Source organism: Sorex araneus, chromosome 1 (assembly GCF_027595985.1).
Source record: "Sorex araneus isolate mSorAra2 chromosome 1, mSorAra2.pri, whole genome shotgun sequence".
Classification (NCBI taxonomy): Eukaryota; Metazoa; Chordata; class Mammalia; order Eulipotyphla; family Soricidae; genus Sorex; species Sorex araneus.
This window is the reverse complement of record NC_073302.1, coordinates 123,662,685-123,806,863: the sequence shown is the minus strand read 5'-3', so window position 1 is coordinate 123,806,863 and position 144,179 is coordinate 123,662,685. Positions and strand designations below refer to the sequence as shown.

At 40.8% G+C, this 144,179-nt stretch overlaps 1 protein-coding gene across 1 annotated transcript; it reads right to left on the bottom strand.

Annotated features, from left to right (window-relative positions):
- Nucleotides 1-49,238: 49,238 nt before the first annotated feature.
- SLC1A3 (solute carrier family 1 member 3) lies at nt 49,239-134,985 on the bottom strand. The gene is made up of 10 exons (XM_004605545.2): nt 134,846-134,985; nt 132,921-133,196; nt 111,630-111,767; nt 69,658-69,862; nt 66,159-66,201; nt 62,430-62,722; nt 59,139-59,372; nt 58,215-58,409; nt 53,377-53,511; nt 49,239-51,523 (listed from the first exon to the last, which is right to left on the bottom strand). The coding sequence occupies exons 2-10, from the start codon at nt 133,099-133,101 to the stop codon at nt 51,319-51,321; spliced, it is 1,629 nt and encodes a 542-aa protein (XP_004605602.1). The 5' UTR covers nt 133,102-133,196; nt 134,846-134,985; the 3' UTR covers nt 49,239-51,318.
- Between the last annotated feature and the right edge of the window lie 9,194 nt (nt 134,986-144,179).

Below are 144,179 nucleotides of genomic sequence, written 5' to 3'. Positions count from 1 at the left end.
GAGATGAAACTATTGGGGGAAACCCCTCTGATTTCTAGGTATTAAAACAAGGGATTTTAATAGATTCCAGGTTTGTCCTTCAATAAAACACCCTTGGAAAGCCCAAATAAACACAGAGTCTTGGAACTGGCCATGTCTTTGTGCTTTGGCTCTCCCTCTTAGAAAGGGCGTGGAAACCACAGAGGCACCTTGTGCCTAATGCAGGATTTGGTGCCAACATCTGGGGCCAGGTCACCAGTGCATATGGAAAACAGGAAAATGCAAAATCTGTGGGTTCGGCTGAGGGAAGTCAAGACAGAATCTGAGAAAGCAGTTGGAAAGTGGGTCAGGAGCACAGCTCAGGCAGGAGATGGCTTCCTCTTTCATCGATTTAAGAAGCCCATAGCCCCTCTTGGAGACAGAAGACTTCCCATAGCTTTAGATTTTTTTCCTGTGGGGGATTGAGGTTGGACCAAACCCTGGGTGGCTCAAGCCTATGCTGCAGGTTCTGTGCTCGGGAGCAACCATTGGCGGTGTTTGGGGGACCCTTTAGTCAGTGCCAGGGATCAAACACCAGTCAGTCACACGCTAGTTAAGTGCTTTACCTCCTGTACTGTATCTTTCCTGACCACCATGTCTTTCATTTTTTGTTTTTTGAACTTAGGAAGAATACTGATTGGCCACCCAAGAACACATGCACATCATCTGAGGCTTTTGATTGGCAGTTTTCCTCGCCAACTTCACTCCCTTCCCCCATGTTCCCTCCTTCCTTGCAGTCCCATTCACTGCAATCCATGAGATGTGACAGGCATTGTGCCATTGTACCAGCCACCAGGATGCGGTGATGATCACTGTCCCTCAAATAATTCAGCACACACTTATTTACAAAGCAGGGCTGCGCTGTGAAGGGGTAGAAGATGCAGGAAGTGGGAGTGGCACCGTGGAGGGATGCGCTGCCACCTGGCGGGCCCCTTGTAAAAAGGGCAAAGAGCTGAAAGCTGGGCAGGGAGCAGAGTGGGGCAGAAGGGGAGGATCAGATCTTGATCCTGGCTGGAGTTGTAGGGAAATGGGAAAAGCGCAAGGTGACTCTAAGGACAGCCGCCATGGCCTCAGGGTAAAGGAAAAACATAAAGCAAGAAAATGCCTTTGCATTTGCTACTTGAAGAGCCTTTAAAAGAAAACCGAGCAGTGGCCTGTATTCTAAATCCATGTCTTACTCATGACTATGACCTCTCATGTTTGGAAATTTTAATACAGGAGGAAGAGTTTCCTGGCTTTTTTGAAAATATGGGCTTGGGCTGGAGCGATAGCACAGCGGGTAGGGCGTTTGCCTTGCAAGCGGCCAACCCGGGTTCGATTCCTAGTATCCCATATGGTCCCCCAAGCACTGCCGGCAGTAATTCCTGAGTACTTGAGTCAGGATTAACCCCTGTGCATCGCTGGGTGTGACCCAAAAAGCAGAAAAAAAAAAAAGGACTTATCAAGTGTCACCGGGTGGCATTACCCCGTATTTCTGTAATTTTGATTCCTTTGGGGATGGGGGTATATTTAAAGGATAAGCTGAGAAGTGAATCTGATCTCCTGCTGATCCTGTAATGAAAGAAGCTGCTTTTATTGTGTGTTTTTCATGAAATAATTTATGAGGAAAAGAGAGTTCTGAAACACAAACTCTTTCACTTGATATATATATATATGTATATGCATATATACATATTTATATATAAACAGACACAAACGGTTTTGTGGAGACCCAGTCATTTGTGGTGCCCGAACCTCTTCCCCCAAGAGGACGTTGATGCCTCCAAGATCGCGCCCCGCCCAGGTGGCAGGAGTGGCGGGGCGGGGGCAGGAGCTCCACCCTCTGCTGGCTCTGGGAGCAAACCCGATACTGAAAGCACCTCCTCCGGACACAGGGGTGGGTTTGCCTGGAGATTCAAAGCCCTGGAACCTTCCGCGTTTCCAACCCGGGCCAGAGCTCCGGGGTAATTCTGGACCCGCTCTCGCCCTGGGTAGAGGGGAGAAGAGCGCACTGGCGCTCCCAGAACCAAGCTGGCGGGGGCACCAATTGTTCACCTTTCTTCCTTAAGTGTTAAAGCACTTGAGTGACTTTTTTTTTTTTTAAACAGGTATGTAAAGTGACAGTATTTAGAATACAAAAGGCCGTCCTTGTGTATTTTAATTATTTCTTGAATACAGACTCCCTCCGTACTCACCACACCCCTTGGCAGTTGTAGTTCTTTCCAGACACACCTATTCCCCCCCGGGTAACTGAATACCTTTTGCCTCTTTTATTTGCTGTTAACTTTTTCCTTTCGGTTCTTTTTTCTTCGGGGGATGCCAGGAATCAAACCCTGGGCTTCACATCTTACAAGTATGAGGTCCCTTCTCACCCCATTAAACTGTGAGGTTTGCTCGTTTTCACCCTGCGTTCTTGCCCTCCTTCCTCATTTCAGTTTGACCTTCCTGTTCTGCGTGTTCTTGCTACAACGCATGTGCCTAGAAATTGTCCTCTAAATGCCGCGGTCCCTCTGCTTCCCAGTGGTAAGGTCTGCTCCCGTTCTGCCTTAGAAGAAGAGGACATGTCCCAGAGTATTCCCTGAAGAAGCTGACCGCTCTGACCCACATAATGCTACCAGTTAAAATAACCCTGGCTTGGGGCCCATAGGACTTACCAGTCATTATGCTGTATTGGAAAGTAAAACTGATTTGGCAGCTTCATTAGATTATAATCAGCTCAAATCTTCCCTTTTGGCTTCTCAAACCATAACACTGGTCGCCGGTCTCCGGAGCTGCACGGGGGATGGGGGAGTGGCGTGGGGCGGGGTGGAGGGGAGAAAACCACTTTCCTCCGGCTCTCTGGAGTCCTGGATTTTGGGTACAAAAGAAACATTTATTTATTTATTTATTTATTTATTTATTTATTATGAGCAGGGAACAATTCCTTGTCTGCCATGCCTTTCGGAAGCTCGTCGGGAGCTCCAGGATGGCATCTTGGGGTTGTAATCCTAGGGTATGAAACGTGTAGGTCAACGGATGCCGAGCCAAGGAGCTTGGGCAACACTCCTTATCAATGAAAGCGACCACTTGCCGGATGATTGCTAAATACCAGACCCCATTCTATTGAATTCATTTAATCCTTAGCTCAAGTGGTGGAACGCCTGGCCTGGCATGCGCAAGGTCCTGGGTTCAGTTCCTGCCACGGTGTGACTCTCCAGCACTCCAGCACTGCAACGGCTCCCATCACTCCCTCACCTCTAGCACCACGGGGTGTTGCCTCTATTTTATTTATTTATTTATTTATTTATTTATTTATTTATTTATTTATTTATTTATTTATTTATCTGGCGATGCACAGGGATCACTCTTGGCTCATGCACTCAGGAATTACCCCTGGCGGTGCTAAGGGGACCATGTGGGATGCTGGGAATCGAACCCCGGGTCGGCCGCGCGCAAGGCAAGCGCCCTAACCCGCTGTGCTATCGCTCCAGCCCCAGTTGCCTCTATTTTAAAATAATACAGAATTAAGGGCCAGGAATGTGGCTCAGCACCAAAATGCATGCCGTGCATGCAAGAGAGCTGGGTTCCATCTTGGCAGCAGAAAAAAAATTTACTAAAAAGGAATTCAGAGTCCACTTATGTCAGCCATGATAATGTTATTTCTTTTGCCTACGAAGGCGTATTCAACATGCCAAAAACAGTAACCACAAGTCTCACAATGGAGATGTTACCAGCGGCCGCTCGAGCAAATTGATGAACAACAGGATGACAGTGACTGAGACTTAAACTTCTCTCTCTATTTCAGTATCCTTACTTGCATATGTTTCCCAGTTCAGTAAGTCAAGAGATGATCAAGTACTGAGTAGATATAGCTATAAAAAGGACAACAAAAATAAAGACACCCCCAATACTTTGAAGCATGTGGTGTCAGATTAAATAATATCTGAAGCCCTGATTTTAAAAAATAAAACCACCAAAACCTTCTCATTGTCAGCAAACAAATAAAAACCCAAGGGCCATGTGAATGTTAATAAGTGGGAGATGTAAGTGGAAGAATCAATACTCTTGAATAACACATGTTCACACTTCATCATTTTAATTAACAAAGTTATTCTTCTTGTAATTTCAGCAGGAGGTAACCCAGGATAAGAGAGTAAGACTTAAATTTATATGAGTAGGATTTAAAAAAAATTTCATCACTGAATCCAAATAGTGTTTTCTTAGTGTGAAAACAGATGGCAGAAACTTTGTGGTCAAAGGCATTATGTCGAGAGTGAACTTTTCTTCAACAGGCAGATTTGAATAAGACAGATTTGAATAAATTCAGGAAGTGATTTAAGATATGCTATGTTGCCTAGAACCTGATCCACAGCAGGTACTTTTATTAACAAAATGTATACACTCAAATCCAGGGAATCAGAGGAGCTAATTTTCATTCTGGCAAATTTTAATATTTTTTTCTTGCTATTGAAAAAGTTTTCTTCAAAAACTCATTTCTGTGTGAGGGTTTGCATGTTTTTAGCAAGGAATCAAAGCTGAGAAATGCTCCTGTATTTTCAAAGCATTTGAACAACATTATTTGGAAAAGACAACCAAATCCTGTCTTGCTGTTTAACCTTATTAGTGTATGTATGCATTATAGTTTTAGTACTTCCAATAATTTCCAGAAAATTTTAAATTAGATATTGTCCAAAAAGTCTGTCTGAAAAAAAATCATCACCTTACAAATGTCAGGTGATATTACAATTAGAATTCACTGTTTTGATACCAAGACAAATGTCTTCATTCCCACTGGAAAGAGGTTAGGTGGATTCTTCCATGTTTCCAGAATATACATTAAACCATTGTGGTTTTGTAATCAAAATTGAAAACTGATAGAGAATGAATTGAGGTTATACACAAATGTGGGACATGGCTGAAAGACATGTATATTTACATGATGTTATCATCACTATTTACCATTGAGCCAATTTTTCTCTTTAGAATTCATCAACAATTTTTTTGGATTGCAATTATTTGCTTTTTAAAAAAATCTTCTTATTTTATTTCCACCTCCACCAACACATTAACTGAAGGATTATGTGTTCCAGTGCCAAAACTGGATTGAAAGCTTTCAATTGAACAGGAAAGAACTGATGTGCAAAAAGGATGATCAATCTTTTCTTGCTGATTCAAAGACCAAGTAGGTCTTCATAAATCTATGGGGCTTCAACTTTCAGTAAGACTTATCTGGCTAACAATTGCCTGGTTAAAAACAACAACAACAACAAACCCAAATAAAATTTTGATGCATTTCATCTGAGTTATAATCCAGGAATCCATATTTTACAATTTATTCTATGGAATCTTAATATAGCCAATTGGAGGAGCATAGAGAAATTGTAGAGAGACCTTTTGAGTAGTTGAGGTCACTTAACTGTGCTCTCAGTGACATGCTGGAATTGTAATAAAGTGTACAAGTCATGAGACCAGATGTGTGAGCACCACAACCCTCTGTGTGTGACTTTGGTCATTACAACAACAAAATGGGACAGAAAAGAGGAATTAAAAAATCATTCGGGATCTTCACTATCTATGAAAGCAATCACAGGAATGTTTTTTTAGCTCCCTCCCTGTGTTTTGGGTACCTCACCATTCCTAGGCTTCCTGAACTCTCACAACATGTGCACTCTGAGCAACTAACTCAGTTCTTAGTAACCTGTTCTCTTCCCTGTCCTTTAAGTTCTTCATATTTATCCCACTCTCCACCTAGAAACACTAACCTGGGATTGCTGGGGATGGTGTCAAAATCCTGTCACAATAATATTTCCAGGGGCCTGTGGAGTCCTTCTATTTCTTGACTATTTTGAGACCCTCACCAGTCAAACCTCATCTTTAACAGGGCCTGGGAACTGGCCGCCTGTGCCAGTGCCTCGGGTAATGTAAGGTTTTCATCAGCAATTCATTGCGCATTCTTTGTATTTGGTTTCATTCCAAATGCTTCACAGCTAGTAGCACTCAGAAGGGACATATATTTAGACTAGACTTCAGGCCTCTGGTTGAAGCTTTCTGTACATTAAAAAACAAATGTTCTGGTCCTCCTAGTTCTTAGGGCATACTCCTGGCTCTGAGCTGAGGGATTATTCCTGGAGGGGTTCTTGGGACCATATGGGGTGTCAGTCATTGAACCATTGTTGGTTGCCAGCAAGGTTAGAGCCTTATCAGTTGTACTATCACTCTGGCCTTTGTTGAATTATTTCATTTGGAAAAGGAGGCACATATCCAATTTTGCTTCAGAATTTCTTAGGGTGAATTTGGGGCCACTTATGTGAGCATTAGCAGAGCAGGGGATGTAGTTCACATCTCTCAGGATATTCTTAGATCCTTGCCAATGGGAAGGTGTCCCTCGAGACACCTGTGAATAACCTAGGCAATCACAGACTGTGGTCTTACCTAAGACCCTGTTTCAGTCTTACTGTAAGGACAGTACGTTTGGCAAATTTAACAAATTCCTACTAACACTAAAGTTAGAAATTATTGCTTTAGCTTGTAGGTGCTTTATTTTTAAAAGGGGCCTCCCTCTTTGGTGCTGGGGGATCAAGGTAACTCTAAGTGATTCAGGCCTGCTGGACTAATTGCTTATGCCTGATGATGATGTACTTGTGGGCTATCAGGGATATACTCATTAGTTCTCATGGAGCCATGGAATGCTGGTGCTGGAGACTAAATGTGGTCTCAAATATGCTAGGCATATGCTCTACTACTTGACCTATACTCTCAAGCCCCAATTGTGTGTGTGTGTGTGTGTGTGTGTGTGTGTGTGTGTGTGATCAAACCCAGAGCCTTATGCATGCACAACATGTGCTCTGCCTTTAAGCTACATATCCAGTCCTTGCTTAGGATCTAGGTAAGAAAAATTGTATGTGTGTGTGAGGGGGGGATGTTGAAGTGAGGGGGCTGCTGTGTGGGTCCCACAGGGAAGTTCTCAGCTCTTCTCCTGGGAGCCATTTCCCTCAGTGCTTGAGGACCATATAGTGCTGGAGATTGAACCAGGGTGAGACACATGCAAGGCAAGCACCTTAACCCCTGTATTATCTCTCTGGCTTAAGATCTAGATTTAAGATAAGAAAAGAAACGTGGGGAATTAGCTCAATACCTATGCCATATTGAATCCTCTGATTCCTAGGCTTAAACTGTTCAACTGGCTTCATGGATAATTCAATGAATCACCATCATTATTAATATGATGGAAAATGATCATTCTGTTAGTCATCTTTTCATTTCCTTCTAAGAAGGTCTCTATTGCTTTCTCTTATGTTTGCTTTCACTTTTACATTCCAACTCAGAGAAGTGCGAAAAGGATCACTTGTCTATATATTATCTAGAGAGATATGATTTGGTAGTAGCATGAGGAAAGTTATTTCCTTGGCAACGACAGGTCTTAATCATGTTCATCTTACATAAATATAAATTATTTTGGTTCAGTAATGATTCAAAAATCTGTCTCCCTCTCTCCCTCAAGGAAGAAAAAATGATCTATAACCACTTTTCTCTTATGAAACCTGTGGGTATTGCTGGTATTTAATGCTCCATAGTTAAACAGAAAGGGAATATAACTACTAAATACATCACCCAGATACCATATACCACAAGAGAACAAATATATATTGGGTAACACTTTATGCCAGGCATGTTTTTAAGCACTTGATTAGCACTCATACATCCAAACTTCAAAAACAGCTATTTTTGGGTGTGGGGGAGGTAGATGTTGCAATCTTAATTTTGCTGATTAGGAAATTGAGGCAAGAATTTGCCTAATGGATAATGGGAACCCATACAACTTAGCACAGAAGACATTGCTCTTTATGACTATTATGTGGTCATGACTGAGGTGTGTGTGTGTGCGTGTATGTATGTGTGTGTGTTTGTGTGCTTGTGTGTTGGGACAGGACAACTAGAAGAGAGACAGGACACAATTAGATCAGAAAGGCTATGTGTAAAAATTTTCCACTGGTGCATGATGGAAAGGGAATTTAAAAAATGATGCCACATGGGACCAGAGAGATCGTACAGTGAGTAGTATGCTTTTCTTCTATGTATCAAATCTGAGTTCAATTCCCAGCACTCATATGGTCCCCTGAGCACTGTCAGGACTGATACATGAGCGCAGGAACTAGGGGTAATCCTTGAGCATCTGTGGGTATGGCCCCCAAACAAACAAAATATTATGTTATAAAGCAACAAGATACAGCTCTGCTTGCCTTGAAAGCTGGAAAGAATTTCTGTCTCCCTCCATGACTTCTTAAAATGAAGAAGAAATAGCATTTGATTATTCATGGCTTCTTTTAAAAATAATGCCATATTAAGTGCCTTCCTTTGCAACCATGAGTTTTTATCTTACCAAATACCCTTGGAGACTGGAGACTGGTGCTACCTGAGAGACAAGTCTTGGGAATTCAGGTTAGATAGCAAACTTTGGATTTGAATATGCTTAAGGAAAGAAGGCAGAGAGGATTGTACAGATATTGCCAAGGAGCATAGGACTCATAATAAGAAAATAAGAATGAGATATGAACTTTACATCCTGTTTTTTTTTTCATTACAGCAGTTACTAAACTACAGCTTCATCCTGAAACCAGGAGGAAAGGGAGCAGTGCACTACAGAATTATCTCCATTCTCTTTTTTTCCTTTTTTTGTTCCCACAAAGAGATCTGGTCTTCTCATGTGATGTTTGTGGTATGAAAGCTATCCCAAATCCTTAACTTTTTGCATAAGTGCTTTTTGAGTAACTTAATTTTCTGATTAAATAATTGAAATAGAACAATGGGTGTCATTTCCTTGGTACATATGAAATAGAAATCTTTTACCTTTCATTAGCTACTTTTTCTTCCAATCAGCAGTATAGAAAGTATACCTTACAGTGAGTAGTGTGCTTTCCTTCTATGTATGAAATCTGGGTTCAATTCCCAACTGGAAAAGAAAATGGCTCCTTAGCAACATTCCAAAGTCACCATCGGTTTCTTGAAGGTAAAGATGGGATTTTGCGGAGTTCAGAGACTGAAGGCAGAGATGGACAGTCTGATCCATGTGCTCCTAGATTCTGAACAGTCTCTGTAAGGTATGTTCTGGCCAATACATGACACTGTGTGAAGGCATTTAAACACTCCAAACAAGTCTTAATGCGGCCAGAATAGGAAGGGTGGGTCTGTTCTCTGGGTGAGTTGCTACTCTGAGACACACACAGAGAAGTTCTCTGTTTTAAGCAAAGTGCTTAGGAATTTCAAGAACTGAAATCAGGATAAGAAAGAGGGGATGTTGGAAAAGAGACTGTTCATTCCTTCTGGGACTCTTCTGAACAGCTCATGATTAACTTCAAGGCAAGAAGCCATGGAAGTGTGCCTTTTCTTTAGATGCAAACTGTCTGTTTTCTGAAGTAAATGAAAAAATAAGTGGGGAGGGTGTTTTGGTTCCCCATATCAGTTTCCAGAAATGAGTGTATTGTACAACATACTTCAATTTACAATGCTACAAATATAATTGACTGTTACTTGGATGATTCAGAAGACTCTCTGGGATTTCACCAAGATAACTAGCAAATATTTTATGTACAGCTGTGTAGAAAAGTCCTTTTTTAGTGACTTCTAGTAATGAGTCAGAAAATATAAAAATAAATGCCTCTCTGCTGTAACATATTCTAAACCATTCAATCAAATGGAATTTAGAGTTTACTTAAATTATCAAGGAATTACATAGGTTTGTAGGAAATACAAAGAATTAGCAATAAAGTCATTGGTTGCAAGCAGTTACATCTTCTTCTGTGTGGAGGCACATCCCACAGTGCTCAGGGCTTACTCTGTATACCCAAGGGTCACTCCTGGCTATGTTCAGGGGACCATATGGGATGCTGAGGATCAAACCCAAGTCAGAAACATGAAAGGCAAGCACTTTAATAGTTTCTACCCCTAAACAGGTTACTTCTTTAGGTTCTGTGTCAGCGCTTAAGGCTAGATCTTAAGAGTTGGGGTTTGTGATGGGGTTGGCAGAACTTCCCCAGTGCCAGTTTCACCTGTCCCTACTACAACTTTTTATAGGGTAGTGGCTGGAGAGCTGAACATCGTATCCCCCAGAGTCTTCTACCATCATCCAGGGATTTCAATTTAGTTCGTTTCTGTTAAGCACTCATGGGTGCTTAGGGGCTACAGCCGGTTTGTGTTTAGCGGTTGCTTCTGGCAGTGCTCAGGAGAACATGCAATGCCAGGAACTGAAGCCAGCCTTCTTGTATGCAAAGCATTCTCTCAGCCCATCGAGCTATCTCCTGGCCCTCCTCCAGGGTTCTGGATGTGATTTAAGTCCAACCATTATGTTATAGGATATAAGGTTTGGAAGGCAGAATCGTGCAGAGGCCATGCCTTTGTTGCTTCTGCTTTCTCTCTCTCATTTTCCAGAAAGTGGGCCAAGCATTTTCTGTGACAGCATTGCAGAAGTTTGTTGCTGTCAAGAAGCAGGTCATAGAGAACCCAATCTGCACAACCCAGTGGTAAGCTGATCTCTGCAGGGTTCATTCTTCACATGATTTATAGGCAAGACTAGAGGGTTGGACTAACAGGATGCCCTTTTATATCTTTAATAAAAAAATACTGTTGGTCTGGACAACATGAGTCCAACTTGAATTACAAGGGTGTAAAAGAAGAGATTTTACTTAATTGTCCAATCAGTTTGTGAAACTAGAGCCATTTAATGAAGGGGAGACTAAATTTTTTCTCCTAGATTTCCTCCAATAAACCTGAAGTATTTAATAACTCTGCATGGGTAAAGAGAACTACCAAAACTTTTGAGAGTGTATAGGATTCTAGCTTTCATTAAAATTAATCTTCTAAGATTCAAAATGCCACTGTGGTTCTGTTGAAGTGATAGATTTTGAATTTGAAACTATCTCCCAGTAGTTCTAGTGACTTTGTGAAAACTTCTTATAATGACTTCTCTTTCTATTAAAAATGTAGCTGGTATTGACATTTCAGCAACTAGGGTATTACCGAGTTGATGTTGGTTCTTTTGTTTGTTTATTTATTTACTCTTTATTATCTTTTTTGCCACATCTGGAGATGCTCAGAGGTAACTCCTGGCTCTCCACTCAGGAATAACTCCTGGCAGTGATCAGGGAGCCATATAGAATGCAAACCGCATTCAAGGTAAGTGCCCACTATATTATCTTTCTGCTTCCTTCCCTAACATTGGTATTGTAAAGACTATTAACGATGATTGGTTGAATGGAAGCTGGGATTACCCCTAGCTATCAAAAAAAAGTGTCAAAAAATAGATAGCCATGAGGAAATCACAGAAATTAGTGCATCTGAGAAGGCTTTCCAAGGTCAGGGAGATAATACAGGGACAAAGGTATATGCCTTGCATATAGCCATCCTCAGTTTAATCCCTGGTACTATTATGGTCCCCAAGCACTGTTGGGTATGATGTTTTGCCATAGAGTCTGAATGGCACAATATCTTCTGGTCCTTGCATGGAATGACCCCAGGACCTTTAAGTTCTGTTTCAAAAAGTGCAGGGCTGGTGATTCATCTCATAATATGCACTTATCTGTTTAGCCCTTACAGAAAACTTAGCGTATTAAAGAAGGATGGTAAATTATCATAAGCTTAATCAGATTGTAATTTCAATTGTATTTGCTGTTCTACATTGGTTGTTTGGTTGGTTGGTTGTCAAACCAACGCAGTTTTTAGCAACTGGTATAAACCTATAAATTTGGCAAATATGTTTCTTATTTATTCCAGTGAGTTGCAGGATACCAGAGCTAGCTGTCTTTTTTCTTTTGCATATTGAGTTTTATTTATTTATTTTTATTATTATTTTTAAATGAGTCACCGTGAGGCAGTTACAGACTTACAAACTTTCATGCTTACGTTTCAGTCATATAATGATCGAGTACCCATCCTTCCACCAATGCCCATTCTCCACCACCAATGATCCCAGTATCCCTCCCACCATCACCACCCCATCCCTTCCACCCCACCCCGCCTCTGTGGAGGGCATTCCCTTTTGCTCTCTCTCTCCTTTTGGGTGTTGTGGTTTGCAATATAGGCATTGAGTGGCTGTCATAGAACTAGCTATCTTTTACTTCACAGAGATAGTATTGCTCTGTCTTACCTTTGGGCTATACAAACTCCCAAATTCTCAGTCATAGTTTAGTTTTTGGGAATGATGATGATGATGCACACCAGACTATAGAACACCATTTTGATGACATCATTCATCTGGGCCTGGTGAAAAGGAAGTAGCAGTTACCGACAGATTCTTGGAGTGAGATCAAGTGAACTAGTTATCTGAGAAAGAAAAATTAAACTCAGGTCTGGTTTCTGGACATGTCCACATGTTATACTTACATCAGCTGGCAGAATGTTTCTTAGCTTTGCAAACTCACTCATTAATACCTATATTTTTTGGTTTTGCTTTTAGGCCATACCCAGCTGTGCTTTCAGCTTGCTTATTCCTGGCTCTGTGTCTGGGATCACTCCTGGCAGTGATAGGGCAGCTGTATGTGGTGCCAAGGATTGAACCCAGGTTGACTGCATGCAAGGCAGTGCCTGATTTCCTGTACTATTTCTCTGACCCTCACTAGTGTCTCTGAAAAGAAAAATCTTGATGGAAATCACTTGTAATGTAATGTGAAATGAAGATGTTCCCCAGTCCAGGTAAGCATAAATTCACTGGTAATGGCTAATGGGTCCTAGAGTAGCTGGGTATAGCCTAAAAGAAAAACCAATGTATTTGGCCCATGTATTTATCATATATTTAATATATAGAAGTCAATACTTAGATATGTAAGTCCCCTATATAATGTATATATCTATTTAATTGGTAGATTTTAACACGAACTTTTAAAGGAAGAGTAAAGAATTCTAGTGTAATCAGGACCACCATTGTCCTAGAAGAGATGTCACAGAAGAGAAGGTCTGAACAACAGCTACAGCTAAATAACCTGGTTTACCTGCATTGCTCAGTGAGTGTAAATTATATAAACCATAATCTACTGCAGAGGGAAAAAATGTACATACTAACTGTAGCCATGTGACTTAAACCAGACCTATTAAAAACTCACTATTGTTTTCTGTTTAAATAATCATAGAATATCATGGTGAGATTGTGTTTGAGGCACTAATATTGCCTAAAGATAGGTGCAAGGATTTTGGGATTTCGAATTTTCCCCTCGGAGGGGAACTGAGTGTATTCTTTTTGTACAAGGAATAGCTATGTTATTGTTGTTTGGAAATTTAAATATAAGGAAAGGGGCTGGGGAGATAACTCAGGGTCCTGAGTTTGGTTACTGACACCTGATCACCTTTGTGTGACTTTGGTGACCCCAGAACTACTGGGTCTGAGTATCATCACATTGTTGGTCTCAAATATTGACTCCTCTGGGCTGGTTTGTCCCCAGTATTTCAAGCAGGTTACTCTCCACCCCTAACCTCACCCCAACAAAAGGAAAGGAAAAAGAAGGTAAGTCCGGTTGCTGAACAGCCTGATAGCAGCCCAGAACAGGACTGGAGCGATAGCACAGTGGATAGGGCATTTGCCTTGCACGTGGCCAACCCTAGTTCGATTCCCAACATCCCATATGGTCCCGTGAGCACCGCCAGGAGTAACTTCTAAGTACACAAGCCAGGAGTAACCCCTGTGCATCGCTAGGTGTGACCCAAAAAGCAAATAAATAAATAAATAAATAAATAAATAAATAAATAAAACCAGCCCAGAACAATCTGTATCTGTCATTTAGAGTGGATTGGTGCTCAATACTATTGAAGCTTACTTCTGCGATTTCCCATGACCCACACAAGGTAGAAAGTAAAAGACTTTCCCCTTGGGATTCTGACAGGACTCTGACTCTCTTACAACTAAGGTTTTGGAGTTAATTTAGGCCAAGCTATTGAAGTGCATGAATCCAAGACATGGAAAAGGCAGAAGTGGAGTGTAGGCTGTATTTCTGCTGGACTTGCATGTCTCTAGAGAGTATAGTTACAAGGGGGGGATCTTTCTGATGCAATAGTAGCATTAATGGAGATATCAGGGTCTAGTATCCCTGACAGAGGTCCTTCCCTCTGCTGGTCTGATTCAGTGCAGACATGGCACAAGATCCTGACATAGCAGCTTCCTCATGTAACATTTCCCAATCTAGTGTGAATCTGTAAAGGTGTGATTCTGGAACCACCTGCTTTCTGATCACAGAAGAGGCAGAAAATCCTTTGGTGACCCATTGCTACATTTGGCTTTTCCTAAAGCTTGATTCGGAGATGGTTTCTTCAACTTTCCCAATGTTTTAATAAGTTTGCTACCTACAATGGAGTCTGTTCTTTGTAATTGCATCCTGATAAATATTGGGGCTTAGGAGGCCAATATGTCACATGAGGGATAAGCAAGACTTATGTGCAGTTTTTCCTCAGCTCCTTGTTATGTTCTCTATTATTCTGGAGAGAAATCTGTCAAAAATTGCATGTCAGTTTTTGTCTTTGCTATTCCACCAGTCTTTAATTTTTATAGGGATCTATTCCAGTCTCAAGACCTACACTGTCTTGACACTACACTGAAGGGTGACTTAAGATATAAATTATACCATTATACTCTCTTTGGCAATGCTTCTCAAAGTCACCTGCACATTAGCCTCCTCTGGGGAGTTTAAATATTCCAGATTCCTGAGATATTCCAGAACAATTCATTCAGAATCTTAGGTCATGGGTCCCAGGATTCATTATTCTGTTTTAAATAATTAATTTATTTTGGGTGGGGGAATACACCCAGCAGTGCTTATGCCTTATTCCAGGCTCTGCACTTAGGATATTACTTCTGAACAGGTTGGAGGATCATATGTGGTGATAGGGCTTGAACCTGGGTTGGCCACATGCAAGAAAGTGTCTTACCTGCTGTACTGTCATTCAAGCCCCAGGATTTAGTAAATTTCCTTTTCTCCTGATTAGAAATTCAAAATGAATCTCGCTGGGGTCAAAATCAAGGTGTTACGAGGGCTAGGTCTCTTTTCAGAAATTTTAAGGTTTTCCTGCCTTTTCCAGCTCTAAAGTTTCTCTGTCTTCTTTTGTTCCTAGATCTCTCTCAACCTCAGATCAGTGAAAGCTAGTTGAGCCTCATCATGCCATTTCTCTAGTTCTGACAAATTCTTCCTCCCTCTTCCATATCTATGGACTCTATCATTATATTGAGTCACCCAGATAATCCAGGTGATTCTCCCTATCTCAAGGTTAGTAAATTGCAAAGTAAGATGGCCATTTAATGTTAATCCCTCATTGCTGTGGAATGCAACATATCAATCGATTCTGGGTATTAGGAAATGGATATCTTTGGGGGGACATGTATAATTTTGCATGAGGATATAGGGATGGGGCACTGGAAGAGATATCCAGGGGATTTCTCTCCCACAATTTTGGGGCCACACCTGGCACTACTCAGGGATTGCTCCTAGTTCTGAACTCAGGGGTCACATTTTTTTCTTTTTTGGGTCACACCCAGAGGTGCACAGGGGTTATTCCTGACTCTACACTCAGGAATTACTCCTGGTGGTGCTCAGGGGACTATATGGGTTGGGAATCGAACCCGGGTTGGCCACGTGCAAGGCAACCGCCCTACCCTCTGTGCTATTGTTCCAGCCCCTCAGGGGTCACTCTTTTTTTGGGGGGGGTCACACCCGGCGATGCACAGGGGCTACTCCTGCCTCTGCACTCAGGAATAACCCCTGGTGGTGCTCAGGAGACCATATGGGATGCTGGGAATCGAACCCGGGTCGGCCGCGTGCAAGGCAAACGCCCTACCCTCTGTGCTATGGTTACAGCCCCTCAGGGGTCACTCTTGATTGTAGTTTGGACCATATAAAGTGCTGGGGGTTGAACTGGGGTCAGCCCTATGTGAGGCAATACCTCAACCCTTATGCTATCTCTGTAGCCCATTCCATACTCTTTGAGTCAGAAGAGACAATTTGAGGGTGGTGATAAGCATCTTAAAAAAAGGTAAAACCTACCATAGTGCTTATCCAGTAGCTTGGTTGTTGTATAGTTGCACTTCCATAAGAAGAAGGATTAGCCAAAGGGGTGGCTAAAAGCTTAGATAATTTGAGGTTTTTTAGTTTTGCCGCTTTTCACATTTTTTCACAGTCACATTTCTATGATCAGAAACCTTGCAGTTGTCTGTCTTGCTAGCTGCAGAATAGAGGGAGAATATAAACGCACAAACCTTCCAGTTTGCTGATCTATGTCTTCTTTTTTGTGGGGTGGGAGGTGCCCACACCCAGCTGTGTCAGGGATTATCCTGGTGGTACTTTGTGGTTCATATGTGTCACCAGCTATCAAACCTAGCCGGCCGCATTTAAAACAAGTGCCTACCATCTATACTATCTTTTTGGCCTCTCTTTGCTCTTTTCAAGAGCAATTAGAAATTAATCTTTCTAAATAAAAAAAATTTTGACAGTTGTCCTCTAAAATTTCTTGCTTCATATCTAATAACCATGGCTGCAGATCAGTTCATCTAGTTTTTCTGAGGGAACATTGTGCAGCTAATTCATCTAGGCAGGTTCACCACAAAGGCATTTCTCAGGAGGGTATTTTGGAATTTTTTAACCTTAATAAATGATCGTTAGCATCTGCTTTAAGCATAGCCTATACTGGGGCTGGAATGATAGCACAGTGGGTAGGGCGTTTGCCTTGCACATGGCCGACCCGGGTTCGATTCCCAGCGTCCCATATGGTTCCCCAAGCACTGCCAGGAGTAATTCCTGAGTGCATGAGCCAGGAGTAACCCTTGTGCATCGCCGGGTGTGACCCCTCCCCTCAAAAAAGAAAAGAAAAAAAAAGCATAGCCCATACCTAGAATGTCATGAGTTTAGTGTTTATTCATTGCCATTCTGGGGGAGACTCTGTATCTCAAGGAGATTCCTGGTTTTGTCTATGGGTACTCTGAATAGAAATGATGTTCACTTTACCACTTCCTCATCTAAACTTAAAAGCATCGGGAGCCAACAGTGTCTCTGACTATCAAGGCACCAGTTCTTGTCAGGAAAATAGTGCTCTGTGTTAGCCAGAATCTACACTCACTGGGTGTGGGAGTTCGGTTGCAGTCATGGGTCTAAATCGAGGTTCTCTGTTTGCTTGATTGCTACCAGCCATCTTTTCTGTCCCATTCAGATTTGTCCTTTTGTTACTCACACCTAGACTCGTTCTTTTGATTCCAGCGACACCTGCAGTTCCTTCTTCTCTGGCCTGAGGTTGTCTCCTGGGCCCTGCCTCCTAGGCAGCAGCTCTGGCTGCCTGGAAACCTCTCTCTAGATAAAATTGAGGTACAATTATAGGCCCTATTTAAGCTATCATAGCCTTTCCCTAGTCTTGATTATTTTTATTTCAATTGTTTCTGCTCTTCAAATCCTTCTTGGACTAATAAAGGACATGGATGAGTAAAAATAGAGTGGTAATATTGATGTCCCTTTCCCCAGCATCATCAAAAGATTGGTGATGAATGTCAGCTGTGTATTTACTCCACCATAGGGAAAGGGAAGGAAGATGGGGTAGATTTCAATGACTTCACTATCCTGAATGAAGTAAGTCTTGGGTGGCCTTGTGTGCCCCATTTATCCAATCAGGCACATTTTTCATATTTTCTGGATGGGCAAATTGTCCACAAACTCTGCACACCAGGATTTAATCTCAGGCGGAAAGAATTGATCATCTGAATCTTATATTTTTATTTTTAAAAATCTAAACACAGCAAACTGAATTTCTAATTGGAAAACATTTCTGGAATACATAAAAGGGATGGTAATTTTAGTTTGATTGGTTGCATCTAAAGACCAGATAGGAATTGTTTCTAGGGTGCAAGTTATGTGGAGAGAGACTTGTAGAACTCATCTGTTTGATTGTTCTCTTTTCTTCCCATTCCACTCCACACTGTGCATTCCTCCTTTCTTCTCCCTTTGCTTAATACTGGATGGAGTTTCCATGTGGGCCCCACTGTTGTGCTAATAATAGCCATAGCTTCTATTTATCGAGCCTTTACCACTTGCCAGGCGCCGTTCGAAGCACCCTAGATACATTACCTCACTCATTCCTCCCAACAGCCCTCCAGGAGGATGGGCATATTTGTGTAATGAACCCAGCCAGACATGGTGTTTAATAGCTCCATTATGCCTTTTGTCCAAATAACAAAGTTATTGGCCCTTGTGACTTTTTCATACTTGGCTTAACATATATTGATAAATATGATGTTGGCTACAGAGAGGAACTAGCAGGTAGGCCATGGAGAATTGGAGTTATACTTGGTGTATACATATATATTTGAAAATCCTTTTCCTGAACAGTAGTTACTGGTAGTAAATGAAAGTACCGTGAGCAGTTGTTTCATATTGAAACTTAACTACTTCCTTCCTGGCAGTAAACAAGTATGTACCTAGCAAGGATGAGTAAGCACATAAGATGTAGAAAAGTGCTTTGTTTGGAATTCAGCTTCTTCCGATAGGTTCAACATTAGGCATTATTTTTTCAATACTTCATCATACACGGAAACATCATACAAGTCTCTGTTTTGCATAGACCACGGGCAGGATGTTCCAGGCTGTCTCAGGAAAGCCTGACCTTTTGCGTTGGGGCACGTGAATCAGGAGAGGTTGGCAGGTTCTTGGAGGCAGGGATTTTTAGTTTTGTGTTGTTCTGTACTGCGCATCACCTTCTACCCTCTCCCCTGACCTAGGGAAGTCACTTGTGTGCAGAGTTCTCCAGAGTTCTGCTGCACAGATGAAACCCTATAGATTGTTTTCAGAGTCAGAATCTGGGGCTCCAGGGACTGGCAGCAGTTCCCCAGTCAGGCAGCCCAGTTTTCACACAGGGGCACAGAGCCAACTTGTTGGGGCACGAGGGCTCCAAGGGAGCACAGTCTTGCATCAGATGCTAGAGATCTTTCATCATGTTGCTCTGACAATGAGGTTGGAACAACCACAGTTGAAAAGTGATGCAACAGGACGGAAGGGGATGAGAGCCCTGGGAGTTAAGTTACTCTTGTGAAAGGGAAGACGGAAAGGAAAATTAAAAACAATATCTTGAGGCATAAAATTAAAATTACTAGCTGCATATTACCTGTGACCGTTTCACCTGCATCTCTTAAAATAACCATAAAGGAAATATAATTAAATCACCTACAGGGGAAGTATGAGGGATCACAGAAATTCATCAGAATATTTAGCTTTCATGGGGCTATTACCATGAATTAAGTTTAGATAACAGTTCTTATTGTCATTAATTGTGAAGATAAATTTCAGTGTTAAACAATTAGCAAAAGAACTTTTTTTGGGGGGGGCTGGATAAAAGCTCCTGAAAATATAAAATCTTAATTCCTGCACCTATAGCATTTCCTTATTTGAAAGCTTTGTCTATCAAGGTGTGTGGCTGAATTAATTATATTGAAATGGAGAGATTATCCTAGGTCATCCAGTGTGCCCTCATTTTTTTTTTTTTTTTTTTTTTTTGCTCTTTGGGTCATACCTGGTGATGTACAGGGGTTACTCCTGGCTCTGCACTCAGAAATTACCCCTGGTGGTGCTCAGGGGACCATATGGGATGCTGGAATTCGAACCCAGGTTGGCCGAGTGCAAGGTGAATGCCCTACCCGCTGTGCTATTGCTCCAGACCCCAGTGTCATCATTTTTAAGAGGGAGATTTGATATACAAAAGATGAGGAGATGGTAATAGACCTGTGATGCACGGGCATTGGAGGGATGTGGCCATGAGCCAAGAAGCCTGGCAGCCCTGGAAGAGAAGAAGGACCAGAATCTCCCGCTCTGGTCTCTCAAGAGAGCATGACTCTGTTGACATTGATTTTGGCCCAGCAATACTGATTTCAGACTTCCTGCCTTCAGAACTATATGAGGATACATTTCTATTGATTTAACCTCTAGTTGTTATTTTTTATAGACAAGAGGAAATTGACATTTAACTAACTCGAACTGATTGAGTTAGATTAGTTTGGGGGAGGTGGTAGGGACATACCATGTGGTGCTCAAGGCTTACTCCTGGCTCTGTGCTCAAGGATCACTCCTGGCAAGCTCAGGGAACCATATGGGGTGCCAAGGATTGAACGTATACACGCTGCCATGTGCAAAGCAAGTGTTTTTATATATAAGTATACTGTCTTTGTGGCTTGAGTTAGATTCTTGGAAACATATATCTTTCTACTGAAAATATTAAAACCTGTATGTTTCTAGAAATTGGCGTTGCATCAGGGAGAAGGCTCAAAGGAACCCTGGATTTGGTCCTTCCACTGCATGGTATCCAGTACTGAGGTGGGAGAAGCTGTGAGTGACACTTGGATATTACCACAAAAAGAAAAAGAAAAGAGAATTGTCAGGTATAGTTGCTTGTGGGAAGGGGAATTATGGGAATAATTGTTGCATGAATACTCCTTCCGTTGAAGGCACAGTGACAAGACACGTGAGAGGAATGTACAGAGCACGTAGGGTCAAGGCATCGATCTGACTGGAGGCAAAGAGTGACTACCAGTGGTCTCCTTTTATTCTATTTTTTTTTTATCAGTTACATCCTAATGACTTCATTACAGAGAAAGAATCACTAATGAGAGTACAAACAGTTATAGGATGAGCATTCATCAAAAGAACATCAGGGTGGGGCTGGAGCAATAGCACAGCAGGTACGGCATTTGCCCTGCATGTGGCTGACCCGGGTTCAAATCCCAGCATCCCATATGGTCCCTTGAGCACCTCCAGGAGAAATTCCTGAGTGCATGAGCCAGGAGTAACCCTTGTGCATGGCTGAGTGTGACCCAAAAAGCAAAAAAAACACAAAAAACAAAACAAAAAAACCCCATCAGGGTATACTTTGTCCTGTCAAAGTTATGTTGTCAAAGCTATATTGTCATGATTAAAACATCAGAGGAAGATATGGAGCTGGACATGTACGTTGTACAGATTATGTCCCCCACATTCTTGTGGTTAGTTACATATAGGACAAAGAGAAGGCTCATACTTATATCTGAAGGTCAAACCAGATTAAGGATGTGTAAGAGAGGGGGAAACTGCTGCCTTGTACTGCCAAGATAAGGTATGATCAGGTGGGCATATGAGAGCATGTACTTCTTCAGATCATCGGACTCACAAGTTTTAGCTTGTCCACTTAATGTAAAAGTGGGTCTTGGTTCTGCTTCCTTCTTGGAGGGCAGCGTCCAGAGGCTCATGCTAATGTCCTGGCTTAATACCAACAAATAACAAGTCAGATTACACTCTGATTCTGTTTGAAACTTTTTCAAGTGTTTGTATTAAAAAAACCTTTAATTTTAGAAAAATTTCAGATTTACATAAAAATGGAAAAAGTAGTAAAATAATCCCATTCACTTGGTTTTCATTATTATCAGCATCTTACAGCATTACATTTTCCCACAATAAAATGGTATTTAAATATTATTACTAAAGTCATTATTCATATTGCTTCAGTGTTTCTTTTTGTTTGTTTTAGACCACACCCAGGGCTCACTCCTGGATCTGCATTCAAGGATCACTCCTGGGGGGCTTGGGGCCCATATGGGGTCCCAAGGATCAAACCTTGGTTGGCTGTGTGCAAGGCAAGCACCCTAACCATTGTCCTATTGCTCTGTCCCACATTAGTTTTTCATCTAATCACTTTTTCTGTTTCAAGATTCTAATCGCATATTACTCCAGGATCCCTCATGGTGATTTTCTACCAGTCAGACCTATGGTTCAATATGAAGACCCGAGGATGCTGTGTTGCTGGGCCCTGTAGTGCCCAGGACACCAGGCCACTCCGAAGGTGCTGGGGAGATCTTTAGGGATGCACCCAACAGTGCTCAGGAACCTCCAGAGCTATGTCTACCAATGCTGGGTCCATGGATTGCTGGGAATTAAACCAGATATGCTGCATGCAAGGCAAGTACCTTAACCACAACCATATCTCTCTAGTCCTTGGCTGTGGCAATTTTTCAGGCTTTCTATGTTTTCTGATAAGCTTGACCTTCCATCAAGAAAACCATACAAGGAAGAGAGGTTTTCCTCACCAGGGTAACCTGGAGGGGGATGGGTTGAGTTTTCCTCCCTGCCCAGCAGAACCCCAGCAACTGAAAACCTCCAGAACCCAACTACAGCCATGCTCAAGGCCACTCTCCACAGGTTTGGACGAGCCTCACCCACGAGAGAACCTGCAGAAAAACCCAGGTATTATACAGGACCTATGACTGAAATCTCTAAGCTCATTCAGAGTGGGACTGGGCCTCCTCCCCCAGCTCCCTCTTGGCAGTCATACCCACAAACTGCCCCTGGCGCCATATAATCTCATCAATGGCCAAGATGGGAGCAACATAGACTTTATCTATGAGTGAATCTGCTCTATAATCATATTCTAAACTTCAGAATTCCTGGAATCCAGGGCCGCATTCATGGCCTTGCAACCTCTCATACTTTAGCCTACTGATGTACCAAAAGTAGCACACATTTGTTTGGGTTTAACATACATGCTTGTAATCTCTTATTACATGTAAGCCAAGGACTTACATGGCTCCAGGATGAAATACAAAATCTTTACACTCTTTCCTCTTATGGTGATGGGAAGGTGAATGGTGGTAGGATTGGTGTTTGAATATTAAATGTAATGAATTAGTGTGAACAACTTTATAAAAATAAAATAAAATTTAAAAAGAAATCATACACTATGACCTACTAGAATTCATCCCAGGATGGTTTAACATTCACAAGTCAGTCAACATAATCTACCACAGCAATAAGAGAAAAATTAAAATCTAAGCAGACAGAGGCACCACAGAAAAAGAAACTTACAGGTTGGCATCCCTGATGAGCACAGATACAAAAATCCACAACAAACTACCAACAAATAGAATCCAATGACTTATCAAAAATATTTTTACTATTTAAAAATTTAGAGAGGCGTTGGTGGTGTCGGTGTCCTTGTCAACAGAAACTTGGCCATGAGCATTGATTCATAAGAATGCCTAACAACTCGATTACGCTTGAATAGATGTGACTCACTGTCGGCAGTTTCTATCTTCTTTGTCTACTCACCAACATCCAACTATGATGAAGAAGAAATTGAGAAGTTCTACATAGAGCTGGAGAAGTTCTATAAAGAAGACCACACCTTCTACAAGATAATTGTTGGCGATTTTAAAGCTAAGATAGGACCAAGAAGGTCCTGAAGAACTCCACAGTGGGACCCATGGCCTAGAATGGAACGGACAGGGAGAGAGACTGTCTGAGTTCATCATGTCAATTAAGAACATCCATGGTAACTAACTCACAGTTACAGAAGGCTAAATCTAAACGCTGGCAGGGTAGTCTCCCAGTAGACTGTTCCACAACGAAATTGACCACATTATATTCAATTGAAGGTTTTGCCTGATCAATGTCGCTGTTTTCCCAAAATTCCAAACGGGATCGGACCACCGTCTCCTTCGTGCAAAATTCTACTTCATAGAGTGGGGAGAATGGACCACAAAGTTTAAGTTTAAGAAGAGAACTGCCAGAATTACCACCAACTGGGAGCTCTTTGGCACTATTGTGGCAATGTGGGAAGATGCCGTCATTGTTGACAACATCGACAAGGAATACGATCAACTGGTTCAGCACCTCCATGACCACGCGAGGAATGCCAAGAGTGGGAAAGCCACAAACAGACTCCTGTCTTTGGAAACTCTCAAGTTCATTTGCCAATGTGGTTTGACATGAGCCTCAGGCAATCACAAGCTAACGTCCATACTCGCAAAGCTGTGCAGAGAAGCGATAAAGGATGACCTCAAAGAGTGAAGAGCAGCAGTGTTGGCCGATGCGGCAGAAGCCAGGAAAAGTATTTGCAACGTTAGCCTGTCCTTCGCTAACTACAAGACCAAGATGACTGCCCTCCGATGTCCTGATGGATCTATCACATCTTCCAGAAGGGCACTGGAGAGGATTATTCACAACTTCTACTCGGATCTCTTCGACAGCCACGTCCACCTGCCCACATACCAAATTTTGAAGGATGGATATGTTGTTCCCAACATCCTCCCTTCTGAAATCCGACACGCTATTTCATCAGTAAAAATGCGTACAGTACCCAGTCCAGACAAGGTCAGACCCGAACACCTGAAGAATCTGCCACCAGTACTCATCAATACACTGGTTTGGCTCTTCACACGCTACCTGTCTGTATGCAAGCTTCCTTCCAATAGAAAATCTTCAAGAGCATCAAAGAAGTGGTTAAGAGGACGAAAAACCTCTGGCTCTAGGCACATCTTTTCTACTCCACCATTCTTCCTGCACTAACATACGCCTCAGAGACCTGGGCCCTACGAAAACAGGATGAGAATGCTATTCGGGTATCCCAAAGAGGAATTGAAAGAGCTATGCTTGGAGTATCATGTTTTACTCAAGTGAGAATGAATCCAGAGTTCGGACCTCCATCAATGATCAAGAACCAGGAACGCTGTCTCGTTTGCCAATGCATCAAAAATCAGATGGGCTGAACATGTAATGTGATTTAGAGACGACCGCTGGACTAGAGCTGTTACCAAGTGAATTCCACAGGATGTCAAAAGACTGCGTGGCTACCCACCTACGAGGTGGTCAGACTTCTTCGTCAAAATCCTGAATGAACAGTTTGAGGCTCTTCGTGTTCCTGGAGCAAGCAGATACCATTGGGCTACACTAGTGCACGAGGGGCACGAATGGAGATGTTACTGGCGCCTGCTCGAGCAAATTGAATATCAATGGGATGATAAGTGACAAATGACAAAAATGTTTAGAATAGATCTGCTATTTTTAATTTAGTTTAATTTACTTGTCTTGGTTTTTGAGCCTCATCCTTTGGTGCTCAGAAGCTACTTCTGACACTATGTCCAGGAATATGTCCTGGCGGTGCTCAGGGTACCATATTGATGCCAAGGATTGAACTCACTGAGTTATCTCTCTGGCCCAGGGCTAGAAATTTTATATATTATCTTTCATTGATTACCAATATACTGAAAGCACAATGTAAAAAAAATTGGAAGTGTATAGGTAGGTAGAAGCAAAATATAGTCAAATAATTTTATTTCTACATGCTTCCAGTGTTTTTACCATGAACTTTGAAAATTGCAGAGATTAAGTATATGTTCTGCCTTCCTTTGCGGCCCCGCGTGAGATCGACCCCGGAGGCAACTGAACCACTTTGGACACGAGCGGCGCCCCCAAAATGCCTCCAAACTGTGTGCTGGGAGCTTCTGGCCCAGGCGCTGCCGGCAGGGTATGCTCTTTTCTCTCTCAACTCTTTCTGTTTGAACGCAGCGAGGCTATAGCCGGTTTTTAGACTCTACAGGAAGTCCGGGATAGCCGATGGGCGGGACTCCCGGATCCGCCCTGTGCCGGCCGACATTTAAGCAGAGAGCCATGTGGGGACGCTCCTTTGCGGCCCCGCGCGAGATCGACCCCGGAGGCAACTGAACCACTTTGGACACGAGCGGCGCCCCCAAAATGCCTCCAAACTGTGTGCTGGGAACTTCTGGCCCAGGCGTTGCCAGCGAGTGATGCAATTACCAAAAGAATCTTCCTTGGAGTTCATATAGAAATCCAAAACCGTGCGGCTGCTATCGCAGCCGCGCGACCTAATATCTTTTGATTGTTTCATTGTCAGCAACGTGTAAATGTTCCTTTTTGGCAGGGCTTAACATGGGGGGAAACTCCAAACAATAGTACTAAGTTTTTTGTTAAAGGGTAAAAGATTGTAGCGATAGAATTTTAGGCAGAATTTTCCCTGGACTTTAACGGGTCGGACTTTGGTGGGAAATCCTAACAAGAATAGTAAGTCTTTTGCTGAAATATTGAAGGCCACCAAAGTGGTAGCCATCTCTATAGACTGAACTAAGCCATATCCCCACGCCGGCTGAGAAGAAATATCCTTCTTTCTCGGGAAAAAACGCGGCGTGGCGTTAACCATAGTATAATGTCCATTAAGCTGACACGGACCTGGTGGCATGGGAATGGGATGCAAGGGAATAAATTATTATGTACTTGGAACAGCGGGACGCTGGTGGAACCTTGAGCCGGGGCCGATACCAGCGTATTACTTTTGGTTCCAGAAACTGCTTGCAGACATTGTACCAGACTATCAACTAAGCTAGAGCCCCACGCCGGCTGATGACGAGAAATAACCATCTCTTTTGGTTTGTTTCCCTTTGTCAGGCAGCGTGGTGATTACTAAACAGGCGTGATCTCGGTGGCGCGGGACGAGGGGGGAAAAAAATAGAATAGTTATGTAACAAACAGCGGGACTTAATATCTCTACATTCTCAGCAATGGAGAGCCATCAAATGCTTCCTTGACAGTGGGACTGTCTTTTTTTTGGGGGGGAAACCCTAGCAACAATAGTGAATTATGTGTTGAAACATGGACTGTAACCAAGATAAAGCGTAAACGAAGTGAAACTTATCACTTACAAGGGCGGGGACTGGGGGGGTGGGAGGGGGCGGGAGGTATAATGGGGTGGTTGGTGATGGAATATGGGCACGGGTGAAAGGAAGGGTGTTTGAGTACTGTATAACTGACATAATCATGAGAACTTTGTAACCCTCCACATGGTGATTCAATAAAATTTAAATTAAAAAAAAAAAGTATATGTTCTCTCCACTTAACATATCAAAAACATTATTTCATGCTAGTCAAACTACTTTTTAAAAAAAAAATTTATCGAATCACCGTGAGATAGTTACAAGCTTTCATGTTTGGGTTACAATCTCACAATGATCAAACACCCATCCGTCCACCAGTGCACATTCCCCACCACCAATAAACTGGGTATACCCCCCCTTTCCCACCCTCCCCCTGCCTCCATGGCAGACCATATTCCCAATACTTTCTTCCTACTTTCGGCATTATAGCTTGCAACACAGACACTAAGAGGTCATCATGTTTGGTCCATTATCTAGTTTCAACATGCATCTCCCACCCCAACTGGTTCCTCCAGCCATCATCTTCTTAGTGATCCCTTCTCTATTCCATCTGCCTTCTCCCCTCCGCTCATGAAGCAGTCTTCCAGCTATAGGGCAATTCCCCTGGTCCTTGTATCTACTGCCCTTGGGTGTCAGCCTCATGTGATGTTATTTTATACTCCACAAATGAGTGCAATCCCTCTAAGTCTGTCCCTCTCTTTCTGACTCATTTCACTTACTCTTCATGTTCATCCATTTATAAGCAAATTTCATGACTTCATCTCTCCTAACAGCTGCATAGTATTCCATTGTGTAGATGTACCAAAGTTTCTTTAACCAGTCATCTGTTTTAGGACACTCATATTGTTTCCATATTTTGGCTATTGTGAACAGTGCTGCAATGACTATATAGGTACAGATGTCATTTCTACTGTGCTTTTTTGCATCCTCGGGATATATTCCCAGAAGTGGTATTGTGGGGTCATATGGAAGCTCAATTTCTAGTTTTTGAAGGACTGTCCATACTGTTTTTCAGAAAGGCTGGACGAGTCGGCATTCCCACCAACAGTGAAGGAGCGTCCCTTTTTCCCCACATCCACGCCAGCACTGGTTGCTTTTGTAGTCAAACTACTTCTTAAAGCAGCATCTTAAGTCACTGCATGCTCCTTGTGCTAATAAGAAATAGACTTGGCTGTTGTGAAAGAGACATGAAACAGTAGCTTAAACAGGAGAGAACGTGGTTTTGTGTGGCACTCTGAGCTGGTGTGGTGGTTCTGCCTTTTTGAGCTGCTGTGGCTTGTGTTCCTCTGCTGCCTTCCTCTGACTCCCCCTGGTGTGGCCCAAAGCTGCATGGTCCAAGATCTCTCCCTATCTGAGTCCTGTGAAAACCAGAAAGGGGGAAAAGAGAGTAGGAAAAGTATACCCCTAATGTTTAAAAATACAGTCCAGAAGTACAACTCTTATTTCTGCTAATGTTTCTTTAGCTACAGGGAAGGATAGACAATGCGGATGGAAAATGTAGTATTTATTCTAGGTGATTATATTTTAAACTAAAAATCAGAATTTCTGGTACCGTAGCAGGAGACAGGCTTCATCACAAGTCTTTCATGGTCAGATTTTACAAAGACAGCAGTAAGAATTTTAACCCCTCCCCATTTACCTGCCCCCCAAATTCTTACCATCTACCTCTCATCCCCAAACCCCTTCCAAAAGCACATTCAAAGGAGAGGTATCTATTATTATTTTTTCCCTATTTGATTTTATGTTAATAAAGTAGCTCAAAGTAATTTACCATATTCAGTATTCCAAAACCTATCCCACCACCATAGCACCTTCCCACCACCTTTAACTACCCACCCCACCACCCAGCCTGTCATGTGAAGAGGAGTAAGAAAACTCATGCGGCCACTCGCTCCAGGGATTTTGAGTTTTTTTTTCTTTTTGGGTCACACCCGGCGATGCACAGGGGTTACTCCTGGCTCTGCACTCAGAAATTATTCCTGGCGGTGCTCAGGGGACCATATGGGATGCTGGGAGTCGAACCCGGGTTGGCCGTGTGCAAGGCAAGCATCCTACCCGCTGTGCTATTGCTCCAGCCCCCGGAATTCTGAGAATTTGGATAGGGTGATATAACTTGTAGCTCTCTCATTGGAGATCTATTTGTCAGTCTCTGGATCATGGTCGTTACTGAGTTTTAATGGTACCGGAGGTGTTTTATGGGCATGGCTGGGAAAACAGGGGTATGGGTCACCCATTCCCAACTCCACACACGTCTGGGGGTCACAAAAGCGGCATACCTGGGATTTTCCGCGGATTCATTCTCATATGTGAGGGGCTCTACTCGAGCCTGTGGAGATCAGCTGTGAGTGTGGCAGCGATTGAGTTATGGAGGTTTTCAGCTGCTGAGGTTCTGTTGAGACGGGCAGAGGTACTCGCACACCCCGCTTCAGGTTGCCCCGGGTGAAAGCTCAGCCTGGCGCAGCATCTGGGGTCATCTCTGCCAGGAGAGGTTTTTTAAAATGTGTAAGTCAGGGGCTGGAGCGATAGTACAGCGGGTAGGGCGTTTGCCTTGCACGCAGCCGACCCGGGTTCGATTCCCAGCATCCCATATGGTTCCCCAGCACTGCCAGGAGTAATTCCTGAGTGCAGAGCCAGGAGTAACCCCTGTGCATCGCCGGGTGTGACCCAGAAAGCAAAAAAAAAATGTGTATGTAAGTATCAACAAAAAGTATCAACAAGAAGAAACTTAATCTACTAATCCAGAGCTGGTCCCCTAAATTTATTAGACAAATGAGTATACCTAGTGACCCTTCTTAATAATAAAATTATGAAATCTTTGATCCAGAAGGGATCCAGCACCCAAACATGAAACCAGGCATAAAATAGAAATTGCTTCAAGGAAAGACACACATAGTGACTAGGGCTGTCAGCAGGTAGGGTGAATAAGCTGAAGTCAACTTCTATGGTTTACTATGTGCTCTATCATACAAATCTTTAATGGGAATGAATTAATATGACATTTTATTACCAATTAGTTTATTTAGTTAGAGGCTCCCAAATGGTGCTCTTGGGACCTGGAGTCACTGCTGGTGATACTTGGCTAACTGGGCCTGGAGTTCAGTGCTAGGACATGAGGATGTGGTGCCAGCTTTGGCCCTTTGGTGCTAGAGGTCACTAGGGCCATATCTGGCAGTGCTCAGGGCATTGATGGAGTGAGAATTAAACATAGGTCCCCACACATGCCAGGTATGTGACTCAGCTCTTAAATATTTTCATTAAAATTTCCATTAAGAATTCCTGGAGCATCTCCACAGCTCTCCACCGGTCCCTCTGGTGTTATAACTGATGTAAAGTAGCTTTAGAAAGTATATTTGTTTCTCTTGTTCTTCTCTGAGTTTCCTGAGGTATCCCATTTCCTTTCTTTTTAAAAATGGATTGAGATTCTGTGGTTTACATCTCTTTTATTTATCTTTGTTTCTGTGAGGTTAGTGCTCATGAAGTAGGCCACCAACAATTATTTCTTGACTTGAATCCCCTATGGTTGCTCTTGGAAGTCACTGCAACTGTTCCTCTTCAACTGTTTGCCTGTTGTATCACTTCTTCCCAGTTGCTATTCTTCCCCATTAGCCTAAAGTGTTCAAGGCTGAGAGATACCTCAGTGAATAAATCTTTCTGCCATGATGACCATGTCTTACATCTGTGTTCTCCAACATGGCAGCCGTTAGCCATATGTGGCCACTGAGTATTTAAAAATGTGACTCTGCAATTGAAGATATGAATTTTAAATTTATTTTAATAAAAATCAATTAATGAGTAATTGACTTAAATTATTTAAATTAATTTAGAATTAAATGGTCTCTATCATATTGGATGGCACAGCTCTCCAAATATGGAACAAACAAGTTCCTCAGTCTGAACCTCATAACTTCCACAAAAGAGTATTCTTAAGTACAAAAATAAGGTGTGACAGAAAGCGGTACAATTCATTTCTAGGCAGGTTGTCAACCACATTTGTTCTCAAATCATCCTCAGCAACTCATCATGCAATCAATTCATGAACTAAATGTGTAGATACCACCTATTGTCTATACAGATGCAGCTCTGTTAAAATAACATTCATGTCCATGGGGGGATGCCTAAGTGATCTGCTATTGAATTGCCCTCAAACTCCGTAAATGGCATTGAGATGCTAACTGGGGAAAATTTCCTTCTATTCTTTTTCATCATTTGTGTCGAATTTAATTTTCTTGTTTTCTTTTCCTAAAACTCTAGTAGCTGTCAAGAATTTATTGCTGGGAGCCAAATTTGTCATTTTATCTGCAGCAATTGAAGAACTTTGATTTTTCTTTCTGAGGTAATGCATCTCCACTTAAAGGACAGCTAAGTGAAAATGCACTCCCCAAACAAGATTTGTTCTTCTGGCTTCCTTCAATTTGTCAGAAAGACAAAGTCTCCCTAACCTCACTTGGTAAAAATGCCTTGAAATTACTTGGAATCATTTTCCACCTACTTCTCTTGTCTCTTTTATCTAATATACATAGTAGGGAAGAAGAAAATGAACACATTTACAACTTAATGTAGAGCTTATACATGTGTTGTCAAAACTAATTGTTTTAAGCAAGGTGTCTTATTCTTATCTTTGATTAAAGTGATCAGTCTTCTGAGTATATAAAAGGAAGCAATGGCAGAATTTTACAAGTCTTTTCATAACAGTTCTCTACAGAACTTGTTGGTGGTGGCAGGGCTAGGGTTGGAGTGGCGTGGACAGTAAGAACCAGACACAAGGCCTTATTTAAGCAATGATTATTCTTCAAAATAGAAGTTTGAAGGGTACATTTATTAGTATTTTTAAAAATTCTTTCTTCCTTGTTCTATCCAGTTAGAATGAGAGACTTTTTTTTTGAAAAAGATACATTGAAAAAAACCCCACTTGCAGACCAATAATGAATAATTTCTACTTTCCCATCCAATTGGGTAGTACAGTATTGAATGATCAACATGGCTTTTAGTCTCCTAAATCTCAGGACCACCTTCAAACAAGCTAAGGCATCTTTTCAAAATAATCATTTGTTTCTGACTTAGAGCTTAGGTCTGCAACTTGATGTTAACAATGAGAAACAGGAAGAGGATTTTGGTTTTGCAAAGTTATTCAAACAGAAAAAGATCATCACTTTATCCTTTGCCCTGGCAATGTGAACATTTTCTTTTCTGGACTCTTTCTCCTTCCTCATCCTTCGTCTGTATCATGGGTAGATGAATGCTCTCGCTGGGAAGTGCAAGTTCAAAGTCACCAAAGAGGGTATCCCAAAGCTCTTATTATGTACCTGACCCTCACCAGAGCTGATCTTCAGTACTCACATCTACCCTGAGAGCAAGAGAGTTTTAGTTCACAAAGAAATAGAGAGTCTGTGAGATTCAATGAGATGGCCATGATGTGTCTGATAAAAAGTGACAATTGCTGTATCCTAAAATCCTATTCTTTTGAAGAATTATACCATGTTACTTTACTGTAGAGAATGAAGGTTCACTTCATGAGAGTAGAAACTCAGGCCTTAGGGAGCTTCCAAGTACCATTCCATTAGTAAAGTAGAGCCCTAACTAGGAAGATTCCGTGTGGGAAGAAACCCAGCCCTTGCTTTCATTGTAAAGTAAATCGTGTCCACCCAAGGATATCCACGTTCAACTGTTAGAACTATGAATACGTTGCCCTACATGTTAAAAAGGACTTCGTTAATGATAAGTGGGGAGGTATGCTGGGTAGACTTGATCTAATCACAGAAGTCTTGTAGGAGGAGTGCAGAAGGATTAGAATTAGTTGTATTTTTTTTTTTTTGCCTTTTTTGGGTCACACTCGGCGATGCACAGGGGTTACTCCTGGCTCATGCACTCAGGAATTACTCCTGGCAGTGCTCAAGGGACCATATGGGATGCTGGGAATTGAACCTGGGTCAGCCGCTTGCTTCTAAGGCAAACGCCCTATCCATGTGCTATTGCTCCAGCCCCCCTAGAATTAGTTGTAGAAGGTCTGACAATGGAACGAAGGAATGAAGTGACATGAGGAAGGAATAGTAGCTAAGGAATGTAGGCAACTCATAGAAATAGAAAAACACAAAGAAATAGACTCTCTACTGGACTCCCTAGAAGAAGTATAGCTTGACCAACATCATATTTTATATTTCTGACTTCCAGAGTTGTGTGTGTGTGTTTGTGTGTGTGTGTGTGTGTGTGTGTGTGTGTGTGTGTGGTGGATGGTGAAAGGCTTTAGAGTAGGTTTGAGCATATGTTTTGTAGGCAGGATGCTGAGGTTTGATCTCTTGTACCTCATGATTCCCTGAGCATCCTTGGGAGTGACCCTTGAGCACTGAGCTGGAAACAGTAACTGATAGGTGTGGTCCCCAAACAAACCAAAAAGCATTGTTTAAAGCCACTAAACTTGTGGTAAATTGTAGCAGCCAAAACAGGAAATGGGTGTAATTTATTATTTTTTCCACTTTTTAATTCAAAATATTTAATTATTATGTTTAGGTCACACGTTTAAAATAGTGTTAGTGTTTGTGATTTTGATGTGTACACTTACCATATTTCACCACCACATAAGCCCCTCTATCAATGTTCTTATGTTGCCTTTTTATTCACCCCTCGATCCCCCTCCTGTCCTATTGTATACCTCAAGAGGAGCCCTTCTTTTTTTTTTTTTTTTTTTTGCTTTTTGGGTCACACCTGGCGATGCACAGGGGTTACTCCTGGCTTTGCACTCAGGAATTACCCCTGGCCGTGCTCAGGGGACCATATGGGATGCTGGGATTTGAACCCGGGTCGGCCGCGTGCAAGGCAAACGCCCTACCCGCTGTGCTATCTCTCCAGCCCCCGTGGAGGAGCCCTTCTATGACATAAAGTTCTCAGTTTTTTCAAAAGGTAGTTGAATTGCTCTTATATTAAATGTTAATACCATATCTGAACTTATATGTGTATAAGGTATATGGAAACATACACACTATGTCAATAAATTGCTGAAGAGCCCAGAAAGTAGTTGAACAGTAAGAGAGTTTGGTTTCTGTCACTGTCACTGTCACTGTCATCCTGTTGTTCATCGGTTTGTTAGAGTGGGCACCAGTAATGTCTCTCAATGTGAGACTTATTGTTACTGTTTTTGGCATATCCAATACAGCACGGGTAGCTTGCCAGGCTCTGCCGTGAGGGCGCGATACTCTCGGTAGTTTGCTCTCGGAGAGGGGCGGAGGAATTGAACACGGGGTCGACTGCGTGAAAGGCGAACGCCCTACCGCTGTGCTATCGCTCCAGCCCTTGGCTTGGTTTCTGTAATCTCATAAATTAAAGCGAGATCTTGCATAATAGCATGTGTCTTTCAAAACAGAACAAGGTAGCTCTCAGTAGGTACCCAATAAGACGAAGAGTGCTAATATTTTTTGAATGCTTCTTAAGTATCTGGAACTGAACATCAAAGGTATTTTGAAGGTTAAATGGATTAAATTACCCTCATGTCACAGTAAGTGGACTGTACAGTTCTTATCCACATTTGCAACATATCTTCCAGAGTTTAAGCAGATTACTTAGGATAGGTAAAGGGTCCCAGCTAGGTTTGAATTAAGTTCCTTGCCCCCGACTCCCTGCTGAGTCCGTCTATAAGGGAGGCAACAGAGCAGGAAGGCAAGAGGAAGCAAGCCTTCTGAAATCAGCGCTCTCGCCTGGTTTCCAGGTCACAGTTCTTTCAAGAGCACCGGGTGCCGGCCTTCCAGCGACCACCAGATGTCAGTGCTAACAAGGAATTCCTGCCCTTGATTCGGTTTCTCCGGGTGAGTGTCAGGGTGCGTTTCTTTCTTTACGAGCAGCACTGCCAGACCAGTCTACGGAAGAGGGGTGTCAGCTGGCGGTGGAGCCCGTTTCCAAATTCATCGGAGTGAGCGTGACTTTGGAGGGTTGACGCCGAAGGGAACGTAGGGTACCAGAGCCCAGCGCTGATTGCGATAATGCCGTGGTAGCCCACCTGGCTTAATAAACAAAACGAAACAAAACAAAACAAAAGGTCCAAATAATCACTTCCTAAGGGACGGATTGTTTTTTGTTTCACAGCACCAGAGATTGAACCTGGGACCTCACACATGTTAGGAAAATGCTCATTCTCTTCAGCACTAAGGAACTATTGGTATTTGTACGATAAAATTTTGAGAACAGTTGCTGTGGAAACAGGAAGACATACATATGTGAATTCACCATGTGAAAAAGTTATTTTAAATGTTTCTCATTTTTTAAATTATCGGCTTACCATAGTATGGCATTGTAGAAAGTTAGCTTCTCATTGTCGTATGTATATAGTTCTTACCACTTCTTCTAGCTATCAGCATAATTACCTCAAGATCCATTCATTTTATCCTAACCGATTTCATCTTTTTGAATGACAAAGGATCTCATCAAATATCTGTACCACACCTTTTTTTTATCTATCATCTGTTAGTGGACATTTAGATTGATTCAAAATGTTGGTGGGCATTCCAAATGTTGTGATTGATAATGTTATGAACAGAGGGGTGTAAAATCCTTTCTAATTATCATTTTTATATCCTTAGAATAAATGCCTCAACAAGTATTTTTGCTGGATTGTATGAGATTTTAAATTTGATGTTTCCATACCATTAAACATTTTTTTGATTAAAATTGGTTACTGCCCACAAAATCTTGAAGCTGTAGCTTTAAAATTTGGGGTGAGGGCAGTTGGGCTTCATTCAGTGGTGCTCAGGGTTTAGTCTTGGCTCTGTGCTCAGAGATCACTCCTGGTGGAGTTAGGAGTTCGGGGGGATGGGATATGCAGGGCCTAGGATTGAACCAGGGTCTACTAAACATAAAGTGCTTAACTTATGTACAATTTTCCTGACCAACTTTAAAATTTTAAATTATGAAATATAATTTATTAAGGATGTAATTCTATACACACACTTAAAATAAAATTTTCCTAAAGCAATATTTAGCTACATTTGAGACACTCTGATGTTTGTATTTTACCCTATTGTATTTTCTGTTCTGCTCTCTACTTTCTTTAAAAAAAAATGCTACTTGGACCCACCATATGATGACCTAGTTTGAAAAATACTGATCAAGGACATTATTCAGCAGGATGAATCCTGGGATTTTAGTGCTTTAACCCTAATTTTTAGGGTTAAAGAAATTTTTAGGGTTAAAGCTAAGTGATATCTCCCCCTGACTCCCTGTTTTTCTTATTGTTGTTTGGAAGTAGGAAGGGACTTTATGGTTCTCTCTGCTTTTTGATAATATTGTAGACAAATTGGCATGTGGCACTTAAGCACTTTAGGTAGTAAAGAGTTCTCAAGATGAACTATCAATGTAATCATTTGTTGAGTTCTCAAGATGAACTATTAATGTAATCATTTGTCATTAAAAAATTTTAAAAATTTTGAAATTGGCTTCCCTGTGTATTCTGCCCCTCCTGTTTTTTAGAACTAAATTTTTCTAAATTTGTTTTCTAAATTAACTGACTATATCTAAATTTAGTTCCGGCAGAGGAACCCAGGTGTGTAGGACTCAGGGCCGAGATCTCCAAGGCTGCTCAGATTGGAACTGGGCCTCTTCCACTCAGATTCCCCATTTTCCAGTAGCTAGGCAGTCACACCTAGAAACTGCCCCTGGTGCTGTGTAATCCCATCAATGGCCAATATCCAGAGATTATAAAACCAAGCTCCTGGAAGTGTGGTTGCAATGCTGCCACATGACATCTGATAGCCTAGTTCTCCCTCTTGGAGAACCTGAGCAAGCTATCGAGAGTTTACTGCCCACACGGGGAGCAAGAGGGAGGGGGAGAGCCTGGCAAGCTCCCCTCGGCATATTCATATGCCAAATACAGTAACAATGATGGGTCTCATTCCCCTGACCCTGAAGAGCTTCTAATGCGGCGCCATTGGGAAGAATGAGTAAAGAGAGGGTGCTAAAATCTCAGGGCTAGGATGATTAGAGATGTTACTGGACCTGCTGGAGCAAATCGTTGATCAACAGGATGGCAGTGATACAGTGACAGTGACAGTGAAAGAAATCTAAAAAGGAAGTCAGCTGATTTGGGTATCAATGTGAATTGAATTGCAACCTTGCCTTGAACCTCAACTTCCTTAAGTATAAAATGGATATAACAATGCTCTCTCACAGGATTGCCCAGTATAGAACAGTGGTCAATGTATATTTTCCTTTAGGACTTGAAGGTTTTCCTATTAGATGTAGTAGGAGAAATCCATGTATATATAGGAAAGGCCATTCTGAAGGGAAAAGGATATTAATATTAAAACCAGGCACTGAAAATGCAGAACAGCATGTGTGTGTGTGTGTGTGTGTGTGTGTGTGTGTGTGTGTGTGTGTGTGTGTGTGTGTGTGTTTCAGACATAATTGTGCTCAGAGAAGAGTGCTAGTATTATGCCTCGTTAGGGCTGGAGAGCAGGAAGACAAATCCAGTTTACAGCAATTCTCTCACTGGAGTTCCCTGGTATGATCTCATCCTACTCACAAATACTATCACCTGCTAATTTTTACTATTAGGATCTGTGCTTGGCTGGTTAACAGTAGGTGCTCAAAAGATTCTGCACAATTTCTGCACAATTAGGAACAAAAATAGGGTTGATGGGTCAAGGCAGTCCACCTAGAATATTCTATCTGTAGAATAATGTGACGTGCTGAGAACACACATCTAATAATTCTCAAAAAATCTCATTCTTAAGGCACTGTAACTTGTTTTATAATGTAACTTGTTTTATAATGCAGCTACCTGTATTTTTCCCCAACATATGAGTGCTTCCTGTCACCTGAGGAAGTGACCAATTTCCAAGCACCCAGCTTCTCTGACTCCCGGCATAATCATACTACCAGCAGATTGTTTGCTTGTGATGTATTTGGAGCTCTTCGCTCCATTAGAACGCAAATTTCTTGAGCCTGTTATGACATTGTGATATCATAATAGTGATATTTGCAAGATCACCTACCCTTCCCAGCTATCACAGCAAGATTGATATAGCTCCAATTTAATTATGGGGAGGGGGCGCTTAGGCTAAGAGAGGGTATAACATTTCCTCCAGGTCATGTAGTTGACAAATAGCAGAACCCAGATTAAAACTCACTATTCTAAGGACCGAGCTGAGAATACACTCACAGCACACAAGGATCCTCTTTTCTTTCTGGTTCCATATAGCAGCTAACTCAGTATTTATCTCATTTGCAACATTAAAGCGAATGGGTTGAAGGGGAATAAAGGGATAGTACAGGAGTCAAGGCACTTGTCTTGCATGTGACTGAACCCAGTTTGATAACTGGCATCACAAGCTTCCCCAGTCATAGACAGGCCTAGAAACCCTGAACATAACCGGGGTGGCAGGGTCTGGGCAGCATTGAAGCCTTGGTTCTCACAATGAACCTTGTTCTACCTGGCAGAAATTCACCAGAGCTCCCAGGGCTCCTGAGCACTGCATGGGAGATACCCCCACCCTCAAATGTGCTTATGGTTTGTTGGCTGGCATATTACAGTCTGTGGTCTGATTCCCTTGAGGGAAGTAGGAACCTGAATTGCCATGTCCAGGTTGGAATGAAGTGTTCAAACTTCAAATGAAGTGAGAACTTCAGCCTCGGGAGTTTGACTTTAGAGCACAGAGCCAGCAGGTGGAACCACAAGCAATGATGCCTTAGGGGGAATAAAAACAGAAACCAGTAAGTCCTTAGTCTGAAGGACAGAGAGAGAGGATGAGAGGAAGGGATCAACTACACGCAAGCAAGGGAATGTAGATGATTAAAAGGGTGTGTGAGGGATGAGGAGGCAAGAAAAGGGAGAGAAGGAAATGCTCTGAGCATAGGAACCCCGTCCCTCGACCCACTGCCCCCTACCCCTTTAGTAAAGGAATCCTGCAGCTGGCTTCTTAGGTGGGGGAGGAGAAGCAGCCCAGTGTGTCCTTTGCTGCAACAATTGGTCTGTGTTGGAAGTCTGTCCTTATAGTCTACCATGATTCCAGCAATGCACCATGTTCCTAGTTTCATGACTCTTGAGAACTTGCAAAGATTTGGGACGATTTTTCTTTTATAGCAAGATTTCTTCCTCTCGAACTATTCTGGACTCAGTATGAAATTGAAAGTAATAGGAATAGGAATAGTAGAACAATATCAATAATAAGCATATCCATAAATAATTACTATTATGAAATCAATAATTACAAGTGCCAGAGGTGAAACAAAGAAACTCTACCAAAGTATTTGCTAAAGCTAACAAATCATGAATTGGTTTACAGGAAATTTTCCGGGTATTGCTGGGAATTATGACTATTTATTGAGCATGGGTTTGTGTGAGCATGAGTGGAGTGTTATATCACTAAATCCACATAAAACCACAAAGTAACAATAAGACTTTGCTGGAGGGGGTCAGGTTGAGTCTAGAGCAGTTAGTTACTGTCCAGGTTCAAACCCTGTGACGGCAAGACTCTAACATGAGCCAGGAGCTGCTCCTGAGCACAGAGGTCAAAATTTGGGTTTGGCTACTGTGGGGTGAATCACTCTTCCCATACATTCAAAATACAAAAAAAGTGGGATCAAGAGAACATCTGCTTGGAATCTAAGGAGCTGAGACCTGTGGACAAGGGGGGGTCTTCTCCATTCCACTTAGCTTGATTTCTTCCAATAAGGGTCTTTGAGAAATCATATTGCCATCAGGTATGTTATGAAATAATATTACCTCTGATTTCCATTCAGGCAGGAAGCCAAGAGTGAGCACATTCCTCTGTTAAAAGTTTCTTGCTCTTCCACAGAATTGGAAAGAATATTTACTCAATACCCATCTGATAAGGGATTAACATCCAGCATATACAAAACACTAGTAAAATTGCATAAGAAAAAAATCTTCAATGCCATTAAAAAATGGGGAGATGAAATGAAAAGAAGTTTCCTCAAAAAAGAAATACAAATGGCCAAAAGGCACATGAAAAAATGCTCCACAACTCACATCAGGGAGATGAAAATCAAAACAACAATGAGATATCATTTCACACCACAGAGACTGGCACACATTCAAAAGAACAAAAGCAACCAGTGCTGGTGTGGATGTGGGGGAAAAAGGAATGCTCTTTCACTGTTGGTGGGAATGCTGAATGGTCCAGCCTTTCTGGAAAACAATATGGACAGTCCTTCAAAAACTAGAAATTGAGCTTCCATATGACCCCACAATACCACTTCTGGGAATATATCCCAAGGGCGCAAAAAAGCACAGTAGAAATGACATCTGTACCTATATGTTCATTGCAGCACTGTTCACAATAGCCAAAATCTGGAAACAACCTGAGTGCCCTAAAACAGATGACTGGTTAAAGAAACTTTGGTACATCTACACAATGGAATACTATGCAGCTGTTAGGAGAGATGAAGTCATGAAATTTGCTTATAAGTGGATAGACATGGAGATTTTCATGCTAAGTGAAATGAGTCAGAAAGAGAGGGACAGGCATAGAAAGACTGCACTCATCTGTGGAGTATAAAATAACACAACATAGACTGACACCCAAGGACAGTAGAAACAAGGGCCAGAAAGATTGCTCCATAGTTGGAAGCCAGCCTCATGAGCGGGGGAAAGGCAGCTGAAATAGAGAAGGGATCACTAAGAAAATGATAGTTGGAGGAATTGGTCGGGATGAGAGATGTGTTCTGAAAATAGATAAAGGACCAAACATGATAACCTCTCAGTATCTGTATTACAAACCATAATGCCCAAAAGTAGAGAGAAAGTATGGGGAATATTGTCTGCCATGGAGGCAGGGGGAGGGTGGGAAAGGGGGAATATACTGGGGATATTGGTGGTGGGGAATGTGCACTGGTGGAGGGATGGGTGTTTGATCATTGTGTGATTGTAACTCAAACATGAAAGCTTATAACTATGTCTCACAGTGACTCAATAAAATAAAAAAAAATAAAAGAAATTAACAAAAATTTTCTTGCTCTTTGTGGGGTGAATTAGAAGCACATTTCTATTACTGTTATTTAAAATCTCTCCTTGGCTCAGGAGGCTCTTACCTGAGGGAAATGGCTAGACCTGACTCAGGTCTGTGCTTTCTGAGGGTTCTGGGCTTTGGCGTGGCTTCCTGCACAGGGTCTGAGCTGGCAGTGACACTCCAGTGTGGGTTTGTGGTCTTTTCCCTCTGGGGGTTCTATTTTTAATTAAAGATTATTAATAATTTGGGGGCCTCCCAAGCACTGCTCAGAAGACCCGGAAGTCCACTCTAAGCAATCAGTGGACAATTGGGCCGGCTAAAGGTAGGGCCTGGAAATGTCTTGTTGCTGGGGCCCAGTGGTGTTGGGGGCCATGGGACATGCTGGGTGGTGCTCAGGGCCTCCGAGGCTACTATAAGTATTGGTGTTTGAACTTTTGGCATTAGCATGATAGGGATATGCCTTTGACTCTATTCCCTGGACCCTAGTAGAGACTCTGAGAATAATGAAAAAGGTCCAGGGTGATCTTGGGGTATGTTACAACCTCACTGGAGGTATGTAGAGAGGAAATAGGAGTGGCAGGGCCTGGGGCAGGGAATCTAAAAAGCCCAAAGCAGTTAGAATTTCATAAATAAATGCATCTCAGAAACAGGGGGGGTGAGGTGGGAGGAGGGAGGGAGAGGGCAAAAGAGAAAAATAATATTTTTTTCCTTTTTTAGAAATAAGGGCTTAAGTGGTAGTGAAAAGTCATTCAGCCATTCTTTGAAAAGACACTGGAAAAACCTATAGAGGGAAGAAGAAACCCAGTGGTGATTTCCCTGCCATAGGCCTCATTTGTCTCTAATAATTCTTCTCATTATAATAATTGTGTAATATGTTGGCAAAAAAGTGGACATGATTTTCCTCTTTTGCTTTTCTGAAGATACTTTCTGCCAATCTAGTCAAGGACACTCATCTGCCTCGAGAAATTGGGATAATTATAGTAGAAGGAAATCTATAGTATTCAGGTTTGTATTCTCAAAATAGGATCTTATTTCAAGGCTATAGACTTGAGAGCAGGCATTGTGAAGAGACATTTTCTAAATTCCCTCATTCCCTTTCTTCATTTACCAGCCACCAGGCCTGGTGAATTAAGCCATAGGTTTTTTTTTTTTTTACAGGGAGACCATAAGAGATTTACAGGGAGAGGTAAGCAAGGAAAGAAGTATTTGGCCCAGCCCCATCTCTCCCATGTTGAGGAGATAATAAACGAGGCCCTGAGATAAAGTCTTTGTTCAAGAAAACAGGTGCTACCGAAGCTGAGGGGCTCCCCTTAAGCAGAGAACTCTCACCCCTCTCCTTTACTGTGCTGGGTTGCCCTGTGCCAGCCCAGGTCATGGTTTGCATACCTGTCAACCCACCCATTTCCTATTTAGTAGGGATATTAGGTTGAATGCGAGCAGGTCTAATAGGGAACCAAGCTTGTTAAGAACAAGTTCCAGGGTAGATAAAGAATATGGAGGAAAAGGGGGGAATGAGATGTCTAGGGGATTGCACTGAAAGACATTAAGGGTTTGAATAAAAAGTTATCCAAGGAGATTCCATAGATAGGCAAAGACTGGGAGGGCCAACCTGAAGATGAACAATTAAGTTAGGAAATATTAAAGGCTCTCCCACCTCTCTAGCTTTCAGTGACGCCCTATCACACCTAAAATAAAGTCCATAGTTCTTACCTTGGTCTGTAAGATTTTGCCAGCTTCCCTCTGACTCACTTTTCTCCAGCTACCTTGGCTTTCTGGTTCTTCCTTCCACGTAGCTCTAGCTGTACACTGGAGGTCTGGGCAGGGTTTTTTTTTCTCTTTGCATTCACAGATGAGCTTTCTTACTCCATTCAGGTCTCTCACATAAGGGCTTCCTGAAGCCTTTCCTGACCACCCAATACAGGACTCTGATTAATCCGATTCCAAACCCTTAACGGTTTTATTATTCTCTCTAACAACAATTATGACTTGATCCTATGTCTTAGCTCAGGCTGCCCTAAGAAAATGAGAAAGTGGCTTCAACCACAGGAATTTATTTTATCGCAGTTCTGAAGATTGGAAGCAGATCAGGGTGCTATGTGGTTGAGTTTGGGTGAGGGCTCTTTTCCTGATTTGAAAATGGCAGCCTTCTCCCTGTGTCCTCACATGGCCTTTCCTTGCTGTGTGGGAGAGAGTCCCTCTCCTATGCCCTCAGCTAACCTTTTATTTTACCTTCTTAAGGCACTACCTGCTGTACTATCTCTCCAGCCCCCGATGTAGTGCTGCCATCGTTAAGGGAGTAACTATCTTTATATAAGATTACATATACATTATTATTGCTATGCCTAGTCTAGGGTAGCTATTCTAGGAATAGAACTGTTCTAGGAAGGAACTATATTTTCTTTGTAGACCCCAGAATCTATGTGAACAAATTATAATGACACTAAAGACAAGCAACACTTATCAGGCAAGTATATGTGCCAGTACTTCACCGTTGTTTATGATGGTTATTCTTGACCACCCTAGAAGATCGAAATAATTACTAGCTATCATTATAGGGATATTTTAATTTAAGTAACTTACTCACAGATCACACAGATCAATAGAAAAGCCAAGAGTAGGACTCATTCTAGTCTGTCCACTTTGAAGCCTAATTCTTTTTCTCAATCCTACGTCAGTGGTCCTTAAACTCAATGATCAGAACTATCAGAGCCTTCATTAAGAGATGGCTGAGTTACCTTCTGAGTTTGGAAGTCAGTTGGTTTAGGGTGAGACTGAGAATTTGTATTTCTAGTCAGTTGCAGGGACTGGAGCGATCGCACACACAGTGGGTAGGGCGTTTGCCTGGCACGCGGCTGACCGGGTTCGATTCCTCCATCCTTCTCAGAGATCCCAGCAAACTACCGAGAGCATCCCGCCCGCACGGTAGAGCCTGGCAACCTACCCATGGTGTATTCAATTTGCCAAAAAACAGTAACAAGTCTCACAATGGAGACGCTACTGGTGCCCGCTCGAGCAAATCGATGAACGACGGACGACAGTGCTACAGTGCTACAGTCAGTTGCAGAGGATACTGACCCTGCAGGAACTACACTTGGAGAAGCCTTGCGCGACACAAACTGCTTCTAGTTCCTTTCTACTGAACTGTTTTGCATCTCCGTAGCCTTTGTTTGAGTCGTTGGCAATGAGTTTCCTCCCACCCTGCAGGTCTGGCTCGGTTCATCAGGGGCCAGGATTGAGACCTTTGCCACAGGGTGGCAGCAGCGTCCTAGGTACAGAGTGTCTGGCCTCTGGAGGGGTCACTCATTAGCACACACACCATCCTGGAGTTCCCACGAGCTGGGCGGCGCCGCCAATGGCCTCTCCTTTCCTCTTGGCAGGGAGGAGGGCAGGAGGAAGCCTGGCAGAGGGGAATGTCATTGGCTTGCAGAGTGACAGTAGTCTCTGCGGGAGGGGGGAGGAGGAAGCTGGGTGGTCTGCCTGGAGTGTGGAACTGTGCCCCTTCACAAAAGCACCATGCGGCGCTGGGCTGCTGGGAGAGTCCAGCCTGACAAAGGCCTCAAGCCGACTGGCAGGGGCTGCTGTGGCCTGGGCAGAGGCCTGAGCCCCTCCCGAGGGGGCCTGGCAATTTCTCATGATTCTGGTTTCCAGGGGTGACTGACCTCCACAGAACTGCCCTCCCAGAAGCTGTACTCTGCCGTGGTCTCCTCAGGGAGTTCCGGCCTGCTCAAGGTGGGTCAGATGGAGGGAGGAGACACTGTCCCCTCTTCCAGAGCACTGCCCCCCACCATCCCTCTCCACTGCCCCTCAAGTTCTTCCTTTGCAAAACTGGTTTTGCTCTCAATATCTTCAGGGCCTTTTTAAGTGCCAGGAACTAGGTTGAGAATTTTTTTGAATCATCTCAGTAACTCTCATTAAAAAAAAATTAAATGATTTACAATAAGGTGGTTGAAGTTGAAGTTACCTTTTGCCAAGCTTAGTGGACCATGGAACCCTGATTGGCACCCTCCTCTAACTTATGGCACCTGATGTGTAAGTTGGTTTTGAGGTTGCAGGTTTCATCTGACTCCAATATATACAGAGGAAGACACAGGGGTTCAGGGAGACTGAATGATTAAGTCAAACTACTATAAATTGGTTAAAAGCAAGTCAGACTGGTTAAAGAAACTGGCACATCTACACAATGGAAAATTATGCAGCTATTAGGAAAGACGAAGTATAAAATTTTGCTTGTAAGTGGATGATGATGGAGAGTATCATGGACCAAACATGATGACCTCTCAGTGTCTGTGTTGCAAGCCATAATGCCCAAAAGTAGAGAGAGAGTATGGGGAATATTGTCTGCCATGGAGGCAGGGGGAGGGTGGGAAAGGGGGGGTATACTGGGGATGTTGATGGTGGGGAATGTGCACTTGTGGAGGGATGGGTGTTTGATCATTGTATGGCTGTAACCCAAACATGAAAGCTTGTAACTATCTCACAGTGATTCAATAAAATTTTTTAAAAAATAAATAAATAATACCTCCCCCCCAAAAAAAAGAAAGAGAGGCACAGATATTGAAGGACCGTACTCATTTGTGGAGTATAAAAAAACACAACATAGACTGACACCCAAGGACAGTAGATACAAGGGCCAGGAAGATTGCTCCATCATTGGAAGCCTGCTTCATGAGTGGAGGGGGGGGGAGAAGGCAGCTGGGATAAAGAAGGGACCACTAAGTCAATGATGGTTGGAGGGATGATCGATTGGGTTGGGAGATGTGTGCTGAAAGTAGATAAAGGACCAAACGTGATAGCCTCTCAGTATCTATATTACAAACCATAATGCCCCAAAATAGAGAGATAGTATGGTGGAAATTGTCTGCCATAGAGGCAGGGGGAGGGGTGGGATGTGAGGGGGATACTGAGGACATTGGTGGTGGAAAATGTGCACTGGTGGAGGGATGGATGTTCAATCATTGTATGACTGAAACTCAAACATGAAAGCTCTGTAAATGTTGTTATGGTTATTCAATTTAAGAAAAAAGAAAAGCAAGTCAGAGAATAGGACTCACATTTTCTTGTCTAAGTTACTTTCTATTCTAGATGCCCAATGAGGTAATTTTAAAACTGCTTTTACCATGATGTCACTAGATTAATCAGGACAATCCAGGGACCTGCACAATACTGCTTGAAAGTTTAGGTGTTCCAGGGTAGGTGGGTTGGAGCCAATATTGTGCATGCAGGAATGCTGGCTTTGATCCTTGGTACTGCATGGTCCCCAAACACCACCGAGAACCCCCCTAAATAGAATGCTGGGAGCAACTTCAGAACACCACCAAGTGAGGCCCCCAAACAAAAAGCAAACAAAATACGTATTGAGATACAGCAGGCATGGTTTCTGCCCAGACTGTGTACATGTTTGATGCAGTCACCAGTCTGAGATTTAAGCACTTTAGGTTTTAGGACGCCTGAACTATTTTCACTCCAGCTATCTTAGTTTTCCAGCACACATGTGGACTTTCTCTGGTGTGTTTTCTTCTTTGGCTAACAGCTTGTCGGCAGCTTAAAATGCAACAATGCCTCATGGAGATGCTATAGTGCCAAGGCTGTGGAATTTGGTGATAGTTTTCAGTCTTGTGCCGCTGACAGAATCTTTGAGTGCTAAGTTCTCCCTAGGGCAGACCCATCATCGGATCCTTTCAGAACTGAGCTGATTCTTCTTGGACAGACTTGATTTTTCTCCTGCAATGATCTGCAAGCTCCTAGCTAACTGAATCCAGGACATTTTATGATTCCTGAACCTAGAGTTGGAAAAAACCCCAAAATTGCTATCTTCCCAGGATTTATTGTTATATCTGGTCATGCCTATTGATCACTGTAATTGTAAGGGGGTTGTTTTTCCCTCTTCATTCAATATTCCTTGGGCCCTGCTTTATAGGCCTGCTTTCTTCAACCTAGGCTTAAAGAAGGGGATTTTGTGGGAGAGTTGTCCATTCATGGAGGCAGGAGTTTCCAGAAAAGACCCAAGAATTTCCAACCTCACAATGACTAGAATATGGTACAATATGAAAAAAATATGAACATTTTTCTAAAAGAAGCATTCCAAATGAAAAAAATGTGCAATCATTGGAAACAATATGTGAATGCCAAAAATTTTAGTCCTGTAATGGATTACAGAAAATATTTTATGTTTGGGGGTGGGGAAAGGAGTATGGAGTGAGAGAAGGGGGAGGGAAAAAAAAGAAAAACAGATGTCTTAAAATATTTCAAGCATGGATAACTGAAACACTGTGTAATTTATTTAAGACCTTCTGTGAAGTTTTAAAGATGCTTGATCAGTCTTTTTAAGTATAATCGTAAGATTTACAAGCACATAATGAATGATAATGTCCCTGAAACAAGTAAATAGTAGAAAATGTCCCAGGCCCAGACTAATTTTAAAAGCTTATTTTTGTTTGCAGAGACCAATTAGAAAATCAGGATGATTATTTTTAATATTCAAACGAAATTTCAACCTCATTTCATTGTGGCGACCTTACGTTGTCTTGAATGCCTCATTTCACTTGTATTTGCAGTTAACGGATTAACAAATAAAATATTGTGACAAGCTTCCACTTGAAGCATTATTATTTAGCACTTATATGGAAACTTTACTTGTTACTTCTCTGCAATTCAAATTTATTTGGCCGGTCTGTATTTTATGTGAAAATTCTGCTCGGCATGTGCCGTTTTCCAAATGGAAGGTTGAGACAATGAATTTTGGGTGGGGATGCAGAAAGTTGCCACTTTCCGACTACTACAGTGTAAAATCTACAATGGGAGGATGAAATTCCAAAACAGGATAGAGAAGGAAAAAGAAAGGAGGAGGAGGAGGTGGGGAGGTGGCAGGCCTTACAGAGATTATTCTAGAAGCAGAACTAGGGAGAAAGGGCAGTGGGGGGGGGGCCGTAAAAAGTTATAAACCACTTGATAGCTTTCACATATTGATCCGCCCTCTGCAATGCCTGGCTTGGAATTCCAGGTGCTTCACTCAGGGGTCCTTTTTTAGGAGGACGTGCAGCGTTCCCCTCGAAGAGCTCCCGGTTCTCCCCTGGTGGCGAGTGTGGGTATCGCTCCCTCCCCAGACACGGCTCTTTTATCCCGGGGATTTCTCATGTCTCACTTTCTCTTAGGACACTGTCCATCAGTTTCCCTCCCTCTGGCCTCCTTGTTCTTTTTCTGTCAGCTTATTCATCCGACAAGCCGGGAGTTGACACCTCCCAACTGCGCTGGCCCGGGGGAACAGGCCACACAGAGCTGGGCTTTGTTGCTTCAGTTCTGGGACCACCCGGGTGGGAGCGCAGGAGGGCGGTTGACTGACAGCAGCCCTGGTCAGTGCCCAGCAGGCCGCCCGGAAGGAGGGCGGGGCTCCGGGCCCTCCGGCACGACCCCCCTCACCCTTTCTATGCCAGCCGGGCTGGGAGAACGCTCTTCCAAGTGTTCTTCAGACCCGTGCAATGAACAACGCTAAAACCTATTTTCAATGTGGTTGTTTTCAACGTGGTGAACGAAAGACTTGCACAACTGACCTTACAGGCAAAGGGGGACTCTTCAGCAGTGGGAAAGAGTGTTGAGGAGATAACTACCGGAAGGGGAGCAAATGACAACCTGGCACAACCACGCTCCCAGGGCAGGATTATATTCGTTTGTTGGGAATGTATTTATTTCCCAGAAACAATGAAAAAAATCGTTAACGGAGAAAGTTTCATTTACGAACAGAGCTGTCGTGTCCTATAATTGCTCAAGGTTGTCTCTGCACATCTTCCTCAGGCTGGCTGACAACCGGCTTCTCAGGCTGGCGCTGTGTAGAGAGGATGCAAAATCCTCCTCCCAGAGCAGAAGGGAAAGAGACTGGGGACGGCAGGAAGAAGTAGTCCCTAGCAGAGGGTCCAGCTTTTGTGGAATTTTCCTATAAACTCATGTCCAGAACGTGTCGCAGGAGATCCTGCAGGTAAGAGACAGACATTCCCTTCAAGTGACCAAAGCTACCATTTCTCTCAGGTTATGTGCATCTTCCTTCCCCTCTCCCAACTACATTCAAATCTTATAAATGACTTGAAAATAGGCTATATTGACTAAGCGGAGTGTTTTTTGATTGAGGAGCCTGTCCCGCAACTGGGGGATGTAGCTCAGCAGTAGAGCTCTTGCCTTGCATGTTTGAAGCCCTGGGTTTGATCCCTGGTCTGAGATGCAGGGGTGTGGGGTGAGGTGAAATAGCCTCTCCTCTAGGTGGCTACAGGGAGAAGGTCAGATGAAAGTAGAGCTAACAGAAGCTCATCTGAGCATCAATGATGAAACATGGTGGGAAAAAAGCAGTTGTTCATAGATTCTTCATGACTACAACTGTTCGTTTGCATAATGGCTGTCTTTGAACTATCCCTTGAGATCTTATTCAGCTCTTTTCACAAGTGGTGGTAGTCATCACGGAGATAAATCTACTCAATTTGAAGGTCAGACAGGAAATTATTTGTTTGGAAGAAACAGTGGTGACATATTATATTTTCTCACCCCAACATGAAAATGATTCAATTGATCTGAGGTATTTGAATCTGAAGTGGGAAAACAAAAGCAAGTCAGTTTCTAAGCAAAAATGCTACTTGCATGTCCTCTAGTGGCCCGATTCAGATTCAGAAGCTGAAGGAGAACAGCTTCTGTCCTGTCTTCTTTCTTTGCGACTGGCTTCCTCTACTATTTTTTTTCCAAGATCTTACCTTGCTGTAGGACAATCTTCCCGGCATTGCCCTAGCTCCTCGAATGACTTCCATGAATGAAAAATTTATTTTTCTTTAGAAGTAAAAGAAAAAAATCACAACTGCACACCAATATAATGTAAAACTAATTTTTCTTTATTGAAAATACTTCTACAAAGTAATGCTTTTCAGTCCACCCTGGCTGCACAGAGATGCAGAACCTATGAGGGGCTGGTGAGAGGATCAGACTAGAGGACCTGCTTTCCACAAGAAATGGTTAGTATAAAAACAGATCACACTATGTAAGAGAATTAATTTGAAATGATTAATTTTGCTCTAGTGGTTTCATAAGATGACAGCCGTGTACATTAACTTCTGTAGTATATTTCCCAAATAGAGCTTCAGCATTAAGTGGTTTCTCCACCACAGCCTAATGTTAACCTTTGTACATACATAATGCTTAGGATCTATAGAAAAATAATCTCTAACTGGACATCAGAGGATGCACGTCTAGATTTTCAGTCTGTTAGCATAATAAACTCCATTCTTCACCCCTTTTCAGTCAGAAGCTCAAACATGACTGGTATTATCTGAGAGCTTCCACCCTGTGGGGCTGGCTGGATATTTCTTAGGGGGTAAAAAAATTAATCTCCTCCAAACTTGGGAGCTCCATCACCTTTAATAAATGCTCCCAATGCTGTCTTCTACAGCCACACCAAAAACATTTCATATTGCTTTATCGTCCACCATTTGTCTCAGAAACAACAACCAGACTGAAACCCACCGAGGTGAAGATTTTGAATGATGTGGTAAATGGAATCCCAATATAAAAACATATCTTATTTAATTTTACAACTTCTGATTACAGTAAAAAAGAAAGAAACCCACACAACCCTTTCAAATAAGAGAACAGAATTCAGTTCATGGACCTCTATCGAGAGAGATCATTTATTTGACTTCTTTAAAATATATCAGAAGTGACTTTATATTTTGCTATGCATACTTCCTTGGTGAATGTTTTTGAACTCAAGAAAATAAGTGTTTCAGGTCATAAATGAAGTCTTTCTTAGAGATGACCTCTAATCTTGGTATTCTAAAATCCTCTATAATGTCAACTGTGCTCCTTTCAGTCCTGGAAGGCTCTTTAGTGTTCCTTAGTAAGACCAGGAGCACGCTTGCTAACTACTAGTCTTGTGTTTATTTTTCTAAGAGTCTAGTGTCAGTTGAGGAGCAGTGGGGAGCATCTTTCCAAGAGTACTTCCTTCATTTTGGGAAGAGTAGGAAAGATGGGAACACTTCCCTGTTGAGAAAACTATGCAAAGAATTCATGAATAATGCCACTCTTGTGATGGCTTCCTTCCTGATGTTTTGCACATCTAACATTTTGGACACAGGTTCTGGTGAATCATACAAATACTGAGAAGTGTCCATTTCAAATAAATGTAGTTTCTAAAAGTCCAATGCTCCATGGAATGATGCTTTCTCAGAAAGTGGGAGAGGAAAGAGAGTACAGGCCTTTTTGTGATGCCACAGGATGATCAAACTACAAGAGTTCATAAAGACATCTCAGGGAACTCTCTCAGTTTACAGTTGAGGATATCAAGGGCCTACCAGAAGGACATGAATTGTCCATTGACACATAGAAGTTTCACTTAATATGCCTCTTCATAGCTACACTGTGTGTGTGTATGCCTTTGTCCTCTTATTCACAAAATGAGGGCAAAAGTCAGAAGAGAAAAAGAAAAAAAACTGCTATTATCCAGTTGATAACCAATTGTCATTTAACAAGTTGTTTCATTTAGATACCAATATGAAATTATGTTCTGAAAATTTTTACAAATTCAAAGATTGATTTAAAAGCATTCTTTGCCTATTATTTAACTGTAAAATTATATTTAAAAACATCACATTTATAGGACTGTGTGCCACACAATAAACTTGCAAGATCTGATCAGGGCTATTTTTGACCTCAGTACCTTCTTTCATAGACCAACATGATTTAAGTGACTCAAACTTTCAAATGTGAATGAAATATAAACAATTTGGCACCCCAAAATCCTCCCTTATATTTGGATGACTACTTCCTAAGCCTGGAAGAGAAGCAAAAAGGGAGATAAGAGGCTTACTGGAGAGAATGAGTTTGTAATGGGAGAGAAACATTTCACAATGGTTTTCAAACACCTGGTACTGAATAAAGCATTTCCTTTATGTTAGTCTACATCTTGGTTTCACTGTCAATGGATTTCTCAGTTTCATTTTCCTGGGCAATCAGCTGATATGGCTTCTTCATTTCATTCTCTTCAATCACCGAGTTACCCATTTCAGCATCTTGATTCTTTAGTTCATGTCGAGATAAATGCTCAACAATCCCAGCTCCAAGGGAGTCTCCTAGCACATTGGTGGTGGTTCGGAGGCGGTCTCTGAAAAAAGGGTAGGGAAGAAGGGAGGGGGACAGAAGGAGGCTTCCGTGAATGATTGCATAATTTCAACTTCAGCTTATATTTTGATCTGGCTAGTTAAATCTTCAGTGTAGGATATCCACCAACTGCTTGGTTACATAAAATGTGGTTTTCAAAATAGTAGTTAATAAAAGGTATAAGATCACAGAGATCTGGTTGGGGAGATCGCAGGAAGAGCTGGAGCACATATGGCTCTGCACTCAGGGATCTCTCCTAGAGGTACTCAGGGGACCATATGGGGTACCGGGGATTGAACCCAAGACAGCTGCATGCCAGGCAAGCTCCTTACATACTGTACTATCTCCCCAACCCTAAGATCATTGATTTTCAATTTTTGGCTGACATATCTAGTTTGAATGTCAACAGTAGGGAATTGCCCTTCCCTCTCTCTTCTTATTTAAAAATTCTTATGGATTCTCCTTCCTATAATTCAGGTTCCTTTATTAGTGTTTCTCATAGTGTGATCCAGCAATCCCCTGGTGTCCCTAAAGTCAAGATGATTTTTATAATGATAAGATACTGCTTCTCACTCTCATTTTCTTGTGCATGTCTAGCTAAGTTTTGCAAAGACTATCACAACACAAGAGATATCACAACAGATTGAGTGCTGAAGCAGTTAGGAGACTCTAGCTCTCTTAGACTAAGCCAGACATTACCAATATTTGTGAAAACATAAAACAGTACCATCCTTATCCTTAAGTTTTGGTTTTGGAAGTGCTTTACTTTTTCTGAACAAAATTGTTTATGTTGCTATAATGAATGTATTATTGTAATCTTCAAAAGAGTTTGAAATGGAAAAGAAAACCCTTGAATTTTTTCTAGTATGATACATATTGACAACTAGAATCCACATAGACAAAAACTTTTGTACCCAATAATGTTTTTTATGTATAAGGGGTCCTTAGACTAAAATCTTGGGGGAACTACAGCTTTCTCCTATAATGATGTTAGCACTGGCTGAGGCAAGGCTGTGGACTGAATATGTTCCTGGCCTCAGCTGCATTTAATCCTCCCAGCTAAACCAGGAGATGGATGGCATTAGTGTCCTGATTTTGCAGAGGTGGTGTTGGGGGAGGCTGCTTTCTGTCACGCAGGGTCAGGGCACAAACACCCACATGTTTGTGGAACTCCTCTTCTCATGTGGCCATTATTATGTCTAGTGAAGTGAGCATGTGCTATCTTTAGTACCTAGTGTCTTTTGGGGGATATCTTCGGGGGCACAGTTTTGAAAATCAGAAGGGAAAAGGCAGGGAGTGTCAGCAGGCAGGGGAAGATGCCTGAAGTGTTAGGGTTGGCCTGTGTGCTACTTCTCCCCACACTTTCTCCAGACCTTGAAATGATTTCCATGCGTGATGCTTGCTGTCTGCACAACACGCCTCTTCTGGTGGGGCAGCCGGGAACATCTGCGCAGCATTACGCCATTGGAATGGGAAGCACAAGGAGAAGAGCTGAAGCCAGCGTGTGAGGCCCGCAGCTTGCTTCCAGTACTGGGGGCATGTGTTGTGCAATTCGGGACTGGGGGCCTGGCTGATTTATGCTGGCTTTGCAGATACCAGTTGCCCAATCCCTGAATGGCTTTATGGAGTGTGAAGTGTAGCAGCCAGATGTGCCCGTGGGTTGATGATAAGGGAGTGAGTACGCCCGGAATCCTGGGCTGGTCTCCCAGCAGGATGCAGGCCATGAGGGCAATTTAACTATGGGCTGAGCTGCCCCTACTGGGTCAAGGCTGCCCAGCCTCCTGCTTTGGGCAGGTGTGCAGTGCCAAGCTACTTGAAATAATGAGGATTCAGAGGGGAGTCCTGCAGTATACTCACAGAAACCAGTCCACAGCGATGATGAGAGTGATGTCGTCAGTGGGCAGGCCCACAGATGTCAACACAATGACCATGGTGACCAGGCCTGCCTGAGGGATCCCAGCTGCCCCGATACTGGCGGCTGTGGCTGTAATGCTGCTCAAAGAAATGCAAAGACAGAAAAGTCGGACAAATCTCCCTTAACAGAGTATAACCTGAAAAACCTAGTGATGGCAATACCTGGCTAGCCACGTTAATATAAGATGATGTGAAAAAGCAAATGATGTAAAACCACAGTGTCTACATAAAACAAACAAACAAACAAAAACCCAACAACAAAATGAGACGGCAAAAATACCACTGAGCTAATAATACTATTTACTAATATTTGTCAACTTATTTGATCAGCAGCATCTGACATGCTTCTCATAGCTTCTCTCATTCAGTTTTCACAGGATCCTTAAGAAGCTGGTCATATTGCCATATATATAAAAGAAGAAATTGATGTTTATATTCTTCTTCATGCACCTTAAAGTATTTGGGAAAGTGTGGAATGCTGTAGAGGGACTGGAATTGTGGCTCTAGTGTGAGGGCACATGCTTTGCATATGTGAGGCCCTGACATTGACCCCCAGCACTGTATGATTCCATCTCACCCTCCCATTCCCCCTGAACCCCCAACCCAAAGTTCCTTTGGGCCAGAACACAATTAAAAATGACCAAATTAAAAAAATTAATAAAAGTGCTGTACTTACAATAGCAATTTGATTCTAATCACTCCTCTCTCCAAGTTGAGGATTTGAGAAAAAACACTGAATTTGCATTGAGAAAAAAATTATTGTACTATTGAGACAAAAAATTAATTTAAAAGAAAAGTGACTTATGAGCAACCTTTTATAATAGCAGTGTATTTTTTTAATAAAAGGTACTGTGAACTGAGTTTATAAGCACATAGCCTATCTGGGACTCCGCTTGCTAAATACATATTTGAGAGCATGATGTGAATGTGAAGGCAATTTAGATATAGTTAGGTATGAGCTAGGTACAAAGTGGTATTAACAAAGAAGTAAGTCTGTAGCAGAGAAAGTTTGTGGCTCCTCCAACATCTTCCTCTTCTATGGGACTGAGTTGTGCTCTTTTTTTGCTTTTTTTTTTTTTTTGGGTCACAGCCGGCGATGCACAGAGGTTGCTCCTGGCACTGCACTCAGGAATTACTCCTGGTGGTGCTCAAGGGACCATATGGGATGCTGGGGATCACCCGGGTCGGCCACGTGCAAGGCAAATGCCCTACCCACTGTACTATCACTTCAGCCCGGGACTAGAGTTTCTAGCTGGTATTTGACTGTTCAGATTGAAAGCAACACTTCCCAATCTCCCTTGTAGCTTATAGCAAGTCTGGGTGATTAAGAAATTTTCAGGCTTTACTCCTTCTTATCTTCCTACTGCATAAAATTTGGTGGGTAGATGTGTGGAAGGAGCTCCCTGGACCACATGCATGAGGGTAATTCTCCAGGGATGATGAAACTAGGTGATTCTTGGTCCCTGAAAATGCACAACACCTATATTCCTTCAGGGCTTGGTGGAGCAGATCTCCACCTGAGAGAGAAACACAATTTTCTCTTGTTGAAGTCATTCTTCTTATTTTAGTTTGGAGAGGTGGGACTTTCAAGTGGTACTCAGAAGATATGGGGATTCCTCTTGGTGATTCCCCGCTAACTGGGCCTATAGCTTAGTGCTAGAGAAGAGTGGTACTGGAATGCTCAGGGAACCATGTGCTAAGGATAAATTCTAGGTGAGTCCCATAGGGAAGCTCCTTAACCCCAGTTCCACTTCTTTTCAACTGTTTCATGCAACAGACCCTTTCTTGTAACTTGGCTTTTCAAGGAGGATGTCAATGTTGCCCAATGACAGCTATCAGGTGAGCTGTGAGCTGGAGTCCCACTGGACTTGAGGTTCCAAGAACTCCCAGGTCAGTCACCTCTCACTGTAACCAGCCTCATCTTTTAACCCCAATGTATCCCTCAACCATTATCACTTTCCATCAATGCAAAACATATACACAATGTCTAGAGATACATAGTTCTAGAATCTCACGCTTTACTGACTGAGCTAAGCTGGGAACAGGGCATATTTCTAAGTAAGTATAACCACATACCTCAAAATATGGAGGAACTAGTGGAGATTAAAAAGGGACTTAAGTGACCTAGAAACCAAATGTAAGCCATGAATCTGGATTTGATTTTGGTCTGAAGGAGGAAAAAGCTATCAAAGACATTGTGGGAACAATTGGAAAATTTTGAATTTAGTTGATATTTTGAAAGTGTTTTTTTTTAGATTTGTACTATAGTGGCTATGTAGAGAAATGTTTATTGAATCACCTGCAGAGAGATATCAGAAAAGAGAGGGAGAAAGAGATGTGCTGTAATATTACTTCAAATTTCTTTTTTATAATACAGCTTTAAAATAAAAATTCGTGAAAAGGCTTGATTTGATCTTTAAAATAAACCACTACTAATAATTGTCCTCTCTGCTGGCCACACACACACACAAACACACACACACACACACACACAAGCAAGGTCTAGTCTGAGTGTGAGGACAAGAGTCTCCATTGCACTTAATGTTCTATTGTGACTCATAGACCCATGCTAACTTCTGGGAAGCAAAAAGAGAAGATTACTTTCTCACATTTGTGCTTAGATAGGCAATGTGAGATATTGATTTGCATTAGGACTATGTAAAGAAGGTTGCAATAGGAAAATAGCAGGTAACTGTGGACATCTCATAAGAGACTAATAAATTAGGGGAAAGTAGCACTGTAGCACTGTTGTCCCATTGTTCATTGATTTACTCAAGCAGGCACCAGTAACGTCTCCATTGTGAGACTTGTTACTGTTTTTGGCATACTGAATACGTCACGGGTAACTCTGCTGTGTGGGCAGAACACTCTCGGTAGCTTGCTGGGCTCTCTGAGAGGGACAGAGGAATTAAACCTGGGTTGGCCATGTTCAAGACAAACACCCTACCTGCAAAATGACCTTTAATGAAACACCTTACATATTGCAGTTAAAATGTTTACAAAAATTAATTCTCAATTTATTTGTCAACATAGGCTGCTATTTGGTAATCTAAAACTTAACCCAAGAAAAAAATCTTAATCCAGATTTGCAAGACTACTAATAAAAGTGAACCTATTTTAATGATGTTAAAAAATGATGTGTCACCCACCCAAACAGAGTCCCAGCAGCAGAAACTCAGGTATGTGAGTTTTGTGACTGAAATCTCCAGGCTCAAATGGAATCGGGGTGGGCAACCTCTTACAATCCCCCTGTTCTTCTAAGAGCCTGGCAGTCACACCTCTGGTACCATGTAAATTCATTAACCAGCCATGACCCAGAGACTCATAAATAAATCTCAAAAGAGATCAACAAGCTGCAAAGATGCTTCCAGACCCCAAAGTCACCATTAAGTTAAAAATTTATCTCCAAATATATCACCCATTCAAAATTAGAATTTTTGAGTACATCTCAGACTCTACATCACTGATATACCAGGAGTATACTAGTACACCACATTGGATGGAATGTAAAGTAGAAGGCAACCAATCTTGATTAAGAAAATATTAACACACAGGGCTTAACCTGTAACAACATATTAATAATCTATTATACAAGGACCTAACGGCTCTAGGGTGAGATACAACAATCTTCACACACTTTCTTCTGAAGAAGTTTTTTTTTTATCATTTTTAGCAAATTATTCATTACAAGCAATATAAAATAAATTATTTGGAGCCTGCTATTGGGGCAGGCTTGGGTGATAAGTCAGAGAATTGAAAATAATGGTGGTGGGAGGTGTACTAGTGGTGGGATTGATGTTGGGATACTGAATGTAATAAATCATTGTGAACAACTTTATAAAAATAAAAAGTTAAAAAGTATAATCTAACTTAAAAAAAGAAAAATACCCATCCCATGTATTATGCAAATTAAAAAACAATGAGCTAACTGTATTCATAGGTAGTATAAGGTTAAGTAAATCAACCAAATGTAAAAGAATATATTTTTATAAAAAAGAAAGTGTGAGCACATATATGCTTAAAAAAGCCTTTTACACTAAACAATAGTGATCACCTATTGAAAGATAAGGAGTAATAGTGGCCAGGAAATTTCACTTTTTATTCTATTCATTTCTAAATATTAGAATTCTGTTATTCATGAATATGTGCATAAGTAATTTTCCCCTTTTTTGACGTTGGGGGGGGGGCGCAGAGCACATTTGACAGTGCTTGGTGCTTACTCCTGGCTCTATGCTAAGGGGTCACTCTTGGTGGTATTCAGCGGGACTATATGTGGTATTGGGGATTGAACTCAGATTGGCCACATGCAAGGCAAGTACCCTACCCTCTGTAGTTTCTCTCCAGCCCCTGAAATTTTTCTTCTTCTAAGGATCACACCCAGAGGTGCTGGCGTGCCTGGGCCAACCATCAAGTCCAGTGGTACAGACAGTTGGTGCTTGAGGGCCACTAGGTCACAGCTGGCAGTGCTGAGTGGCCACCAGGGCTACAACAAACCAGGAGTGCCAGTGAGGAGTGAGGCCATATTGTGTGCTGGGAATCAAACCAGGGTCTTGCATAGGTAAAAGATGCACTCTGCCACTCATGCTATCTGCCCTGCCCCACATCTATAATTTAAAGGGAGAAATGATAAAAATATAAACATCAGAGATGAAACTATTTCCATAGTCCCTAAACTCCTGCTTATATGTAGTTCCTTCCCAATCAGTTCCTTCCCCATCCTCTGATCACCATGCCACTGTGTAAAGTCATTCTTAAGAAAATGTGTCATATTGCCCATGTACCTGATGGTAATAATCTGTCCAAAGTTCAGATCAAAGTTGTTGACTTGAGCGATGAAAATGGCAGCTAAGGCCTCGTAGAGGGCGGTCCCGTCCATGTTGATGGTGGCTCCCACTGGGAGCACGAATCTGGTGATGCGTTTGTCCACGCCGTTATTTTCTTCCAGGCACTTGAAGGTGATGGGCAGGGTGGCAGAACTGGGAAGGGCAAAAAAGACTTGTCAGCGACTGCCCTCATGGTTTAGACAGTGTCTGGGGATTGGGTATTTTGGACACAAAGTTCCTTCCTCTCCTATGTCCTAATTTAAAGGGAACTAAGTCAGCACTTGTGTAAATAGGGGAGCAGGGTTAGGAACAGTGCGAGCAGTTCCCCCTGGTTTGGCAGCACCCTTGTTTCTGGGTTCCTCTGTGAACACGTGTAAACATTCCCCGACACCAACAGCTTGTGCTGAATCACTGGCATCGTTTGTTTAGGCAAAAGTCAAGAAGAGGGAGACTGCGGTGGACAGGAAAGAATAGCTGATTTCCACTTTGTCTCCTCAGAATACATAGTCAGCCATTCCCCAAAATAGACTGGACTTGTTTGTTTGTTTCTGGGCCATAGTCGTCTCTGATGCTCAGGGTTTAGTCCTGGCTCTGCACTCAGAGACTACTCCTGGTGGGGTTCAAAGTAACATATGAAGTGCTGGGCATCAAAACCAGGTGAGCCAAGTCCAAGGCAAGTGCCTTAGCTGCTGTATTATAGCTCTGTTCCCCCCTCCCCGCAAATCAATCATAGTGACATCAGAAGTGAAAAAGCCAACAGAGATGCCTGGCATTTAAATACCTCTCCCCCAGACTTCTGATCCCCCCACACCCAAAAGTTCTGGTTCAAAGCCAAGTCTGAATTGATTTTCTTAGAGTAGGTGGTCACTCTTAGCTACAGACCTGGAGGAGGTTCCCAGAGCAGTGATGAGTGCCTGCAGCAACCCTCCGATGAAAACCCAGGGGTTTTTCCGTGTTACCAGGAAGTAGAGGAGTGGCAGGACAATAACAGCATGGATGAGCAATCCCACGATGACTGTGACAGTGTACATGGCCAGCTGACCCCCAATCACGCCCATGTCTTCCATTTCCACAATTTTCCCTGCAATCAGGAAGAGGATACCCAGAGGGGCGTACCTATGCAGAAACAACAGATACACAATTGGAAGTCTGATTTCCAACAAGCAAGTTCCCCAAAAACTACCAAGTGAGGAAAACTGCAAGAGGGCAGATTTGCAAGCTTTTCTGCCCAGGATACTCTTAGGACTTGTAAAAATGGTTGGTTTCTTTCTTTTAAGTGCAAGTTTAAATATAATCAGTATTTGCTCAGCATGTTGAACCTCTCTGTCTGATCTATGTCATTTTTTTGTGTTTTTTTTTAAACCTATTTAAAAAAAAGCCAGGCACAGAACTCTTGTGACAACTCCTTTTCTTTCCCATAACTAAACTTTCCCTTTGCCATGCCTGGTCACTTCCACCCACTCTTTTTGTCTCCTCCTGCCCTAGATAGCCTGCAAATGCCAAAATCATGGACCCAGCATCTTGACTTTTAGGGGTATTTCCCACATCAGAGTCTGGTCCCAGGTTAAAGCAAGTAGTGCCTCATGCCCTCTCAGGGTTTTGGATCAGCTGCCAGTCCTCTTTCTCAAGGGCTCCTTTTGCTGTTTTCCCCTGCTTATACCATTACTTCCAGCCATAGCCATGCTCAAGACCACTCACCACACGCTCGGACGAGCCTCACCCATGAAGGAACCGACAGAGGAACCCAGGGCCTGCCAAGCTACCCGTGATGTATCTGACATGCCAAAAACAGTAACAACAAGGTGCTATTTGAGTTCCTGGAGCGAGCAGATGCCATTGGGCTATACTAGCATGTGACAGGAACAAATGAAGACGTTACTGGTGTCCACTTGAACAAACTGATGAACAACGTGATGACAGTGATACAGTGATATCATTACTCAACTTTTACTTAAATGTACTAAGAGGAAAGCTTATGTCATTGTGCAAATAGAAAGCGAATCCCACTTGGCATAGTTTGAAGGTAACCATAAAGTAAATTCAGAGCGATTGGAATTGGTCACCTCTATACCCATACTCCCACAGTCAGATAACAGGTAGTTTAAAGACATGATCCTTGCTCATTGGCTGCTACTGTCATTGGTGATGTTCTCCCTGGAGGCTTGGCATGAATCAACAATGGAGACACAAGATGACTTGTACTTGGTGAAACACTCCAATGGCTTCAACTCCTTTTGCCTGATGCCTGTAGAAGGGACCACCAAACTCTTGCTACTCAAGACAAAGATCAGTCATCCTTCAGAAGAAGGATCTGCTGGGAATGGTGTATGGAGAACTTATTTCAAATGAGAAAGTACAATGCTGCTTTTCAAAGTCTTTGAAAAGCACAGGCCAGGAAATTGAGTACCTGGTTTCAGAAATGTAATCACTCAATGTTGCATGTGCAGGCAAATGTACAGCTAGAAAAGTTACATGTGAGGTTCATTCAGCGCCTTGAATGGACTGCTTTCATACAAGAGGTGAAAGGTGGAGGCATTTTAATAATATGAAGATAAATGTCTGCTTTTAGTCCTGCCAGGATTTCAAAAGAGGGCCCTAGGATTTCAACTGGGGGCTCCTGTGGAGATCACATTCTGATCAGTCTTTGTACCCAAGTTCATATCCATCTTGCACAAACTCCTGAAAAATGGATTTCTCTAGGCTTTGGAGCCTCTAAAGACAAAGGATATTTTTAATCATATTGGTGAGTGCTTTCTTAGAAATAGATGCCTTCCTGCCCCAGGTGCCAAGAAGGAATCTGGATTAAAACAAAAGACTTAAAAGAAAAGCAATCCCTACATAAAGCCTAAACCAATCAAAGGGGGGTCTCTCCCTGCTGGAGACAATTTTCTTTCCAAGGTTAATGTTCCTCTTTGGATTTAGTCTTTTCCTTCCTAGTTCTCAACTTTATTTGAAAAGAGTTTTGTTATAAACTGTGGCTTGTCATTCTAGAATACTTCCCCTGAGTCTTTCAGGCATGCAGAATGGCTGTTTACATTTCTTTCTTTGAGAGCTGGAATGGAGGAGAGGTGAGCATTGCTTTCCCAAGGTTTAGGGGGCTCTTAGTTTGCTTTTCCTTCTATTAGGAATGTTGTGTTAGCACTCTGTATGGCTGGCTTTCCTGGTCATTCAGATATCAGCCAAAAAAGTTTACCTGTTTAGAGGCTTCTCTGTACTGTTCAAGGCAATTTTATTCTGTCATATAAAATTTATAAATTTGGGACTTACACAATGGTACAGTGGAGAGGGCATTCGCCTGGCATGCAGCTGACCAGGGTTTAATCCCTGGCATCCCATGTGGTCCCCTGAGCACTGCCAGGAATGATTCCCGAGTGCAGAGCCAGGAGTAACCCCTGAGCCTCGCTGGGTGTGACCCCAAAACCAAACCAAATCAAATCAAATCAATCAATCCATCAAAGGTTTAAAATTTTATAAATTTGTAAGGGCCAAGCCCCATGGTGCAATGGTAGGGTGGCACAGATATTTAGGAGTCACTAGAATTACAACCAGAAGTATTCTGGGAGCTATGTTATACTGAGGACTGAACTCAGGGTCTCAAATATGCTAGGCTTGTGCTCTAGCTCTTGAACTATCTTCTGCTCCCTAGGCAAATTTTATTCCTTCTTCCAACTCATTTCTTAAAATTACTTTGTCTCATGTTATTGAATTTTTTATAGTGCATGGAACGAGCGCTTATAATTGACTTGTTTGGTTTTTCTTTTATATAAAATAATGTAGAATTTAGGAAATCCATATTTATTTTTGTCACAGTTATATATCCATAGTGCCTGGCATTGTATACTTGGCATATAGCAGACACTCAAAAATACATGTCCTAAACAGCTGTCAGAAGAGGTTTAGAACATAGAAATGAAGATTTCTATGGATTCCATCAGCAATGAGGTGAGGAGTTGTTAGTTGTTCAAAAGCACGGAAATTAATTTATTAGGAGATTTGCACATGGGATCAAGACCATCATAAGCTCAGAAAATTATGATATTCTTGTGCTGACCAGAATAGGATCATTGCAATTCAATTGGTCACCCTATTTGTCACATGTTCCCCACTGCTAAACACATGTTGCTGACAATAAGCATCTGGTAAATAGCATATGGAGCACATGGAAATACCTACCACATTATCACTGCTACCAATCTCATGATGGCTTCATTCAGAGAATCAAAGAAGTCTTTCAGTGCTTGGCCCTGCTCCTTCATGTTCCCGATAACAAAACCAAAGCACATGGAGAAGACCACTAGTCCCAAGGCATTGACTCCATTCACAGAGCCTGCAACTGGCACCAACTCTTCTTTGATTTTTGTAAGTGTCTCCATGGCCTCTGACACATTGTTTATCACAGCACCCACAAGTGTTTCATTGGGCTGAATGGGCACTCTAAAGCTTTTCTTCACATAGTTGGTTTTAAACTAAAAAAAGAAAGAATGCAACAGTATTTAAAGGTGTTTTTGTTCTCTTTAGACTTTCCTGTAGTTCAAATGCATTATAATGATACACTTTCTTTTTGGTATTCACACAGTAGTGTTAGGAAAACGCATTAGTTTCAGAAAATGCAATAGATAAAATTCATTATCTTTTAGCTGTTACTTATTATCTAATCTAATAAATGCTCAACAATTCCTCAGTACAAATAGGAACACATCCAAATATGTAACAAATCATAACAGAAAAGCAATATCTGGTTCAAGATGTTGAACCTCACATACACATGTGCTTTTACTTTCTTCTGAAACTCATAAAATGGGCTTAAAAAAACCTATAAATTCAAATATCCTCAATAGTCCCTTTATTCTCTATGGGCTCACGCTATGGGATCCCAGGGAAAAATCACCTAACATTCTTTTACTTATATTCTACAATGGAGAAACAGGAATAACTGTGCCAATTCTACTTCATAGGGTTGTGATAATATAATAAAACAGAATATAAAATATTGTGAAAGTTTTGAAACATTATATTAATGTTATATATAATGTTAATTATATATTAATAATTATATTAATGTTTTGAAGCATTATATATAATGTTTGTAGCATTATATTAATGTTAGTCAATAATAAAGCCCAGTGGATATTAAAGACTCAAACTCTCAAAACGATAACCTTAAGGGCATTAAATATCAATTCTTTTTTCCTTTCATGCTTTTCTCTCTTTTTTCTTTTTCAATTTTTGTAAGCTGGGAGAAAAATGAGTAGAGTAACACCATCTTCTATCCTATCTTCACCCTTAGCCTATGTTTTAGTGTACCAAAGTTTAATGATGAGAACAGTGAAACTACATTCAGTGCTTCAGAGCAGTATTCTTAAGAATAAGTGCTTTTTTAACATTGATAATGACGACCCACTTTTCAGGTCTGTAGAGTCATTTCTCTTATTGTTTAAGAGATGCGTTTTTCCATGTCATGTCTGCAAAGACATCCCAGATTGGAGATGCTGAGTTCATTACTGAGACTATAACTATTTCTATCTTAAGCCCATTCCTCTATGATTTTATTGAGAACAGAATTCCTGGTCTTGATGCTGGTGGCCGTTGGCAACATAGAGAATAATAATGTATGAATGTTGACTTGATCTAGAATCTAGGGAAAGAAAGCACAGCTGTACACAAAGTTTAAGTCCAGTTTTACTAAGAGTAAACGGGAAACTATCTTGCCCATTGGAAAACCACTGTTTCCAAAGAAAGTCACAGTTGATTGTCAGTACTATAGCTATATCCTTGAATAATCGGTGTAACTGCTGGTAACTTCAAGTAACACAGAAACTGATCCCTCCTTGTCATCTATTCTTATCAACTCTCAAATCTCCCTATTCCGCTGGGGGGCTTATACAATTTATGGCTTGCTTAGGATAGATTTTTTAATCATGATCAGCCTTTCCTGTGCTTTTGACTCTTTCCCCTGAGATACAGTGTGTAGCCTACACAGAGACTGCAAATTCATTTGTATTTTGGCCTAAGAAAAATAGATCTGGAAAGATGCATTGCTTCCCCTTCAAATCCTTTAAATGCAATCCAAAACCAAACACAATAAATCTGCATGAGTCAGCACTTTTCTAGTGCAGTTAGAAATCAGCATTTTTAATGTTAGCCAGTGCCAACTGATTAACTGGGGCCCATGGTGCTGGGGTTGGTTGGGCATATTGAAAAAGGTTTATTATTTATTGCTACAGTTGTTTTTGAATAAAGAAAAAAATTGGCTCTTACTTTTTTGAAGTTAGATTTCTTTTGAATATTTGTTTGTTTTTGGATCACAGCAGTGATCAGGGCTTGCTCCTGCCTCTGTGTTCAGGAATCACTCCTGACAGGACTCCAGGGACCATACACGTGGTGTAGGGGGAATCAAACTTTGGTCAGCCTGATGCAAGGCAAGCATGTTACCTGCTGTATTATATCCCCAGCCTTCTTTTGAAGTTTTGCATAAGTTGCATATTAAAACAGTCAATAAAATTTTATAAAAGTGGAGAACAGCCCGAAGGGTGACTTTCATTGTAAAACTTGGATCTTTATGAGGTCAGCACTTTTTTTTGGTTTGTTTCAATAGATTCTAAACAGATGTCTGGGGAATTACAGAAAGGTGAAGTGGCATAGGAGCTAGAGAATGTTTGCCAACTATTATTTAACAAAGAAGGGCCAGCTGTTTCCCTTTTACAATTTGGGCAGCAAGACTCATTCACTACATGAATTTAGAATAAACTTTACCGATTTTGTCCTCTAGGAATAAAATGTACTTGTATCCACAACACTGAAACTCCAGAGCTGTTTGCATATAGGGCTAAAAGGAATAGGATCTCACTACAGTCTCTAGGTGGGAGTCTCATAACACTAATACTAATAGAAAGATTTTGGACTCAACATAAAAGCTATGATTTACAGGTCTGCCACTGATTAGTTGTGAGATCTTATACTTGTTAAAAAAATCCTTCGTATGGGTGACTTCTTTCATTAATGAACTGGAGACAAAGATACCCATCACATGGATGTGAGAACTAAATATAACATTAGTGCTTGGCATATAGCAGGCACTTAATAAATGATGTCATTGCTTTCTGATATGGTTCCTCCTCTAGCATAAGGCTCTCTCAGTAGACTTTTCAAAAACAGCCCATTGAATTTTTTCTAAACTTAGGAATTTGAATAATCTTCCTAATCTTTATAGTAAATTGTAGGACTAGAGAAATTGCTCAATGAACTGAGCTTATGCTTTGCATTTAGGTATGCTTCTCTGCCCCCTCATCTCCCAAAATGTAAGTTCTAAATTTATTTTATATTGTAGTTTTCGGGCTGGAGTGATAGCACAGTGGTTGGACTTTGGCCTTTCACATGGCCAACCCATGTTCGATTCCTCCACCCCTCTCGGAGAGCCCGGCAAGCTACTGAGAGTATGGAGCCCTCACGGCAGAGCCTGGCAAGCTACTCGTGCATATTGGATATGCCGAAAACAGTAACAATAAGTCTCTCAATGAGAGACGATACTGGTACCCACTCGAACAAATTGATGAGCAATGGGATGACAGTGACAGTGACTTGTAGTTTTCATGTTTGGAGGGCTTTTATGTACAAGATATGGGTGTAGGGGAAAGAATTTGCCTTTAAACGATTAATAGAAACTCAATGAGCTAGTTGTAAATAAGACAAAAAAGCATCTAATAAGTAATAAACCTTCAAAACAGGCTAAAAAAACACCTCCCTAGTATCACCTCCCCAGAAAATCTGAGCACATTCATCTTGTTGGTAAAATAATTGTTATTTTATTGCAGTGAAATGTAAAAATATACAATAAAAAAGGGGATTCCATTCTGACATTCCAAAGAGAATTTGAAAACTGAATTCTGGCTGTAGATTATTTACCTGTTTAAAGCAGGCTTCTACAAGATTTGGAGGAAACATATTCCTGCAAAGAAAAGAATAATTATTTGAAATATTTCCCAATCATAAGTATGTTCCTTAAATAGTTGCTTGTACTGTCTAAGATAAAGATGCATTGAACCAAGAAGCACAAGGAAAAAGACAAAATTCTGGTAGATTTTATGACTTGAAATGGGATGCACTGTCATTCTTAAGTGCGACTGTTACAGCTTATATTTTTTTCAGGGGAGATCCCATATTCAATTTATTTGTTCTCTTGCCAGACAATAGAATTATTTGTTCAACTAAGATGTCATCAAACCCTGCTCCTAGGAAGAATCAAAGTGATAACAGAATTTTCTTTTATCATATACATTCTGGTCAATAGAATTGTTATTCAGTATTTGATAATGTGCCATGTGTCAAGGGATCAAATGTTCTGAACCAAAAGTCATGGTCAGGGGCTAGGGTTGTGGCTTGGTAGAGTACTTGCTTTGCATGTGTGAGGCCCTGGATTCAATCTCAGGCACTGCAAAAAAAAAGAAAAGTCATGGTTGGAGCATAGAATTTTGATCTCTGAAAAGTCCTCACAAATACCCATTGAGAGGTGGTATATTGAAACTACACTGCCTGAGCTCTTGAGTCCTATGTTTACTAATGAGTAGATGATTTGCAAAACTGAAATTTGAGGTCCATGTCACTGGAACAGTTGTCACTTCCTCAGAGCAGTGTTTGAGTTCATGTATGTGAGGGAGAAGAGGGACAACACTCTCACTGAGGAATCCCAAGTCTGCTGTGTGATCTTGGTCGAAGTATGGTGTTTATTTAGGTCTCAGTTGACTCATCTGTTGGGAGAAGGAACATTGTTGTTTCATTGAAGAACCCAAGATTCTAGCAGCTATACGTTATGAATTTGCATTTCCTTCTTTCTACTCCTTAACATTTCCATTTTCTTCTCTTTCATGTATATACCTTATGGGTTTATTAATTTTATCTTGACAGAAATGGGATTTTAGGAGATTCCAGGATCAATGCTCAACCAAAATGCAGATAGATTAGTCATCCTAACTAAAGAAGGCAGAAACATTGGGTGCTCCTATGAACCCACCAGACTGGGAAGGAAGAGATTCTAAATCTTTAAGCAAGTGTAGAAATTATATATATATAGAGAAAATATCCCTAATCCAAAGTACCTGAGGGTGATATCCATTTTAGAAATTGCAAAAAGTCTTGATTAATTGTATAAACTAAGTTAAGTAATATTATGGGTGACAATTTGGTTTGAATCAATATTGTAGGATAACTTGTTATATTTTGATTTTTGTGATTAACTGTCTAAAAAAAGACAAAGAGGAGTATTTGTGAAGTGGTTTGTGTTCACAAATTATTCAGTCACCCAATGGTGGGAATTGAGAAAACTGCTGAAGAAAACCCTTACTTTCCAAATCTCTCCTGAATTACCTGCCACAGAATGATTCCTTGAGTTCTCCGGTGAAATTAAGCATCCAAGAGATACTTTTTTCAGAGGACCAGTGAGGACTCCTTTCAAGTATCTAAGACTGGTTACCAATTACTAGGTAAGTAAGTTGTTAAAATGGGAGAAAAGGGTTTGTTTGAGGAAGTAAAGACAGGGTTTTTAAAGGACTACTCAATAGAAGAGCACTAATAGGTAGGAAATTTAAATAAGATCCAGTTGCCTTTCTATTTCCTGATTGATACATGTTTGGGAAGCTAATCTCTTGGACTTTCTTACATTCTGACTTCCTGTTGAGTTTGTCCATAGGGATGCACTGACAGATTTCAGGGCAATGGGAGAGGAAAGTGGATATATATACTCATTCTCCCAGTTCTTAATTTGCCAGGTAAATAGCAGCTCCTTTCTTCCAAATTAGAGCCATAGAGCCCTATCTGGAAGGTTCTTTTCCATAGGCACATTCTTCTGGAGCTCCAGTAATAGCTCCTTACTTTGCCTCTCAGATCTAGGGTGGTAAAAAACCAGCTTCCTATTATTAGTTCCTGCTGCCTCCAGCTTCTTGGATATTTTCTTAACACTGCCCATTTATTTGCAAATCCTCTTCAATGATTCCTTTGAATGTGAATGTGTCTCCTGCCAGGACCTGACTGGTGTGAAGGCAGGTGTTGAAGAAAAGAGACAGGATCAAATTGGCTAACTTCACAGTTCTGTGCAAGTCCCACTCTAGGATGTTTCAAGTGTCAGATAGACTCATTCATAATCAGCATGTGGCTTGTACAAAAACAATGTTAAAGAAGTTGTCCTTTAGTCTTCAATTACTGATCTGCCAAATCCTTCATAAAGAGTAAGACGAGAAAACCTTGGGACTGACCAAATTATTTCTCAAGTCCCTCCTGAAAATAAATTGTTTGGAGTAATCAAGAATGATACAAATTCTAAGTTTTTTTTTTTTTTTTGCTTTTTGGGTCACACCCAGTGATGCTCAGAGGTTACTCCTGGTTCTGCACTCAGGAATTACCCATGGCAGTGCTCAGGGGACCATATGGGATGCTGGGGATCGAACCCGAGTCGGCCGTGTGCAAGGCAAACACCCTACCCGCTGTGCTATCGCGCCAGCCCCCAAATTCTAAGTTTTAATTGAAAAGAGCCTAATGAGAAGACTGTGTTTGAATAAAAATTAACCTTAAAGATGCCAAATTAAGACTTGAGAAAAGTAGGGTAAGATTTATTAATATTTCATCTGCATTCCTATGTTCATTTCAGCACTATTCAGAATAGCCACAATATGAAACAACCAAAATGCTCAAGAAGAGATGACTGTATAAAGAAACTATGGTACATATATACAATGGAATACTATTGGACCATAAGAAAAGATGAAGTCATGCAATTTGCTGTTACATGGATGGACTTGGAGAATATCACGTTGAGTGAGATCAGTCAGAGGGAAAGGGATAGACTTAGAATAATTTCTCTCATATGTAAGATACAAAGAAACTACCTAGGGGAATATCAAATGCCCCAAAGTAATAGAAATAAAAGGCAGGAGAACTGATTTTCAGCGAAAAAGCTTGTCACTGGGGCAAGGGTATGAGGGGCTAAGTTAGAGAAGGAAACACAAGGACAATAATGTGGGGGAAAAGTGTCTGTCACAGAGGCAGGCTGGGGGTGGATGGGAGGGAAACTGAGGACATTGGTGGAGGGTAATGGACACTGGCGAAAGGCTTGGTGTTGGAACTTTGTACTGAAACTCAATCATAAATATCTCTGTAACATTGTAAAAAAGAGTAATTAATATTTCAAAGCTGAGAAATCAACTGCATTGTCAAATCTTCATCCTAGAAGTAGTGGTTTATGATATTTTACACATGAGATGAGAACATGGATTCTTACTTTTGTTAGAGAGAAGTAAAGATATGACCTTCATTTTAAACTTGGCTGGATTCTCTTCCAAGGTTTGAAGAGCCTTCCAAAAGGAGAGTTGAGTGATGAAAACATACCCAAAGGGACAGAGTGGGAAAGACATACCTGATCAAGTCCAGGAAGGCGTCTGCAGCTGTCACTTGTACAACTTTGCCTTCTCTGTGCATATTTTCCTTTGTGCCCTTCCCAGGATGGATGATGATGACAATGATTATGCCAATCACCACAGCAATGATGGTTGTAGTCATGTAATAGACTACAGCTCGCATCCCCATCTTTCCTGATGCCTTACTATCTAAGGCGGCCATTCCTGGGGAAGGCAAACAGAAGATTTTCAGGCAGTCAGTTCAGGGAATTCTCCAGGAAAGGTCATGAGAACAACACTTCGTTTTTCTACTTCCCTAACCTCATCCCACCCAACAATGGGATTTTATACAAGTACATGAAGTTGGCAACAGATTTAATTGGGGCAGTATAAAAGGTGAAGGAGAAACAAAAACATAGAATGGCTAGACAATAAAAGACACATAATCACCCATTTTCTACCCCAAGAGTTGTTTTCACACAGTTCTCTAATTGTTTGAAAAGGTAAGTCAAATTCTTTCTTAGGTTTCTATTAGTTGGGGAAGCTACAGGAGACAACAGTGAGGAGGGATGTGTGTATAAAGATTACTTGAAAAGTTTTTTATCCTCAGAAAGGGGATGTTTGCTTTATGTTAGAAAATAATGTATTATAGATAAAGAAAAATGTAGCTCAGGCTAGGGATATGGCTCAATGGCTGAGGGCATGCTTTGCCTGTGGGAACCTCAGGCTTGATTCTAGCAGTGCATGATCCCCTGAGCATCTCTATAAGTGGATCCTTGAGGTTTTATTTAATGACACTTTAACAAGGTGTGAAAAAAAATAAGCAGGACAAAAAAGGTAAGTCCTTAAAAATTTCTAGTAGAATAATCTAAATGCATCATAAATTTAAGCACTGTGGTGACTCACACAGATTAACTGTCATTAAATTCTTAAAAAATATATATGTGAATATATAAAATATTTATATGTTATATAATACATATTTATTTTATAATATATTATCATTATATAACATAGTTATATAATATTCATTATATATATTCTGCAGGGGGATACAGGATATACCCAGTAGTGCTCAGCACTTACTTCTAACTCTGTGCTCAGTTTTCACTCCTGGCGGAGTTCTGGTGATAATATGAGATACCAGGGATAGAATCAAGGTCCTGTTGCATGTAACTTAAGCACTCTACCTACTATGGTATCTCTCCAGCCCTTCTTGTAGTAGTCTTTTCTGTTTTATGTAAAATGTATTATTTTGATTACCTACAGATTTATTCTTCAATTTGCATTTGAAAGAGACATGACTAGCAAGAACAAATCTCTTATAGCTTCTCTGCTATTTTCTTTACTTCTCATCTAATACTAAAGTAATGGTAGGGTTCTTATGTTTGTACCCTGCCTTCCTCCACCTTGTCCCACAGACTTGGAGCACCTCACCTCATGCTAAACATTCTTCTTCCCTTTTCAGGCCATCTTCAAAGTCTATCTCAGGCAAGTTGTTATCCTAGGTGAAAAAGGAGGCAGGACTTTTAAGATTTCCCTAGCTGCTCTAGCAAATGAATCATATCTCAATGCCTCTCTTGATGGAAAAAAATTAAAAGTGAAACAAAATTATCAAAGATTAGGTAACATATAATCGAATAGATTAGCTATTCATTAATGAATTAACCATTCATTACCTATTTCATCAAATTTCTTCCTTCATTTTCCTTCATAATACCACCAAAACACTAAAATCCAATCATTGTATTATCCAATTATGGTTAAACAGACAATTTTCTCTTACATTTAAAATTTGTTCTATAAATGTATTAAAAAATTCTATTATATTTCAATGCCCAGTATAAGATTCCTGTAGTGATTTTCTATCAAAGTTCTGTTAATATTAACATATTTAGAGTACTGTGAATATAAAAAAGCAGGTCCCGTGATTTTCAGCTATGATTGGGTTTTCCCCCAAATTCTGATGCAGTGGTAATCATTTTTATATGATAACTAAAGAGTTAATTTTCAATATCCCTTCCATTTGCATTTGAATCATCATCATTCATAGTTCCATAAGCACCTCCTTAGTACCCAATATGCTCTACTTTTAACAATAATCTATGAGGAAGTTAAAACACAAAATTCAGTTATTTTTTCAGGTCTTAGTTAACACAAAGGAGAACTGAGTGGTAACTTGATCTTATCTAAGTTGACTATATTTTCTGTCTCCTGGAAAGCCAATACAGTGTCTCCGTCTTTGCCTTTCATGCATGGATTTAGCTTTTTAGTCCTTGTCCATGGTTTTGAAGCCAAGGGTTAAAGTACCTATTGGTTAGGAGATGACATTTCAGTACTTCACCAATATTAAACATGGGCTAATCTGTTTTCAAAAAAGCAAAGTGTCCCATCCTCCCATTGTATTCTCAGGTCTGAATCACATCTCAAAATATCTTGTACTTAAAATAATTTCTCCCGGAAGGGCTCCACTGTCTTTTTCATCATTGTCTAAGCTTGTCACCACCGAACCCTGCAATTCTTCACTCGGTGAGTGATGTGGGTACAATAGGCCAGATATATCTACCGAGAGGTACCAGGGAGCAGAAATATCTTTCTTGGGGATGCTTCCTTCCCCTCTGCCTTCTATTCTGAGAAAACATGTTTTCACACCAACTCTTCTCTGATATTTCTACTGATATTCCCACCCTACAGGCAAGATGCTTTAAGTCATAGTGGCAAACAAACAAAAAAAGAGGCTTAAATCTCTCTTCTTCCCACCACCGGTGAAAAAATAGAGAATTATCCTAGAATCCACAACTATTGGGCTATTAACAATAGGAATTAAAGTTTATATATTAAGATTAAAAAAATTGAAAGCTATAGGAAGTATTTCCTCCTTTCTAAGAATTGGAATAGCTGAAGGCAACCCTTGAGGCATACTTTTATAGCAATGAGCCCTGATGGAGAATGTAAAGTCATAGGAGAGACCTCAACAACTTCTCCATGTTGACCCTTCCCTTTCAAAGAGAATAAAGCACCTAGGAATTGGCACAGAGCAGTGACAAAACACCTGACTTGCAAACTTGAGATCTTGTCTTGCAAGAGCTTGATCCCCGGCACTGCCCTGACTGCTCTGAGTGTGATCACTGTGGCATTGCCTTTTGAGGTTCCTGGTACCACAGCTATGTGTCACCTTTGATCATCACAATCACAAGAAAAAAAATGGAAGAGAAGAGAAATAAAGACACGCGCACACACACACACACACACACACACACACACACACACACACCAAAGAACAATAATTACTACTGCTTCAGTTAAGGAGTGGTAGGTATCTTCATTCTTTATTTAGGTCTCCCCCCGAAAGTTGGACCTGGTATGCTATAAGGTGCAACTTGCCCAGATATTCCAGCATCTACCTCTCTTTCTAGTTCTAAGCACTTCCCATTCTTCCTTTCTCTGATAGGCTTGTAAAAGTCAAGGGACCATTGGAAATAAGACTGAACTCTGTAATCAGGGCTACAGCAGGCCAGATGTAGACAATCTATCACACATTAAGCAGAAAGAGACTGGTCTAGAAACTGAAATAAAGGAGGAAGAGGTCTGAAGGACATAACCCCACTGAGCAGTGTGTTATTCTTCTACCTCCTTGCCCAGACGGACCATCTCCTTTCCCCAGTCTTATGAAATTCAAGAGACAAAGCTTTATATCAAAGGTAACATACAAATGTCATAGTGTCCACAGGCAAGAGTAAAGCACTAAATCACTTTGAGGAAAAGGAAACTTCGGCAGGAAGTACTCTAAATGTTTGAGAAGGTGAAAGTGTTTCTCGAGCCTTGTCACTAAAATATATGGGAGACAAGGCAGGGGGGCAAGGGGGAGTGAAAAGGTCACTTGGCTATGTAGGCTGGTGTGGGAGTGCGTAACAATGTGTTCATCTAAACTCATATTTGAGAAACACATTTCAGAGCAAGTAGTAAAGATAATGATCTTGTCTGGCGCCCTTTTCTTTAATTTGAACTGGACTTATCTAAGTGATCCCCATTCAAGACATCCTGAGATCATCCTGACATCGTTATTATAAAAACAAGTTTCAGTCAGAAAGGGGACCCATTTGAAACTCAAAGAAATACTACCTGGTACTATTGCTACCCTGTTACTATGGTTCAAGCTCTTCCAAGCAAATGACAAAGCTGTAAAGTTGAGATGTTTTGTATATTTTCAGTATGTTTTGCATCACTTCTAATGTACCCACAACATGTTACCAATGAGCTAAACATTTAACAGATGAAACAAGACATTTCCAGAATTCAAAGAGTTAAAACTCTGCTTTAAGTATTTGGTACTCTGGACAGTAGTCATTTTGAAGAGATGAAGAGATATTCTTAATGCAAGAGGGTATATACACCTGTTTATGATGATTTTTTGGCAGTTAAACATATCAAATTAATGTTTTCTTTGTTGTTGTTATAATTCCTATTTTTTTCTTCTTCCTCCTCCTCCTCCTCCTCCTCCTCCTCCTCCATCTTCTTCTTCTTCTTTTTTTTTTTTTTGTGTGTGTGTGCTCAGGATTTACTCCTGACTCTGAGTTCTGGGATCACTTCTAGAAGGCTTGGGTGACAATATAGGATGCAAGGGATAGAACCTGGATCAGTCAATTGCAAATGCCCAACCCACTTACTATCTCTCTGGTCTCTCTCTCTTTTTAACAGGGCAGTTGAATTCTATAAATCTGTATTATAAAATAACTTTTTTGTTTAATATTTGATAAGTGCCCTACACACTTACTATCTCTTTGGTCTCTTTCACTCTCTCTTTCTCTCTTTAACAGAGCAGTTGAATTCTGTAAGTCTGTATTATAAAATAATCTTTTGGTATAATATTTCACATGGCCTCATGTATCAATGAAATATGCATAGAGATATTAAAGGATGGCATGCAATAATATTAATTTAGCAAGAATCTATTTTTGCATGAAGTTTATTCTCCCATATGCTAAAATTCTCTTACAAATTAGGATATTTCAGGATAAGTATTTAGGATGCTTTCCATAATTTTTGTCTTTATATTTGAAACATGAAACCTAGCCAAACTTTCTACTGTGAATTATCTTTCCACTAATCCTCATAGTGTCTCATTATTCCTCCAGAATCACTAGACCAGGCCCCGAAAGAATAGAGAAGAGCTGGTGGCGATTGCTGATTCAAGAATATTGTTTTGTTTTAGCTTTTATTTTATTTTAGATATATTTCTCCACAATGAGTTCCTCAAACACTCATCTAATGAAAGCCGTCTGTTCTCAACCCTTCTAGAATTTCAAGATGGGCAAATGTACAGCAAGGAAATAATTCATCTGAATACAAGGGCATGATTTTTTTCATATAAAAAATAAAACTGTAAAATACATTATACTACATATGTATAAATAGAAAAATTGACAACAATGTAATCCTTTGGAGAGAAAGAAAGAGGGCTGTAGAGTTCAAAGGAAAGGAGGTTTGTAGAGTTGCCATTGAGGGGGTGGGGAGTGAGTAGGAAACCAGTGTAAATCTATGTCTAAAATGATATCAAGCTATTTCTTCACTGAAATCTTTTTTTTCTGGCCCTTTTATAGACTAAGTTGCTTGTGTGTGGTGGTGGTGGTGGTGTGTGTATGTGTGTGGGTGGGGGGAACTGGGAAGCAAAGTTCCATGCTTTTTTGGGTTCTGGAACATATATTTAAGAGTTAGATTAAGGCTGGGGTGACAACTCAAAGGGTTGAGTGCAAGTTTTGCATGTGGGGACCTTGAATGAGTTTAATGCCCAGTACTACATGGTCTCCCAGCACCTCCATAAATGATCCCCAGGCACCAAACAGGAGTAGGCCCTGAGAACTGCTAGGTGAAGCTTCACTTTCAACCCCCCTAAAAGTGTTAGAAATGGTTGGTAAAGAATCACTGCACCACAATTTTTCAGCATAAATAGAAAGCAGATTAAGATCTCTTAACCTCAGAACTTAACAAAGGCTCCCAAACTTATTTGGCCTACCACTCCCTTTTCATAAAACAAAACAAAACAAAATACCTGTAAACCAAAGACCCCTCAGTGTGCCGTGGGAAATTTTCCTTTACACAAACATCAAATCAGCTTTTCCATCCTGCCATCCCCCCATCCTGCTGCCACTAATTTTGGGAAACACTGGGTTATCTTGATTCTAAGTGTTGATATTCAAATTACTTAAGGTCAACTTTGGACATTTATAGAATCATATACTTTAAATTCAGTGGTGGAATGGGAATGATGAAAACTCCTTCATAGGGTTTTCATGGACATTAAAGGGGATGCCGTACAGGAGATACTTAACATGGTGCTTGACACATGACTTTTTTTTCACTACTAAAGAAATGATCAATAATAAATAACTCACTAAGTGCTATTTGACTTCTGTAAACCACCATTTCTTCTAAACAAGAAGATAATACCTACATTGCAAGCTAAGAGAAAACTTACATAAAGAATCTGCAAGGAAGGTCCTTGGTAAATGTTAACAATGATCACTATATGTGCCTGTTTTCATCATTGATTTCACCCTTATGATTTGAGAAAAGGGCTTGCACAGGAAGGCACCCAAGAATTATTTGTTGAATAGTGTTTGTACCACTGTCTTTACTATTGGACTGGATAAAAAAAATACACTTAGAAAAACCATTTATATTACATAACTATATATGAATTACCAGTATTAAAATTGCTTTTGTTTAAAATACAGTTGACCTTTGAACAATATAGAGGTTAAGAGTAATGGCAGTCCATTCTGTTGGGGAAATCTTGTGCAACCTTAAGCTGGTCTTTGAATAATTTGTTGGTTCTTGTCTCTGTAGATTCCCTATGCAGATTCAGTCATACTTATCTGCTGTCTGTTTCAGAATGCAGAAAACACAGAAAAATTCCATGTATAAGTGAACCTGCACAGTTCAAATCTATGTTCAAGGATTGACTGTACTCCAAAATTCTGTTTTCACCAATGTTGGCTGACAATCCCTCAATTAATGCAAAAACAGTGAGGTTCATTCTATTTTGAAGAATGAAAGACAGATCCATCCCTTTGGGGGGAAATAGGGATCCAGCATCACCTGACTACATGATCACTTGATAGGCACATCAGTTTAATGATCCAGTGTCACTTGCTGGGTTGACAGAACATTCAGTATTCCTAGCATACCTTCTGGGGAACACCTTCTTTTTTCTCTCACCATTGTTAACCCACTTTCATTTATTTTATTGCTTTTCCTCCTTTGCTAACACAATTCATTCTTACAGTTAAGCTTATATAAATAATTGTTATATTTCTTTTGGTCTACATGATAACAGAATAGTGGAATACATGGATAAAATAAGTATTGATCAGGCCATTAAGGAGAAGGGTTATCAAAAGTGCTTACGATACAATTCACAAAGTCAATTTAGTAATTCCTGACTGGTATTTTCACCTTTTAATTTAAGGGTGTGGAATATCCAGCCTGTAGTCACTTAGGACCATGAAATCCTGTGGTCTGGCTCTGGTACATGATGGGACAGACACATGTGCTTCTTATTGGCTGCCTCACTACATATTCTATAGTCTATGAATGATGTTAAAAATTTCCAAATGAGGGGCTGGAGCGATAGCACAGCGGGTAGGGCGTTTGCCTTGCATGCGGCCGACCCGGGTTCGAATCCCAGCATCCCATATGGTCCCCTGAGCACCGCCAGGGGTGATTCCTGAGTGCAGAGCCAGGAGTAACCCCTGTGCATCGCCAGGTGTGACCCAAAAAGTAAAAAAAAAAAAATAATAAAAAAATTTCCAAATGACCCATGGCAGAAAAATGATTCCCTACTCTGTAGTTACAAAAGAACAGAAGAGAGAGTATTCGAGTGAGTCATATGTAGTAAAAGGTAAGTATTGATTTGTATGCATATATGTGTATGGCCACAATATAAAATACGTCTGTATTTGTATATTCTAGTAAAAATTTTGGGGTGACACTGATATAAACCCCATTCAGTTAATAGTAGTGACTATAAAAAGGAACCAAGAGCTATATGTGGTCTTATTCCTTTCATATTCTCTTCCATACCTTGAACTCTCCACCATATCCCTAAATTTTTTCCATCTAGCTAGTGGGGATCAAGGAAATGAAGTGCAAAGCTCTGATATATGGGTTAATTCATAATGAACAGAAACTGTAAAAAAAAACACTACAGAGAAAAAAATGTTTCAGAAAATGTTTGCTTCATGAAATTTTGAGCCAAGAGGGATATTTAATCAGCAATTCTTAGAGAAGAGAGTTAAATCATCTCTACAAAGAGCTGAGAACAATTTTGTGGAATTCACAGTCAATTAAATCACAAGAATTTTCACCTGGGTTTTTCATCCTGGCTAACATTTTCTTCCCATTATGGCTGTCATAATATCAAAAACTTGACACTCTCGTCACCTGCAATAGCACTTAGTTATGAGGTTATGTTGCATGAGAATGACCATGAAAATTCCTTACAAATTTACTGCTTGTGATAGAATATAATTTGTTGGACAAGTTGATTTTTTAATACAATCCTTAAAACATGTCAGCGAGACTCTTTTCCTTTGAACTCTCTTGTTCACAGTACAATGAAGAGTGCCAAGGCAAAAAGGAACCCTTCTCTTTTGAAAGATGGTTAAATAGAACTATGGGTGGAAAAGACAATATTATTACTGGAAGAAAAAAGTCACATAAATCACCTTTTATTCACCCTTGAACATGACTGAGCCAACAGTTCCTTTATCCCAGGCTATGATCAGTTTTGAAAATGAGCCTCCAGGGGGAGAAGGCAGATGGAATAGAGAAGGGATCACTAAGAAAAGGATGGCTGGAGGAACCAGTTGGGATGGGAGATGCATGCTGAAAGTAGATAATGGACCAAACATGATGACCTCTCAGTGTCTGTGTTGCAAGCTATAATGCCCAAAACGAGAGAGAGAGAGAGAGAGAGAGAGAGAGAGAGAGAGAGAGAGAGAGAGAGAGAGAGAGAGAGAGAGAGTATGGGGAATATTGTCTGCCACAGAGGCAGGGGGAGGGTGGGAAAGGGGGGGTATACCCGGGATATTGGTGGTGGGGAATGTGCGCTGGTGGAGGGATGGGTGTTTGATCATTGTGAGATTGTAACCCAAACATGAAAGCTTGTAACTATCTCATGGTGATTCAATAAAATTTAAAAAATTTAAAAAAAGAAAAGAAAAGAAGCCTCCAAACAGAGAAGCAGCAAGGGCCCACCTTCAAGGCTGCGGCCTCGAAAAGCAAAGAGCTCCTGACGATCTTTGCCATTCGGGAATAAGACCGCCTCGGCTGGGGTGACCTGTTGGTGAGGTCTTCTGAGTGGTCAAGTTTTGCAATTTCTACACTTGTCTTAACCACACAATGGCCTCTCCTTCCAGCCTACCACAGTATTGCAATGGCTTCAGTCATGCCTTTGGCCAGAAAATCCAGTCCAGGAAAGACTTCTGACTCTCCTCAAGCTCTCAGGAACTCACAGAGGGCCAGCTTGGACATTCACTTGTCACAGGCCCACAGCTACTAGTGCAAGACCCGCAGGGAAGTGACTGAGATACCCATTTACCCGGCCCATTAGCCCATCCTTTGCTCACGGTGTTGGAATGTGCTGTACAATATGCTTTTTGGAAGAGGAACCAGGGAGTAATTCATCTTCTTTATGTGTGCTAAGCAGAGCAAGAGGGAGAGGCGAGCGGCGGGACCCATGATGAGCTGGGGAGTAGTGATTAGGAACAGCTGACAGTCTCAGACCAAGACCCTTTCTTTGGTTACCACATTGTAACAGCCGAGCACAAAGGAATGACTGTCCTCTCGCCAAGATTTAGAAAGCCAGGACCACAGAAAATAGCAGCTCAAAGAAAAGCTGTGAGTATGTGCAGCGAGGGCTAGAAGCCAATGAGAACTTCTCTTGGTTCTACCTGAACCTCCGGGCTTCCTAAACAAAACTGGCAGCACCTGGAAAGGCAGGATCAGCCACCTGCACCCACCAGGAGCACTGATGTGAACTGGCAAAATAGGCGCCTTCACCCACATTAGAATGAGCATGCAAAGAAAGGCAAATTGTTTTGGTTTAATGAGAGGAAGTTCGTTGAGGGCCAGAGCTTCAGCCCCCTCTGCCTTTTCTCCCCACCAAAGAATCATGATTTACAAGCAACCCCTGAATGAATAGTTTGCAATTTCCCCCCAGCGGCCCTTTCCTTTGGCTCTTTATGGCTTGTTGTGGAAAGACCTTTATGTTCTGGGCCCCATGAGACTTGCTTAGGAAGATGATGGTCAAGACAGCACGTTTCCTAATTGGCAGGGATCCGAACGGGACTGAATTTTATACCAACTGGCCCAGACTCATCCAGTGTGACTCAAAGCTGTCTCAAATTGACTGTGCCACATGTAGGACTCAAGGGGTGCCCTTTCTTTCCCTGGAAGGCCTGTCCCTCACAGAAGAAAAGTAATTGAATGCCTCAGAGAAATTGAAAGCAGCATATAGATATTAAAAACCAATTTGGAGGGGTTGGAGCGGTAGCACAGCAGGTAGGGCATTTGCCTTGCACGCGGCCTACCTGGGTTTGATTCCCAGCACCCCATATGCTCCCCTGAGCACCGCCAGGAGTAATTCCTGGGTGCAGAGCCAGGAGTAACCCCTGTGCATCACTGGGTGTGACCCAAAAAGCAAAAAACATAAAATTAAAAAAAAAAAATAAAAATCAATTTGGTCTAGCCTTCTTCCCAATGCACCAGCTGAAGCCCAAAAGGGACTTCACACCTTGTGATGAGACCCAGAAGCATCAGAAATTCCTGGGACTGGACATGCTCACCTCCCTCCCCTCATTCACTGCCATCAAAAGATTCAGGACCAATAATCCAATCTGAGAACTGGAAACAAACTGAGGTTAAATTGGCTGCCCACGGGGCTGGAGTGATAGCACAGCGGGTAGGGCGTTTGCCTTGCACGTGACTGACCCAGGTTTGATTCCCAGCATCCCATATGGTTCCCTGAGCACGGCCAGGGGTAACTCCTGAGTGCAGAGCCAGGAGTGACTCCTGAGCATTGCTGGGTGTGACCCAAAGAGGAAAAAAAATTGGCTGCCCACTTTACACAGGCAAAGGATATTTTTTGGTTTGTTTATTTAAAAGATATATTTTTTGTCACTGTCATCCCGTTGCTTATCGATTTGTTTGAGTGGGCACCAGTATCATCTCTCATTGAGAGACTTATTGTTACTGTTTTTGGCATATCCAATATGCACGGGTAGCTTGCCAGGCTCTGCCGTGTGGGCTCCATACTCTCAGTAGCTTTCTGGGCTCTCCGAGAGGGATATATTTTTTATTAAACAAAAACAGGATCAAATATATTCATGGTGTATATTTTCTAAATTTGATCCAGAGGGCTAGACTCGTATACACTCCAGAAAAAAATAAAGTATAAAAAGTTTTGAAACAGAGTGTCCCAAAGTCTCTGGAAATAGAGTTGGGGTGGAGGAGAGGAGGAGGAGATTGTAGGGATCAGAAAGGTGAGAATGAGGGAGAGAAGGGAAAGAGGTGAAAAAGGGGAAGCTAAATGCAGAGAAATGTGAATGGAGAAAAAGTTTTATCTCAGTCAGCATATTTCTTGGGCTGGGGCCAGTATAGCCCCTTGCAGTTCTGATTAGTTTTCTCAGCATTTAAAAAGTTCATCAATTGTTCTTATCTAATCTATAGAGGAATAGTCGCACCCAGGGAGGAGAGATTATGCTTGCAGCTACCTGCTCTAACAATAAAGCGGTATCATTTCACGGAGTGAAAAACTCTGAAATTGGTTGCTTTCCCTCCTTTCTACTTTACAACTTCAACCCTAGAATGAGAACATTTTCTCTTTGGAACAGGAAAAGCTGCACTTTTTGGTCCCTGGGCCAAGGGTGACAAAGGCATTCAATCCTTTCTGATATATTCCCTGTTCTGGGAGTATGATGAAACACGCTTACAGCCTGTTTTTCTTCTACAGAAAGATGTAATTTCTGCATATTCTGTTCTTTCTTTTTTTTTTTTTTTTGGTAGATGTCTATGTTACATGATTTCTGTGTGCTTCTCAATTTTGTGTTCTAATGTTTCTTCCAAGGGATATGTAGAAATTCCTAAAAATTCTCTAAAGAAAAGTGTGGGCAGCCTCTTAGGTCAACTGAATAGACTTGGGATCTTGGATATTTAAAAAAAGGATTTGGAAATGATGCTTGGTTGATTTGAGACTGATACTGCAAAGATTAGATTGGTGAAAATTATTTTTAAACCTGAACTTTAGGGAAGGGGTGAGTAACAATGAAGTCACCACCAGTGTTGGCAAAAAAACACAACTGGTAGGTGAGTACATCCAAGTAAAGTCCAGTAACATTAAATGTTGTCAGAGAAAGAGAGCTGAGGTGGATTAAGAAAGGAGTGGTGGAATGATGAAGACATAGCTGTTAAAAAAGATAAATGAGGTAAAGGACAATATTGATTTTAAGTGAATGATTCACATGGCTATGACTGTCCCATTACAAAGAATGGAAAGGCTCAGGTAGCAGGAAAGTTATATTAAGGCTAACATGCTTCTTTGAAAAATAACTGTATTAATTGCTTCTATAATTGAAGAAGTCTTTACTCACTCATGCATTTATTCCACATTTTTTTTTTTTTTTGCAGAGTGCCAAAAATCTAATCTAGGGAATCATACCTGAAGAACACGAGCCCTCCCATTGAGTTTTTTACTTTTTTTTTTTTTTTTTTTTTTGCTTTTTGGGTCACACCTGGCAATGCACAGGGGTTACTCCTGGCTTTGCACTCAGGAATTACCCCTGGTCATGCTCAGGGGACCATATGGGATGCTGGGATTTGAACCCGGGTCGGCCTCGTGCAAGGCAAACGCCCTACCCGCTGTGCTATCTCTCCAGCCCCGAGTTTTTTACTTTATTAAGAACTTTCTCAATGCTCAGGACAAAGACGTAATTATTATGGCCCTGATGTGCTTATTATAAATAAGACTTAACACATAAAACTGGCACAATAGTATGAGATGGAATTGAAAGAATATCAGGAGGGACATGTTCAAAGAAAATGATCATAACTCTAGAGTTGCTTGGCCTTATTACTTGTGACAGGTCAAGATAATGAATCTTATGTCTCAGTAAGTGAGGGATAATAAAAGTAGTTATTTCACAAGCTTGTTTGGATGATTGAGTTCATTCTGCAATACTGTAGAACAATACTGCACATGTAAGTTAGATGATTGGAGATTCTTTTTAATAGCTAAGAAAGTAATATATTATTTTTATATGATCACACATCAATGAGTTCAATTATACAAAGTTTATCCATTACTAGAAACTCCAATTTAAACTTTGTTTTAAAAAAGTATTTTTTAATCTAATAGTATGTCGGGAACCCAATAAATAAAATTAGATAATATTATGCCAGCTATTCTGTCAAGTGCTTTATCTCATTTAAATTTCCAAATAATTAGCCTGACCAGAAATGACAAGGATCCATCCCCATTTAGAGATCAGGATTTACGGAGGTTTAATCACTAGCTCAGATCACAGGGTTAGAGTAAATAGCATCGCTGCCATTTGACTCAAGGCTTTCAGTCTCCAGAGCTCACTGTTTAATCCATTGTCCTACAGAGTGTAAAATAAAGTTTTCTTTGAATTGCATTTGTATCAATTGCTGACTTGCATTTGATTTGTCTAGTGAGAAAGGCTGACAAAAATTATATTTAGATTCAGTTATAAAGGAAAGTGAAAATAAAAAGAATAAAGCATGTGTTTGTAAATGATTAGTGATGACTGGCTACAGTCCAAGTCCTGGGAAGCTTGGCATCTCATTGAACTGGGGAGTCCTAAAGTGCTAGCTTCATTGACAAGGTGGTGGGTAGCTGAAATCAAAGAGGACAGAAGGGAAACCCAGCCATGGAAAATAAGACCTTGTGCAAATCTTGGGAGAGTCCAAGGTTTCTCAGATCGTCTGTGAAGCTATTTTTATCACTCCCTCATGCCCATTCCACGCAATCCGAAAACATTACTGAATCTATCCCCGATGATACTCCCCCTCCCCCACTCCTACTCCCAGTCTAGCTCCTCATTGCACAGTAGCTTTGATTGTTAAAAATCAGGACTTAGAAAACATTGAAATATGGTTCCTTATAATCCTTCTTCCCCAAATCAGATGAGTTTTGCTTCTGGAGGAACCCAGAGAGAGTCTGATCCACCTTTGCCAGAAGGACCTTGCTCTTTGTTTCTCCAGACTAAATACGTATTATTTCTCCAACTGATTCTCAGACATTATTCTTTTCAGCTGTCATCCCTCCCACTAGCTACCAGTCAGTGCTCTCATACTTTTGTCTAAACCTTCTTTTCTCAGTTTCTTTTTGTACTAAGGTCTAACCCATTGGTCCAGACATCCTTAGCTACTCCCAAGTCATGCTGTGAGTTTTCCTGTCTTTTTATCTTTGCTATAAAAGATTCTTGTGCCTTCACTCTCATTTCCTGTGGAAATCCTACTGCTAGTTACGTTCTGAATGTCCATAGCACTTTTATTGCGCTTCCTGGCTTTTTAGTCTGCTTTGTTTTACAGTTTGGTGCTTAGCTATTTCAATTTACATTTAAAAAATCCAGCATTTGAGATTAGAGACAAGCAATGTCACTTCATAGCTTCAGTACCCACATCTGTAAGTGAACTGCTTGCTCCTGAATAGGTGTGCATTGGATTGGATTTAGCACCCCCCACTGCCCCCCCTTTAGTAGTTTTCCTGCTTGTCGGAAGTTGCTCCTAAAGGTGTTCAGATATACATAAATTACTTCTTATGCAGTGTGACCAATATCAAATAGAGCCAACTACTGATACTTCTGAAGGTGCACAATTACATTCATTCTTATATTTATCCTCCTATGGACTCAAGTTATATTGTTTTGTAAATGGGTGTCCAGCTCAGTTGGTCCCTGTTCTGCAATTGTGTGATTGCTTTTTGAATCTATAAAGAGAAATGTACATTTATCCCAGCTAAACTATCTTGTTAGCATGTACCCAATGCTTTAGCCTATAAAATAATTATAAATTGTGATCATAGGAATATAGAGGTAGAAGTGTCTCTTTTTTGAACTTATGCCTTCTGAAAACACAATGTAGTTGCCTTCTAAGTCTTTAAGTTGTTGACAGAAACACAGAACAAGATCGAGATTTTAACAGTGCTTCCTGGGGGACTTCACTAAGAGTCTTTCCAAGTTCACATATTTTCTTAATGATTTTTTAGGTCCACTAAAGGATCAGTCAGTTTTAAATAAAATTCACTATTTTATTAGGTGCTATTTTATTGCCAAAAGTAGTACAGAATATTAAAAGATTTCCAGAATAATTAAAACAAACTGTACCAGGAATTCCATATACCAGCATGATTATAGGAAGTAGTTTTAAAATATAAAAGAATTTCATGTAGCACCTGGAGCTATTAAAAGTTTGTGAAACTTCAGTAAACCTGACTTTGTGACTTTAGGAAAAAGCTTTTTCTTCTCACAGAATCAGTAGCATTTGTCTTGAAAAGTACACTGACAATTATCTCTACCACAAGAATGTAGTATTAGGGGGTCGAGCACATGTCTTATATGCTCAAGACTGTGAATTAATCCCCTCTCATCACATACCTCTTTCTTAGTACCTCCAGGGAGAGACATGGTGACCCCTCACTACCATTTTGGAGTCTCAAAAAAAAAAAAGAAAAAAGAAAAAAAGAGAAAATATATATGATTTATATGGGATGCAAATACACCAAGGATTAATATAAACCTAGCTTATTTTAATGAATAAGAAATAATATAATTCTTTTATACTCTGGGAAAGTTCATAAGACAAAAAAGGCAAAAAAAATCAGTGTGCTAATGAAATCTCATAACTTAAAAGTCTATGTTTAATTCATGATTGCATTTTCTTCTACTCTAATAAATTATCTAGTTGTGATTTTTCAGGCTACTGACCTTAAATTATAAATATACATGATGTTGTATATTTATTGTATGAATTACGAACATATTCACCGACTATCACCGTAGGGACTCAACAGGTACTTGTGATACTTTTGATAAATGACGAAGTTTGCAAATTTAGTAGATGAGAATAATGAAGCAACTTTACTTAACCCACAAATTGGTGATTTATTTATGTAATATCTATTAAAACTGGAGCTCATCATTGCAACTTGTATTGGGATACAAGTGTACAGAGTTCCTTCCTGAACAGTTCTTTTGTTGAATAGATAAGTTATTTTCCCTAAGGAATCAGTGTTCGACCACACATAATAGGGAAAGCACATGCATGGAAATTCTAGAAATTATTTAGCTCAAACAGAAAAAAAAGACTAAAAAATAAGCAGTAAAATTCAGGCAACAAATGCAAGCTGACATTGTAATTTTACCCAACATAAATTTGAAGGCCATACCAGTAAGTACTTGCATGGCATGGCAGAGAGAGGGGCTTAGTGACATGAAGGGCTGAGTTTGAACCCAGGTCCAGCTACTCACTAGCATAAAGATGGTTTAAGTTGTGTAATTTCTATGAGATCCCCTTTTAATCATTTATTGAATAGAATAATAATAACAGCCTTGCAGAAAAGGTGATGAGTATGTATATTCAATGACTGGTATGCCTTCTCTGCTCCACAACCACTAGTGATGATTATGGCGGGTAACATAAGAATTGACTCCTGGTATATGCATCTGGGGATGAGGCTCAGTGGTAGAGCATCTGCTTTGCACCATAAGGCCTCGGTTCCATGCCGAGTACTGTCCCACCGAGCTGAGTGCAGTCTGGATTCCCTGTGCCTGACAAGTGTGGAAGCATCACAACTGAAGGGTGTAATGGTCAGCAAGTACAGCAGTTTTGTGTGAGCAGACAGCTTATTGGGTGAATCCTGACCACTTCGACAATAGCAGCAACCAATAGGAAGAATCTATAATCAAGAGGATCATTTTACCACTTTAAGGTAGAAGAGAGTAAACTGAACCGCCAGCGATACCCATGTTCACATATCCTTCAGCTTCTGCTATAAATCACACACTTTTTAGTGAATCCCCGAGGAATTGGAATGTCTCACTCCCCGGCTGAGAAAATCATGGAGACTTGTCTCTAATCTGTATAATCTTAGTGTGTTGGAAACCTGATTGTAGAAAACATAACCCCACAGGGAATCTGTGAACATCCTTAGAAATCCAGGTTTGTAATCAAAAAGCCAAAATTAAATGCCTGCAACTGGGGCTAAGTTATGGCTGAGAACTTGAGGTTTGACCGGTAGTAAGGCCAAGCATCCAAGAGGTAACAAATTGTGGTCTGGTAGGTGGTGAAGTCAGGAGAGCATGAGAGCCTGGGGCTCACTTGAAACTGGGCACACTTAGGACTAATAAGCAAGTTCTCTGGATGGTAGGTCAGGAGCTTTCTTGGCTGGTGTTTTTTATTTTTAATTAAATTAAATTATTTTTTTATTTGTTTTGGTGTTTTGGGGACCAAACCTGGTAATACTCAGGATTTACTCCTAGTTCTGTGCGTAAAAATCACTCCTGGTGGACTTGGAGGACCATTGGAGTGCCAGGGATTGAACTCAAGTCGGCTGCATGCAAGGCAAGTGCCCTATCCCCTATACTGTCTCTCTGACCCCCTGGTGGATTTTTTTCTCTTCTAGCAGGGAGACAAGAGTGCCTTCCACACCTTCACTCAGAGTCATCTATAGGCACTTCTCTGGAAATAAGAACAAGTATCAGCAAGCCAAAAAGGAGAGTGACATGCAACCTGATCTCTAGTGAGCTACCACGCTGAGGCATGGTCAGTTAGCTCATAGTCAGGTGACATTGACCAAGAAGAAGGAAATCATTCGCTCTTGGCAGACCCTGGTGAACCCACAGGTAAGGGCCTTCCACCTGATCCTCCCTGGCACGCAGGGAGAAGTACCTTTGAAGTGGATGTTTTTAGCACTTAAGGGGAAGATCTGAGGGCCAGTCATGACTCAGTCTCACCATTTCCATCAAGGTTGCGACAGCCATGGTCAAAATTAAGCTTAACCACAGAAGGCAACCATTTCTATTACCCTCACCACTATTGTTTTGAGCTCTTAAATGAGTCTTGAAAGCCAAAGTCACTGTCCTCCATGCCATGGGTATGAAAACTGCCCGTGAGGTCCCCAAATTGATATTCTTTATTTTTAATATTTTTTTAGCTTTTAATATTTTTTTGCTTTTTGGGTCACACCCAGCGATACACAGGGTTTGCTCCTGGCTCTGCATTCAGGAATTACTCCTTGTGGTGCTCGGGGGATCATATGGGATGCTGGGAATCAAACCTGGGTCAGCTGCGTGCAAGGCAAAAAAAAAAAAAAAAGCCTGCTGTGTGCCTTCCACACCGCAGGCTCCAGACCAAAATATGATACTTTTAAGATTGAAAGGGGAATAATCCAAACACACCTGCAGCTAGGGAGAACACCCTGGCCTCTCTTCCTCATTCAGGTGTAAATAAACATCTCCTTTCCCTCCAGTGAGGGAGAGGGAGAACAGGTTTTCCCTGGAAGGCCCTGAGATTCTTCTTCTTCCCAGAACTAGGCTGCTAGGAGACCCTCCAGAGTGAACAAATTAACCCCTGGAGCAGACAATAGCTGCTGGGTAGGCCGGGGAGCCCAGATGTGATGAGGACATGGAAGGGAATGAAGCATGAAACCATATGGCAGCGGCTGTCAGGACGATTTACTGCAGGTCCAGAGAAAGCACAGAACTCTATAAGGTTTGACAGAAAAAAGCACCAACAGGAAATGGTGCAGTGAGTGCCCTGGAGAAGGGGACAGACAGGCTCACAGAGGTCGCGTCACGTGTGAAATGCCTCCTGGATGCTGGAGGAAACACTCGGAGCAGAAATGTAAAATATCTCAAGCAGAAAGATAAACAGTGCCAAAAGAAGAGCAGGGAATCCTCGAATATGCTCCGAAGCATGAGCAGAGCTCGAGTTAGCCCTACCCAGTACATTCCTGCCTGCACAGGATTCTGATGGCTCCTCACAGCCTTGGAAGCCCAGCATTAAGAGAAGAACAAGGTGCCATGAACCTGTTTCTTTTACTTAGTTGACCAGCCTTGGTGCATTAGAGATAAAATATTAAGCACTTATTGTCTGAGAGGCCAGGGAAGGTGGAAATTCTGCCCGGTGCCTGCTCTCAGGGCCCAGAGCCGGGACCATGCATCACAGGTAGAGGTATTTGGGTTAGCCACAGAGTGGAGTTGGAGAGAGAGATGAGAGGCCCTGACAAGGGGAGCTGGGGAACCATAGTAACTTAGAAGCTGGAGTTCTGGAAGCTCTGGGCTTTACTGTTGGGGACAACTGCAAAAGCAGATTTAGAGAAAAGGAGCAATTTGAGTGCCAAGTTAGATCTGCCTGTGCATGTTTACCAGATTGGACTGAGCGAGCCAAGGATTTAGGAGGGATGCCGTCAGAACCAATAAATGGGTTAGGAAAACTTGTGAGGGGAAACGTGGCGTCAAGAGTTCGGCATTTATGTGAGCACTGGAACCCATCAAAGGCAGAGAGGCTGTTGAAATTCTAATTACGAGACATGAAATAACCCCAATTTTGAAAACGAGTACCCCTCACAAGACTGCCAAACACCTAGCATCTGTTCAGATCTATTATGAACCATTTCCTCCGGGAGAGAAGGCGAAAGAATTGCAAGCAGCTGCTGAGTGGTGTGCTAGCAGGAGACGCTTCCCCACAGCAAGAGCGTGTGCCAACCCATTCATGAAACCAGGACACTGCGCTTGAGGGAGGCGCTGCAGAATGGATGAGGTGCTCAGCGCAGAGCACCTGCAAGGCCAGCGCTTCCAAGAGGCCATGAAGCAACTCCAGAAGTCCGCCTTAGAAAATGCACTAGAGATCAGCCCAGCTAAAGAGTCTGACATCTCACGGTGTTCTCCAAAGTTCTATGTCTGTTGTCCAGTGGATGCAGTTAGAATTTTCAGTCTCCTCACTCCTTTTGCAAAGCTGGCAATGTGCGGTAGGCGTGTACTTTAAGAAGTTTTAACTTTCTGGTTTTGGTCTCATTCCTAAGACTCATTCTTGGTGAAATGATTTCCTTTCCCTGTGCATTTCCATCCTAGAGTCACTTTGGGAGGAGGATAATAAAGCCACGTGATATCGCAGTGTTAGTAACACATAGCTAGATCAGGTTACTTTCTTTTTACAAAAAAACGTTTAAGGCCCAGTTTTAGCTCCCTGGGTGACTCTGGGAATTCTCTAGGGGCGTGCAGGAGACATGAATCTAGCTCTTTGTGTCTGTAACCGTATACCTGTTATTGATTCAGAGGATGAAAAGAAAACACCAAACACACATTGTTCTATTTTTAAGCTGTTGTACCAGCTCCAGAGGAGTGAAAGATGCCCTTTCTCCCCCTGTAAGTTAACAAAAGCTGCTTATATATATTGCTGTAATGTAAATGTATTTTCCGAACTCTGAAGACGGATAAACTGAAGTAAGAAGTTTGGATGTGTGTGTGTGTTCATGTGTGTGTGTGCACGCACACACACACATGCACACACACGTACATACACAGGAGTGTGCTGTCGCTGTGATTCCATACCACTGGAGCTGGGGGGTGCCAAAATAAATCTTTCCCCACAGCCGGAAATGCCTATCAGGGAAGCAAACTAGCTGGCAACCAGAAAACGCCCATGTAATCCTTACTGTTTAAAAGGGCACACACTCTCATGCCCTGGGGCAGAGCTGCATGCCATCGCTATAGCAGGCACAGCACCAAACATTAACCGAAAAATTGAATCCGTGAATCTTTCCAGGAAAAGCACGGCAAAATTCTTTTTCCCTGTTTTAAAAAGAGAAGAAAAGGAAAAAGCCAACTGACTAATTTGCAGTAGGATATGATTTCTTAGTCAGGAGACCAACTTTTGACTTTTTTTGGGATTTGATACTGGTTCTGGAAGCAGAGTAATAATTTTAGGAGGAGCTGGAGCACCTTGGAACTTTACCCTTTACCCTTTCTATATTAAGCTCTCTGAAAATGTCATACAGCATTAAAAAAATACTTAATTTTTTTTTTTAATGTGCAAGCAATCTCAGAATGATTGCTACCCGTGGAGTGGATGGATGAGCCAAACTAAACACCCTGGCTTTCATGAAATTTACAGTTGACTGGAGGAGGTGGAGAATGATTCTGAGGCCACGGAACCGCACGGCAAGAGTAGGAGAGGTTTCCATGGAGCAAGTGACATCCACATCTGAGGTAAGACAGAGGCTCATGAGAGCTTTCAGGTGAACAGGATGGAGAGGTAGACAGAGCAAGGAGATGGTGAGAAATGGGATGGAGTGATCATAGTGTAGAGGGGCAAAAGAAGAGATTGGAAATTCGATCTTTATTCCAAAATGAATGGGGGAGATAAGCTCAGAATTGGGTTTTTGGTGAGTCACATAGTTTTCAAGTTAAGTGGCGGTCAGGAAAGGGCACGTCCCTGGGGCAATGGGAGGCTAATAGGGGTCTGTGAGTGTAGATAGGGATGGAGATAATGTCATTGGGAACTGGGTGGATGTAGAGGTCAAAGTCAGAAGTCGAAGTTCAGGTGGTGAAATCAACAAGCCAGCAGGTAATGAAGGAGTTGAAGAGGAGGCTACAATTCTAGTTTAGCTTCTAGTTTAAAATTGTTCTTTGAGGGGGCTGGAGCAATAGTACAGCGGGTAGGGTGTTTGCCTTCCACGCGGCCAACTTGGGTTCGATTCCCAGCATCACATATGGTCCTCTGAGCACCACCAGGGGTTATTCCTGAGTGCAAAACCAGGAGTAACCCCTGTGCATTGCCAGGTGTGACCCAAAAAGCAAAAAAAAAAAAAATTGTTCTTTGATTAAATAAAAGTATTTTCAATGGCATTACTACTCTTCCAATTGAAAATAGCTAAATTTCCCCCCATGTGTATGGTCTTTCTCCAAAAAGTACATTTATTTGTACATGCACTTATGTGCTTATACAGTGAATAGGTGCTGCAAAAATCTTAGGAACTTGAAAGTTGGAGTGATAGCTTACAGGCCGGGGCACAGGCTTTGCATCCAGAAGGGCTGGATCCCAGCACTGCCAGGACTGACCCCTGAATACTGAGTCTGGAGTAGTTCCCTAGTGGGTATATCCCCCAAACAAACAGATAAAACATCATAGTAACTTGAGTATGAACCATGACACTGTACTATAATTATTTGTGACTGCCATTGTGCCTGTGATTTTAGTGTAAATATTGCACAATAACAACCATATTTCATATTCACAAATGAACTAACACTCTCATTTATACTTTAAATGTACTTACTCAAATTTCAATTTACTTTAAATTTATCAAATATTACATGCCAACTATAATTCATAATAAAAAAACAAATCTTAGTAACTTGAACGGTGGAGCCTTGTAAGGCCAGGGAGGTGGACTTTCTTTACTGTGTTTATAAGATTTATTTTGCAGACAATTCTAATTATTCATATATCTGGTAACTCATCCTGGAGGTCTTCCATTCTGAAACAACCACAAAAAAGAACCAGAGATTCTTAAAAAGTAGTAATATATTGTCCAAGGGTGATCCTGATTAACGCAATTCTTTTCTCTTTCTGCCCAGTGAAATTTTACCAGCTTCTAAAACCTGTGGCAGTAAGGTTCCTCACCTCTGTCAGCTACACGCTTCCAGTGCTCTGTGAATCTCTGGACCTTTTATAGTCCACAGATAGAAGATATAAAGCACTAGGTAGGCATAATCAGCAAATTTAAAATTGTGAGAAACTAATTTTATTTTGCAAAAACTTGGTCAATAAATTGCAGGAGAGGGTTCAGGGAGAAGGCTCACTTGGAGAACATGCTTTGCATGCAGTAGTCCCAGGTTTAATCCTAGGTACTTCATTGTGCCTGGAGCACCACAGAAGATGATCCCTGTCCACTGACTTAGGAGTAGCCCCAAGCACTGATAAGGGTACCCCTCCAAACAAAAACTAAACAAAATAAACTTCAAAGGAAAATGGCGGGAAAGAATAATAGGGTGGGTGGGAGTTTGAGATGAAGGTGGAGAAAATGGAGAGCCAGGGAGAGAGAGGGGGAGGGGAGAGAGAGAGAGAGAGAGAGAGAGAGAGAGAGAGAGAGAGAGACAGAGAGAGACAGAGAGAGACAGAGAGAGACAGAGAGAGAGACAGAGAGACAGAGAGAGAGAGAGACAGAGACAGAGAGAGAGACAGAGACAGAGAGAGACAGAGACAGAGAGAGACAGAGAGATGGAGAGACAGAGAGATAGAGAGACGGAGAGAGAGACAGAGACACAGACAGAGACACAGAGACAAAGCTTCAGAACAAAATACAAAAGATTTAAGAATACTTTCTAAATACAGATGGATCTTAAGTCAAACTATCAAATTCCAAAAAGGGAGAACAGAGATGGGGATCTGAGAGGGATGGTATTATTAAGGGATTTCTAAATTTTTAAACAAAAGATATGATGCATGATGGTTGCTTAGGGAAAGGGATTCTTGTTCTAGACATAAATGACTCCAACATGAAGCAGTCTTTCTCTCAAATTATAGCAAGTTCCTATCCTGTCTCCAGGACAGAAGGCTTTTTCATTCTCCTCCCAGAGCTAAAGGTCAAGGGAGAAGTAGTGGGTAAGTTCACCAACATTGATTCTGAGTTCCCACCTGTCTCTGCTAAAATGACATTCCCAAACTTAACTCTCACAGTTGTTCATTAATGTATTCCTAAAGGTGAAATCATTGTTCCTGTAAGTTTTGTTGGAATTTTAAATACACTATAATAATTCATGGTGAAGCATTTCAGCTTTCATTATTTTAAGGAAACACACACTTATTCTCAAGTGGGAAAGGGTTGAGGAGAGGGAAGAAATGTGCACCAAGCTATCAGTTATTTTTCTTTTTGAGCTACCTTTGGCAGTGTTCAGGGCTTATTTCTGACTCTGCGCTTATAGATCACTTCTGGTGGAGCTTGAGAGACCATATGGGGTGCCAGGCATCAAACTCAGCAGGTAAATGCCCTATCTTTCCAGCCCCACAGGAGAGTTCTTTCAAACTACTCAAGTTTACAGTTTCTTCTGAGTCCTTCACTCAATAAAAACAAAGTCAAGAAGTTAGTATAACTATGGTTAAAGTTAGTATAACTATGGTTAATTACTAAGAAGAGTGACTTTATTTCTCAAGTATGTTCAGACTAAAAACCAAATCAGAACCATTGATCTGGACTTCTCTTTAGGGTAATTCCTTAAAATGGACTATATCTTGTCCTTTCAGTACAGTCAAGAATTTTTTTAGAACAAATCTCTGTTAGAACAAAGTTCTCAAAAGAGATAGAAGCATCTATCTTTCTTTCTTTCTTTTTTTTTTTTTTACAGACATAACAGGCTACAGAAATGCTGGTGCCTGGCTCTTTATGTCACTTTTCAATCTGAATCTTTTTGTCAACCAACAGAAGATAGGATTGTATTTTTTTCTTTGGGAAACCTGCAATAGGAATTCAAGCCCATTGTCCTTATATTTTGTAATAAAGATAACAAAATTCTTACTGGAGTCTTTTACTCATTAACAAGCCAGATAAATTCACTGAGCTATGACTGACTTTAGACTTACAGGAAGAATTTAAGAACTATTATTAGAATGTTCATTATTTGTGATATAAAATTGGGATGGTTCATTATACCTATTATAAAAATGCATACATGTGTATTTCTTTTGAGGGATTTTTTTTTCATATTTTTCTCTTCTATTGGGATCTAAACCTTTGAGCCACTGACTTGTTAATGAGCTGTTCTGATGCAGTTCATGAGATAAAAATTTTTCTACATTTTTCTCTAGTGAGTTGCTTTACTACGTGATTTAAAGTAAAACTAGAGATAGAGAGAATCACCATCTTTAAGGCCCAGTCATCACATACTGGGTCTGTTCATGTCTAAAGAAGTTCTTTGCAATAACTTCTCTTGAGTCTGCACTTTTTGAATGTGGATTTTGAGTATCTGTACACATGGGAAATTGATACCAGTTGCTCAGTGTAAAAGAAGATTGGGCTGGGGGGGCCTGGAGGGGGTGTTATCCCACAAGAACTCTGTGACTGTGAACAGAGAACTTTAAAGGCATAAATACTAAGGCTGGGGAGAGGACTCAAAGGACTGGACCACATGCTGTGCATGATGGAGGCTTGGGTTAGATCCCCAACACCACATGGTTCCTGACCACCAAGGGTAACCAAAGCAGGAGACCACCAGAGGAGTGATTCAGCATGAATCTGGGGGTTATCTAAGCACATAATTTTGAAGACCAAGAAATGGTAAATTTTGAAAGCTTGATTAGTTTAGGAACTCTGTTCTACATTATACGAATCATCTGTAAAGAAAGTTTATTGAAGCAAGTATTCAATTTTTTGCGAAGTTTTGAAATTCAAGTTGGTTGCTTAGTCATGCATATAGATAAATAATTGATCATACAAATCTTTTTTAAAAGGTTTTAGGCTTTTTTTCCGCACTCTTAAGAAATTCATCTTCTCCCTTGAACATACATTTCCTTGCTTTCTTTCCTCTGCTCTTCTCCACTTTGGAGAAGCCTGTTCTCTCTTTCAGTTGAAACTATTTGATTCACTAAAAAAAATTCCTTTCAAAACTTTAGCTGTACAGTAATTTTTTTGAAATGTAATAATGGCAAGGCATTCTAGAAGAATAAAATACTATATCTTGCATATCTATGTGCTTGGACCTATAAAAAATACATATAAATAAAATATATATATCTTCTGCCCAGATTTCCCATTTTCCAGTAGCTAGGCGGTCACACCCAAGGACTGCCCCTGGTGCCGTGTAATCCCACCAACTACCCACATCCAGAGACTTAAAATCAAGCTCCTGGAATCGACATCTTATAGCCTAGTTCTCCCTATGGGAGAACCTGGCAAGCTACTGAGAGCTTCCTGCTCACATGGGAGAGTTTTGCAAACTCCCCACGGTGTATTCATGTGCCCAAACCAGTAACAATGCTGAGTCTCATTCCCCTGACCCTGAAAGAGCCTCCAATGCGGCATCCTCGGGAAGGACAAGTAAAGAGAGGCTTCTAAAATCTCAGGGCTAGGAAGAATGGAGACGTTACTGAGACCACTCGAGAAATTCGACGATCAATGGGATGTTGATGATGATGATAAACAAAATGATTATTTATTAATCAACTCACTGTGAATGACAAAGTTACAGAATTATTCCTGATTAAGCTTTCAGTTTCAGGTGTACAATGTTCCAACACCAGTCCCTTCACCTCTTCCCTCCACCCAAATGGTAATTTGACTCAATTAATTTTAATTAAAAGAAAATTCTGGGATAGAAATGTATATAAATAATGTATAAAAATGGGGGAGGGTACTTATTAACTGTAACTTTGTAACAGCTTATGGGAAATAATGAAGGATTCAATTAGTGGGATCACCAAATGCTCACTATAAATACATTTATTGGAGTCCATTTTAGTCACCATAAAGATTGTTTTTAATTTAAAAACAAGAATAAACAAAAAGTCATGACATTTCTGTTATACATCATGATCACAGAAACTGCCCTCTTTTGAAGTACAATTGTTGCAATAACTCTCAAAAACTGATTTCTTTCTTAAAAATACAATAAAATGGACATCTGGAGTCTAGATACTTGTTTAAAAATTACCATATTTAATGACACATTTCATGACAAATTTTGTGCAAAAGAAGTGACTATTTTGTGAAATTAAAAAAATAAGCAAACAGGGGCTGGAGTGATAATACAGCAGGTAACACATTTGCCTTGCACGCAGCCGACCTGGGTTCGATCCCCGGCATCCCATATGGTCCACCAGCACTGCTGGGTGCAGAGCCAGGAGTAACCCCTGAGTATCACTGGGCGTGACCCAAAAAGGAAAAAAAATAATAATAAAAAACAAACAGAGTGATAATATTACAGGGGGGAAAACAGGGTGCAATGAATATGTGGCAACGATGACGACTATGCAGTGAGATATGGTAGACTCTAGTGGAAACTTAACCAAAATTTGGTTTTTGTTGGTGCTGACAAAAATCTCATTCCATGAAAGAATCACTGATTCTATCTTAATTTTTATTATGTATTTCTCAGCGTAAGTAGAGCCATGGGTGGGTTAATCAAAGGAAAGATATGCCAAAACAAATGGATTAAATTTGCTTTAATGTATTTGATCTCCCTCTCTCTCTTTTTCCTAGCAAAGTTTGAAATCATACCGAATGCCAAAGGAAACAGTCTTCTAAACAAATGATATATTTGAATTTGAGTATATCTTCACTGAATGTCAAAAATGAAAACATTTATTTGGAAAGATCAAGTATGTTTTGCTCCAGAGAAATTCATGGCAGTTAATTTTGTCTTTTGTACAGTGAAAATAATTAAATTATTTCATTCAAGACCTCTTACTCTGTTGTACTCTGATTGCCCCATGGCTGAAAATAGAAATTGGTTAACTAAGTGTCTGCTGAGTGCTCCCCAGGCTCATCGAGCAGCCTAAGTGAAAAAGGATCAATTGAGACTCTTGAAACTGCAAAAGGAGACACACACATTTTCAGTAGGGTAATTAGAGGAAAACAAGTGAAAACCTAAAACTGAGTTACGCAGTCATGAATTTCCCTTTGAATCTTCTGAGTGAGGATGAGACAGACAGAGCAACTCCATTATAGCTCCCACACACGTGTGTTTTATAAAGGGGAATCACACGGGATCTTTATTTTATTAGAAGAAATACATCCTGACTAGTGACAGTGGACTGGGCCAGAGAAGATTTCCATAAGATTTGTCTCATGGGACCAGTTCTATCCCCTGATTTTTAATAGCCCCAAAGCACAATAGATGGAGAAGTTCCTGCCTTTCCTTCTTTGGCTTTCCTTCTGTAATTCTATTTCCTTCTGTAATTCTATTTCCTTCTGTAATTCATCAGGAGGCCATAATACTGCTACCTGTACATTTTCAAGGGCTCCTTTTTCTAAAAGGTTCCTTTTTCTAAAATATCCCTGTGGACATTATTTGTAAGTACATTTGAAATAGAACTATTGAAGGAGAATGCTTTCAAAGATTTGTTTGGAATTTTTTTCTTAAAGAGACCACTGATAGGATACTTCAAGTTCTCTTCCTTCTAATAGCCAAGTCCTTCTTCTCATTAGGTTAAATTGTTATTATTGGCATTACCTGCAATTAGGCAGCATCTTGCCAGTGTAGACCTACTAAAGTCCCTGACTGTAGAGTTTAATGAAGGCAGAGACACACTGTCTGCCTTCATGCTGCTTACACTTGGAGAGTGAACTGTGGTCTTGAGCCACCAAAAGCAATCACAGGATTGAAGAACAAAGCCAACACACATACCAGAGCACGGTTTGGTTTAACCACATTAACGAACAATGTCTAACATCTAGATTCCAAAAGTCTTAGGCTATTTTGTTTGTTTGTTTGAGGGTTTTAATTTCATGCCTCTTTTGTGGATTTCAACACAGAAATGATAATCTGAAACAGCAAAATAAACAAAGGAAATCAACTGCAAAGAGGTGGGGATCGGGAGCCAGCTCTTATTATCAAGGACAGTCCCTGTAACTCCGTCAGTGACCTGTAACATACAGAGAATTCCCTTGGCTAGACCAAGAATCCATTCTTTCTCTGGCAGCAACACCGTCTGGCCTCCTTGACATCTGCTTCAAAAGACCCAACCATCTTTAGCTTTCCCTTAACAATGTAGTTTTGTTTCTTGAAAGAGCATTCAGTGACTTAAGTCTAACTTACACCAAAGGGTCTGGGGGTGGGGGGTGTCTTTAATGAACACAAAGAATGACTTGTAATTAGCCCAAGCATTACTTATAAGAGCATGTCAACATCAATAATGAAAGAAGGTGCTAGAACTCTGTAGCTCCATTCAGGCATAAAAATGAGCAACAATCAGTATCATGATAAACTAGCTCATCAAGTGAAATGCTGCTGCGAATAAGAGAGAATGAAACAACCCTAAAATTACTCAGTGGCCAACTGGCAAGCTTCATTTTGGCTCCTACCTCTGGCCAAAAGACAGAAGAAGCCATTCTTTCAAGACCCAGAGTCTAGAATTTGGATTTGAGGGTCTACAAAAAGGGGAATAACCTGTGAGACAATCACTGACATGTAGACATCTAAGGGGTGTGAGAGACAATAATGTCTTTCTTGCCAATGTGGAATTCTGCATTATAATAAAAAGAATCATCCTCTATCTATAAACTAATAGCATTGTAAATGATCTGAACAGAACTCTAGCAATGCCCTATAAATTGACATGTACTAAGCTACTGAAGAAGTTTGTGAAATCTACTTCATACCACTGAGATTTGTAACACTCTAGTCTTAGCGCCCACATTCCTGAGAGGGAATTTGAGTATGTTATCCAGAGGTTCTCTAGCTTCAATCTGTCTTCCCCTACCCTCATCCTCACCTCACCTCCTAGGCAACTACAGGAATGAAGAATGTCTCAGTTCAGAGGTTATCTGATTATTCATTACCCTCAATAACTAGCATTCTGAATAATGCAGGTACCCATAGTACATATTTCCCAAAGTGAAATACTGGCTTAGAGAGAAAGTTACTGAACTAATGGTAACTTTGAAAGCTTTGTATAAAGAAATCTAATTGGGACTATTGTGTCATCTGTATTATTTTCAAAATTCTAATTTTTATTCAATATAACTGAGGAAATAAATACATTATGTTTTAATGTAATAAAAATTATAATTAGTCATAGTTTTTTAAAAGGTTTTCAACAATCATTTTAAATAGCTAAAGAACTGGCATTTAAAATTTACCATTTTTGAAATGTAATAGGCAGAGTTATATTAAGTCAGATTATATATATATTAATATGTCAAAAATTTTAGCTGAAACATATGTGGGGGTGTAAAATACTGCAACTACTTTGGAAAATTGTCAGTTCTTCAAAAGGTTAATCAGACTTACTATACGACCTAACAGTTCTACTCCAATATCAAGAGAAAGAAAATATGTTACATGTTCATAGCAGCAAAGCAGAGAGAAGGTAAATAACCCCAAAAGTCCCCAAATGAATAAATCAAATGTAATATGTACAAAAGGATGTTATTTGACCATAAAAAGGAATGAAATATTAATACATGTCACAACAGGGCTGGACCTTTAAAGAAATGATTTACAAGGGGCCATATACTATAGAGCCTATTTACATGAAATATCTGGAGTAGAAAGATCTATAGTAAAAGAAAATAGACTAGTGTTTTCCTAGGGTAATGGGGCCATTAGCAGGTGGTGGTCAAGACATGTTTCTTTTTGAGGTAATGAAAATATTCTAGAATTGACTGTCAATCTATGTGAACTATTCAGTGAATAAATAAAAATTCAATTATATACTTAATATAGGTAAACTGTACCCATATAAATATGCATATTTCAATAAAAATGTTTAAAAAAGTGCTGTCTTGGCATAAAATAAAAGTCAACCAATGTATCAAGAAATGTTTTTAGAAATGTCTTGATAAATAAAAGAATCTCTCTTTCTACAGTGGGTTTCTATCATTTGGGTGGGAGATTAGAATTACACTTTAGGGTTACACCTTGTGCTCAGGGATCACTCCTGGCTCTGCACTCAGGGATCACTTCTTGTGGTGCTCAAGGGACCATATATGGTGCCAAGAAAAGAATGGGTGTGGACTGCAAGCAAAGCAAACACTTTAACCCCTGTAGTATCTGTCTAGCTCCTACTAGATTCTACTTTAAAAGTAAAAAACTATAAGATTCCAGTATGGAAGCTCTTCTGTTTCAATTTTTTCTTAAATTTCTTAGTGTGTCGCTTAGATATGCTGACACTACATTTTCCATGTATAATGCAATTTAGGAAAATTTTATGATATACTTTCAGAAAGTTAGCTTTAAAACAATGAAACTTTAGTTCTTAGTATAAACACCCTTAAGAACAATGCATACAAGTTTTAGTCAGCTAAAAATAATCAAGTTGAGAAACCATGTATAGAAAAAACATTTCTGGAAAAGTTGTAAATTAAGCAAGAGAACTAACATTAGAAATAAGGCCAGACTAGAATATTTTTCAGATCTTTGGGGGGAAAGGAAGTTATAAACACAGGCACATATTTGTACTCACCACAATGAATAATTTTGTCCCCAAATTTAGTAGCATCAATATTTATTTTTTACTTCCTATTACATAGGTTCATATTCTAGATGTAGAAGAGTTTAGGTTATTAAACTAAAGCATTAGTAGAGAAATTTCTACCAAAAGTGGAAAGAAAGTAAGGTGCTTGGTTGGCAACACATTAAGTAGATAGCTTTTATGCTCTGTGTTTGTGCGTGTTTTTCTGTGTGTGATAGTAAAGAAACAAGATAAATTTAAATAATCTTAAAATATTACACTTGGCTTATTTTCTTTTGATTTTAGAAATATGATGAAATATCTGGTTGCTATCAAATTAATCCAAGGTAATATGAATGAAACATGACTGTGGGTAGATATAGGTATGTATATTAGATCTATATGATAACTTATATGTATATTTTCCCCTTTTCCCTTAACAAGACTGGGCGTGTGGATGTCAGTTTAGCAGGTTGAATTTAGGGGATCTCCATTGAGGTTTTAAGGGATCTCACCTTACTTTCCTATGTTGGCTTTCTGACATGTTTTCTTAGCCCCAGAATCACAAAGCTTACATACTGACCACTGTGAATCAATTTGCTTTGAGTGGAAACTCCCTTTGTAAATTAGGGGAAGTTTCTTTCCCAAGAAAAAACACAGATGGAAACTCAGGCAACAGTTTTTTTTTTTTTTAATGCAAAAGCTCTTTCCTCATATGAGGAACTAGAAAGTGAACATTTGGAAGCAGAGCGAAGCTGGTAGTATAGATACTGATGGGCTAGTGAAGCAAGGGCACTTGGCTATCTGCCTGGGGACGTGAAATTATACTAAGGATCTTCCCCATGAAGAAGCCAAAAAGGTTTATCTTGCTTAGTGGAATACATCTGCAGAAACATAATACTTGGAAATGTAGATTTTACCCAGACTCAAAATTGGCTGGATCATTCCTGCAGACCAATTTTCTGGAAGAGAATGCCTTCACCTACCAAACATTGAGCACAGTGGAGACAGGGTATTGTCTACAGAAGCATACAATCCATGACATTGTCACAGAAAACCTTGGCTGGCAATAGAACTATTGTTCTCATTCTTCTCTCTCTCTCTCTCTCTCTCTCTCTCTCTCTCTCTCTCTCTCTTCTCTCTCTCTCCCTCCCTTCCCCCTCTCTCCCCCAGCTTTTTATGGACAAGATTTCACCTATAGACATTTTATTTACTTAATGGATTTGACAATTTTACTCTATTTTACTCTATATTTTTATATTGTTTTAGTAATTCAAACAATTCATTTTATTTAAATAACTTCAAATAAAACAATGGTACAAATAATGAACTTCTGTTTCTGGGAGTTTATATTAGTAAGAACTAGAGGAAAACTAGGGAAGACTGTCTGGAAATAAAGGGAGGGAGAGTGTCTAATCAGGATCTGAACTAAGAGGTGATGCCACTCCAGAATGATTCTAGAAACTATGCAAAGTGGTGCTTCTCAACCTTGGGTATACAGTAGGCTCACTCCACCAACTAAGAAACATCCATTCTAGACCAATTAACAGGGAGAATCCAGAGAGATGAAAGGGGCCACTTCCCCTTCATTAAAGCAAATACACACTCCCAGAATGTGAACTCCAGAAATTGCAAGTACATAAGATGGTGAGTCCCTGCAGGAACATCCGTGTCAGCTCCATCTCCCATCTCCAGAGTTTAAGCACAAACCTCCACTTAGAATTCATCAGTGCAGCTCTACAGGGAACTGAAGGAAAGTATCAAGACAGTAATCTAAGGAAAGGAAATGTTATTTATCTTAGAAAAATAATTCGATGCTAAAAGAACTCAATAATTTTCTTCCTTTGATAATTAAAGAGAAAATGAACTTTCAAAACTGTCTTACAAAACAGAACCGAACAGCATCACCGGCTAACATGAAGCTGCTGAAATCAGCAGATGAAAAAATATCCCAACTTGTGTAGGTCTAAGACTTCAGGAAAGTCACACCTTACACAGGACCTTGAGCCTTGGAGCTCTGATCCTTTAACTGCTCAAATATTCACCAATGTTTTCCCCGCACACATTACATTCTTAAGGGTTGGGCAACCACAAGCTCAAATGTTCGGCGTCAGTGGTTTGTTGAAGTTAATACAAGAGCTGGCCCAACCCCAGTAGGTATTAGCAAAGGGTCAGGTCACTATCCCCTTCTCCAAAGGTGTGACAACTGGGGCAGGGATCCAGTTTTGGAAACACATTAGGGTGGGAGGCAGGGCTCCTGGGACTCAGGTGCCCCTCAGAAACCACTAGAAGAATGTGGGCTCCTATCTTCCAGACAGCTCTGTGTTAGGATCATCAGGAAGACCTGTCAGGAGGAAGACTTCAGCTCAAGAGTTTGGGCCGCCTAAGTATCTGGGAAAAGCTGGATGTCACCTCCCACAACTTCTGGAGAAGGTTTCCTGCTCTGGTCCCTGAAAGCTGAGTGACTCCCTGTGGAAAGGGAACATTTCTGGGCTTGAGAACTCTGTTTCCTTTGACTGTCTACCATGGGACCACTTTCTTCCAGGACCCACATTTGCATTAAATGGTAAAAGAGTCGTATGTGAGAAAAACAGTTCAGGGAACATATACCCCTGCACACATACATTCTTCCCTGCTGGCAGAGATGGTTCCTCACCAGGGAGTCTAAAAACTGTAAAGGTAGGATGGCTGGTTACCTACTTTGTGTCCCCACCATGTTCACACTATCTGAGTCACTTTTACTCTGTGATATTACAATCACAAGTCTGCCTCTCAATCAGACTTGGAACAAATTGACATCAGGGATCTTTCCTTCATTTTGCTTTCAGGTTCTGGAATAAGCCTGCCATAATAAATGATCACTGAGTACAGTGGTAATGGAGAGGGGGATATTTTTTTTATTAGTTTATTTTTAATTAGAGAGTCATCGTGAGGGTACAGTTACAGATCCATACATCTTTGTGCTCATGTTTCCCCCATACAAAGTTAGATAACCCATCCCTTCACCAGTGCCCATTCTCCACCACCAGTAAACCCAACATCCCTCCCCCCCTCCCCAGTCCTGTCTCCCCCCACCCCACCCTGCCACTATGGCAGGGAATTCCCTTTTGTTCTCTCTCTCTGATTAGGTGTTGTGGTTTGCAATAAAGGTGTTGAGTGGCCATTGTGTTCAGTCTCTAGTCTGTATTCGGCCCACATCACCCTTCCCCCACATGACCTCCAACCACATTTTACTTGGTGGTCCCTTCCCTGAGTTACCCAGAATGAGAGACCAGCCTCCAAGCCATGGAGACAATCTCCTGGTACTTACTTCTACTATTCTTGGGCGTTAGTCTTATAGTCTATTATTCTATATTCCACAGATGAGTGCAATCTTTCTATGTCTGTCTCTCTCTTTCTGACTCATTTCACTTAGCATGATACTTTCCATGTTGATCCACTTATATGCAAACGTCATGACCTCATTTTTTCTAACAGCTGCATAGTATTCCATTGTATAGATGTACCAGAGTTTCTTCAACCAGTCATCTGTTCTAGGGCACTTGGGTTTTTTCCAGATTCTGGCTATTGTAAACAGTGCTGCGGTGAACATATAAGTGCATATGTCACTTCGACTATACTTTTTGGCTTTTCTGGGATATATTCCCAGCAGTGGTATTGCTGGGTCAAATGGGAACTCAACCTCTAGTTTTTTGAGAGTCGTCCATACTGTTTTCCAAAAGGGCTGAACTAGCCGGCATTCCCACCAGCAGTGTAGAAGGGTCCCTTTCTCCCCACATCCGGAGAGGGGGATATTTTTAGGGACAAACTGACTTTAATTACTTTGTCTATTTCTTACTAAAATAAAAAATAGTACAACATAAAACAAAAAACATTCACTATAACAATGATAGTTGGAAATGATCACTCTGGACAAGAACTGGATTCTGAAAGGAAGAAAAAGGATATTCATGATAACGTTTCAGTACCTGTATTGCAAACCATAATGCCCAAAAGGAGAGAGAGAGAGAGAGAGAGAGAGAGAGAGAGAGAGAGAGAGAGAGAGAGAGAGAGAGAGAGAGAAGAGAAAATTACCTGCCACAGAGGCAAGGCTGAGAGGGTGGTTGTGGGCAGGCAGGAGAGAAACTGGGAACACTGGTGGTAGGAAATGCATACACTAGTAAAGGGATGGGTATTTGAAGATTGTATTACTGAAACCCAATCATGAACAACTTGTAACTGTGTATCTCACAGTGATTCAATAAAAAAAAAAGAACCGATAGGAATATTATGATAAATTTACATATGTAACTCTGGGAATTTAGTAAATATCACTGTTTTCATAAGAATCCACAAATGATTCATAATTTTACCAAGAGGAAACTATAACACCATCATGAAAAATATAAAATTGGAACCACACATGTGCCAGATTCTTTGCCTACTTAATATCTGTTCATCTCTCCTTCTATGATTTAGTTTTAATAAATAGTGTGCTGAGGGAACAGAAAAGCGTTGAGGGACCAGAGAGATAGCACAGCGGGTAAGGAACTTGCCTTGTATGTAGCTGATTTAGGTTTAATCCCTGTCACCATCTATGGTTGCCTGAGCCCTGTCAGCAGTGATCTCTGAGCACTGCCTGGTATAGCCTCCCAACAAAATAAAACAACAACAAAATAAAAGAAAAAGAAAAAGCATTGAATCTAGATTTCATCTCTGTGTGATGCCTCAAAACCAAGTGATCTCTTTAGCACCCAGAGAAAGCTTCCCTCATCTCCTATGGGGGCCCTCTCTAAATGGAGACTACCTCACCTCTCTGCCTAAATTGGTCGGAAGGCTGCCTGGAATCAGCTTGTTGGTTTCAAATGAGTTGTTCTGATGCTTTTTTCTGCCTCAGTTATTTCTATGCTGCCATGAAGAGTGTTACTGTTAGCATGTGGTGACAAAACCCAGTTTGTCCGAAGTTTTGGTGAGACAGAAAGGCTCCACTCCCAGCATGTGAACAGCCCGTGGAATTTGCTGCCTTATGGAAGCCACAGTGCCACCACACACTGGGGCTGAGTCGCTCAGGAAAGGCTGGGCCGTTGTATAACCAACGATAATATTTAGAATCATGTGGCTGTGATAAGGTAATCACATCCCAGGCTGCAGGGCAGAAACCAATCCCTTCCAGTGGCAAGGCAGGAATTCTTCCTGGCTCCCATGTTGTTACTTGATTAACTTCATGGTTTCTTTCGTTTACCTTTAATAGGAAAGTGATCCTTGCAAGAATCCAGACACAGGAGTCACATGGTCCTGGGAGGCTTAGTTTCATAGTGCCCCTGAAGGCAAGCTCTTTCTTCTTGCTCCAGAATTTTCCTTTATGTAATGAGGACCACCAGGACTGCTATTCTGACTGCTACTGCTTTTATTGCGGATAGCCACTACCACGTGAATACCAGCTCTGTGGCAGGTATAAACTTTCATGATAATCTGTGCTACAGTTCTCTTCCTCACAGTGTGTAGTGGATGAAAGGGGTGTCCAAAGATACTCTTCCTCACCCAATGGAAACTTTCATTTCTTTCTACGAAATGCATGTGTAAAGGAAAAGGGGAAGTCACTTTTCTTTTATATAAGAGTTTCAAACAGAACTCAACTGCACATCAGAGTCACAGTGATGGGCAACTTAAAATATTAAATTTTTCTTTAGTGGTTTGGACCCTCATTTGTGCATGCTCCTAACAAACTATCCACATGTGCAAGAATCAGAATTGTCTGGCTCATTTTTTTCACTCTTTCATGTTAAACAAAATGACAGAACTTCAGATCACTCTTAATGTGATTTCTCTGAAACCAAAGAGTCATACTTTGAGGTGTAATGTTGACTGTCTTTACTTTTACTTTTTTTTTTTCTCTTTTTGGGTCACACCCGGCCATGCACAGGGGTTACTCCTGGCTCTGCACTCAGGAATTACTCCTGGTGGTGCTCAGGGGATCATATGGATGCTGGGATTTGAACCAGGTTGGCTGCGTGCAAGGCAAATGCCCTACCCTCTGTGCTATCGCTCCAGCCCCATTTTTCTCAGGCAAAAGGACACTCAGGCAAGAGGTTTACAGCTTATTGGTCTCTACTACAAGTGCCATGTCCACTGAGTTCTTTGGCCTATAGATTTGAAAGGACTCTGTTGAAGAATAATGTGACACTTTATGGAACTTGTCACATAAACAAGGGGTTATAGGCAGGAAGCTGTTTTGCAAACATCTTTTGTCCTCAAATATTTTCAGAGTGGACAATGGCTTAGAAAGGATAGTTGAACAGGATATATTTAGTGTTCCCCAAATTGGATAATTACAGTCGTATTAATTAATTTTGTTGTGTATAAATACTTCTTAACTAATATTAAGATGCATGGTGAGAACACCATTTAATCTTCATTTAGTAAGAATCCTTTGAATTATAAGAAAGATAGAGTTTTATTTTGGTACCAATGTATGTTCAACACTTTGCTAATATTTGCAGCCCTCTCCTCCTTTTTAAACAAAGAGAAATAGCATCTCATTATATTGTGATTTATTATCTTTCACAAGAGTTTCCATTTCCTTTAACTAATAAAAGATTATCAATTAAAGAAAATATTAAGTCAATGAGAAGAGGGGCAATACTCATGTAACCTTAGGATGCAACTGCTATCACTCGAAAAATCAGGTCTGATTTAACGGTCTTCAAATGGATCAAACTGTTTCTTGTTGGGAATACAGAGGACAGGTTCACTTTTTCATAAGTGGAATTGGAACTTGCTTACCTATATGATATGATTGAAGGGGTTTATAGAAGTTCCCTAAACTCCAGTCAAATATTTTTGAAGATCTCTATCATTATACTCCTGTCACTCTGCTCCTGAGCTCAGTGTCCCACATAAAAAAGAACCCAATAATAGCTATTAATGAATGACTGTTAAAAGAAAAATTTTATTCATTTTATGCCATAGGTGCTAGACACTCTTGCTACTTTCACTACTTCTGTTGATGCTCCTTGCACCACCCCAGGTTGACTTATAATCTGCCCATCTCTGTAGAGAGCTGGTCAAAGAAATGCTTCCCCTTTCTAGAAAACTGGAGGCACAAACATTTTATATTGAGTAGTGGAAGGGCATACACTTCAAGAATGAGAAAAAAGGTATTAATTAAAAAAATATTTTAAAGTGAGGAGGAGGTATAAGTTATGTTCAACAGCACAACAGAAATGGAGTTTAATTATTCTCTAGTGAATGGAATCAGACTAAGCCAGTCAAACCAAGTCATAACTCTGGCATGAAATATCTGGGTTGGCTGCCTATCCTGACCAAATCAATAGAGACCGGTGCCAAACCCTATTTTATTGTGTGGGGTGTTGGCACAAACAGATTTTTCTTGTTCATAAAAATAGGTACTTTAGTACAAGTCCAGCCATTAGGCTTTCTCCCAGCTTCTCTCTGGCAGCTTCTGGAATGCTAATAAACACAGAAGGATGTTTGGAAAGATTGGCATTTCAAATTTAGGAAAAGGAGAACAGCATTTATGGGGGCTTTAGTGCCCCAAGTCACTCCTGAGTGAGTTCCAAGTATGGAAAACTAATGTGAATTTCTCAGACTTAAAACAGGATTCTAGTACAATTAAATATATAGGACTTCAAAAAGACAATGCAGGTTCATTCATTATAATTTCTGTTCACATAGACCTTGGGATGTTTGAACTTAAAAGTACTATGCCTCCTAGAATTTTCTCATTAGGAAATGTTTTATATGGAAGTATGACCTCTGCCTTCTTATTCAGGTGTTCCTGTCTGGTACAAAAAAAAGACAAGTATAGTGATTAAAAATAATGTGGCAATACTCAGAAAAAGGAGAGATATTTTTCAGTAGCTCTTTGTTTAGTTGGCATTAAACACAGAATTTGGTAGCTAATTCCATGTTAAACTTCGCGTGGAATTATCACCAGTGGGGTATGGAATGTCATGTGGCTTGATAGGCATAAACCTTTATTATTCATCATCAACAGCACTGCCATACTGAGGAATATATCGGGAGTCGAGACTTGAGTCCTGTCTGCAGATAGGTTTTGTTCAGCTTGCAGTGCTCTGTTCTATTAATATGGGGGCAGGGACATGGTTCAGGGATGCAGCACATGTCTTGGATGAGTGAGGCTCTCGGTTCAACCCTTGGAGCCCTAACAACAATAATGGTGGGAAAGCTTGGCTCTTGTTGACACGCAACATAAGTGATCAGAGCCACAAGCCACTCTGAGTCTCCTTTGTCTACACTATTCTGCAGCTAGGTCATTCCCCGTGGATCATCACAGGTATTCATGTTAAATATCACCGGTTGAGAAATATTTCACTGTATCCACAACTTCATCAAAATAGAAAAACCAAAGAAGCTTGAAAGGACAAATCTCTGTGTGACATGTGCTGGGCCATTAGGGGCACCTGAGTGTGCTGTTCCATTCTGAAACACAGAACTCTGATTTTGTTCCCTCCCCAAGCAACACGTTACCAGGTAGACCTTCCACGCACACATGAGGATCCTTCAGGATGTGTGTAATTTTCAGGATTCCTTCCTTTCTCCTCATTCTGACTGAGCCAATATGCCCCCCCAACACCCATGAACCCTTTTGTTTAGTGGTTTTTGAAAAAATCATTGTGGTTAAAACCTTGAAGGAAATTCATATTGAGTCAATCATTCACTCCAATTGATTAAGTACTTAAATTACTGTGGAGCTTGGGAACTACTCCTTTGAGACAAACACCTTAAAAACATCTTTGGAAAATTAAATTTTTGTTGCCATGCTCCAGCCCTCCGACCCCCCAATTCTCCCCTTTCCAGGCTTCTTGTCTTAACACAGTTCTGGAGAAGTGGAGAAACTCTCTTAATTTTCCCAAGTGGCAGCATTCCCACTTGTAATTAGGTTTCATTGTAAAAGTTCACTTTATAGAGCTGCTTGCAGCTTGGTAATTTCTTCAAGATTTAGCCACACATTTCTTTCTAATCATGCAAAAGTGTTGCGTCATAGTGGGTTTTTCCTCCTGCAAAATTACTCAAATTTTCTTGAAGTTGATGTATAAAGTATTAGAAAGAGCCAGGATATTTTGCTACAAACTTTTTTCTAATTGTACTGAATGAAAGCCTTCCTCTGCATATTGTTTATCACAACTTCAGAAACCTCTAACCACAAGTGCCACTCTTGAAAAGGTAGTATAAAGGAATTTATACTACCTCTATGCTGTGTTCTTTTCTATGTTCCAGAAAACTGAAGATATTTGATTAAATTCTGGGCTAGTAGAGATAGTGAAAGGGGAAGCCTTGTTCCTGGAAGGAACACGGCGGATGTGAGGTTGGCCACATTTTTCTGTCTTATTGCAAAGAATTTGTTTCCCAGAAAATGGCAGCTGAGGGATAACAAGATAAGCATGTATCCTGGTGTCAGATTTAATCCAGCTTCGATGAGAATTGCCAGGGGCTTCGATAACTCCTACTCAGCAACGGGCTAGGGAAGTTTCAAAATCAAGTGCTCCTAATCATCCTGTCTACACGGCTGTTTTATGGGCCATTTATCCTCTAATCAGGGTGTCCTGTACATGCAAAAACTTGTTCAGGCACTGGACAAGAGGACGTTGGAGCTCTCTAGGGCATTGGGGAAAAATATGACACAGATTCTGTCCAAGCAATGGCCAACTCCCCAAGGCACGTAAAAATCAGAATCTCACCCCATGATTTGAATTTACTCTGAAGCTCTTATTACACGAGATTTTTTTTTTTTTAAAAAGGAGAGATTATAAATATCCTTGAGAACTCCCTGGAAGTGGGCAAGAAGCTCAGAGCTGGCTCACCTAGAGGCTGAACGATCTGCTTAAGGAGGACAGTGAGCCAAGGTGGAAAGAGCAGGATCAGTAATACCTGAGTTCTGGGCTTTAGCTACAAACTCAGAAATCATCCTGCCGGAGGATGAAATTCCTTCTCCAGGTCAGAGATGTGCTGCGGGGAAAGAGAAGAGTGGGCAGGAAGGAATTGCACAGGCACAAACTTCTTGGGTCCATTTGTAGTCACCAAGTCACCAAGCACACAGACAAACAACTCCCTTCCCATTTTCCATGCAGGAAATGAACGATTAAACTTGTTGTCATGGAAAATAAAATCCTATCCTGTGGAGCTTCCAGTTGTTGACAATCCAACTGTCAACCAACAAAACAATCCAGATGGGGCAGTCTCCCACCCCCTCCCCATTCTCCCACCAGCATAAAAGGTAATGGGATGGGGGTGGGGCAGGGGGCAACTGTAGAAGGAGATGAAATCATGCGGGTTCACCAGGAAAAGAGTGTTGGTGGCAGCAGAGTTGGTGAGTGTGTTGTGGGCATTACCTCTTGATGAGGCTTCCAAGAAGGCTCCCGCTCAAGTCCTGGTGGCTCTGAGAACAAGCATTCTTGCATCAATAGCTAATAGGCTGTCCAACCAGATGTTATCTGGGTGGGATAAGAGGGTGAGAAAACAGACCTGTTGTACGCTGTTGTACTACATCGCTGGGGTCAGAGAAGGCTGGTGTGTAGTGTTTAGCAGGGCACCTCGTTCATAGTGAGGCTGACCAGATTACATGATGTTTTAAATCTGTTTCCTCTTGTGATTGGTCAAATATGAGCATTAAAATTATTCATGCATTACTAAAGCCTCCTTTCCATCATTTTGAAGGGACTTTTTTTTTTTCTAGAATAGAGCATGCATCCAGAAGACCTAAAGCAATTGCTTTTCTAAATGAGTTTTCACAATAAATAAGCACACAAATAGAATGATATAATAAATCTGCCTATAGTACCTGTGACAAGACTGGAGATGATCAGTGGCAACACCAGCATCTGTAACATCCTCATCAGAAGTTCACCAGGAAAAGAGAAGTACTTGACTTCCCGGTAGCTCATTTTGTATGGTCGAAGGGTAAATCCGAGGATGGTACCTGAAATTTGGGGGGAAAGAGGGAAAGAACTAAGTCTCTTTTGAAACTGAAAAGTCAAACTTAGTACAATGAGCAATTCTCCTGTCTTACATTTATTTAAGCAGTTTTAAATTTATTTGGGCAGCACAAATAAATAAATATATTTGTTTGTCTATTTGTGCTGCTTTAGGAGCAAGGGGCATGTTTATCTTTTCAGCCATTATCTGGACAGGTCTGGCTGAATCTAAGGGCTTCAAGTAGAACTTTAAATGTTCCTGGTTTTGGGAAATAAAAAGTTTCTTTGCCTGTTTTGAATGTAGTGGAACCAATTTTGAGATGGCTCAATACAGAGTTACAAAGACTAGGACATAACTAGGAGATAAATCCATGTGTCCATAAACAAGGCAAGATAAACAAACGCTATCATTATAAAGTTATTTTTTTATAACAACAGATGTCAGAACTGCCAGACTTATACAGGGTTTAACTAACTACTTATACGGGGTAGTATGGTATAATGTTTTTAATTAAAATTTTTCTCTTATTCACATCGCTCATGTATTTCCATCACCACTGCCTCTGCATACCACAAGTTCTATCTACAGGGTCCTGAAATTACCTTGGCGACTCAATTGTATGTACTTGTTAGTTGTTGGCAAGAGAATGAGCAGAAACTCAATAGCGCAGAAATCTTTCCCCAAAAAACTTTCCCTGAAAACTTTGGTGGGGGTTTATGAGGTAATGAAACAGTGATCTTCTTCTTAATATTCCTTTATTCTTGAAACTTTAAAACATGTTTTTAGAATTCTAACTTTATATGGAAATAAAATTATTCATGACACCTTTTGAAATGTTTAGAAATTAGCAAAAGTATTAAATAAATCTTCTCCCTTTCCTTAAAGTATTTTCTTTCCTCCCAAGTGCACATATTCCTATATTATAAATATTTGAAAAATGTTTGCCTTGCTCTTATGAAAACTTTTGATTTCATTAGTGAGGGGGTGGGGGAAATCAAATCAGTTAAGTTAGACAACTGCTGAGTCATCTAGAAGCTTGAGGTTGGCATGGAGGGACAGACTATTGGGCAGACCGTTTTTTTTTTTTTTTCCTAAGGAAGTAGGAGGTCCTTTAAGGAACCAGAACCGTCTTAACTTCTTTTAAAAATGGGCTTTTGCTCTTATGAAAGAGGACATAAAGTTCATTTCCACTGTCATTGCAACCCTAAGTTTCATCATTGGGTTTTCATCACCATGATGTAGCTACTCTGATTCCATGTTGTAGTGAGATTAAAACTCTTAACTCCGTGGGACTAGAAATCCTGGCTTACCCAGTTTCCAAGGCTTTTCAGGAAAACACTTATTGCTTTCCCCCAACTGAACAGTAATATGTTCGAGAAAGAAAAGTGTATTTGGAAAATGTAGAAAAGTGAGACCAAGAGCCGACTGATACTGTTTACACCACTGAAATAATGAAGCTAATGTTTACTGAGCTTTCACTCTCTGCCAGACATCATCATTACACTTTAGTAAACTTAATCCTTACCCCCAACCCCCAGGCAGTAGGTTCTATCTTATCATCCATTTACTCATAGAGAAATCTAACATAGTGAACTTGAAGCTGGCTCAAGTCAAAGCACCTCACTATTGAAGCCAAATATCTATTCAAATGGCAGAATTGGATTCTAAACTCAGTCAGTTTGGACTTGGATTTCACATTCTTCTGCTTTTGTTTCTGAGGCCACACCCGGTAGTGCTGAAGGCTGCCCCTTGTTCTGTGCTGGGGGCTCATTCCCTTTTAGTGTTCAGATCCTGAGATGTAAGGGATGGAACCTAGACCTCTTGCATACAAAGCACGTGCTCGGATCCTGCTTTCACATTCTTGACCAGCTCACACTTCAGTAGAGCCTTAGTGAGTTTCTTTCCAGAATATTATAGTTTTTCATATATGGTCATCATAAGTATCTCTTTTAGGTTTTATGATGTCAAATCAAATGATTGTATCAAAATCTACTTAGTACTTCCTATGTTGTTGAACATTTAGGTGATCATGCATTTTCCACTACTCTGAAGAAAATCATGAGAAATATACTAAGGCTGTTTTACACCTAGGAATATTTCTTCCAAAGCATTTTTCATAAAGAATTAAATTCTACATAATTTTATTGATATATTTAATAAACTTTTTAGACATTAAATGTATATTGTGAAGTTTTGACAAATGACAAATATATATATACCATCTTAGTTCAAATGAAGATATGAAACATTCTCGCCAATCCATTTATTTTGTGCCTCTTATAAGCAATGTTTGGCAATTAGAAAAAGCCATATTTAGGCCTGAGCAATAACACAGCGGGCAGGTCATTTGTTTGCCTTGCATGTGGTTGACCCGGGTTTGTCCCAAGTATCCCATATGGTCCCCCAAGTACCACCAGGAGTGATTGCTGAGTAGAGAGCTAGGACTAATCTGGTGTGGCACCCAAACAAAACCAAACCCAAAATACCGTATTCAATGTACTATCAATGGAGAGCATCATTTACCTATTTGTGAATGGCTTGTAATGGAATTATACTATCTGCAATCAGACTTCTATGAAGTATGATTTTTGCTATCTGGCCACATTTTCACATGGGTCCAGTTCCTGCTACTAATCCACTGTATTAATAGAGCACACTTTTCATTTTCAACCCATTTGCTTTACTACAGTTTTTGCCCTTTAGGAATAAACCAGCTTTGAACATTCCGACATGATAGCTTTTGAGCATTTATTTTCAGTTATCTTGGATAAATGCTAAGAGCAAATATTGCTGGGTCATAGAATAGATAGATGTTGAACTATATAAGAAAACTGCAAGCAATTTCCAAGGTATTTTTCTTCCTATTACATACAAACCAATATTGTATGGGAATTCTAGGATATTTTTAGAGCAATTTAAAATCTAGCTTTAAAAAATATGTCTTCCTCTATTCATAACTGCATATGACTGCTATCAAATTGTTTTCCTGAACGGTTGGCCCAGCAATTTAATACTCCATTAAGTGGAAGAAAAAGATTTAATTTCCATACCTCCTGGAATAGAGTATTATAAAAATGATTAAAACAATCAAAATTTGTGAAAACAAGCAGTAAATAGTATGTACTTTTAAAATTTACTTAACATTTAATGATGTTGATCAGTTTTCCTAATCATTTTCATTAAATGTTGACTAAATTCAAATGGTGTAAGACTTTATATATATATATATATATATATATATATATATATACACACACATATTTGGTATTGAGCTTTAGATATTAAGAATACTTACCTTTTACTAATGGATTAAATAATATTTGATATAGCCATTTTTCTAATTTATTAGTCATGCATTATTACTTAAAAATGTACAGTTATGAAGCTGGAGATACAGTACAGAGGGTAAATCACTTGCCTTGAATGTAGCTACGAGGGTTCAATCCCTGGTACCCCATATGGTCCCTGAGCTCCTCCAGGAGTGATGCCAGAGCACAGGGCCAGGACTAAGTCCTTAGCACTGCTGGGATCCCTAAACAAAAACTAAAACTTCTGATGACTCGGTGTGTAAATATACATGCAAGTATATCCAGGGAGATAGCTTAGTGGCTCAGAACTCCTGCTTTGCAAGTATAAGGTCTGGAGTTTAATCCCCAATGCCACTATTTAGGCAGAGCACAATCCTGGCAGCTCTGCTGTCTGTGATCCCGGGCACAGCAAGTGTTTCATCCATACTGTAAGGTTTGCTTGATGAAATGGCACAGCTCAGAGCCAAATGGTTTTCAGATGGTGAGATAGCAAAACTCTAGGAATCAAAGATCACCCTGCCCCCACAACCCCCAGGGAGGGGGGACTGGACTTATGGCCCACCTGGTGCCAAGAAGCCATCAGGCTGCATCCCATACTTCCTCACATCGACCCCCTACAGACAATAACAGACGGCCAGAACAAACGCACCCATCTCTCTGGTCTTTGTTCCTTTTCCCACCCAAGACAACTTAAAAGCACGCTGAGTCTTTCCTAGGGTGAGAACTTGCCCCAACCTCCCCAGAGGTTCAATGGGTCCTGCCCGGGAGCTTAGCCCAATAAACCTCTCCCATTTCTTCACTTTTACTGTCTCTGTCCTGTCTGCGACAGATAAGGTCTCCAACCTTTCACATACCACTGCCAGATGTGTGAGCACCACAACTAAATGTGAAAGTGAGTAGCACAGCAGTGGAAGCAACTGCAATGATGGGATGGGAAGGAGGAATTTTAAAGAATTTACACACACCCATATGCAAAATGTTTTGTATCTTTGTTTCCTTTCCAGAGCTGGGTACCAAAACTTGGCCCTTGCATATAAGACAATGCACTGAACCACTGAGCCATATTCTCTAAATATTGTCTATTTAATAAAAATAGTATATGCACGCTTTTTAATAGATGGTTTCCCTGCACAAGAGTTATCACTGTATCACTGTCATCCCGTTGCTCATCAATTTGCTCGAGCAGGCACCAGTAACGTCTCCATTGTGAGACTTGTTGTTACTGTTTTCGGCATATCAAATACGCCACGAGTAGCTTGCCAGTCACAAGAGTTATAAACTTGAATTTTTATTTCCCTTCCAAGATTGAAAATAAATCAACTTTTTTCTTTGATTATTTGCTTTGTTTCAAAATACAGTGCCTTTAATCTTCCTGGAACAAAATTTTGGGGGAAAATACATTTAATTCTGACTTCTAGTGTACATAGAGCAGCAATAGCACATAACAACCATAAAAGGTTTTATCTGGCTAAATCTGGTTCTTTCTGAAAACTTGTTCATAGGAAGATCAAGTCACAAGAAATTACATTATTTTGTAACTAGTAAAGAAATAAACATGCCTTATATGTGTGAGACCCTATCTTCAATCATGACCCCCAACCCTCCTGGGAGTAGTTTCGGATTCTTGAACATTGTAAGGTAGGGCCCACACAAAAATAGGAAAAGTTATAAGAAAAACAAAGGTGGAATATATATAAAATAGAAGTAGGCTCCAGTTCCCCTGCTAACAGCACCAGCTAATTTTAATGGTGGTTGAGCAAATGCAAGATGTTAAGACACATTGCCTCCCGAGCATTAGGGACCCAGGAATAGTATCTCTTCCAGCTCACAGATGACGAGTCAGAGTCATGGAAGGGTGGGTAAGTGGCCAGAACCACTGCAGCATAGGTTGGACCCATGGCTGGCAGAAAGGGGTCAAACTGCTTCTATGAGGTCAGGTGAGAACTGAAAGGACCCACACCCCGTATAACACTACATAACACACTGCACAATACTATGCTGCACCCACAGCCTCTCAACAGTCACACACACACATACATACACACATACACAGTGGAACCAGCCTAACTTACCACATGGTATTTTGCCTACCCTTTGTCATGTTTTGAAATAAGATACCTAAATATAGAGCTTAAAGCTGGGGAACCGTTTTGTTGACTTAACCGAATGAAGTCAACATAGAGCGCTTTGTCAATTCGTTTGCTGAATGTCTAAGATAAACCCGTTTTCTTCAGTTTTCTGCTCTGCTCATACTGGTCAGGCCAGTAAGCTCTCAGAGGCGAATCAGGAAGCAAGGCCCCAAATGTGGAATTCTCCACTGCGAGGGGCAAGCAGCTTAGGTTTCTGATGACTTAACCTGAAACATGTTCGCACTGCCAGTAGCACAGACTTCTCAGAGTCCTCTATGCTCTTTCCTTCCCACTCATTGTGCCACACCACTCCCAAAAATGTCAAATAACTTCTTATCTGGATTTGTTAGAGCTGCAGCAGTTTGCATCTTGGGTGACATAATCCCAAATTGTCTTGATAAATATGCCAAGAGCAATATTCGTATTGCCCCCTCAGCCATTAATTCGGTATTGTTCTTGTTTTAATGTTTTAACAAGATTGAGAAGGAAGAATTTCTAGAAAGAAATCAATAAGTATCTTGACTAAAGGTAAGCTGAATGAGGTGAGCTGGTTGGATGCTCTGAAAAAAGATACATTTTTGTTTAAGTGCTTTCTCTTTTCTAATGTAAAATGCTCCCAAGAAATGAATCCTTCTGAGGTTGACTGTTTCCTCTGGGGAGTTTATACAACAAACACTTCTTTGGAAGATTAAATATCACTTCACTTTTAGCTAAGATACAATGGAAATGTTGGAGAGAGCCTCCAAAACAACATATCACACACAAGTTTGCTTTTGCAGGCCAATCAAGCTCAAGTTAAAGACTAAAGACTTACTTTTAAAATGTTGGTCCATATTTAATCTAATAAAATAATTAGAAATACTTTGATGCCAGAAAATATTTAAGCCTAAAAAAATGAGGCACGTTTTGAAGTAAAATTTCTACCAGGCGAGCTGTGTTGACCTTTTTAAATGCTGAAGTTAGAAATAACAAAATGTTACTAAAGTTCCCATTCTGTCATCTACATACTCTGTCACAAACAGATCGGCAGACCAAAGGCTTCTACCACCAATGCAAACTTCTCCAAAAAAAGAGGCAGTGCCCCACAAGAGATCAAATGCCAAAGGAAATACAAAATAATTGTGGCACTAATCTTGACAGAAAGTCCACACATTCTGGGTCAGGAGAGAGTCCACTGACTAGGGCACTAAAGGAAAGATCTGCACTGCACTGCACTGTTGTCCCGTTGTCCGTCGATTTGCTCGAGCGGGCACCAGTAACGTCTCCATTGTGAGACTTGTTGTTACTGTTTTTGTTATATTGAATACACCACGGGGTAGCTTGCCAGGCTCTGCCATGAGGTGGTGGGGGGGTACTCTTCATAGCTTGCCAGGCTCTCCGAGAGGGACAGAGGAATTGAACCCAGGTCGGCCTCGTGCAAGGCAAACACTCTACCCACTGTGCTATCGCTCCAGTCCAGGAAAAATCACTGTTAGTTTTTTTTCTTTCTGTTTTTAGGTCAAACTTGGTGATGTGCAGGGCTTACTCCTGGCTCTGGACACAGGGATTACTCCTGGTGGGCCTTTTCGGATGGCACAGGGTACTGGGGATTGAACCTAGGATGGCCATGTAAAAGGCAAACACCTTACCCGCATATCTATTTGCTACAGCCTTAGGATTGCATTTTCTGTGACTATCATAGCACAGTGGTAGGACGTTTGCCTTGCACGCGGCCGACCCAGGTTCGATTCCTCTGCCCCTCTCAGAAAGCCAGGCAAGCTAGCGAGAGTATCTCGCCTGCATAGCAGAGCCTGAAAAGCTACCTGTGGAGTATTCAACATGCCAAAAACAGTAACTAACAAGTCTCACAATGGAAATGTTACTGGTGCCTACTTGAGCAAATCGATGAGCAACGGGATGACAGTGACAGTGATCCTAAAAAAAAGAATTATGGGGGCCGGAGCGATAGCACAGCGGGTAGGGCGTTCGATCCCCGGCATCCCATATGGTCCCCCAAGCACCGCCAGGAGTAATTCCTGAGTGCAAAGCCAGGAGTAATCCCTGAGCATCGCTGGGTGTGACCCCCCCCAAAAAAAAAGCAAAAAAAGAATTATGATACTATTCTAGGGTGACCAATTAGCTAACTATTCTAGCGTGTATACTCAAACCAGTCTCAGAGCTTTCAAACTCTTGCCTAGCAAAAACTTGGCTTACAGATCTTTAGGGGAAAGGGGACCATGCTTCTATGAACTTTTATGTAAGACAGCTTGAGGAAATGAAAGAGTATGGTATTTTTTTTTTTTTGTTTCAGGCTTGGGGAACCACATCTAGCAGTGCTTTGAGGCTATTCTTAGTAGTGTTTGGGGGGCCATGCAGTTCTGAGGATCAAACCTGAGCCTACTGCATGCAATGCACATGCTCAGTCTGTTTGTTGAGTTACTCTCTAGCCCCTGTAAAACCAATTTTGTGTCAATAAAAACTTACTGAATAGATGAAAATATGTACTAAATCACAAAACAAAACCTGCCAGTCAAACACAAATAAGCAAAAATCTCACAAACCCTTCTCTGTTCTAAGGCTACAACAATCCTGTTCCGGATGCAAAAAATGATCATGAAAGTGACGTCCATGACCTTGGCCATGAAATAAGGTTGCACTCAGGAAGAGAGCTGTGTGGGGGTAGTCTGTCTACCATGGGGGATCGTCTACCGTGCAAGGCTCTCTAGACCTCATCACTAAGCACTTCTAGGCTGGGGGACATGTCCTTAGAGAACAGATGTTCTACACATGTTTGGTGAGTGAATGATGCTGGAATTCTAGTCTAGCTCTGTCTTCTTTTGTATATTTGGTGACTTCCCAAGCAGTGCTCAGGAGGCCCCAAGACCTCTCCCAGTGACCGTGGAAGACCAGGTAGAGTGGTTCAATGCTGAGACCTGGTGACTGGATGCTACTCAGACCCAGTGGTGCTAGGGCCACCAGGGTCACAACAGGTAGGGGATCTGGGCTACTCCCAAAGTACTGGGGAAGGAAGGAGGGTTATGCTGGGGACTGAACTCAGGGTCTGGCAAAACCAAGGGATATGCTCCAAACTTTAGATTTTTTCCACACCTGGCCCTGAGCTCTGCCTTTAGCGCTCCATGTGAGATTCCCTATACTACCACTTTGTTTTTCTCGGACTAAAAAATAAGATCCCAAGATTGAGATGTCACCCTCCTATTTCTCTGGACCCTGCAGTAGGCTTCTACCTAGATTGCTTGATTCTACCTCACCATCCTGCAATCTGTTCCCAGCACAAATTTTTGAAACCCAAAGCTTCAATCTCCTCTTCTCTGCTTGCTCTACTGGCATCGTCTCACCAGCACTGAGAGAGGCCTCAGGCCTTACCTGACTGCACTGGCTTGATCCCCAAGCCCTACTATATTCAGGGCTCATGGATTGCCTTCTCTTTCTCCCCATAGTCCTTCTACATCACTTTAGACATGACCCCACTTAACAGCCCCTGAACTGGCTTTTTGCTCTGCCTAGAGCATTATTTCCATTTATTTACTTATTTTCGTTTTGGGACCACCCTGGTTGTGCTCCAAGGCTACTTTCAGCTCAGTTCTCAGGAGACCATGAGGTACTAGGGATGGAACTCTAGTCCCAGCATGCAAGGTATGAGTTCCTGTCCTTTGAACTATTCCTCCGATCCCTCTCCCCAAATATCAATAAGGCTTACTTCCTTGATGTCTTATTTCCAGATGCCATTTTATAAATGAACTTGCTAATTTATTGTCTCTGACATAAACTTCATGAAATTAGGGGCTGGTTTCATTTTGGTCAGTTTTTTTCTCTGATGAATATTAAGTGCCTAAATAGTCCTGGTATATAGTTAATGCTCAGTATAGTATTAAATGAATAAATACATAGCATGATTTATTTTGTTTCATAAGCCCAGTATCTACCAGTATCTGCCCCTAGTTGGCACTGAACATAATTCCTAAGATGTTCCTCCACTAATAGAGAAATCACTTGGCTCTATGTTCCCAGGAAATCTTCATTCTCCTGGACTCTTTGAGCAGCAGAACCTGAAGAATCCCCTCTCTTTTGAACTTTGATTTTCTCTTTCATGATCTTTGAAGTTGGAGATAACTGAACTACCCATTCTCTATGCATAGTTCTCAATATTCTCAAAGTATGAGTTATAGGTCTTGATCCCTATTTCCCTCCCCAAGGCAGAGTTTTTTTTTTTTTTTTTTTTTTTTGAATGAAAGAGAGAAAGCATGAGACTACAGACAGAAAGATCAGACACTGAGGACTAGAGATGAGGGTTTGGGGCTGATGCTGCCAATAAACTCTACTAGTTAATACTTTAAAGATTAATCTTGGGCTGGAGAGATAGTACTTCTCGAAATTTAGGTGCTTCCCTTGCATGCTGCTGAGACCAGTTTGATGTCCAGTACCACGCACAATCCCTGAGCATCACCAGGTGTGTGATCCTTAGGCCCTGAGCAGCCCCAGGTGTGTTCGCTAAACCTCAAATAAAATTAAAGATTTAATCTTCATGTCAAACTGATAAGATTAAATATTGCCATTTTATGGAAGAGGAGATAGAGCCATAAAAATAATAATCCACTTGACCCAATTTGCATGTTTAATTCCTGATGTTGGCAGAATGGGATTTCAAACTTAAATCTGTTTTCATAGCCCATATCTTCAAATCACATAATCTCTTTGGCACTCTTAAAACAACTACAAGATGGGAGGGTTAGCTGGAATTGGCAGAATCGAAAATCTTCTTGAACATTAATATTCTCAGCCGAATGTTCTTAGTTTAAAAGAATCAAGTAAATCCAATGAAATGTAAATCTTACTATTATTATGTATTTATCTTGTTCTAATGAATTTTAACATGCTGGATAGTGCACATGGAAATACCTAATGAGTATTTAAAACACAACTGCCCAATCAGTCCTTTACAGTTTTTATGGCAGGTATGCAATAAATAATCATTTGTGAGATCACATGAAAGTTTGTTCCAGGACTTTGTGTGGCCCAATTTGGAGAAGTCATAAACCTCTCTCACACAGCCCCATGAAAACAGTGGATGCAAAGTTCCATTAGTTTGTTTTTACTCAAAAGGCCTGAGCATAATGGCCACTTTACCTGCGAAAGGATCTGCTGGCCCCTGGTCTTTTGTGTCAGCCCCAGACTTTGAGGCTGAGTTTTCCTGGTGAGAAGCTACTTGGTGTTGAAGGTAAACTTTCAACCCTCCCCCCACTGCTCTGTTCCCACATCCTCCAGCGATCTGGGTCCTGGCTTGGCTCATTCTTTTGTCCTTTGGTATTTCCTGTTGCTGGAGGTGGAAAAGACCTGCTCCCCAGTGATTCCACCAGTGGTCCACAGATAAACCCCTCCGGAGTGACGAAGCAGGGTGCCAGTGCAGGCTCAGGAGCTCAGGAGCAAAACCAGGTCATGTAGAGACATGGGGTCAGAAGAAAGTGGGCAGTTTGGGAAACCCTGGTGTGTTCTTCCTAAAACTGCTTGAGCAGAGCTAGTGAAAGGGTAACTTAATTTACAAATGATTTCACAGCTCTTTTAAGAAACCAACTCATTCTCATATAAAAAAACATTCTAGTTGAGGAACAATTACTCAATTCATCAGAACCTCTTACTTTGCCTGGTGGTGAAATAAAACAAAATATAAAAATAAACAGAAATATCCTTACCCTTTCGTGAGTGAGTTGAAACGGGAAATTAAATATATTGAAAGATATTTAATATTTCCAATTCAGTTTGATTTTTGGCACCCTATATGACCTTCTAAGCTGAGTCAGGAGTGATTAGGGATCACTCCCTGAGCACAGAGCCAGGAGCAAACCCTGAGCGCTGTGGCCGCCAAACAAAAAATAAAATAACACTTCATAACAAGTCCTCTGTGCTTTTTTGCCAGTGTGTTCAATGCCTGCCAACTCACTAAGCCACCTCATGGTCCCCCTCTCCTCTGTATCTCTGGCAACAGCACAAGCTGAGTTCTCGTTTTTTAAATCCTACTATTTGGAAGAATCAATTACAAAAACTCCCATGGGGGGCAAATTCGCTAAATTTCCCAAATCACAAATGTGCATGCTTTTCGTCTCAGCAATCTTGTTTCCCAATGGTATACTTTAGCTGGACAAAATAACTTTCACACAAGGATCATTCTTTATGCCACTTGAAGGCTATCTAAAACGTTGGGAACAACCTAAGTATCTATAAGTTGGGAATTGCTTAAATAAATCATAGTATACCCCTTCAATGAAGCGCCAAGAGAAAATGAGGCTTTTCAGGGCTACTAAGGAATGCTAGCTAAGGGCTATTGTTAAGTAAAAGAAGCAGGGTAGAGATAACTCAAGGGGCTGGGCACAAGCCTTGCTTGGGGGCTGGTTCAAATGCCCAACCCCCAAGCCCTGCAAGACCCTTCGGAACAAAACATAGAAAGACGCAATATATAAAGCTGACTCTCTCTATAAAAGTTGGCAATATCTACTAAAATAAATATGTACTTTTTTTTTTTTTTGTGGAAGCCACACCCAGAGGTGGAAAAGAATTAGGGTCTCAGACATGCTAGGCACTTGAGCTGTCTCTCTGGTCCCAATATTTATTTTTATACTTAAAACTAATAAAATGGACTCATAACTACTCATGAGACAAAGTTAACTGAATCCTCATGGGACGTGGGAGTGCGGAGTACTTTCATTTGATATCACTTTGTACTTTCTTATTTAGGGCACTGTAATTGTATTAAATTTCATAGATAAAATAACAAAATAAGCAGAACAAGAAGGAAAGAAAGGCCTACCCATAATGAAAAACAAAACAAAACACAAAACAACCATCAGGCTGAATTCTTTTCTACAACAGCATGTCTGCTAAAGGCTTGGGTATTTCTACAGAGTCACTTCAGGTCTGGATTTCTCCTTGATCTTGCTTTAATTTGTTATAACAATGAGATTACTTAATTTGGACCACGGAGAGAAAAGAAGTCTTAAACTGTGCTTGAATTTATAGTGAGAGGATCACGTTCCAACCCAACTCCTCTTTTTCTCAAGACAAGGAAGTGAATCTGAAAATGCTAAAGTCATTCTAGGCTCAGAGGCGGCTCCCAGCGAGCCCTGGAGTTACAAATATCCCAAAGCTGCAAAACCACATTGTAAACCACTCGGCAAAGGTAACCCACTATTTCGTCATCCTTCACATAGCTAAAGCCTTGCTGTGCCAGAGCTTACACATTTTTGGGAAATTTACCGAATCTCGGCTTTGCTTACATGGCTACTTTATGTTTTAAAAAAATAAATCCCAGAAGACAAAAAAATAAAATATAAAAAAGAAGACCACATTGTCCTGAGGCATTCTCATAGAAAACTCCTAATTTGCTTCTTGATGCCTTTGCTTTCATAGTCATTGACAAGCTGCAGACACCAGCAAGCGCATGGACCCCTGGGGCTTGGCCTGACCAGCTTCACAGATGGAATTTCAAGTGATGTCATGTGTCTAAAAGCCAGGGCCATCTCTTTTAAGCGGAGAAGGGCCTAAAAGGTCCATCTCTGCTCTCATTAGGGATAAATGAGCTTCATCTTACGAGATTCTGAATAGAAACGCTCTCCCTAATAGCCTGCTGACTGTTTTCTCTCGGGGAAGCTGCGGCAGTCTGCGGCCTGGAATCATTGGCGGAGAACTGGAGACGTCTCTCTGGGGACCGGAGAAATGGAGGTGCCCTCTCTGGACACAGGAACTGGGTCTTGAAATTCAAAACGTTAGTGCCTTTCAACTCCCCTCCTCCTCCAAAAGCGCCTTCGGATCCTTGAGACAAGAGGATGAAAGGGGTGTCTTTCCCCCACCTTGTCTTAATTCATCCAGGGTTGATTTTCCTTACCTAGTTTTGGGCTTTTTTTTTTTTTTAAACGACTATTGTCTTTTTGGTTTCCAATCCACCTGAGTTCATTTCTTGGTTGAGATTAATGATGGGGACATTCTTGGTCTGGGGAAGAAGCTTAGGGCAATTTTGATAGAGTCCAAGCATGACCTAATAAGATATTGAACTTTTATACTTGGTGAGCACATGGCTTCAGCTTTGCGGCCTGAAGTGCTCTATGTGTTCCCTCATCTCGCAGCAGTGATACAGCACACCTAGCTGCCAGACCAAATACTTGACGAATGAAAGCGCCCCAGTGTTCCAGAAATATCAAGCACTCAAACACCTGGAATGCACAACTTGGAAAAGATGGTGCTTAGGTTCCCGCGGCCTCTTCCAAACAGTGGGAACACTTCACCACTCTTGTTTATTCAGCAGCAAAAACAAAGACCCACAATTTCCCTGATTTGGGTGACACGGGCAGGAGACTGAAGGGCAGAAGTGGCTTGGGCAGAGGAATGTCCCACATGTGACCTCACACAGGGGCTAGGGGGCGTAGGCCCTTATTCTCCCGGGGAAGAAACTGGTAGACCCAGGGAAGTCATAGGGCTAGAGACAAAGTTGCTCGCTAGATTGGAGAGACTGGCTAGACGGGGTTTCCCACCATTTCAATTCAGGATAAAGGTCCTTGAGATTATGGAGTGCCCTAGACTGTAAAGAAAACACTCGCATTTCTATTCCACATAGGCTGATGCTTTAGAGAGAAGGAGGTAGATTTGACTTAAACTGACAGAGCTCTGGAATAGCAAGTAGACATTCACTCAAATGAACTCTGCTGATGAAGAAAGGCGTGACCCAGAGATTTGTCTTAAATCCTAGAGTGAATCAGTTTGATGGTGGAGCTGGGTTTGCAACTCGGACCTTTGCATTGACAATGCTTTATCAGCTGCATTCCAGACATTTCCAGATACTAATCAGCAGAGGGGGTGGGGGTGGGGGAGGAGGAGTGGGGAGGAGGGCTGCCCATGGATGTCCATTGCCATAGAGTGGAACAGGAAAGTGCCTAGTAACTTGTAACACTTCAACAATGGAAGGTAGCATTGTTATTGCAGGTAATTGTTCTTAACATCTGCTTACTTGATTACTCTCTTGAGAGAGAAACAGGTTTGCAATTGCTTGCTCAGTTTTCTCATCTGAACAAATGGGAATAAAAATTCAGCAAAATGCAATCCAGAGATTATTTTAAACATTAAACTTTCTATCTTATCCTTTCCCCACTTTAACATCACTTTTACCAGTTCTGTTTGAAACGAGCAACATTTCTCCCACCCTTTATTCATTCATTTATTTCTTCTGCGGAGGGGTGGGGGGAACGCCTGGTGGTCCTCAGGCTTCTACACTACTTCTGACTCTACACTCAGGAATTACTCCTGGTGGAGCTCTGGGTACTATATTGGGATGTCAAGGATCAAACCCGGGTTGGCTGGCTGCAAGACAAATACCCTACCTGCTGAACTAACTCTCCAGTCCCTCTCCCACCTTTTGAGAGGCCCTCACATCTCCTGCCCTCACTCTGAAGGCAAGTGGCAGCAAAGAAGCCATAAAAACTAAACACAGGGGAGAACAAAGAGAAACCAGGGATGTGTCAACTCTCGGACAGTTCCCAAGTATGAGGAACCAATATGTAATATTGATGACATTAAAAATTATACTGAAAGCGTTTCTTTTCTCTGAGCAACAACTTCCCATGATCCCGAGAGAAACAGCTCCTATCAGGTGTTCCCTGGCCCAACAGTTGGTAGATAAGAGCTCCCTGGGAATTACTTTCTGCCTCCACTCAGGAGGCCAGGTAGGAAAAAAGAGATAATGACAGATCACTTACCTTAGGCTTTCATCTCTGCCCTGAAAGCCCTTTACACATATTAACTCTCTTCCTACAACTCTCTTGGCTCTCTTCTCTTGCCAAGGAAATAGGAGCCACTTCTCCCAAACTAGGTGACAGTTCTTTTCTCAGAACCCCTAGCCCTCCCCTCAGTGCTGTGACATTTTATGGCAACTTTACCTGCCAAATATTTAGATAAATCATTTAAGGTTGATGCTGGTAAGTGGCAGAAATGAGAAAGTAAGTCTTGGCACAGTGGTGACATAATCATCCTAGTGTACACATGAAGAAACAGAGGCTATGTTCCAGAGCTAAGTTTCAGGACATCGATGCAAGTGTCCAACTCTAGAGTCTGCACTAGACTAGTTTATACCCTGCACAAAAGGACGCAGCTCCAGTTTTTCAAGAAGGCAGGAGAGAAGACCAGGAGCCAAGTGTGAATTTTCTGCGTTAGTCCCGGATAATTTTTCAGAATATCTCCTCTTGGGGGAAGCTGAAGCAGGGAGAAATCAAACACTAGTTCTGAGTCTCAACCTCTGCATCTTGTCTCCAGAGCAAGCACTGTGAATCTAGTTTTTTCTTTTTTTGCACTTTGCAAATTTAATTTTACTAAAGGAGTTACAAAGTTATTCAAGTACTTACAAAGGTCAATAAAAGAAATCCAAAACCCCATCAAAAATGGGAAATGAACAGGGTTTTCTCTGAGGAAGACCAGCAGATGTCCAACAGGCACATGAAAAAAATGCTCACCCACACTTATTATTAGGGAAATCTGAGTCAAGACAACAATGAGATATTATCTCACACCAGTGAGCATGGCTCATATCAAAATTACTGGGAACAATCTGTGTTGACAGGGATGTGGTGAATAAGGAACTCTCATCACTGCTGGTGAGAATATTGTCTAGTTCAACCCCAACGAAAAATAGTATGGTGAGTTCTCAGTACAATAGCTAATATTTGGAATCAATCTAGATGTCCAATAACAGATCAATGGATTATGAAGATTGGTATATATACAAAATGGAATACTATGCAGCTGTAAGGAATGATGCATAGTTTCTAGTTTCTTACCTCCTCTGACCTAACTCTTTCCTCAGCCGTCTACTAGGGAGACTTCTGTGAGTGATAGCCAATTCTGAGTTCTGGTAACACCAGGAGGAAGGTCTATCTCCCCAACTTCCTGCTCCTCCTTTCTCTCCTCTCATTTCCAGGAATTGTTGAAGAAACAATAAATTCTGACCAGAAGTGTATTCATTATTCTCTGCATTCCTGTCTTTTAACCTCTGTGGAGATGCTTTTCACTCAATGAACCAAGAGGATGCCACCCTGGATGTCAGACTGTGACCACTCCATGAAGTCAATAGCTGGTCAGTTTGTTATCATAACTACTTCAGTACCATAGTTAATAGTTAATCACATGGATGGAACTATTTGATTCCACTAGAGATTGTGTACGCGTATTTGAGGCAGAGAATACAACTATGGCATATCTGGAAGATTATTGCTTCTGTGAGAATACATGCGCTTCACATACAGAGTAACTTATGCAGGAGGATAATCTAATTAATTGATTACTACTTAATATTAAAAACAGTGCCTTCCTTTTTAGAGATCATAAGAGTACATCCCAAATCTCTATATTCTATGCTTCTTGCATCCACTGACCCTCCATTGCTGCAGCATCTGAAATATTAGCCTCTGACTTATTTTGCAGTATCAGGGACAAAAACATGTAAGGGCCTCAAACATGCAAGGCAGGCATTCCACCACTGAGCCATATCCCTAACTCACATCTGACATTTTAAACTCAGCAAGTCCAAAACTGAATTTATAATTCCATCCTTTTTCTATCCCCTTCCCCATCTTTTTTTTCTTTTTTTTTTTAGTATTCTACCTACACTGGTGGAAGCAACAGCCATTTGCTTACCAAAACCAGAAATCAGACCACTGCAGTCCACTTGCTCTGTTCATTCTCATATGCAATCAACCATGAGGTCTCAAGTGGTCCTTTAATGAGCCTCTCAACATAACTTTTCTCCATCTCTCCTATGGATGAGTCAGTACAGAACCTTTAGAGAACAGTCAAATTTCTTCCATCTAATTCTTCAGACACATAACACCTATCCCAAGAGGAGGCTATCAAAACCAGTTTCTTATGCATGTGTATATTGAATTTGAGTGCACTTTCAATTAATTGTCAGAGTATAGGGAAAGGCAGAGATGCTGCTTATAAATCTGTTTAGCATGTTTTCTTTCCTAAAGTAACAACAATTTCTCTCAAACTCACTTTAAGACAATCTAAACACAACGTGTGTGTGTGTGTGTGTGTGTATGTGTGTATGTTGGACAAAAGGTAGAAAAAGGGTGTTATTTGCTGCTTAATAACTCCTAAAGAATATTCTCCTTAACCTAATTCCTTGAAAATCTATTTACAGTGTCTGTGTGTTACAGTTGATTTTATGGCCTTTTTTTTTTTTTTTCACAATTCTTGTTCAGGACATTTTGCCTGTCTTGTGCTATTTGTTCCTTGACCATGGAAAAAGCCTACATTCTGTGACTTGAATGCATGTGACACAGGACTTTCCCTTTCTATCAGTTGATATGGCTACCACAGTTTCCCACCGTTGGAAATGAGAAAGTGCTTCTTGGAGAAAGAACAGAAAGAGACAGAAACCTCTCTTCTTATTGTGCTTTTGTTGCGAGACAGATGTCTGCAAAGACCCTGAAAGATACTTATGGAAAACTTTAATTATGAGTCCTTAATAGATAGGCTTTCCATTTTTCCTTTTTTTAAATAAAGGGGACTTTGCCTCTGGAACTGCCTGCACTCAGGTTGCTTTCTTTTTTGCTTTGTTAGCATGGTACATCTAGTTTTACATCTAGTTTTTGACATCACTCAGAAAAGACATCAGTAATGCTTAGAAACAACATCCATTGCTTAGAAACAACATCCTTGGATGCAAATTGTGTCTGTGCTTGCAGAGGATATGATACTACAATATTCATAATTTCTGCTTTATTCTAAATGGCTTGATCCTTATGTCTCCAATCCTCCTCGCTAATATTTTTCTACAGCTCTTTTAGATTTATAGTGGAATTATGCCCCCAACCACCCATATAAGTTGAAACTCTTTTGAGCCAAGAAGTATTTAATACATCTATCTTACCAAACATTATAACTTAGCTGCACCTACATTGAAAAATTCAGAACACTTAAATTTGTCTACTATTGGGTAAAATAATTTAGCACAAGACCTATTTTATAATAAAGTGTTGTCATGTTGTCATGTAATTTATTGAACTCAATGAATACTGTTCTGAAAATGAAAAACAATGCCCTAATGAAAAGCTCATGGTGTGCTGCTTTAGCACCATTGTAATGCAGAAAAATTATATGTGGAGAATCATCACTATCCACCCTTTGGGATTTAGAGATCATTAATACTTTTAATTTCTATTTACTAAGTGTCCATTAATTTCAATTTTAGCAAGATAGAACAGAATGAACAAAAACATCATTATAAAATATATGTTTTCCTATCTTTATTAATACTAAAAAATGACCAAAACCTGAGAATTTGACCTAAAATATGATTATGGTTCTCTCCTCACCTCTTTGAGTAAGACAGCTATTTTCTTCTTCCATGCTAGCACATTCCTAGTTTTCCTCTAAATAGTACCAAATGCATAAGACAGTCTATGTCCAGATGTGATCTTTCCTATTATTTCTTTTAGACTGGTGTAGACATAGTACTCAGTGGCAAGTTAAATCCACTGGGCACACAGTGGAAGAAACTCCAAGAGATACTGAAGGGGTCTTCCTTCTCTCCTAACTCTGCTGCTAAGTTGTCTGATTCTTAGTCTTTAATGTACATTCAGTGGTCTCTCTGACTGTCAATGAGTGCTTTTTGTTTGTTTCTTAGTTACTGCCTTCTTCTTGTTAATTCTACCTCCTCAGTTTCCATTATTAGTAAAGCCAACATGAGGGCATCCTGCCAAGTTATCCACCCCAGCTCAGCCAATTCATTGCAGTTCTCACAAAAGTTAGAGAAGTCGTCACTGTGCTCGGAAATGATCCCAGAACTCCTAGAGAAAATGGACTCTTAAATCCTGGCATTATCTTCCTTTTTATTAGAGGTGTTGTTTCTTTGTAATGACTTAGGAACTTCCTTCGACATCAATCTGCTTTCCATGTTCAAGTTTTATTACTTTCCATTCTCTATTCTTTAAATGAAGCATTTCTGTTCTAGAAATTGAGCTCTTGTGTTAGAACGCCATTTTGAATAAGCATTTCAGCATCTTTTCCCAACACATCCTAGGATAACTGAATTCTATTATCATACACACATAATTGCAAAATAAGTGGGTGTTGTTTAAACAATGAAAGGGGTGTGTGACTTAATCATAGGAGAATGATAAGTTTTCCTATGAGTTTATTTGGGTGAACTTAATTGGGTTTAACTTATGAGTTTAAATTATGAGTTGAACAGGGTAAAACAAACAGTGAAGTGATGATGCTGTTGAGTACATCATTGCTTACTCACTGGTATCCACAACACAACATTTCTCTTCTTGGCATCTCTCATAAGGTAGACACCAATCAGAAGAGCAGAGAGGAGGATGGCAGAATGATCTGAAGAATGACCACTGGCCTTAGCCTGAATTTGCCTTCCAGGTATAGAATTTACTAGAATGTAACTTTGGGCAAATTACTTTTTCTCTTGATATTGAGTGTCCTCATCTATAAATCGAACATTGTTATAATTATATCTACATATTCACTTCACAGGCTTTTTTAATGAACCAGTGAACTCATGGATGTAAAATACCTAAAAAGTAGCTGGAATAGTTATTTATAAATGTTCATACTTACTTTATGCAGTTTATTACTCAGCTTGACAATAATTGCAATTCAAGACCCAAAATGAGGTGAGTCTGAAACTTATTTGGGGGAATAAAGTTATTTATATTTACATGCTACAGAATTCTTTTTTATACCATTTATTATATGATGGAGAGCATACAAAACTCAAAGGTAGAGAAAAAAACAAATTTGGAGGAAGTTGTGAGACTTCAGTAAAAATTTAAATTAGAACTTTTTATAGCATAGCATTGGCTTATCTGTCCACCAGCCTAAGAATTTCTATATTGGTACAGTCCAAAGTTCCAACTAAGCATTTTTTCTCCCCCAGCTTGTATTTTAAAGTAGGATCAATGTTAACCATAACTAAAAGAGTTATAATTTTGGAGGCCAACAAATCAAACAAAGCAATTATGTTTTATTAGTACACATTTCTGTCAACAATGCTAAATTAGTAAGAGACTGAAATGTTTCAAAAAAAGGTATAGCTATTTATGGCAGGCACTTGGAATGAATGAAAGATCTGTGCTAACATTTTTTTCTAGTTTACTTTTCCCAGTTACTGGATGAGGGAGTGCAAACATGTGAAAGATTCAGCCTCTGTGTCTGAGTCTTGATATTCAGCTTCAAGACAGTACCAGTTAGACTATAATTACTAGTAGGGACTCATTTCACGTATATTCAATGTGTAACTGAGTTTTATGTGAAAAGTGACATTATATAATATTCATATTTTGCCTAACTTAATCATGGTTGCTTGATTTGATTGTTATTTAACTGCTCAGACTTGATTAAATTATCACACATGTGCCCCGACATGAGTTGAGGAAATATCTGATTCATTTTCCTTTTTAACAGAGTTAATTTGTATCATGTCAAATGATATTTCTTCCAGATTCTCATGCATTTGCTGTATATTGCCAGCAAACATACCATAAACTGTTATTTAATGGAAATAAAATCTTCAAATTCAGAGCAAAGTCTGAGCTATTATTTTAAATACCTCCAATCAGTCCATTTGATAATGTTCTCAGGCAGCCAGATGCCCAGGAGAAGCAAGAAATAAGATCCAGCTTGTGTGTGTGTGTGTGGTGTTGCTGTTGTTGTTATCAAATGACTTACCCACAATGACAGCAGTGATAGTGAGCAGCACAAAAGCATTCCGAAATAGGTAACTTTTAACATCCTCCTTTGTGATGTTCTGTACTTTCTTCTTGGCCAAGAGTGTGCGTTTCCGGACGCCTTGCTGGAATCTCTCCATTCTGCCCCCGACCTTGGGCTCCTCTCCATTGCTTTTAGTCATGTTTCACTTCTCTGAGTAGTTGTCTTCCCTTTGCACTCCAATGCTTCGAAATCACCCTCAGAAAACCAGACGTCTTTGGTGGTAGAAAAATGCAACTAAAATAGGAGAGAAAGAGAGTTAAACCTCCAGCCTTAACAAATCTGGCCTGCCCCACATCAGAGCAAGAGTTCCAAACTGAGCTCTCTCTGGAGAAATCTGAGGCTGGAAGAGCTGCAACTCCAGGGTTCAAGGCTAGAACCTGCCTTTTACTGGATATGTGAGGGAAATGACTGTACATTCAGAACATGTAAGCGGAGACTTATATGCTATTAAAAAAAATTCCTTACAGCCAATGAGAATATCAAGGCTTCATCAGAGCTGAGTATGTGATTATACTCCCCCACCTCTACCCTACCCCCAGACCCTAGCCTAGCGCTTTGCACAATGTGAGCCCTTAATAAAAGTCCAATTGAACTGAATGCACAGGAAGTACTCAATAATTACTTGATGACATATGTTATATAGATGGCAAAGCCATAATCAGGTCAATAAAATGAACTGGTATTTTAGTTTCATCTTTTTATTATGAATAATTACTATTTTCTTCATTAAAGAAAATAACATGGTGATGTATTGACTAGTAAATATGGTCATAAAAAGAACACAAGGACTCATAGGACTTGGAAATATACACTGGACTCTTTTACAGGGTAACTTAAAAAATTTTTTTTCCATGAAATAAGTGAAGCAGCCTGGGCATGTCTATAAATTATCTGAAATCATAATTCATTTTCATTTTTATTACCAGAAGAAGTACCAAGTAGCATTGGGGGGTGGGGTAGCAAACATACAGGAGTCCTTTAAATAAACTATCACTGATTTATAAGGCTTAAAAAATTTCTAGCACAGATGAGATGAATCCAGTTTTCATTCCAAACGTTACAGCCAGTGGGTTCTTGTTTCTTTACAGTGCTCTTGGGTTACTGAAATATATCTAAGTAAATTTCTCCTTAGTGGAAATCAGCTAGTTTGGTGTGTGTGTGTGTGTGTGTGTGTGTGTGTGTGTGTGTGTGTGTGTGTGTGTGTGTGTGTGTGTGTGTGTGTGTATGGAGGGGGGGAGGGAGAAGTGAGGGGGCTTTCCTCTGTTGCTTTACAGATTTTTAATCCGCAATCTTTGTATTTTATAATTATACAGTAAAAATCTGTCGCTCCCCTGGGCTAGTGTATCTGGCAACACCAGTGGCCAGCGTGTGCGTCTTTGGGGACTGGAAGGCAGAGAGGAGTCTTCGGAAGCTTTGGGCAAATCCAAGTGTAAAAAAAATAAGACCCGTCTTAACAATTTGACTTTTAAAAATAATGGCAGGTCGCAAGTAGGTGATTAGAAGACTTTGAATTTAAAATTTCATAGCACATGAAAAGTTGACGAGAGAAGTGAACAAGGAGAGACTCCAGACCAGATTTAAAAAAAAAAAAAATCTAATCTGATTCCCTTTAACGGTCACTTTTAAAGAATCCAGAGCTACTCAGGCTGGATTCTTTCCTCGATCTGGAACCACAATCCGCCTCCAATTCACCCTGGACGACTCGAGTCCACGCTGAGAGGACCCCCGCATACACAAGCACCGCTCTAAATGACCAGCGTGGACTTTATCTACCAAAATGGCTAGCTCACTCTCACTGCGCCTCTGCTTGGGAAAGGCAATGCACCCGTAGAGAACTGCAAGGAGAAATTAAACTCAGCGGGGATTCAGGACGTTAGACTTACCTTTTCTGATTTTGGAACGAGTGGACGCTACCCCAGGCAATGACAAGGTAAATTTCCCAGGAGGTAGAGCGGAGTAACAAAACGCAGCGCGTGCGGCATGCATGTGCTCTGAAACTGCAAGTTACTATCAGGACAACTTAAGAAAAGGGGAGGAGTCAGTGCCCGGGAAAGGGGGAGTGGGGGAAAAAGGAACACCCCTCTGGGAAGGCGGGGGGAAACCCGGAGTTTCTGGAATATTGATTAATCTTGGCGCACCCGAAGCACGCTCGCTGGCTTTGTTTTGCTGCTTAGACCGCTTTCCTGCTCTGTCAGTTCACTTTCACGAGAAATGCGAACCCCAGAACAGGAAGAATCGAAGAATAAAGCGTGCGCACTCTCAAAAAGCTGCAAGTCTCGATTAGAAGGTTTCAAAGAAGACTTTTCTAAGGCTAAATTTAATTATCTTCCTTTATGGCAGGTTTCTTCCCTTTAAGGAAACACGAGAGTGTGCTCTTTTGCCTGATTGTACAACTGTTGTGAAAGCGTCCCTCTTTTGAGAATTGGGAAAATAACTGACATTTGTTGGGAAGACCCGGCACGCAATCGAGCACTGCGCTTAACAAGAGAAAAGAAAAGGCAGCAGCTTACTACCGTTCTCTAAACTCGCCTAAAGTTACTCAAACCGCAAGATGAGGCATGCCTCTATTTTACCACTTTATGCTCTAGGATAACAAATCTAGCTGCGCTCAAACTGCCTGCGTTGTAAAGATAAAAAGAGTAAACACAAAAAGAATAGGATCCTTACTAATTATCAATTTTAACTAGCAATTATTTTTATTAGTGAATCACCGTGAGGTATAGTTATAGGCTTATGAACTTTCCTGTTTGCATTTCAGTCATACAGTGATTGTTTACCCATCCCTCCACCAGTGCCCATTCTCTTCCACCGATGTTAACTAGTAATTTTAAGACTGAGTGCAAGTGTGCATTTGTACTTTCCTGATCTCAAAAGCCAAGTTGCTATGTAGTTAAGTGCCTCACTTTTAAAGGATGCTAGTTCTATCTTCCTTCCATCTTTCCCATCCCCCACCATTTTCTAGGAATTAGAAACCTCATTGCCTTAAGAATGTAACTAGCCCTTTTTGTCTACTTTTCTTTAGAAGAAAAACTAGATTTTAAAAATAGTATTTATTAAAAAATTGAATTTTTTTTTTTTGCTTTTTACTTCCACTCGACTCCTAAACCTAGAACATATTGAACCTGAAGAAGAGAGTTGAGTGGAAACAACTCAAAACCAAAACTTCCAGCTAGAGTTCTGTACTTTTGTGTCTTCAATCTCCATTCCTTAAATCGTGTGTCAGTTACCCAACAAGAAAGTATGTCTTTACTCCCTCTTCAGTAAATCCAGGGAAATTCTTCAGATATGATCTCCTGCATGCTCCAACAGCTCCATGGATGCCCTACGAATTCAGAAGCAATGGAGAATCGTGTAAATGCTTTAAATTGACAAATTAGTAGCAATTGCAACATTTTTTAAATTTGGCATTATGTCAAGAGTTTGTTGAAATTCCATGCTCTTGACAATCTCAATCCTTAGCCATCCAGCAGTTCTGATTTCCAGAGTTAGGTACCCAGGAAACATCTGTACCACATTGTTGGGTACCCAATTATGTGATGTCTTTTACTGTATGTTTTCTTTTAAAATCAAGTTCGGTTTTGGATGCTCAACTATAAATTCTTTGGGGGGCAGAATGGATCTTGAAACTCTTATAAATGGATGGTGTAATATAGAGTTGGAAACAAAAAGCTTTTCAAGGTATTTTAGAACAAACTAACTTGTTTTGATGTGGGCACCCTGATTTAGGTATGATGAATAGGTATTGTTTCTAAATAATATGGCTACATTTTAGTTTATTAACATTTTTAATTATTACTTTTGGTTTACAATACTATTAATAATGGTTTCACATGGACATAATTCCAACACTCCACCCATCACCAGTGTATCTGTCTCCTTTCCCCAAAGAACCCAGCCTACCTCCCTTTCGCTCCCCCCAACTCAGATGTGTGGGTCAGTTCCCCATTATGTTGACACATGGCTACATCTTAAAGTATTTTAAACTATTCTAGGACCTATCTGAGCCATTACTTAAGGTCTAATTAGTCCACATCTCTTGTGTGAGGTGACTTATATTTCAAGGGAACTCAAAACAAAAAAAATTTAATTATTTTAAATGGAGTTTCAAGACAAGTGACATTTCTTCATTCTAATTACTTTTCTTTCATAGGTAAGAAAAAGGAGCAAAAATAACAAACTTCAGGTTAGCATTGACACAGAGGAACCTCCTGTACTTGTCCCTCACCCCCAATTCCCTCTACTCCCTAGAGCTAGGTTAAAAGCCATTTCATTAGTTTAGTTTTCACCACCTTATGGGAGTCTGGTGTCCCCCGCCCCAAAAGAGGGAAGTAATTCACTACTGAAAGTTTTGTTGACAGTAATAAAATCTAATGAGAAAATGAGACTCAAAGAGTCTTAGTTCAGAGTCCATCTGGATTACAAAGTTTTAGCATAAGGGGTATATTGGGAGTTGCTGCTTTAAATTGCCCATTCTGTTTTTGGGAAGTCACAGTAATGCCCTCAGGCAGCTTGAGTTTACTGAACACAGATTTCTGCCTCTCCCCGAGTTTAGATAAGACCCTTGAACATTAAAAAAATTCTCCGCACCAGGGCTGGAGTGATAGTACAGCCGGTAGGGTGTTTACCTTGCATGCGGCCAACCTGGGTTCGATTCTCAGCATCACACATGGTCCCCCGAGCACCGCCAAGAGTAATTCCTGAGCGCAAAGCCAGAAGTAACCACTGTGCATCATCGGGTGTGACCCAAAAAGAAAAAAAAAATTCTCCATACCATAGACATATTGAATAAGTGAAATATAAGGAAATATGAACAAGCCTCTGTATGCTGTATTTAAATTAAAGCTACCCCGGGGTAGGAGACACATAGTTAAGGAATCATACTCATTGTGGCATTCAAGTGTGGATAAAAAATAAAACACCAAAGAAGACACACACACAGTAAATGCTGTTTCTGTTGAAAAATATGCAAATTCTTACTCTGATAATTCTATTATAAAATATGTTGTAGGTTAATTCCTTTTATTCATCATATTTATTTTTTGGAGAAAACAATGTTACTATAACAAGAAAAAATCAAATCTAACCTATCCTTACATGGATCATTTTTATTAATTACTTTGAAGTATAAATAACAAGGATAATTAATAAGTATCACTGTATCACTGTCATCCTGCTGTTCATTGATTCACTTGAGTGGGTGCCAGTAACGTCTCCATTTGTCCCAGCCCTGATATTTTAGCAGCCTCTCCTTACTCGCTTTCCCCAACTATTGGAGGCTCTTTTCAGGGTCAGGGGAATGAGACCTGCTATTGTTACTGTATTTGGCATATTGAATACACCACGGGGAGCTTGCCAGGCTCTTCTGTGAGGGCAGGATACTCTCGGTAGCTTGCCGGGCTCTCCGAGAGGCATGTATAGTATATATATTTCCCTTTATGATGATGTGTCGAGTGGCAGCTTCACAGCCACGTGGCCCAGGAATATGTTTACTCACGAGTGAGGCTCGGCCTGAGCGTGTGGAAAGTGGCCTGGAGTGTGGCGGCAATGGGGTAGTGGAGGTTGACTACCAGGGCTGGGTCCCTTGGGGTGGGGAGGGCTCTCACCTGTCCCACTCTGGAGCACCCCTGGTGCGGGGTCCAATGGCATGGTTATGGGGGTCTTCATTTTATGCTCCCTTCCTGGAGAAGCAGCCTTGAGTTCTGGAGGGTGGCCAATGAGGAGATTTTCTGCGCTGGCAGGAGGTGGCTTATGGGTGTGACCCCTGGGTTGCCGGAGACTGGGGAAAACAGGCAGAGGATCTCTGCTTTCGGGTCCCAATGAGCTCAGAGTCCAAGATCACAAAGTTCCACGGAACTTTGCAGAGTAACATTACATAGGGCTGGAGCGATGATAGCACAGTGGGTAGGGCATTTGCCTTGCATGCAGCTGACCCAGGTTTAATTCCTTCCTCTCCTCGGAGAGGCTGGCAAACTGTAAAGAATATCTTGCCCGCATGGCAGAGCCTGGCAAGCTACCCATAGCATATTCAATATGCCAAAAACAATAACAAGTCTCACAATGGAGACATTACTGGTGCCCACTTGAGCAAATCGATGAGCAACGAGATGACAGTGACAGTGATGGTGACAGTCAAACTTCAGCATTCAAGACAGAAGAATTCTAGAATTAGAAAAGGTAAACAAATTAGAAAGTGTTCAAGCATTTTTCAAATATTTCCTACTTTTATTTTTAACGTTAAGGGACATATTGTCATTCTTGCTCAAACACCTTGATTGTTAGGAATGTCATCATGTTAATTATTCTATAATTTGAAAACTGTAAAGTGTTTTTTTTTTTCTTTTTCTTTTTGGGTCACACCCGGTGATGCACAGGGGTTACTCCTGGCTCTGCACTTAGGAATTACTCCTGGTGGTGCTTGAGGGACCATATGGGATGCTGGGATTCAAAGTCTGGTTGGCCACATAAAAGGCGAACAAACACCCTATCCGCTGTGCTATCGCTCCAGACTGCACTGCAAAGTATTAAGACAATGAATGAAACCTGTTTTAAAGACCATGGAACTGTCCAAGTACAATGGTAGAAGTAGTAGTAATTATGGAAATAGTTCTTTCACTTTGTCTGAAATCTTTTCCATCTTTGATTTGAAGGTAAAAAAGTAAAACAACACACACACACACACACACACACACAACTTGCTAAGTTCTGTTTAGTTGGATTTTTCACTGACTGGGTTTACTGTAAATCCGTATAAGCCAGATAAGCCCAAATATTCGTGTAAACTATAATTAGTCTCTCATGCTCACTCATTCATTTATTTATTGGACAAGATTTAGCAACTTTCAATACATGTGCTCTAAATACTAGTTCCTTTCCTCAAAAAGCCCACACATACAAACCCATAAGTATTGTGCTACAGTCAATCGGAAGGGTTCTACAGAGACTTACTGGAACTCTGTGCTAAGGTCTGTTTTCCAGGAACTCTTCCTACTAGACCAAAGACTGAGGGCTCTGTGATGGAGCTATGCCCAGCTCAATATATGCACAGAGGGCCACAAGTACACTATGTTTTTTAAAAAAAACTTTGAATACTTCTATGCAAAAAGAGCTAGTTAGGAGCAATTTTGATTTTTGAGCATTCCAAACTTGGTAGGTGAAGAAGGTCAGTTAGGAAGCTAAGGGGGGTGGGGAAGGGAATTTAACAACTGGGGTAGCTAACACTCAGGTTAAAAAAAAATAGATTTGGACTAGGGAGGTGCCTCAAAGGACTGGAGAACAGGCGTTGTGTGCAGGAAGTCTGGGTGTATTCCTAGCACTACGTACTCTTCCAAGTTCCAAGCTGGGAGTGACCCCCCACCCTTCCAGCACCACCAGATAACTCCCTAGAAATAAATTTGGGAACCTGGGGATATGGTTCAAGTGGTAGAGTATTTGACTCGTATGGGTGAGGTTCTGGGTTCAACCCCTCATACCACATCAACACACTGCTGGAAAAGTGTCCTTTAGCACAGACAAAATTTTTGGTTTATAAAGGGATTTAAGAAATTATTTGAGAATTGATTGGTATTTAGCTCAGTGGCAGTGCGCTTGCCTTTGCATGCGTACTGAGTTAAGTGATCTGAGCATGTTGGGGAGATAGCTTAAAGGACTGAGCACGGTACAGCAGGCAGAGACCCCCAGTTCTACTCCCTGCACTGCATGATCCCCTGAACACCATTTGCATAGCCCTGGTGGGCCCTAGCATTGCTGGGTGTGAGCAACACCTGAGTATTGTACTACTCGGGAGACCCTTCCCCCAAATAAAGCGAAAAGAGGCCTGAGTAAGGGATAAGGCCTCGAGAATCCTAACATAAGGGGAAAGATGGGCAAAAGGAACTCCCCTCAATTAGATGTTAGTGATGAGAAATTATATCAACCATTATCACAAGTTAATTAAGAGTTGGACACCTTAGTGGTTTCAAGAAATGTAACACATTTTCTCCTTACTAAAACTAAAGGGAGTCTGCTGTTAAATACAGATTTCACAAGTGTTATTGCTATTAATTATGACTTATGTTGTGAGATGGCATTTTTCCCAGTTACTCAACATGAACAAACGCTGAAGAACCAGAATCTTAGTTTAGCTGGGAAAGATCATGTAGGTTAATTGGAAATAAAAACCTTCAGCAGAGAGTTAGCAACAATAACAGTCAACATTTTTTAATAGAACTTTACAGTTTAATAAACACTTTTACACGCACTATCTAATTTAATCTCTGTAACAATGTTATAAGATTTATTCTAATATTAGTGGTCCTTTGTATCCCATAGACTATAGATGTTAACAGGGAGTTTCATAACCAATAAGCAATTTGTCCAGGATTCGAGTCAGTGAGTGACAAGAGCTCTTAATTCTTGCAACTTTGGTTTTGCAACTTTTTCCAAAAGAAGTTCCCTGACCCCTACTATCTCCCCCTACCCCCCCCCCCCCCCCCCCGCTTCCCAATCCTATCAGGTCTAGGAGTATGTGAGACCCTTTCAAGACCAAGAACTGGAAAAACAGAAAAAAAAACATTCAGTGCTTTTCATTAAAGATGGAAGAGAAAGAAAGGCCTACCAGCTGTTGTTTCTTCTGGAGAGTCAATCCAACATTTCTCATCTTCTAATCCCTGGCAGCATATATTATCACTCTTATGTACTCTCAAACTCACCCCACCCACCCCGCTTTAAATGTCCAGAGTGATCTCCACCCTTTGCTCCAGCAACTCTTTTCTCCATTGCTGGCTGTTTGACAGCAGAGCCTGTGTTTAATAACTACTGCAGACTCAGTCACCATTACAGAAATATCTCAGTAGAGTTGTAGCATTGGGGCTGGAGCGATAGCACAGTGGGTTGGGCACTTGCTTTGCACGCAGCTGACCCAGGTTCGATTCCCAGCATTCCATCTGGTCCCCTGAGCACTGCCATGGGTAATTCTGGAGTGCAGAGCCAGGAGTAACCCCTGTGCATCGCTGAGTGTGACCCTAAAAGAAAAAAAAAAGAGTTGTAGCATGAATAACTGGACATGACATAAGTCAAGTAATAGAAAGACTTAAAAAAAAATCTTTCCCCAAAAGCAGAACTGCAGACCAATGGAACAGGGTGGAATATCCCCACACACAACCTCAAAGGTATGATCATCTAATCTTTGATAAAGGTGCAAGAGATGTGAAGTGGAGCAAGGAAAGTCTCTTTAACAAATGGTGCTGGCACAACTGGACAACCACATGCAAAAAAATGGGCTTAGAACTCGATCTGTCACCATGCACAAAAGTCAGATCAAAATGGATTAAAGACCTCAACATCAGACCACAAACCATAAGGTACATTGAAGACAAGGTAGGCAAAACCCTCCAGGATATTGAAGATAAAGGTATCTTCAAAGATGACACGGAACTAAGCAATCTAGTAAAAACAGAGATCAACAAATGGGACTACATTAAACTAAAAAGCTTCTGCACAGCAAAAGAAACAGCGACCAGAATACAAAGACTATCTACAGAATGGGAAAGGATATTTACACAATACACATCAGATAAGGGGTTGATATCAAGGGTATATAAAGCACTGGTTGAACTCTACAAGAAGAAAACATCCAACCCCATCAAAAAATGGGGCGAAGAAATGAACAGAAACTTTACCAAGGAAGAGATACGAATGGCCAAAAGACACATGAAAAAGTGCTCTGCATCACTAATCATCAGAGAGATGCAGATCAAAACAACTTTGAGATACCACCTCACACCACAGAGGCTAGCACACATCCAAAAGAACAAAAGCAACCGCTGTTGGAGAGGATGTGGGGAGAAAGGGACCCTTCTACACTGCTGGTGGGAATGCCGGCTAGTTCAGCCCTTTTGGAAAACAGTATGGACAATTCTCAAAAAACTTGAGGTTGAGCTCCCATTTGACCCAGCAATACCACTGCTGGGAATATATCCCAGAAAAGCCAAAAAGTATAGTCGAAGTGACATATGCACTTATATGTTCACCGCAGCACTGTTTACAATAGGCAGAATCTGGAAAAAACCCGAGTGCCCTAGAACAGATGACTGGTTGAAGAAACTCTGGTACATATATACAATGGAATACTATGCAGCTGTTAGAAAAAATGAGGTCATGACGTTTGCATATAAGTGGATCTACATGGAAAGTATCATGCTAAGTGAAATGAGTCAGAAAGAGAGAGACAGACATAGAAAGATTGCACTCATCTGTGGAATATAGAATAATAGACTGTAAGACGAACACCCAAGAATAGTAGAAATAAGTACCAGGAGGTTGTCACCATGGCTTGGAGGCTGTTCTCTCATCCTGGGCAACTCAGAGAAGGGAACAGCAAGTAAAATGTGGTTGTTGGTCATGTGGGGGAAAGATGATGCGGGCCAAATATAGACTAGAGACTGAACGCAATGGCCACTCAACACCTTTATTGCAAACCACAACACCTAATCAGAGAGAGAGAACAAAAGGGAATACCCTGCCATAGTGGCAGTGTGGGGTGGGGGGAGACGGGACTGGGAAGGGGGGGTGGGATGTTGGGTTTACTGGTGGTGGAGAATGGGCACTGGTGAAGGGATGGGTTATCAAACTTTGTAAGGGAGAAACATGAGCACAAAAATGTATAAATCTGTAACTGTACCCTCACGTTGACTCACTAATTATAAATAAACTATAAAAAAATTAACAAAAAAAAAAAAAAAAAATCTTTCCCAATTCTAAAACTTGATCGGAAAGGATATAAGCTAATATTGAATTCAAAGAAGGGGTGAAGGCAGCAGGAGATGGCTCAGTGTTGAAAAGTGAGATGGTGAGAGTGTTGAATCCCCTGAGTGAGACCCCTTTAAAGCACAACAACGAAGCATGCGTGCAACCCCTGCTCATGGCAGCATCAAAAGATGGAAAAGGAAGAGGGGGTAAATTGGAAGGACAGGAAACCAATTTATTCCTATTTATTTGTTTATTTATTTTTCTTTGATGCGGACACACCCAGCCATGCTCAGGGATAAACTTCCTCTCCATGCTCAGGAGTTGCTTCTGGTGGTGCTGGGGATCAAACCTTCATGCAGAGTGTGTGCTCTGGCCAGATGAGCTATCTCTCTGCTGGAGTTTTCTTTGAAATCTTTACCACACAAATACATTTGAGTGGGGCTGCTTGCAGGGATTGGGGAGTAATGAGGTCTTACTTCAGCAGCTCTCTAT

Excerpts from the sequence above, each read along its gene's own strand:
- SLC1A3 (XM_004605545.2), bottom strand. The coding sequence starts at position 133,101 with ATGACTAAAAGCAATGGAGAGGAGCCCAAGGTCGGGGGCAGAATGGAG. Across the intron at positions 66,202-69,657 it reads GCCTTCCTGGACTTGATCAG|GAATATGTTTCCTCCAAATC; the intron begins GTATGTCTTTCC and ends TTTTCTTTGCAG. Across the intron at positions 58,410-59,138 it reads GCTCTGGGAACCTCCTCCAG|TTCTGCCACCCTGCCCATCA; the intron begins GTCTGTAGCTAA and ends TGCCCTTCCCAG.